The sequence below is a fragment of the Dicentrarchus labrax genome, unplaced genomic scaffold (genome assembly GCF_905237075.1).
Source record: "Dicentrarchus labrax unplaced genomic scaffold, dlabrax2021, whole genome shotgun sequence".
Taxonomy (NCBI): domain Eukaryota; kingdom Metazoa; phylum Chordata; class Actinopteri; family Moronidae; genus Dicentrarchus; species Dicentrarchus labrax.
The window spans coordinates 28,989,159-29,093,133 of NW_026136720.1; the positions used below are offsets into that span (position 1 = coordinate 28,989,159).

Genomic DNA, 103,975 nt, shown 5'->3' on the forward strand with positions numbered 1-103,975 from the left:
TTTTGTTGAATTTTGTTGAAAATTGGTGTAGTAAAAATGCTTGATATTAAGTATGCTTGTAGTCTCATATGTGTAAAAGTCAAATATACCGTCAGGAGCCAGAAAACACTGAACAATATGTTTTTACAGTAGCTCAAATATGGTCAAATATGCAATCTCTGGAGGCATAAATATGAGGCTTTTATTTTGGCATTTCTCCACACTGGTGCAGTAAAGATACTTGATATAAAGTGTTTTTTATTCATTATGGGCGCATGAAACACTTTAATGTAACATATTTTATTTTAAATGTAGGTTCGAATTATAGCTTACTGTTCTAAATACCTTTATTTTGAAAACCGGAAGTACATACACTGTTGCTGCATTTACCATAATGCTGAGAATACTTGTACACTAAATTTAAGTGCGGCTGATTTGACCACGGAGATCAAACTCACGGCTGGATTGACCGCAGTCTACTAGCCTACTGTTTCTTCTACACAGCACGGTCCTGTAAATGACAACATCCGGTCTCAGAATATGAAAGAACAGGCCTTTATTACGTTTCTGTTTTCTAGTGATTTTATTTTTTGTTATATGAAATAGAAAATGAAAATCGAATCATTTTTTAAATTTCGCTCATCCCTTTCTGACCATGAAAAAAGAAAAACGCCTTGTATTTTAATTTTAATTTTTGTATTTTAAAACGAAAATCAAATAACCACTCGTTTTCAGTTTTTTAATACCCGTTTCTGAAAGGAAAATCCAATGACCAAAAGATACACGGAAACAAACTCCCACACAGTTTCAGTTTTACCGGTTGGTGCAGTTTGGAGGGCTGATACAGGAAACATTGTTATGGGTCCGTGTATGTTTTGGTCATTGGATTTTCCTTTCAGAAACGGGTATTAAAAAACAGGAAACGAGATTTGATTTTCGTTTTAAAATACAAAAATTAAATTGAAATACAAGGCGTTTTTCTTTTTCATGGTCAAAAAGGGATGAGCGAAATTAAAAAAATGATTCGATTTTCATTTTCTATTTCATATAACAAAAAATAAAATCACTAGAAAACAGAAACGGAAAAATACCTGTTTTTTCATATTCTGAGACCGGATGTTGTCATTTACAGGACGGTGCTGTGTAGAAGAAACAGTAGGCTAGTAGACTGCGGTCAATCCAGCCGTGAGTCCGATCTCCGTGGTCAAATCAGCCGCACTTAAATTTAGAGTGTACAAGTATTCTCAGCATTATGGTAAATGCGGAGAAACAGCGTATTTACTTCCGGTTTTCAAAATAAAGGTATTTAGAGCCGTAAGCTATAATTAAAATATGTTACATTAAAGTGTTGTGCCCCTGATGAATAAAAAAAAACTTTATATCAAGTATCTTTACTGCACCAGTGTGGAGAAATGCCAAAATAAAAGTCTCATATTTATGCCTCCAGAGATTGCATATTTGACCATATTTGAGGTACTGTAAAAACATATTGCTCAGTGTTTCCTGGCTACTGATGGTTTATTTGACTTTTACACATATGAGACTACAAGCATACTTAATATCAAGCATTTTTATTGTACCAATTTGGAGAAATTCAACAATAAAAGTCCCATATTTGTACCTCCATGTGGCATATTTTCATATATTTGAGCTACTGTAAAAACACTTTGCTCAATAATTCCTGGCTATGGATGGTATATTTGACTTCTACACATCTAAGACTACAAGTATACTTAATATCAAGCATTTTTACTGTACCAATTTGGAGAAATTGAAGAATAAAAGCCCCATATTTATACTGCCAGATTCCATATTTTCTTATATTTTTGAGCTACTGTAAAAACATATTGCTCAATATTTCCAGGCTATGGGTGAAGCATTTTCATTTTACTTCAATAATGCTGCAGTAATCATGACAAAATTTCACACAAATGTTTGATAACATCTTGATAATATAAACACTAAACACAAAATCCTACACAATTCTAATTTGTTTACTTTTCACACAAAATGCAATGCCAGTCCACATTCTTCTTATTTTGCTGCTCTGCTGTGTCCATTTGTAGGTAAAAGGGAAAAATAATTAGTTTTAACTTCAAAACACCATTGTACCTACTGTCTCTTCCTCACATATTATTTTTTATATCATTCAGTGTGACAGCTGTTGCAGGTGGTTCCACATACAGTTTACATTTTTACAGTAGCTCAAATATAAGAAAATATGGAATCCGGAAGTATAAATATGGGACTTTTATTCTTAAATTTCTCCACATTGGTACAGTAAAAATGCTTGATATTAAGTATGTTTGTAGTCTCATATGTGTAAAAGTCAAATATACCATCAGTAGCCAGGAAACACTGAGCAATATGTTTTTACAGTACCTCAAATATGGTCAAATATGCAATCTCTGGAAGCATAAATATGAGGCTTTTATTTTGGCATTTCTCCACACTGGTGCAGTAAAGATACTTGATATAAAGTTTTTTTTTATTCATCAGGGCCGCATGAAACACTTTAATGTAACATATTTTAATTATAGCTTACGGCTCTAAATACCTTTATTTTGAATACCGGAAGTAAATACACCGTTTCTCCGCATTTACCATAATGCTGAGAATACTTGTACACTCTAAATTTAAGTGCGGCTGATTTGACCACGGAGATCGGACTCACGGCTGGATTGACCGCAGTCTACTAGCCTACTGTTTCTTCTACACAGCACCGTCCTGTAAATGACAACATCCGGTCTCAGAATATGAAAAAACAGGCCTTTTTTCTGTTTCTGTTTTCTAGTGATTTTATTTTTTGTTATATGAAATAGAAAATGAAAATCGAATAATTTTTTAAATTTCGCTCATCCCTTTTGACCATGAAAAGAAAACGCCTTGTATTTCAATTTTAATTTTTGTATTTTAAAACGAAAATCAAATAACCACTCGTTTTCTATTTTTTAATACCTGTTTCTGAAAGGAAAATCCAATGACCAAAACATACACGGACCGTTATGGTCCAGAGAACTGAAGCTTTGTCTCAGATCTCTTCTCTGGTTCACTGACATCCATCATTACTGAATCTGTCTGTGAATGCTGCAAAGGGTTAAAGCAGACAGATAAGCAACTAGAGAATATATTTAGACATTTAAGTATAAATGAAGCAATTTAAGATTTAGGAAACAGTGAGGATTCATTGTAATCAGATATTTGTTAGTACCACTCTCTGGTTGTAGTCCTAACATCAGGAAGTACATGTGAACAAGCAGGTGATAGACACATTTAAAAGTATATTTATTCATAAAAGCAGTGCAGACAAAGATCAGATTCCATCAGACTAGGAGTCAGAATGCAAGAGTTATTTCCCAAGTGTTTGATGTAACATTGAGAGATTATTGCTAATGCATGCGTATCTCTGTGACTGACAGACAAACCTCAGTGTGAAAAATCCATTCAGATAAAAACAACTCGGTTGGTATGCGGTTTATCTAGTTCCTGTTCAACAGGCTCTGCCTCCACTGCAGCGACAGCTAGAGACGTTGTGTTTTCTTACATACATCTGTCCCTGGAGGGAATTTCATTACATCTGGCACAAACATTCAATTCGACTCGGATGAAATGATACCCATCATTCAGTGCTATAATTCAGAAACAGAAGGGGACACATTTGGTTGATGACACTAATCTTGGCTGCAACCTTGAAACTGTGGTGACATATCCACATAATTCTGTTGTTGCTGTGTACCTGTCTGTCTGTCTCTCGCTCTCTCTCTCTCTGCTTCTCTCTCTCTCTCTCTCTCTCTCTCACCCCAACTGGTCGAGACAGACGACCACCCACCTAGAGCCGGAGGATCTGTCCTAGGTTTCTGCCTTTTAACAGGCAGTTTTTCCTTGCCCTTGTCTCCAAGTGCTTGCTCATGGTGGTACTGTTGGGTCTCTGTAATTAATGTTAAAGAGTTCGGTCTAGACCTGCTCTATTTGAAAAGTGTCCTGAGATAACTTCTGTTATGAATTGGCGCTATACAAATAAAATTGAATTGAATTGAATAATTGCAGTAACTATAATAACAGTGAAACAGAAAAAAATCATGACCAGTTATTTTACCTGTGCCCCCAAAACTGTGGATAGTGCACTCTTTGAATTAGCAAGAACAGATATGTAGGTAGTGCAAAGCACAGTAACTACAGTCTACTGCCTTAAATCTGTATCTGTATTCTTGTTTCATGTGTAACAAGTTGAAATAGATGAGTAACTAAGAACTAAAGTATTATTTTGTGAGGTTTAATTAGCACCATGGACATCATTTGGGGGGGGTGCTTTACAACCAGTCAAACCAAAAAAAGGGAACAGTAAACTTAAAAGTAGCAATAGAAAACTAGAAGAGCTACTAGTGTGTCAGGGGGCGCCCGCCGGGTTAGCTCAGTTGGTAGAACTGGCGACCCATATACAGAGTTGCTGCACGTGCACAGGCTCGAATCCGACCTGCAGCCCTTCGCTGCGTGTCATGCACTCTCTCTCCACCCACCACCCCTGTCTCCCTACAGCTGTCTCTATAAATAAAGCCATCAAAAGGCAAAAAAAATAACTTAGAGGGACTCAGAGGTGTCCCCCCACCTCTGAAATCAAAATTTGTCCTTGATTAGCACATTTATAGTTTGACCAATAATCCACAGATGGAGTTAGTCAGAGTTCTCAGCGGAGAACATGAAGATTCCCTTTGTTTTAATTCCTACATTGTCCTGAAGTTGTCTAGAATTCAGGATTTACAGACACTGAAGATACAGTAACTGCAGGCGAAGCTCAGAGACAGCGAGGGAGAGTGCAGTGACTGCACTTACTGCAGGTTGTTTCTCTCAGATAGAGTGAGACTGAACTCAGTATTTCTTTTCACAAGATGAAACAATCATTTAGTTCATTTTTAGTCATAACTCAATTTTGACCAAAGCTGCAGTTACTTTGTGAATAAAATACTATCAAGTATCTTCCAGCAGGAATTTACCTACACTTTAATGGTAATGATCATCATTAACTCACTGCAGTTAATCATTTATGATCCATAATGTTTTATACATCAGCTGACTGCTTCTAATAATCAATAATCTGTTATTCAATTCAAACTTTATTCATAAATTGAGCATAGCGTTAGTTCAGGCAGGGCACAAAGTCAGGCTTAGCTTTCAGTTACAGCTATATCATACGATCACAGCTAGTCATAAACATACATCAGCTGATTCCTCTAAGCTTCCCATTGGATACCATACACAGTCAGCTGACAGCTCACCTGATTTCCTCAAGCACCCATTGGCAAACATCTACATGACGCCTTATTTAAGCTGCTTTAGCCTGCCTGCCTATCTCTGCTGCTCCTCTACAAGCCTTTTTGCACCCACCTCCACCCCAGCTCCTCCTTTTTATGTTGTTTCTAATTTATCAATGTAATTTTCTGATTGCCATTGATGCTTGCTCTGTTCTGTACCCTGGGGGGTCTCTGCTGACGCTCTCCTTGTCTTAAACTTTTCCATGTATGCACATGGAAGGGCAGGGAGGTGTGCTCTCCCTGCCTTAAGGTTTTCCACGTAGGCATGCAGAAAGACAAGGGAGGTCCCAGAACAGAGCCATACCACCAAATGTAAAATTCTGCTTGGAATATAAGATATTTTGACAAAAGTGGTCCTGACTGAACTGAACCCTCCTCTCATCACATTCTTCTTTAAATTTGGTTTCTCTTTCTGTAAAACACTTTGAATTGCCTTGCTCAAGGGCACCTCAGCAGTGCACAGGAGGTGAAACTGCCACCTCTCCAGCTACCAGTCCACACTCCATATTGTGGTCTGTGGGACTTGAACTGGCGATCCTCCCATTCCCAAGCCAAGTCCCTACACACTGAGCTACTGCCGCCCCATATTATAAATATGTTAAATGTGACTCATTATAATGTCAGTCTGTTTAGAGTTGATTTCAGAAGTGTTCTCTCCCAGTGTTTGTACAGTGTGTGTCTGTGTTGACAGTAGTGACTGTTGTCATTGGTATAAAAGTATTGACTGCCCTCCAGTGGTCACAGTCAGGAGCTGCACTGATACGTTCCTCAGTGGAAATAATACACAGATTAATATTATTCATATTCTGACAGTTTCTCTCTGAACAGAGTCCTCTTACGGTCCAATCACCAGAATCCAGATGAGTTGGACTTTTTCTGGGTCACCTTTTTATATTGATGTTTTTCTTCCTTCAATAATGTATTTTAACAGAGATAGAATAGAGATAATCGATGTCCTCACAGTGTTGCATGATGGGAGAATACTGCTGTAACCTTTGTTTTCCAGTAAAGATCATTATTGAAGTAGACTGAACAGGTCAGATTATGTAATGTTCAGCTGATTAACAGTCATTATGGAAAGCTCATAATAATCATTTAATATATCATATTTGTCCCAGTAAGGTTTATTTTATTCAGCAGCGCCACCTGGGAGAGAACCTGATATGAGTGTTGTAACAGGGCTGAGCAGTAGAAATGATAGAAATGAACAGATGGAAACCAAGTTAAGTCATATATATATATATATATATATATATATATATATATATATATATATATATATTCCTTCAATAACTCTATTATAGCTGTCTGTGCATCCTTCACCCTTTCTCCAGTGGTCCCAAGTATTGGTATGAGTGGGAATTCATATCCGGAATCACTTATAATCCAACAGTGACATTTGAAGTTTACTCCTTTTTGATGTTGTCAGAACTGGTAGGCAGTGTCTAACCCATCCTTACATGACTGAATGTACTATAATATCTACTGCTGGGAGATATAACACAGTTTGAACTCAGGACATAATCCTCGTTTAAATAATAAAACAAACAAACTTAATCTTACTTACTAATCATTTTAGATAGCATTTAGGACTTTTCTCATTACACACAAAGGTTTTCTCACTGCATTCATATTTGTTTATGTCCTACCTATAGTCAGGATTCAGATATTATTGAAGCATCCAAAATATCTAAAATCCTGTGAGACCTTAAACTGACGTTAGTCTGCTGTGACTGCCCAACTGTATATTTTACATTTTAATTAATATGCTCTCCACTGACAATGTCGATTGAATTATTGATTGATTTTATTTATGGATTATCAGACACAAAAAACAAAATTGACAACACTTATTTCTGACATGGTCCCAAGATGTTGGCAATGAGAAAAGACATTTAACATTCAACAACACAATCCTGAAATCCAAATTAATGATGTCTTTGCTGATTTCATTCATCAATCTGTTGCCCTGATCAATAAAACACTAAAACCTGACTTCTATACCTTATTTAAAGACTTGATGTGAAACTGACGCACACTGAACACACACTGGCCCAGATATTATAGTATGGACCATTGTTATCTGAGAAGTACTGAGGAACATACTCATTGATAATATTGTACATATGATTCAGTTTCTGTTGTTCCACTCTGAGCAGTCCGAGCTGTCTGAATTCATCACTACCAATGTTAATGATTAATTATTAATTATGGAGACTACACTGATGGCGTCTCCTGCCAGTGCCCCCATGTGGAAAACTTGGATGGCTCTTAGAATCCCACGTAATGTTCCCTTTGCCTCTTTTTTAGCACTGTCAATCACTCTGGAGAAGGATGAGTTCAGCTTGTTCTGCCAGTCAAGGTCTGCATAGAAAGGCTGTACTGCAGTGTTGCTTAATGTTCTGAAAATGTCCAGCAGTTGTTTCTTTTTGTTCTTGTCCTTCAGGAGACCATGAAGTTGCTCATTATCGTCAACGTATGAGAGGATAACAAGGTCTACTAATGTAGCCAAGGGTTCTTCTTCCATGTTGTATTTCACGTCATCACCAATTCCGTTTTCCACAAGGATTTTAATGCTGTTTAGTATTTCTGACAGTATTTTCTCTTCTGCCTTACCAAATCCATAGTTAATGATTTCTTCTACAATTTTTTAGCAATGTGTTTTACAGTATTCTTCATGTTTGTCTTTGTGACAACACTCAAAGTGTCTTTAGCCTGTTTGGAGAGAAATTACTTCAGCTTTTTGCCGATTCCCTTAATTAACGTTTTACAAGCTTTGAAGCCCTTTGCGATCAGCTTTCCAACTCCAAACCCAATGAGAGACACACCAATGGAAATGGCTTTTCTATAGCCCATGCTTTCCAGCTGAAATCTCCTGTCACCATGGCCTCTATGCCATAGATGCAGTCTGATATTCCTTCAATGATGAGTCCCATGCCAACTTGAGCTAATGTACCAAACGTAAATGCAGTTATCAGAGCTCCTCCAACAATCTGTAAAATTCCAAGACAGAACACTAGAAAAGCTTCCCATGGGAATCGGGGCTCCTCTTCCACAGAAAACACGTATTTCAGACCCTGACTGTAGAGGTTATAGGCTTCCACTTGGAGATCATCATCAGCACCAGACACCAGAGAGAAAATTGGTGATTTATTGGCCACTGCATGTCGGTCTTTCCCTTTTATTTCATCCAGCTTTTGGATGGCCTCAGTAATGTTTTCGTCAAAGTATCTGAACATCCTGCTCTTGGTTGTTAACTGTTTTTCAAGGTTGGTTGGGTTGCTGTTGGTTGAGTCAGCAGATGACATTTTCAGAAGCTGCAGACAGACCATGGATTCCTCCCTGAGATACTTCAGGAGACTCCTGTGCCTTCGTTAGATCATCTCTTGCCTGAGTGATCTCCATTCTTCTGCTTTATGGTGCAGTATGCATGATTGTAGAAAGCTATAGCTGCCCAACTTTCATCTTGTCTCATGGCTTTTTTAAAGAGACTTCTGCTGACATTCCATCCTTTTTCATTCAGTGCGATATTTCCAAACTTTATGTAGTGATAGATGCTGGAAGACGGTGAAGTCTGACTTTCAGACTGACTTTTTGCCCATGACAAATCAGCTTTCAAACTCTTTTGCAATTCATCTCTCTTCAACTGGTCAATTTCCGCTGACTTCATTTGCAACCATATCCCCCAGAACTCATTCATGATGGCAACAACAGCTCTTCTCTCATCTCCATCTGTGTTTTCATGAATATCTTGAAGAGTTTTGCAGTACTCTGAGAACAGGTCCTACCAAAGTCAACTCAGTGACATCGTTCATCATGTGATTTGTCTTTCCTGCTGCAAGTCTATCCCTCGTGCTCTTAGCTTCCTCCAGAGAAGACACTGTCCTGAAAGACTGCTCCAGGTGTTCAGTCGAGAAGATTATCTGAACAGATCCAGGTTTACCTTTTACGTGCAGTTTGACCAAAAGCCTGAAGTTCCACTCTTGTGTTCTCAGAAAGGAAGGAGAGGATCACAAATAATCCTCCATTGTCGTTCACCTGTTTGGACACTTTTATGTCTGTGCCACGCCTGGCAAGGTTTGTGGCAACAATGACATCACCAGGAAGCAGTTTCTTGTCTATTTTGCTCAGACTGTCATTGTCACTGCGGCAGTAGAGAATGGTTTCACCTGGGATGCTGCTTTTTTTTAGCTCTTCATGGATCTCTGGATACAGGTCCTGTAAAAACAGTGTCTGTTTTGCTGCCAAGTGTCCCAGTTGTTCCGTATATATAATATATATAATAACGCTGTCCCGTCACTGCCAAAAAATGCGGCGCATTACTATACTTGAAGCAGTATTTTTCATCAGACCAACTAGATCTCTGAGCTGAGAGGCAAAGACTTTTTTTTTACTGTTCTTCCTTGGTTAGTGGGCAGTGCACAAGACAAGCGCATAAATGCTGACAATTGGCTGAGGTTGAGTAAAATTTCATGGTAAGCCAATCAGAGGTAGAGTTGGGCGGGTGTTCGAAAGCACGCATAGTCGGACACACAACGAACAACACAAGCGAGTCAGTCAACGAGAGACCGGTATGGTGAGCCCAAATAATCCAAAAGTAGCCTTCTCTAAATGGAAGTATAGCCATAACTTTTCCCTCCAAGAAATTAAAGGGACGAATGTAATCGTGAAATGCACATTATGCCCTGGGCAAAAGTGCCTATCCACGTCGGTGTCAAGTAATTCGAACTTACTCAAACATCTTTCAACATTGCATCTTACTGTAACATTCTTATTACATCTGCACTAAACAGAGTGTATATATATTTTTTAATACATTTTTGGTACATTGCTTAAAGAGCATAATTTAATTTAGATTTATTTGTTGGCTGGCTGCAGCCTCTTGAAGTGAGATTGTCAATGACCAGAGAAAGAGATTCATTTTTATGGAGATGTATTTTTTATTTTTTATTTTTTATGTATTACTGGTTTATATTTGGATTCCTTAGTTTTGCTATACATTGTACTTTTCAGTTAGATTGAAAGCAACTTATATTGTTACACTGTTCTACTTTTTCGAGGAAGAACATACTTGAAGTACAGTATATCTACCAATTGTCTGAAGTTTCTTTTTGTTTTATTTGCACTACAAAGAGTGTATATATTTGTTATTTATTTTTGGTATAGTGCTTAACAAGCATAATTTTATTTTGCCCAGTTGTGGCCTGTTGAGGGGCAATAAATATCAAAGTTCCAAAACATCTATTGTGTTATTTGTATCGATCCACTATATAAACATAATATCTACATACAGGCATTTGATTGGAGGCTAGTCTCACTTTGCAACATTAAAATAGTTTAGATTTGTGTACATTGTTTCTGTTAATAATGTATTGTGTTAAGTGTCTATTTCATTATAATCAGATTTATCATAAATAATTGAACATGCACATGTATTTTGAGTTCCGTTAAAGAGGGGTGGAGGTGGGGTCACATTTGAGCATTTAAAAATTTACTTGAAAGGAACGCAATAGTTACTTTTTGAAGTTACTAGTTACTTTTATAATTTGTAACTTAGTAAGTAAATGAGTTACTTTTTGGAAGAGGTAACTAGTAACTGTAACTAATTACTTTCTAAAAGTAACTTGCCCAACACTGGTTAAGTGTAATTAGTTTCATTTTGTAGCTAATTGTTCAGACGAGCATTGTCATACTTTGTGGTTCATTTCAGGAACTTCAGTTTTACACAGTAGTTTTCTGTGTAAATTAAGTGACATTAGCATACTGTAACAGGAGAAAATATGTCACATATTTAAAATTTTGTTCAGAGTATTTGTCAGCCACAGTGAGTAAACTGTGATGAGAAAGATTTCATGTTAAAGTTAGTTTCACTTTCCAAGTCACTCGTTAATGCGGTGTGGTGGCGCCATGTTGTGAACCGCTGCTGTGAAGTGCAAGTGTGATGTATAGGAATGTTGGGAAAGGCTCTGTGTATGTTATATCAGCGCTGAATGCTTGCTAGCAGGTTTGTATGTGTTAATATAGGGGTGAATGTAGGTTATAGAGTAATTATGTCTTTTAAGTTTCATTATTGACTGACTATGCAGTGGAGCTCACAGATGTCTTCACGGACATCTTCAACACCTTGCTGAGAAAGGCTGTTGTCCCCACGTGCCTCAAAGCCACCACCATCATCCTGGTCCCGAAGAAGTCGTCTCCCTCCTGCTACAATGACTACTGCCCGGTAGCACTCACTCCCATCCTCATGAAGTGCTTCGAGTGGCTAGTCATGCAGTACATCAAGTCTGTCCTCCCCCCCGCCCTGGACCTTTTCCAGTTTGCATATCGGTCTAACCGCTCGACCGATGACGCCGTCTCCACTGCCCTCCACTCAGCCCTCACCCACCTGGAGACTAAAGACTCCTACGTCAGAATGCTGTTCATCGACTTCAGCTCAGCATTCAACACAATCATCCCCCAGCAGCTCATCCACAAACTGGACCAGCTGGGGCTCAACACCTCCCTGGCTGTTGGACTTCCTGACGGGGAGGCCACACGCAGTTCGGGTCGGCAGCAACACCTCCAGCACCATCACACTGAACACAGGGGCCCCCCAAGGATGTGTGCTGAGCCCCCCTCCTCTTCACTCTGCTGACCCACGACTGCACACCATCATTCAGCTCCATCCTCTTCATTAAGTTTGCGGATAACACAACTGTGGTGGGTCCCATCAACAACGGCGAAGAGACAAACTACAGGAGTGAGGTGAGCAGGCTGGCCACGTGGTGCAAGGACAACAATCTCCACTTGAATGTGGAGAAGACGAAGGAGATTATTGTGGACTTCAGGAGAGTGCACACCCAGCATACTCCACTAACCATCGATGGTGCTGCAGTGGAGAGGGTGAGCAGCACCAAGTTCCTGGGTGTGCACATCTCTGAAGACCTGTCCTGGAGCCACAATATTGCATCACTGGCCAAAAAAGCCCAACAGCGCCTGTACTTTCTCCGCAAACTGAGAAGAGCAGGAGCCCTGCCCCCCATCATGCACACCTTCTACAGAGGCACCATTGAGAGCATCTGCATCACCGTGTGGTACAGCGCCTGCACTGTGTCCTGCGGCAAGACTCTGCAGCGTATAGTGAGAGCAGCTGAGAAGATCATTGGTGACTCTCTCCCCCCCCCTTTTGGACATTTATAACACCCGCATCACCAGCAAAGCAATCAGGATTGCAGGTGACCCCACCTGCCCATCTCACAGCCTCTTCAGCCTGCTGCCGTCAGGGAGGAGACTGCGCAGTCTCCGGGTCAAATCCAGCAGGCACAAGGACAGTTTCTTCCACCAGGCTGTCAGGAGACTCAACTCCCTCCCTGCTCTACCATCACTCCGTCCTCTGCCCACCCTCCCCCTCTGCCCCCTGCCACAGACTAGGACTGCACCCCCCAACACCACTCACACACTCTGAACTCAGGGACTGCACATTTCACTTTCCCGTTATTTGCACTACACCGCACTACCTCACCTGTTTAAATACTTATTTATTTATCCTATTTTATTTCATCATGTAAATACCCATCCTGTAAATACTCAAGTGCCTTGATTCTGATTGTTGATTGTTTATTTTATGTCTTGTTGATAGTTGGTTGTTTATTTTTATGTCTTGTTTAAAATGTTGATTGTTTATTTTATGTCTTGTTTAAAATGTTTATTTTATGTCATGTTGAATTGTTGATTTGTTTATTTTATGTCTTTTCTATTTTTTATTGCATGTTTGCACTGTGGGTCAGAGAAGACTGAAATTTGATTTGTGCTGTATGTCGTGCATGTATAGCACATCTGACAATAAAGCTAACATGACTTGACTTATTTTGATACATATTAGTATTTTAAGACAAAAAAAATATCATCTAAATTTAGAGATTACCTTTATTATGCACCCACCTTCACAGTATACACGGACAATAACCAACTTACTTACGTTTGAGCGCAGCCAAATTGAATGCTGTTGGACATCGCTGAGTGGGCGAGTTAGCCGACTTTCATTTCACCATCAGATATCGGCCAGGCAAGTCCAATACAGATGCTGACACCCTGTCACACTATTCAGTGCAACTTCATGACAACCTTAATGAATACACAGAAACGATGCCCCCAGAGGTAGTCTCTGCAATCTGGCAGGGGGACAGAGCTAAGAGAGACAGTGATGTGCCATGGGTCGCTGCGTTACAGCTGCAACCTGATGCAGATGATACACTCCATGACAGCATTCCGGTTATCACCCCAGAAAATGTTCGAGCTGCTCAGAAAGAAGATGCTTCCATCTGTGAGGTGGTGAACCTGAAAAAAAGAGGATGGAATCATAATTATAGAGCTGGGTATTGCTAAGAACCTCACGATTCGATTCGATTTCGATTCTTTAGGTCACAATTTGATTCAATATCAATTCGATTCGGTATTGATTTAAATGCTTCGATATCGATTCAGTAATAAGTAAATTACAGCTTCGGGACGGCGACTTCCATCATGTTTTTGCGTGTTGGTATGGCGTATCGTGGTTCGAGTGTGTGTACCATCTTCTTAAAACCCCCGTTTTCCACGACACTGTACGGTCGTAGGTCCTTACATATGAAGATGGTCACAGACTCTGTTATCTTCTGTGCACGGGCAGAGTTTGGCGGCAGTTTGCAAAGGAAGGATCTGTCGAGTTGCGTCTGTTGTGAATCCACAGGTTTAGCCGCAGGTTGCTGCAGAGCATCTGCATGGTTTCGGCTTAAGTGGTTGCGCAAATTTGTTGTGTTATTGCAGTATTTTAGTACTGCCTGGCACAGCTTACACACTACCTTACTTTTGTCTATTTCCTGTGTTCCAGGTTTACACTGCTTTTAAGCTGAAGGCGCTGGTTTAACACTGTTGCTACCTGCTTCGGTTGCTATGTTGTTGTGTGGTCGAGTGCAGCCACCATCCAAATCACACAAAGGTGTTGCTCACCGCGCCCCCACTGGCCAGGGCCTTGAATCGATTCAGAGGATTTAATGAATCGATATTGAATTGGGAAAAAATATATTGCAATGCATCGATGAATCGATATTTTTACCCACCCCTACATAATTATAAAGACAATGAATGAATGGAACAGACTGACACTTGACAAAGGAATATTGTACAGGCAGACAGAACAACGGAAACAATTGGTCCTCCCCAGTAAGTTGAAGTTAACTGTTCTGAAATACCTGCATGATGACATGGGACACGTTGGCACAGACAAAGTTATCCACTTGGCAAGAGAAAGGTTTTATTAGCCTTTTATGCAACTTGAAATTGAAGATTATGTCATACGCCAGTGCCAGTGTGTTAAACAGAAGCGACCACACATCCCAGAGAGAGCACCTAGGGGTTCAATAACAACCAGTGCCCCTTTTGAACTCATCTCTGACTATCTCCATCTTGAACAGTGTAAAGGTGGCTATAAGTAAATTTTAGTCTTTAGTCTTATACTTTGCACAATCCTACCCGACCAAGAACAAGTCAGGCAGAACGGCAGCTGAAAAGATCTTGAAGTGTGAGAACAGCCTTTTCCACTCCAGCAGCTGGCAGGGATTGCCCACTCTCGAACTACCCCCTATCACCCATAGGGGAATCCCACGGAGCGCCTGAACAGGACTCTTCTACAGATGCTCCGTACTGTGCAAATGGAAAAAAAAAGGCTGAATGGAAGGATCACCTACACCACATTGTCCACGCATACAACTGTACGAGACATGAGAGTATAGGTTATTCACCATTCTTTCTCCTGTATGGAAGAGCCCCACGCTTGCCTGTTGATTTGCTCTTTGACCTGAAACCTGACCTGTCCTGCATCGCAACCTTCTGCTACCTGTTAATGATTTGCAGGAGTCTGATCATTCTGAGGAAGAGGAGGAATACACATATTGCCTCAGGACCATACCTGTGTATGAATGGAAGAGTGCCTCAATCTAAACCACATTAGTGAACTCAGTACTGTAGCTCCAGAGTTCCAGCTGATGAGACAAGCAACGGGAATGGCTCAAATGCAGCAGCTACATGAACCTAACCCAGTTGCAGTGCCAGATTCAGTGCAAATGCCTTAATATCTTAAGCTTGAATCGGTATATAATATGAATGCATCGTAAATTGTTTTGTAACTGATAACATGATTTGAGACGTGGGTAATTAGAGTGTAATTAGTTTCGTTTTGTAGCTAATTGTTCGTCATACTTAGTAGTTTGTTACACAGTAGTGTAAATTAACTGACATAAGCATACTGTAACAGGAGAAAATATGTTTTAAATGTTATTCAGAGTATTAGTCAGCCGCAGTGAGGAAACTGTGATGAGAAAGATTTCATATTAGAGTAAGTTTCACTTTCCAAGTCATTCGTTAACGCAGCGTGGTCATGCCATATTGTTAACCGCTGCTGTGAAGTGCAAGTGTGTGTAAGAGAGTATGATGTATAGGAATGTTAGGAAAGGCTTTTTTTAAGTTAAGCCAATTTTTATTTATTTGTAATGTTACCTTCATTTTTACCGAGCCCCTAAAGGGACATGGAAAAAAAAAAAAAGAAACATTTCTAGTGCGCACTAGATACTATCTTGTGAGCACTAGATACTATCTTGTGCGCACTAGATCCCTATCTTGTGAGCACTAGATACTATCTCGTGCGCACTAGATACTATCTAGTACTATCTAGTGTGCACTAGATAGGATCCCGTGTTGTGGTGAATCAACACATGGCTAATTTTAATATTCAAATGAGTATTAAACTAATTTGTCTGTAACTAAAAAATAAATGTAAATTTATCTGCAACCTTTTTTGTTACAGTCCGCATTTAAATGCCCTGTCCTGCACCCGGACACTCATTTGTCCTCCTTTTGAGAAAATAACAAAAACAGTCTGCCTTTTGACACATTACCTTGTTAGTTTAATACTTATTGGCTTAAAATGTGTGTCAAAATAAGTAATTTAAACAAGATAGTATCTAGTGTGCACTAGAAACGTTTCTTTTTTTCTTTTTTTTCCCATGTCCCTTTAGGGGCTCCGTACATTTTGAATTCATGTAAACTTGTTTTAATTTAGACAAAATGTTATATTATTTATTGTAGTTTAGTTACACCATTTGTTGTTTAATTTGTGAAATATTTTGGTAAGAATTTGACATGCAAAGCTCGAAAATGTGACTGGAAATTATTTGTGAATGTGTCAGAAATCAACAAACCCTGATATGATATATAAATGTTAATTTAATCCTCGTGCTGTAAATAAAATTAAAATTTGAATTAAATATGTGGTCTAGTTTTTTTCTTGTTGTTTTTTTCTAAAATCATTTTTACTTTTAAAGTTTAATTACATTAGATTAGTTTTCTGTGACATATGGTTACCATAATCTGGCATTCAAAGGCTGCCTCTTTAATCTAATATTGCCAGTTAAACATGATCCTGGTAAAATACATTTTAAAAATAGTCTGGCACAGTTGAACCTGATCACACCCACATGTGTACCTGTGTAATAATGAAAAACAGTTTGGGCAGACAGTTTTGATTTGAAATGAAAACTGAATATTGTATGCAAAATGTGAAATTGTATTTAAAGGTCCAGTACGGATTTAGTGGCATCTAGTGGTAACATTGCAGATTACAACTAACAACCTGTGTATGAGAACGGCTGTGAAGTGTAAACCCCAAACACACACACACACACACACACCCACACACACACACACACACACACACACACACACACACACACACACACACAGCTGCTGATCCAGTTCTACTCTGCAATAATCCAGTCTGTTCTCTGTTCAGCCATCACTGTGTGGTCTAGATCGGCCACAACAGGAACAGACTACAATGGACACACAGAAAAAAAGATGTGGTGTCATCCTGCCCTCTACTGACACTCGACTGCAGACCCATCACACCCTGGACGCGACATGTTCCAACTTCTGCCCTCTGGTAGGCGCTACAGAGCACTTTACCAACCAGACATAACAGTTTCTGTCCACATGCCATCACTCTGATGAACCTATATTAATGGAAGTATGTTTTTGTGTCAGAGGGTTACTGACACCAAAACATACTTCCATTAATATATTTTTACTGTTTAAATGCACCGTTTTTAACACATGCAGTGCACTGTCAATATGACCTGCATGCTATATATACTTTAGACATATATGCATACACATAATCATCCGTTCCATGTACATTCAGTATATATTTATATTAGCGTTCTTTTGGCCTAGCACACTTTGCAGTTTTTTTCACATGCTGTTGCAACAACTAGTAATGTTAGAAAAACTACAACACCACACCGGATCTAGCTAGACCGGAAACAAAACAACAGGCCCGCCGCACACACTTGTTTAAGAGCAGTAGACGTTACGTTTTGAGTGGATGGCGAGCGCGAGACGCCATAATGGATGCCAATAATATTCTGAATGGAAAGTTTACTTTTAAAAAGTTGCCAAATGGTTCCGTTGACAAGACCAAAGTGATCTGTGTGTTTTGTCGTTGTGAACTGAGCTATCATCGCAGCACGTCCAGTCTGAAATACCACTTGATGGCCAAGCACACAGCTGATGCAAATTCTCCTGCCCCCTCGTCAAAGCCAGGCGACAATGGATGATTTTTCAATAAAAACAACATTTGCACAAAGCAAGCTGATCCACTTTTCCATGTTGATAAGAGCATTAAAATGAGAAAAAATAATGGGACAAAAAGAAATCAAGGGACATTTAGAATAGATAAAAATGTGCGATTAATTTGCGATTAATTGCGAGTTAACTATGACATTAATGCGATTAATTGCGATTAAATATTTTAATAATTTGACAGCACTAATTTACATTCTTTGCAACTTACAGAACACTTGACTTGTACATTATAACCTGGTCAGGCAGTCAACTCGAGCCGCACTGATATACACACATGACATGTCTCACTCCTAATCACTAACCAAACGCACCCTTCCAATCTGGTCTATTTAGTTTTGTCTATTTAAACTGCACAATTTCCCAGCTCTCCCTCTGCTCTGTCAATGCCGCTGTTGCGCTGCATCCGTATTGCTGCTGCTGCTTTGTAAGCTATTGCTGCCTGCTGCGCTGTAAACAGGGGGGTTAAGATATTTGCTCATCACTCCCCAATATCTCTATGTAAACATATCTGCGAGGTTGGAGCCTAGACGCCAAAATCTAAATATGCTATACTGCTGTAATAAACATTTCAAACGTGAGTTGTCTGAACTTTATTTTTGTGTGATTTGTATGCACCATTGCACCAAGACAAATTCCTTGTTTGTGTAAAAACTTACTTGATAGATAATACATAGTTTTATGTGTGTCCACCCCCACCTGTTCTCACAAGCATTCATTTGTTGACTCCGTCTCCATGCTCCTGGGACCTGCAATTTATTTTTTGACCAACCACTCCCACCCACTGCAAAGTCAAAAACCAACACCATTTGTGAATCCCAATGTTGTCTCTTCTAGTGCAATGCACTAACTTCGGGCAAGACAGACTAAACAATAGTGAAACATTTCCATCAAAAGCATGTTAACTTTGACATTGTAAGCATGTTAGCATCCTGACATTAGCAGTTAGCTCAAAGCCCCACTTCCTTAGAAAAGCCTCATAGAGCTGCAAGAATGAAGACACACCAGTCTGCAATTACATCCAACAACACAATGACTTTATTTTCTATTGGAAAGCAATGCTATTAAAGTTGGTGATTACAGGTTTTATTGTATCATTTGATTACATTCAGTGTTTCTTAATTACAAACATTTGTTAAAGCATACAGTATGTAATATCTGTTAACATAGATATATAGTCGTCTTTGAGCTGGACCTTCACTAGCTTCATTTAAATCTTAGTAGTTAAATGAACAGGGCTAAAATGGAAATTGCAATAAATAGCCATTTCCAACTACTTGAACAGCTTCAGATCAGAAGTGGGCCTGGTAGGCCAGTAGATATCCATCGTTGTACATGTAGATCTGCTTGTTGGTGGGGTTGTAGCTCAGACTGGCCACTCCTTTAGCTACCTTCTCGAGTGGCAGTGCTAGTGAGTTGTCCTCTTTTCCCGTTGCTGTGTCGAAGGCGTAGAACACCTCCTCGTGGTATTCGTCCACGTAACGAGTGGCATACAGCACACCGCACACCATGAAAGCATTGCTCACCGCCTTCTTGAACAGCCTCGTCTCCCACGTCTGCGAGACATTGAGCATCTCAGCCCCACTGTCCCAAACTAGCTGGCTCACCACCATGTTACCATGGTTACCGACAGTGGCATAAAGGGCCCATAGTCCCGTCTCATCTGCTTCCACATCCACATCACTATTGGCACGGCAGTCATAGTAACAGTACGGGAACTTGTTGTTGAAACCCACACCGGTGCCTGGAAGTGTCACCCGTTTAACAGTGTTGCTGTTCAGGTCGTAGCGGCAGATGTCTGCAGAGCGGTAGCAGTGATAGTACAGAGCTTCACCATAAAGAACAGCACTGGGTCCCTCAATGCTGTTAGCGTGACTGTAGGATGGGGCGAAGGTGTAGTCCCTGTGGTTGGCAGAGGCCATGAAGTCTTCGTAGGTTTGGTAGACACGCAGGGTGTTGCCCCTGACGTGGCTGTCAAGCAGAGGTTGAACCCAGTAGCTGTTCTTCTGTCCCTCACTGTCCATCTGGGCCTGTTTGCCCCATGAACCAGAGATGTAGCTCTTACCGTGTGGACTGACCTTAGTCATGACAGGATCACTAATGTTGGTGATGAGGCCCTTGAGGCAGTATCTGCCTTTGCCTGGAAACAGAGAGAAATGAGAAGGGTCTGAAGATCAGTTGATGTAACAGTGTAAAGAAGTTTTTCTCAAATGGGTGTACGCATTCCCCCAGGGGTACTTTGGAGTACTAAAGGGAGCACATGAGATTTTTTCTTTTGTTGATTTAAAAAATGTAAGTCATGCATAACTCCTCAAATAATTATACTACAATAATTTCAATAAAATGTAAATGTAAATGTAAGTTTGGTAAACCACATTCTACATTCAATATTCCCATTTTTCAATGCAATCATTAACTGCAATAGACTTTCAACTGCCCTAAAACCTCTGGAAAAGAGTTTGATCACTGTAGTTGCCTCCCTGCCACATACACTGAATGCTTCAAAAGCTAAAACGTAAAAGTGCAATTTATCAAAAAGACATAGTTCAATGCAGTTTCAGTGTCTTAGTGTTATTGCATGATGACAAAAAAATGGTTTGTCAAAAATTTAGTGATGGATTTTAAAAACAGAAATGTTGCTTTTAATTGTTTCTCAGTTAATGCTGTGTTGTATTATACCTCTTTGTACAGGCAATTTTTTTTATGACCAAAAATGTTTAGTGCTGTTTAGAACGTACTTGGGGGTACATTAATGAAAGAAGACACACTTACCTCTGAAGTCTTTGGGGATTGTCTTGCAGGACTCAACACTGTTCTTCAGGTAGCGCAGTTTCTCTTTGACAGTCTTCATGTTAATTGTGTCTGACATTTGCATCTTGTCTACATCTGTACGCAATTTACCCACCTAACACACACACACACACACACACACACACACACACACACACACACACACACACACACAAACACACAAACACACATTTACAATATTGCATATAAACAGGTTAGGTCTTCTTACTTTAGGGTTTAGTAAAGTTTGACTTCATGCTGCTCCTGGAGGCTATTTCTTGTCAACTTTAAGAGTCATTTTAGAGTTACCTCTTTGGAGAGCTTTCGTGTTTGGCCGTTGTTAAGCTGTCTGTGAACGGCACCAATGTCTGTCTCCACCTGGCTGAGCTCCTCGCCCAGGTGGCGCAGAGACAAGGCAGTGTACAGCCCCTGGTTGTGCAGGTACTGGTGAGGCTCCAGCTGGGCCGTAATGTTCGTAACCAGAGCCTGCATCTGAGGGAGACGCTCACTGGACAACTTCACCTGCAGGGACACACAGACAGAAACTCCTGTTTCTTGATGACTGAATGTGTTTTCCTGATACCAGGTTCATACATTCTTAAATCTTTTTCGGGTACTGTACCCCACTGTAAAATTATTCTGGTTGACTGAAGTTCTCACCTGTTCCTGCAGGGTGTTCAAAGATCCTCCACAGGACTCAACCTGCTGCAGCACGGCCTCGTACTTCACAGCAGGGAACGACCACAGGGTAGAGTTCACCTCACACGCGCACGTGCCATTCTTCCTCACGCCTGACACACGCTGAGCCTGGCCATCACCCTGCAGTCACACATGTAAAAAACACTAAAGTTGTATACAGGACATTTACAAGCATAATAAAGAGACTGCACCAAAAAAAGCAACAGAAAACAAAGAAAAAAAGCCTCAGTCTACTCTCATCAAGTGCTATATCTATTAGTTATTATTATTCTTAGTTTCTCAAAGTAGGATATCAAGTGTAACTCACTGGTGACAGCAGCAGTAGAAGCAGCAGTAGCATGTTTAGAGCTGGAGAAATTAATAGTGGACTGACACACAGAAATTGTAAGTACTGTAATCACAACCCCTCCTCATCACTTTTCTCTAACACAGTCACAGCAAAGACACATATTGCTGACTTGTTTCATATCACCAATGAGTCACTGCAAAGCCTTAAAAACACTTAGGTGGATGTGAAACTGTGTTTCACAGCACTTATGGTCAGCCAAAAGAGTTTGCTATATTTTCCCTCTCCTTAACGCAGTGGTTATTATTTCCTCTTTGCAATATCATGTGCAGTGTGGTCTACTTTTTAACGTTCCCCTAACATATTAATGCAGCAATGTATTCCATACAGAATATATCAATATACGTATGTGTTGTGTGTTTGACTGGGGGAAAAGGGATGGTACTGACAGGTTGATTGGGCAATGAAACATAGGTGAGCAGTAGGATGTGAGATTCAGGTGACCAGGATTGATGGGAAACTCAGAGGGCATCTGAAGCACAGTTGGAGAATGACAATCACAGCAAAGGTTCATAGAAATGTCTAGACATTTCAGGCCGAATTTTTCGCAAAATGGGCAAAAATTAAAAGAACCAGCTGTTGTGACAACAGTATCCACAGGGCAATTTCTACAGCAATTTCATGTTATTGTGTAAATCATAATTTAAAATTGTATTGCACACAAATGCACATACATAAACACATCACATACATGTAAAGTCGGTAAGTAAATAGCTGTTTACCACTACTTGTTTACAGAGTCTCCTAAAAATACATCAGACGCCTCATTAAACAGGATTACCTGGATAACTTTGCTGAATTAATGAGTGAATGTGTGTGAAAGGGTGAATGTGGCATGTAGTGTAATAGCGCTTTGAGTGGTCTGAAGACTAGAAAGGCGCTATACAAGTACAGGTCCATTTACAATTTATCATTTGGTGCTCTGTGCAGATACAGTCTCAGTGTGCCCTCTTTCCCTTCTAATGAATCTACAAATCATTTTGTCTTTCCTGCCTTTGTTATAGCAGTCAGTAGAGAGATAACAGGAAACCAAATCATAGAGAATGCGCCTTAAAGTCCAGATGAGAACAGGAGACATTTCTTTTAGCAACATTTCACATATACATCACAGGCTTTTTCTATTCTATTTATTGTATGTATTGTATATATTATTCCTATTTTATCGTACTGAATTTCATTGTATTGTATTCTATTATGTTCTATTTTCTTTATTTGTTGTACTACATTAACCTGTGCTGCTGTATCAATTTACATTTTCCCTACGGGATCAATAAAGTTACAAATTATCTTATCTTGTTTTATCTTACAGTGGAGAATGATAATACAGTCTTCAAGGAGATCATCACTTAGCAATAGTAAACTTTAAATCATATACTTGTGGTGCCATTAAAAAATGCTGTAGTTACGAAACAAAACATTGCATGAACAACATAAACCACAGAATGAATCATTCAATAAAAATGCTGCTGTCTGTCTGGGTGTGGAATTTCTCCAGTGGATATCTTGTGTGCTTGATGCAACATGGTCACTCTCTGTTCCTGAATACTGTAACCACATCTTCAGCACAGATACTGTACCATACCCTTCCACATTTAGATTTCCTTCCCATCATCCACTCTCATCACCGCAGGCGCCACAGACTGTCTGCTCTATCTGAATGAGAGCTGGACAAAACATGTCAGGGTGAGATTTGTTTCTTATGACGCACTGCTTAATAGAAACATAAAACTATATTTTGTCAACAGCATGAACAAAAATCAATTAATCTTTTTCAGATAAACAGTATATTGTGAAACTTATTTAATAAATACTACTAATTATTACTAATAAAAGCATTGTCTCAATAGACAGATAGGTAGGTCTCCTTTACTAGCGTAGATCAGTTACATTCTTCAAACTATGAACACCAAAGTGTAATTCATTCAGATTTACCTGCATGTTAAACAAGAGAGACGAAAAGTGCTGACTCCTAACTTCTGACATGTGAAGTTCGTTGCTCGCTGTCTGTATGCTGGGTGCTGTACATTTTTGGCTGCTGTAAAAGGACGTTCATGTTCAAGTGTCATAGTGGTGGCACACAGAAAGAAGTGTACTTCTGAAATTCAAGCTATTTGTTGCCAAATTTGCTGAACAAAAACTCAGAAGAAGCAGCACAATTAGATATAGTATTTCCCATCTGCTGAGCAAGAGTTTTGTGTAGAAGGAATTAATGGCCTGTCCCATATAGATGCCTATTTTCAATGAAGGCAGGGTGAGTCCAGTGATTAAAGCAAATAAACACTTTTATAATAAGGTTTACGGTATATGGTTTATTTCTGTTTTAAGTGTTAACTTCCATTATTTACCATCAGTGCATTATTTACAGCTTTACAACTACATGCTTTACAGCCCAGTGCAACCCAATGTGCGTTATACTTTATCCACTATAAGTTCATATTATTTGAAATAAAAATAAAAAAACTGTGACAATAACTGTGACACCCACAGCTTTGTCACACAGCTAGTTATTCTTTGTGACACCATATATGACTGCTGGGATACACAACATGCTGTAGTCATGAAACAACACATATAACAAAAACCACAGAATTAATCAATCAATAAAAATGATGCAGATATCTTGTATGCTTAGTGCAGAGTGGTTACTCTCTGTTCCTGAATCCTGAAGCACAGATAGTGTATATGCATCCCTTCAAACTCAGAAACTTAGAAAAAGGCAGATATTAGTCACAGCTTCCCTTTTACATTTAAATTTCCTTCCCATCATCCAGTCACATCACCGCAGCCTGAAGGACCAATGACTTCCAGCCCCCACAGACTGTCTGCTCTGAATGAGAGGTGGAAAAAACATTAATCTCAGGTTGAGATATGAACTGGTATCTGAAGGCAATAGTTTATATTAAAGGTTTAAAACCTATAAATAAAAATAAGTTTGCTTTTCTCAGATAAACATTATATACTTTTAATTCCTGTTTTAAGTGTTCTACAATTATTTACCATACACTACAAAGATATGTACATATAATTTTCAATTGAAAAAATAGTGATACTGCATTTCCACAAATAAAAAACTGTACTGTATTCATCCCTGCCTACTGCTACTTTACTGACACCCAATGCTTTGTAACACAGCTAGTTATTCCCTGATGACACCACATAAGATTGTTAGATTAGGCTAGTGTTCATGAGCCTGCAACATGCCTGTCCTGATCCTCCCTCACATGATGCCAGTGGCAGCTTCAGCTGCCCAGTGCCACAGAGACTGAGCTGCACAGTATCTTGGCGGCTCTAGGTGGGTGGTCGTCTGCCTGGACCAGTTGGGGTGAGAGAGAGAGAGAGAGAGAGAGAGAGAGAGGTGCACAGCAACAACCACACTAATAGTAGTGACTGATGATGATGAACATGAAGAAGATGATGACGACGATGATGACAACAACAACGATGGGGGATTTTAAATTCTATTCTACATTTTACAGGGAGCCAGTGCAGAGAAGCTAGTACAGGAGAGATGTGATCTCTTTTTCTAGTTCCTGTCAGTACTCGTGCTGCAGCGTTTTGAATTAATTGGAGTGTTTTAATGGACTTATTGGGACAACCTGATAATAAAGAGTTGCAGTAATCCAGCCTTGAAGTAACAAATGCATGGATTAGTTTTTCTGCATCTGTCTGTGATAGTATGTGTCTAATTTTTGTAATGTTGTGTAAATGAAAAAAGGCAGTCCTAGAGGTCTGCTTCATGTGGGAATTAAATGACAGTGGTGCTAGACAGTGGTGCTAGAGGCCAAGGTAATACCATCTAGAGTAACTATATCTTTAGACAGTGATCTCGGAGGTGTTTGGGGCCAGCATCAGAAAATTGCAGCTCCTCCAGGTTTGTAACTTAGTTAACTGATTAATGGTTCAGCAGACCGATGTTCACGAACTGCAGCCATCACCAGTTCTTGAGCTGCAGCTGTCCCCAGTTCCTATGTTGCAGCAGTCTCCAGTTATTGTGCTGCAGCAACCACCAGTTTCCTTAGCTCCTCCGGTTCACCTGCCAGATTGCTAGTTGCTGGCCTCCAGTCCTGTAGCCCTGTCACCAGCCTTCAGTTCTGCACTCCAACCTCATTGGCATCTACCTTCTTTGCCAATCCCATCAGTTTACTTTGACATCTGTCAGTATCGGCCTTAATCGTGTTAACAGTTTCTTGTGTTGTTTCAGTTCCAACCGCAAGGAGGAAGAGATCACATTCTGAAGGATAATGACAGATCACATGCACACAAACTAAACACACATTCACTCACTCAAATGCAGAAGTTAGTGGCAGTGTTCACAAGATACAAATTGCTGTTACAGTCATATTCAAACTGTGTTCAGGGACTGTTTCATTTACCTCTGCTCTCTGATCCACCATGAAGCTGTATGTGATCGTTCCTCTGTGTGCTCTGTTCACCCTCACCCAACAGGTAAGAAAACACTAAGAATATAGTCATTATTATTCTGTTTTTTAATGAGCTCCTTTAATTTTATTGCAAATTATCATACACTTTCAAATTAAGATACATTTACATTTACTTAACATAGCAATGTTTGATATTGATTTCAGGCACCGTCACGTGATAAGTGTGCATGTGAGTTGACTAATTCAGAGAAGGCATTCCCTCATGACAAACTCAGCACAGTGGAGAACGATGCATCAAAATGCAACAGCAACATCACCCCACAGAAGGTAACTCGTTGCATTATTTTATAAACCAGACTAAAGAACACAACCTCCCTCAAACCTAATATAAACAAATATATAAACTGATAAGACTCCTACGTGTATGCGTTCATGCTGGAGGAGTCCTGAGTGTGCTCACAATCTCTACCTGCTTTCTCTGCAGACTCTGGAGCTGGAGAGTCTGCTGTTGGGTTTGGAGCAACGTTTGCCCCGGTTGCAGGAAGATGTGTCGATGCTGGAGAGGGAGGATGACGGACAGCTCTATGCAGTTCTCAGCCTGTATGTGGTAGAGAATGAACTGGTTGAGATCAAGCAGCTTTTCGACAGGCTTAACGGCACCACCCTGGGACACCAGCATCTAACTGCTAACACCACTAAACAGGTTAATTCACATGTGACAAGCACAAGTTGCTAATTTAATATTGCACTCTTATACTATTAAAAATAACATTCTTCAAGTAGCTAATTACAAGTATTTTTTATATGTACTGTGAAAACAAAAGACCTAGTAAAAAGTTATATAATCAGGAATGTTTCTGTAACTTACAAAACTAATTAAGTGTCACTTAAAATTACTAGTAAAAACAGCTTAATCAAGAATTTTATTTAACAGTTTGTGTTGCTTAAAAATGTTGATGTAATCAGTTTCAACAGTTTTCTGAGTTAAATGAACTGCATCCCTCTTCCCTTTATAGACACAATTTCTTATACATGAAGATTAAAATATAAGTGAAGAACATGGATTCAGGAGGACATTGAACAGATGTCGCAGAGTGAGACATATGTCCTTTTCTCCACCATAGAGACCTGGAAGAGGCCAGACCACCAAATGAATTTGCAAAGAAATCACAATATATACAGATTTTCAGGACAGATAAACCAGATATTTCATTCTCCTTACTACAGCCTAAAAGCTTTAAGACCATTCAAATATACAGAGTAGTCCTCAAATCAAGCTTTTGTGGCAGGCAATTCCAAACCTTTGATCAGAAGTGTATATAAGCTATATTCCTTCATGGCATTCATATTTGCTGTCCCTCAGTTGGATGACATGAAAGCAGAGATGCAACAGCTGGAGACGTACGACACCATGCAGGTGGTGAAGAGACAACAAGACAACAAGCGTCTACTGAAAGACCTGGACCAGTGCAGGAATGGACCTCAACCCACTGCCAAACCCACTCAACCTCCGCATGGTATGTTCCAAAACCACACAGCACAGTAGACTATATATATATATATATATATATATATATATATATATATATATATTTTATTTTTTTTGGGGGGGGCTTGGGATGATGTGCAGCAAACGGCCACAGGCTGGATTCAAACCCCTGGCTGCCGGCAGCAAGGACTCAGCCTTGGTACACAAGGACTCAGCCTTGGTACATAGGGTGTCAGCTCTACCAGGTGAACTACCAGGACACACCAGAATTAATTTTTTTCCTTCCACTGGAAACCACTAGATAGATCAAAAATGATTCTGGTTATGTAGCAATTACTTTTTTTAAAGTTAAGTTATGATCAATTTTGTAAATTTGCATAATCATCAAACAGAAACTGATTGGACTTAATGATCTCATTAGTGTTCATAATAATATTTTACCTGAAAAATCAGATGTTACCAGACTTTAACTTCCAGTTAAATGACATCAGAGGCCATTCTGGTTCTCTGTCCACTGTGTGTGCACTAGAACGTGACTCAAATGAGGTCGCTCACAGCTGTGACAAGCCCTCCTCACTAAAAGCTAATGTCTGGTATAAATGAACTGTAGGAAGCTCTCAGCACCAATCACCACAATTAAGAAGTAATTATCAACCAGTGGATGCCTCACACAGCCAGCTGTACTTATTTAGTTTCCCTGCATTTGCACAATTTCTTTCTCTCTGTTTCTTTTCATATTTGTCCCCAAGGTAACTGTCCCCATGGTGAAATTCGGAACATTACCGGGCCGAGGGTGTACACAGAAGGAGAGTACCCTGGTTCCTACATGTATGGAGCCTGGGGTCGGGATCCCAAACCAGAGGCGGGGAAGGAGAACTGGTATTGGCTGGTAATGCTGACTTCCAGCAACATATACGCCAACTACGTCCGTCGCTACTCCAGCCTGAGTGCTCTCATTGTGGGGCAGAGCACCCCAGGTAAAGAACTCTTGTGTTCTAGTTTTTTACCGGATCAGAATTAGTTCTCAAGTAAGAAATATGACTTCAGTTTTTCATTGTTGAAAAAAAAGACATCAAAGCCAACTAAAGACAGATAAAAATAAACATTTATTTATAATATGCATAAAGGTGCCTGCATAACTATAAAAACAACAATAAACAAAACAATTTAATCCTTTTTTAATATAAACAAATAACGATACATACTTGCAATTGCATTTTCTTCTTCTTCTTCTTCTTCTTCTTCTTCTTCTTCTTCTTCTTCTTCTTCTTCTTCCAGGTAATGTCCAGATCCACTCCTCTAACCCAACCACCAACACCGTCCAGGGTCCCAATGTTGTGCTGTATGGAGAGGCCCTATACTACAACTGTTACAACCAAGATTCTGTTTGTCGATTCAACCTCACCACCAAAGCTGTTACCACCTTACAGCTACCCAAAGGCACTAGGTTCGCTACTTAACTTTTTCTCTAAGCTCATCGTTTGAATGGTTGTTGCTGATGCCACAATAAATGCCATATTTTCAAAGAATATGACAAAAATCGTTACATCTTTCCTATTTACATCTAAATGTTGTTTTATAATAACAATAAAAATCCAAATCAAAAGCATAACATAATGAGTGCAAGAAAACTAAGGTACTGATTGTTTTATGTTTTGTTTTGTTTTCCAAATTCTCATTTCTCAAAAACGAAACATGATTTCTGTCCTGTGTTTTTTCAGATATAATTCAAAGGGTAACTTCTGCCACCTTGAAGCATGCTACCCATACACCGATCTGGACCTGGCGACAGATGAGTCAGGCGTCTGGGTGATCTATACCAGCAAACAGGACTTTGGCAACCTGGTGCTGTCCAAGGTAGAGGAAGGTGAACCGCTGACGCTCGGCCAAACCTGGCGCACCTCGGTCTACAAGCAGGGGGTTACCAACACATTCATGGCCTGTGGTGTGCTCTATGCGACACGGTACATCAGCAAAGACGTGGAGGAGATCTTCTATTCGTTTGACACCACAACAGGGGTAGAAAGGTTCAACATTGGTGTGTTCATCAACAAGATGACTGCCAATATTCATTCCCTGAACTACAGCCCTGTGGACCAGATGCTACATGCCTATTGTGACTCCTACATGGTTTCCTATAAGGTTTTGTTTAAGTAGATAATCCTAACATTTGCTGTAAAAGCCTGTATAATAAAGGCTCCAGTGATAGGGACCAGCATGAATGAATAAAAGTCATTCCTTTACAGGAATGAAAAATTAGCTGTGCTTTGGATGGGAAATTTACATGGTAAATTCAGCATAATAAACATTTGCATTCTACTAATTCAATTTGTACAAAAATAGCATCATGTCTACTCGGTACTCTGCTGATCTCACTTTATCTTCTACTTTCTCTTCGACTGTTTTCATGCACTACATTTAGTCGCTTTGCTGTTTTTCCACCATTGTTAAGCTACTATCAGTGAAACTTCCCGGAGTTGTTTCACTTTAAAAGCCTACCAGAGAAGGGCTGAATTTTTTCCTCTGAACTGCTGGAATTATTTTAGATCAAACATTTGTGTAGAAGATGTAGAGTTTCAAATCATTAGCCTAAAACTGGACGAAAAATTGGCAAAGTAGTAGCTTTTTTGTGATAGACTAATTTAATTACTTTTATTTTTCATGCTGGAGATGAAAAGGGGCTGTATAAATCTTGAAAAAATAAAAAATAAAGGCCTGATTCTAACTCTTTAATATCCAGTTGAGTGTGGAAACATTACCTTAGGATTTTCCTGAATCAATCTTTCTGCATAAGGTAAGGAAGAAATAGTTGTAATATAAAGGTAAGATGTAATGCAAATTCTTATACTGTTTGGAGTTCACTAATGTGTGTAGCAATTGATGTCATTGAAGTCTCATTAAAATAGTTATGAAATAATAGAAATCTCAGAAATCTGCATGAGAGCTGTGTAAACTTCAGTTTTGGTGTTGCACCAGCTCACCTTATACTGAAAAAAGATGTCAACATGTCTTTTTATATATAGTCTTTATTTCTTACTTGTTACTTCATCAGTACATGGACAGAGACAGCTTACTTTGTATATGTATTTATATATAATATATTTAAACTTTACATTACACATCTGAATGACAACAAAGCAGGTAAGAGTCCTTCTACTGTTCTGATTAGAAACAAGCTCATAGGGAAGACTCCCACAATATGAAACAATCAAACAAGAAAAAAAGAACTTATTGCTCAATACAAATCAATCATAATGGCAGTAAGAAGAAGAATAGTGGTAGTACACATTAACCAATGTCATTATACCAAGATGAGGTCACACTCTATTGTTTTCTATAAAAAAAGAGAAACTCCAAGGGAAGAGGAACAGAAATATGTTGTAAGTTTTCTTCACAATACATTAGTGTTAAGAATATTCAGACTGGGTAACCTGCTCTATAAATAAAAAGTATCTACAAATGCAAGGAGGACCAAGGTCTATACAAACTGATCCAGGGCCAGCTTACTGTGGGCTTTCACAAATCGCTACTGAACTTCACTATTTATAGACCTAGAGGAGGAGCAGGATGGAGCTGGGTTTTCATGTACAAGGTTAAATGTCAAAGATGTGGAGCAGGGATAGAAGTGAAAACCATAGTGAAGGGTTCTGAGAGGCGTAGGTTATGGAGGTTAGGACAATACTGTACAGCACTTCAAAAAGGGTCAAAATACATTCAGGAGCCCCCCAGGCGTTTTGTTTAAAAGTCATGTAGGAGGAAACCAAACAAGGCAGAAAATAGCTTAGTGAAGGAAGAAAACACTGACAGATGATCGTATACGAACTCCACTACATGCAAACTTCAGTGTTCATAAAATTTACCCACGAGGTCCTGTGAGGAATGACTGAGTCGTTTGATCTGACTGTCAAATATCTTCTCATAATCTTTCCTTCCCACGTTAGGATTTTTTCAAACAATTCAACAATAATCTCTCCAGCTTTAACAAAACATTCTTTTTCCTTTGACATTCATTCACTATTTTTCAAGTCAGAATCTCTCTCTATGTGTTGGTAACAATCCCTTCTATTCTCTATCAAACTGCTAATTCTCTCCTGGGCCCCTTGGTGCTCAGAAACACGACTAACACTACCAACATTTTAAAAGTGACTTCAGCTGATAGCCCTTTAGGGTGCGACTGGGTTTGCCTGTGAGAGCCGGGGCACCTTGTGATTTTTTTTAGGGGGAGGGGTTATTTTTTAAGGTGACTGGGGGTTGCCCTACATTCTGAGCTTGGCGCCCAAATGGCTCCAAAAAAGCCCCGCCCCTTACAGGCCGCCTCGAGGAAGCGCACACCTCAGCGATTGGAAGCTACGCCCCTTCTGACAGGGGACCAAAGGGTTTTTTGTAAAACTGGAAACAGGAGAAGGTGACTATGGTACATGAATACTATACATTACTAAGCCAAAAGCCAAGGGACCCCATCTCTGATCACTACTGACAGGGTGGTCCAGTGTTACAGATAACAGCACACAGCTTCACTAGTCTAAAACTATACAATTATATACACATCCTATACTGGTGAGATTATGGTTACACATCATATCAAAACACACAATGACCACATAGCTATGAATTCCTTCTTGTGTGAGATTTTGTGTATTTATGTCTTCTTATTTTTAGTTCCCTTACAAAGCACAGCCCACGCAGCTTTAATTTTAGAGGGTATGTGGAAAATGTGTGTGTGATTGAAAATATGTTTGTATGTGTGTGATTTTGGATACTTCTGTGAGTGTGTATGTGTGTTTGTGTGGGTGTGGGTGGGGGCAGCTTTGGTATATCCACGAGGAAGGGCTGGGCGCTGTAAGGGAAGGCTGCTGCAAGTTCTTTAGTGGCGACCCGGAAAGAGAGCTTCTCGGGTTAGCCTGGTCCTGCCTCAGTCCCCCTGGTCTGGTTTGGTTTGGGTCAGAGTGTGATTGTCACATTAGAGACCACGAAGAGCCGACTACGACCAGAACCACATCCATGTACTGGAGTTACAGACTGATGATGGTGGTTGCATCCATGGCTCTATTTAACTAGCCACATGTAAGGTGCTAATGAAGAATGCCCTAGTGCTATACTACTCAGATACTAGAATGCCCTAAGATTACTTTTACATTCACATGCATATACACGTTAATAAATATTTATCTAGCCTATATTATGTAGTGGATTGTCTTAGAAATGTGAGATGACACACAGCTTAAACTGCCCCAAATGGCAGTAATACAGGGAAATTTGAACTTATATAATCAATAATGTGACACTGGTAAACCAGCCGTGCTCAACAGCCTGCCCTCTCTGTGATGCTCGATACAGCCTTACACCTAAGAGGATAGTGCTTTCTCTCGAAAGACCACTTTTTAAGTGCTATTTATTTGAGAGTTCTGATTTTGTTTTTGATTAATCTCTTCCTAGGCAGAGAGTGACATAACAAGTGATTAAATGGAAATAATCCACAGTGTCCTAGTTAGTGTGAATTTAAGCTCAGATACAATAATATTCCTCTATTAGGCTTAACTTTATTCCTCAGTTTACATGCTACATATAAACATTATACATGAAACTATTCAGTTCATAATAGTGCATTTTAAATAGTCTTTTTCAAGCAGTGAAATACTTCATTTTGTAAGTTAGAACAGAAAGTGATTATAGGTGAGTGATTAAAGTTGGGAAATACAAGTTCAATTCCACATCTGAATGGTTAGTGTACCTGCATGCTGATCAAGTACTTTATAGTAACTTTGCTGCTACATTAGCTACATGGGATTATTCATTTGATACTAAACAATAGGTGGACTCCAGTGTCTCACAAATCGCAGATTGTCATCTTGCTCAAAATCAAGATTATTCAAACAAAAGTTTGGTTATACTTTGGCCATATCATGTACAGAGTATCATGGTAAAAGCAATAGAAAAGGTGAAGCTACACATTTGTGTCAGCTAAGCTCCCTGGTGGTGTAGTGGCTAGGTTTCAGTGTGCTTACAATTGGCAGCCTGGGTTTAATTTCCTGTTAAGAGGTGATACGAGTTCACAGACTTCAGCCTTAGATTGTGTCCTTAGATAAAGATCTGTGACTACCCTGAACACACAGACTCAGCCTATTATTACAGAGATGGATTTCCATGAAGCTGAAACATGTATGCTGATGATACCACTATTTCGTATTTTAAGTGTCGTTTACAAGTTTGACACACAAATATTACGAAGTGCAGCTTTGAATCAGCGTGGTGTACTTTAGCTAGGCTTTTAGACTAAAAAAGCAAACAAATCCTCTCTAAACGCTACTGGTGCACTTGACCACAATAGGCTGTGTTCTGCTGTCTGTCAGATTCTGGACACACCCCATCTGATGCTCACCTGTCACTGGTGAAGATAATTAACCATCCCTTACAAACAACAGAGAGAGATGCTCACATTTTGTCCACACAAAAGCAAAAGAATAAACTGCTTGCAAAATACGGATGAACAACACTTTTTCATTGTAGTACCCCCTTAAAGTTCTGTTTTCCTTGTTGTTCCTTGTCTGGGACAGATTTTCATATCACATTATTAACAGCAGCTCAGTATCACATATTGTTGTGTGGATTGATGACTGACAGGGTTACTTTCTTTTTTTGTGGGGGGAGGGTGGGGGTAGTTTAAAAAAGATGCAGGCAAAGAATGAGGAGACACTTAGCAAACACAAGAATGACACTTCAATAACAAAAACAGAGCCTAAATCTTTAAGTGCTGGGTGACAGGGGTGGTTGGGGGTTTTAGTAGCAGTACATATGGTATTTTACAGTGGAGGATGGAAGAAGATGGCAGACAATGGATCTGGGGGAGATAGAGGAAGACAGAGAGAGCCTCCTGTTCATGAACTTAACTTCCTCGTTCTACCCGAGAGGTAGTCAAACCTTCACTCTGTTACTTTTAAAAAAAACTTTTCCTCAGACCATTCCCCCATTCTCCACTTTGCTGTTATCCCTTCTTGTCTCTCGCTTTCCATCTCTCTCCCCCCTCCCTCCCTCTTTCTGTGGCTGGCTGACTCCTCAGCAGGACACCTCCATGGTGTGGGTGACGGTGCCGACTCCCTCGGTGCTGTCGGAATGGGTGCAAGCCCTAGAGCGGGACCCATCAATGGAGCTGGCGCTGGTCAGGGAGGCCGTCCTTGAGCGAGCCAGGCGGGTCATACTGGCAGAGGGCACTGGGAGGAAGGGTAAGGGAGGGAAGGGGCAGGGGAAAGATCGTGGGGGGAGGGGGGAGAATTCAGCGTTACATTTTGTTTGGGAAAAAAAAACTGTGGGATGAGTTGATGTTGGGAAGATGTGGGGAGTACATGCTAATGTGGAGAACTGAAAAATATTCCTTTTTGTAGCTGGTGAGAAAAGGCAGCTCAGTGGCTGGCTAATGTGTCTACACACGGACACACTGTTAACACAATGCACAGGAGACACTGTGGGCTCAGTTTGTATTATAAAGCTCAAATTTCCTATAAATTGAGATTTTTTTTGTCAACTGCTGCTTCCAAGGTCTGGATTGGCCCTTATAATTTGCAGTGGCGGAACTAGACTTTTATACAGGGGGTGGCCAGAGGGTGGCCAAGGCTTTATGAGGGGGGCCATACACTGAGCCTAATAAAGGAAAATCCTGGGATACCACAGGTCAGATTTGAACCCAGGCCACTGCAGCAACTCCGTAGATGGGTCGCCAGCTCTACCGACTGAGCTAACCTGGCGCTAACATGGATATACTGTAATTTAACCTTACTTAACATGCCTTCTTGACTGTTGAGTTAAACTCAGGAAAAAGAGCTTTATGACGGACGGAGAGTGGCTGGAGGAAATGGACCTAAGTTTCACTTTCAGTTTCTGGCGCAGCAATTAAACCGGCACACCGGCATTTATTCAGAAAATTAAAAACACCCGTGGGAAAAGTCGGTGTCTTGGCAAAACAAAGAGAAGGCTGCACATCACGGACACTAGATGCAAGACTCAGCTCAAGGATCAAATAAAGAAATCACTGGTATGAGAATTAATGAATGACTTGCCTGGCTAGTTTCATGTTGGGAGCTGCCCGGGCTGCTGATATCTGGGCTGGGGTCTGTCTGTGCCTGATTTGTTTTTTTTAGCAGAAAAGTTGGAAATATCTCCCTTCCTCTTCATTGTCATCTGTTTATTCTGCCTTCTCTGTTGGCGTTTAAAAATCTCGCTGTTTTCGACGTGACGTGCAGTGACTTGTCAATCAACTGGGGTAGCACCCAGGGTGTCCAATCAGGTTCCAGGGGTGGCCCGGCCACCCCTCTAGCTCCGCCCCTGCAAATTTGGTGTATTAATCCTGTTTCTGAATATGTTTGTAAATGTTTTAAGATTGAGTTGTACCCAAATCATGAAAATTAATGAAATTGTTTATTGTTGATGTAATTGCCTAAAAGTTATAAAGCAATTTTAAAGCTATGATGAATCTACAATTAAGTGTTATCCCTGCCTTATAGCTGAATTAATAGATTTTTAAAATCTTTTGTTTGATTTAGGTTGAGAGGTTGAGGAGTGGAATTTGCAGACCAGAAAACCAAGATAATGAGCTGTAAGAGGATAATGAGCTAATGCTTACAGCTCATGTCTGTTTTTATGATCCACCTTGACAGTAATGAAACTCAAGAAAACACTGAATACCTTGAATGTTTGTAAAAGAAAACAGATTTTTTAAAATAGGTTTACTATATACTACTATATATTAATAGTAGTAAGGCTAACTAATAATGACCACTTACAGTTATTACAAAAATACTGGCTCCAGCTTTAAAAGATCCTGTATCAGTCCGACTAATTGTGTGGTGAATCTTGTTTGGCTCTTGTTAAAATGTCCAAAAGCTCCAAGCCCGGAGCCCTGGAGGATCATTTTGAGTCTCAAAGGTACACCTTCTAATGTTTCATGTTGTATACTGTGCTTATGTGATTTAGGCTCTGCAAGTTTATCTGTATAACCCTAATGACAATTTTAGATTTTAACTTGAGTTCAGTCAGCAGTTTATGCAGTTTTATTTATCTCTCATTCCTCTCAAATTTTCATTTGATTGCAGGAACTATATTTAGTTCTCCTTTAAAGTCTAAACTATTACTAAACTATTACTAGCATATAAGACACGGTTGTTAGTCACAAACTTAGTCCAAAAAGCTTCGCTCAAAGCTAGCTGAAGGCCATGCAAAGAGCATATTGGAGATGCAATGACAAAGGGATGGGGGGAGGAGAAGTGAGGGCAGTATATTTTTCCCGTGGGAGGAAAAATTATTTTCTAACGAACAAAGATGAGGTTAAATATCCTTGGGATAAAAGAAAATGACAGCAAAAGTAAAAATTTCATAACAGCCCAAAATATTGTATTCATAACCAAATTAAATGAAAAAAAATTTCATGTCATGTCATTCAACAGGGCAGCAATAAGAGGTCAGAGGTGAACTGGGGAGGAGGAAGTACCTGGCCCTCCACTCAACCTCCGATCCTTCACATAAGCGACTGAGAGAACGGGGCAAGGAAGACAGAGGGCAAGATTAACACAACTCATGTCCCTCTGCATGAAATACATGACATCACAACACACAAGAAATTGCAGCTGAGGCAAAGACACAAACATACATCTAAAATTACACTCACTAACTACTTTTTGTCACTTTATTCTATGGAAACTTACTGTAGCCCATTCCCTGCAGGAAATACTTGAAGGCTTCGGTCAGCTTGCCAGGCTGCAAAACAACACGTCAGAGATTTCATTCATCATAATAAAGTTAAATATGTCTGTTCTTATAGACTTATATAATAAGTCTAATATCTATTATATGTCTATTTATGTATATTTATCTTGTTTCATTTAAAGGTGTGGCAGCCTGTTGATTAGTTGTTCGTGTGTTACCTGTGTGAGCTGAGGAAGTCCGCCAGAGTCAGCCATCTAACGCGAGAGGAGAAAGAAGAATGAACCTAACTGCTAATAGCAGAGTAGAGGAACTAGAACAAATATAAACCCTCATTCTTTGCTTGCCTCTGTTCTGTGAACAATGGTAAATGGTTTTTTTTCCTTCTTTTCTGCCATTTAATAGTTAAAAGTGAGCTGTAAAATAATCATATTTGAAGATTACAAGTTTGGGTATCCAACATGTGGACTATGCAATTGACCCTTCTTAAGTCCCGCCCCTTTTTGTTCTTTGCTGAGCTAGCCAGCCCCAATCAGCTTCCTCCTTTCCTGTACTTAGATATGCTATGTGCTAGCCTCGTCTATGTTGAGAAGACAATCACATTTTGAAGATAGTTAAAAGATAAAAGCGACATATACAGTCATATCTTAAATTAGCTAATGTTAGCAAAACGATAACTAACTAGCTAACTAACAATTGATGAAATTATCGAGCTAGTTCGCTAGTATTTTGATTACATACGTTTTCAGATGTAACTAGCTAACATTTGCTGTAGATTAGCTAGCTAACTCTAAGATGCCATAAATGTTCAAAATGTGGTTGTCTTTTCAATGCAGAGGAGCCTAGCATGTAGCAAGTACAGGAAAAAGAGAAAAGTGGTGACCGAGGGTTGTCATTGGAGCACAGAGCAAAAAGGGGTGGGACTTATTTATTTAGGAATGGTCAATTACAATGTCCCCAGTTTGGGTGTGTGTGTGTAAACTTTTCTTTTATGTCAAACTTCTTTCTCTACTGTCTGGTTTCAAGTCAAGGTAAAATGCCCCATTTTTGAGATTAGGCTTGTTATATCAATCTCTCCTATAATGTTACTTATGCATTACAGAATTCAGGATTACTTTTCTTTTTCCCAATGTATGACTTAATAATAACTATTTTTTCGTTAAGAACTTCATTTATGTAAAACCATCAGTGGATACTCAACGGGTCTGATGGAAATAGACACAAAGCCTGACATGGTTTGCTTGGTCTCAAAGGAAAGGAGCTGTATCTGGAGCCTGAAGGTAAGTGGTTGTATTAGTTGCAAATAAACAGAAACATTTAACAACTAAACAAAACATTTTATATTGTCATATTTGTTACATTTTATTGTCGTGTTGTTCACATGGTGAAAAGACATTGCGGTGCTATTTTGCTTCTAAATGATCGTGCTGGGTTGTTGCAGAAATAAAAGTCCACCTGCTGCTTCCGGCCGATCAGTGAGTTAGAAACACAAATAATTATTTGTTGACAGGGGAGTGAATCATTCTTGTCATTACTGTCCCAGAGTCATTCAATATAATCTCAATAAGTAAACATAAAGCTACTGGGCCTCACAGGAAGTCCAACTAATGCACTGCTGAGGACAGTAATTTCACATTTTCACATATGAATGCAAGTGTTTAAGAGTACCGGTATGTATGTAAGAGTGCTTACATTTCATATATATTAGTTTGTAGCTTAAAAGTACTGTGTTACAATTTGAGTTACTTTTTAACACAAACTACGAAAAGTTACGTAACACCAAAGCTGGCTTTTTCTTAACTTAAAATTTGTTAAGTATTTCAATTATTTTATCTTGTTTATATCTAAAGTTCTGGTGCTTATTATTTAATTTACATAGAATCGCTGTACATTTTGTCAAAAAGATATTGAAAATCAGGTACACCTGTAATATTGTTGATTTTTTTTGGGACAGAATGCATAGGTGGTTAGTTACAAAGAATGTAATACCTGTTTTTAAATATACTGTACAGCAGTTTTTTGTATTGTATGTTGAATTTTTATGTAATAATATTTGGCATTTATAGATGATCTTCTTTAATCTTCTTTAAATCCTTAAGAAAGCTGGAAAGAAGTGCCTTGAGACTCTTGAGTTATGTATTGATTGAACCCCATTAGGTTATTTTAAGGCTACTTAAGAATAATTAAACCTATATTTGAGATATTTTTGTTAGATTATTTTATTTGTTTGTTTTTTCTATTATCTTTTTTTATCTTAGTATGCTTCTTGGATTCATTGTTAGGTATGGTTAGGTAACAACCACTGATAATATGTGTTTGTTATGTGAAGATGTTTAATAAAGTTTTTAGAAAGTCATGGAGCTTTTTTAAAACTTTATTAAACTCGTAAGTTTTTTTAGTGTGAAGCACTTTGCAACTGTATTTTTTGAATGCAATATAAATAGTTATTTTTATTATTTTTTTTACTTTCAATGAAGACTAATTAGCACATAATTATTTACTATGTTTGGTATATGACAAAGTAAAGTAAGCTGTTTCTTTCTCAATAACACAGTTTACATGTTGGTGTAAAATGTGTCCAAAATTGAGCATTCATTTTGCATCATATTTTTGTGTGAATTGGGATTATTATGATTACTTAGTCCATGCAAAAATGTATCAACATTGAAGTTCAACAACAAATCTGACTTTTTGTTTAATGATGGGGCAGCTGTGTCAGATAAGGACAGAGTTACCTTCAGGAAGGTGGTGTTGGTTGGGTCCAGTTTGGAGTTGCACTCGACCTTGAGGACAAAAACAGCAGGTTGAGTCATAAAAAAAAGCTGCAGCGATAAAAAACACAGACATGGAGCATTAAAGATGCTCAGGGCGTTGAGAGGAACTGTGGATGTATAGTTTATATATGGAGACTACATTAGTCCATGTGTATTTGTGTGACCCAGATACTGCAGTGCGCTGCAGAGATGAGTCACTCCAGCAGGCTGAGAGCACAGCCGCAGTATGTGTGCGCACACACACACACGCACAGACACACATAGTAGACAGATGTGCACAGATTCATGACCACTCACACTTGTGGACACACTCAAACACACATACACAGCCAGTGTCATACACACGGAACATGGCTTTGCTGTCTTAATCTCTAATCCTTCACACAGATTTTACTGCCCAAACATGTTAAATATGAAGACACAACAGGAATGCGTGTATTTCTGTTTCTTCTCACAAAATGTTTTCTTTAAAGTCCCTGGAATGAAGAGCTCTATAAATAAGCTTCATCTGCAGATACATATTAATTACAAATCACATGCAGATATGCAAATTTACAACAAAACAGTTGCAAAATAGGATATGCAAATACAATTCTGAAATGTATGCATCACTAAACACATTTTATTTTTCTGTTACTCTGCTCACTCTAAACAAAGGAATGTGTCATATAAGTGGCGGCACGCACAGCAGTCTCAACTGGCCGTATCAGCGAATATAAAATATTAACATGACCTCCATCTGTCACATCCAATAAAACAGCCCCTGTTTCTCCTAACACTGCCTCCCTTCCATTCCTCTCTCATTTTCCATCTCTCCATCTCTTTCTAACATGTTTTATAACAACACCCCTCCCCACCCTCCCTCTGGTTCCTCCGCACCACTCCTCCATCCAACAGAGGAGTGATTTGATTTAAATTTGAACATGCGGAAGATTAACTGGTGCAGAAGCATACATATCTGGGCCACTTCAAACTAGGAAACCCCAGAGATAGAGTGAGGCCATCTGGCCCCTGGAGAACACACACACACCTAGAGTATCAAAGACATGCATTGCACACAAAGACACATATGGACAGACACACATACACAGAATCCCTGGGGGTGCAGAGAGAGTGACCCAGGTCTCTGCTGGCTGACCTGTTTCCGTTTTACTGAGGACAAATGGTCATGGACTGGATTTATACGCCAAGTACAAAACACTGAACAGGGCGAGAACAGGAGCGTTCAGAGCTCTAGATAGACTAATATTATTTTGAGGCAGGATTACTTTGAAGGAGGAAGTAATCTCAGTGGGAAAGTTCAAGGAGCGCGCTAAAGAAGGAAGACAGCTGATGAGACATAGGCGCTGCATGGTGAGACAAAGAGAGAGGGTCTTGAGGATGGGTGGATAAAGTCGGTGCAGGGAAGAAAGACGATGGACTCACCACTCCCTCCTCAGCGGGGGCGTTGTCTCCCACGACCAGCATCACAGAACACCTACAGGGACATTTGGAATTAATATTAATTGTTTTATAGTAATCCAACAAAAAAGAGACTTTTCCCTGTTTTGACATGTTCAAATTGTTTGTTTTGTTCTGCCAACGCCCCCAAATATTATAAAGTATTTACAGTAAACAAATTTAGCATTTGAGAAGCTGGACCTAGCAAATATTTGGTATTTTCGTCATTATCACTGGTAACACCTGTGTTAACCCTACTGTTTCATGTCAAAATGGCTGCTGTGAAAAACGTCCATTGTCGACCTACTGATTTTAATCATTTCATTTACGTAGAGAGAACATGTATTTAAAAAACATTAAGCTAATAAGACATGAATCATCTGGATAATGACCATCAGCATATTATGAAACTGCAGACTTACTTCAGAGTCTTAGCGTTGATCACTGTCCCACTGCGATTCATCTCCAGGTCCCTCCGACTGAAAGAGACGAGACATCATGAATGTTAAAATAAAGTCCTGGTGTTTTTATGTGTGCGTATGTGTCTGTGTGTATGGGTGAGTCTGACTTAGGCTACATTTGGGTACTCATTTCAGACTAAAGAACTCGGGACAGCTTGTCCAATTGGGGACAAAAGCCGGGCCAATGGTTAGAAATCCCCTCCAGACATGTATTAGGATCTATGTACAAATAGTCTGCTTGGAACAGTAATGTGTGTCTGATGTGTTTATCTGCAAAAACAAATGATAATTTCCACATTAAAATTCTTAAAAGGCCAAAGTCCATTCTCAGTGTATGTGTACTGGTGACTTCCAGTTTCTACATCGTGTATGAGTTGTATACTGGACCAGGATGAATGTAAGTCTATGTAATGTCCCCAAAAGTGACTTAATAAACATGTGAGAAGGAAATTTCATTTCACCTGTTGTACATGTTCCAGAAAAGCTGCAGGTTGAACTGATTGACGGTGTTGTTGATCTGTTGCCGGTAGCTCTGCACCAGCTCTGTGTTGTTCATCAGCTCCTCCTGCAGGCAAACACACAGACTGGGTCAGAGCCTTTGCACAAGGAGGAATTATTGTAGGATGATCTTGATTTGGGAGTTAGGGAATGTCATTTTTACTTGCCCTGTTTCCCTGTTTTTAAGAAGTACCAAAAAATGAAGAAAACCTGAATAGCAATTGAAAAACAATTAATGTCCAATTTCATACCTGTACCGTGAGCTTACCTGGCTGAAAAGATGTGGCAGCACAGTATCTGGCAGAGCACTGGTCAGACCTGACAGCTGGGGGAAAGACAGGGACATTGTTACTGCAAGAAAACAAAATGAAGGCCTGGATTTGGAATGTGAGCCCACCCAAAACACTAGCATACAGTAACAGACAGGTACCTTGGTGGCAGCCCAGTCAATCCAGCCTTTGCCATTGGGGTCGATGTTGAGCAGAACCAAACCCTCAACCAGGTCGGGGAAGATCAGCTGAGAGCAGAGGTCATAGAAACATATGTAAGACACGGCTCAGAACTTCTGATTGATAGCTGATAGCTCTAGGCTCAATCTACAGTAGATTAGGAGAATCAGGATGTGACTTACAGCAAACTTGGCTAGAATGTAAGCTCCAGCCCCAACTCCGATCCCAACGATGCTCTTAAATCTAAAAGATTATTGATCCGTTAGAGGCAATGTTTTAAAGTTAAATAATTATACACTACTGTCAATAGTGTGGATGCTACATAGATACAAGGAGTGTTGTGTTGTGTTGAGTCTGGTGTTCCTATATACGATGTTACAGAATGGTTTTGTTGGCAGCACAGGCTGAAATTCATGCTTGTGCAGAGCAAAGTGTTGTACATCTCAGCTGTGGCTGGTACTGAATGTCCAGGCTAAAATTACATCCTGTTGGCAGGAAACAAATGTCTTCACTCGATCTTTTCTTTCCGCAATCTACAGAAACTGCTCAGTTCTCAGACATTCTCTCCGCTGGAAGGGGGCCCTAGAAAGCACTCATATTTTTTACCATAAAGGCATCCAAGATGGCACTTTTTCGAGTCCGCCATTGATGAGTGTTGACTGATTTTGTTCTAGTTTGCAGATCAGAGCTTACATTTCTTCTATGTTCTGAACAAACGCCAATGAGTTTTTTTCTTTTTGCAGCAACAAAAAATCTTGTCTTTGCCAGCTTGTAGAGTAAAAAGAGAACATGACGTCCCTGCAGATGGCTCGAATTAAAATATTGGCCGTGTTGGCTGTGTGAATAAATGTGGAGTAATTTCATAGCAAAGAGCACCAACCCAAAGTGCTGCACCACAGTGGGCAGCATCCCGGCCAACTGGTCCATAGTAGGGTACTGGTACCTGTGGGGAGCAAGCACATGACTTGTGGTCATCATTACTTCACATGCTGTATGTGTGATCAGTACATTCTGAGCATCTGTTTTTACTCATATTTTATAATCCATTCAAATAATTTATACTTTAAACTGAGTTAACTGAGATAATCCTAATTTATTCACCCAATCATCATCACTGGCCTAATCCCCTGACCACCAGATAATTAACACATATTAAATAATAAACAAGCTTCTATTCATTAGTATATACCCCTGTGGCAGCTGTGATGCTCCAATCTGCTGCCCCGGGGCATCGATGTGGCAAACCACAAAGTGCTTGGTGATCTCCTGCATATCCTCATTATTGAAGAAAGTGTTGAAGCACAGCTTGTCTGTAGAAGAGCGAGAGAGGAGAGGAAATAAGCAGAAGTAGCATGGGGTGAGAGGATAGAGGGATAGGTCCAAAGAAATGTGGGGGGGAGGTGGGAAGAAAGCAAAAGGCAGGGCAAGGAAGAGGAGGAGAGGATGGAGGGATGAGAGCAGAGGAATGTGATCACATTAAATATGCATCACACTCAGAGAAGACCTTGAAGGTGGCCATCTGTACAACTGATCCTGTGCCAGAAGGAGAAGGCAGAGACTACCATTTTTAACAGAGAACTGACACTATGAATTTCTCTATAATGTGGTAATTTTTTGATATGGCAAACATGAATAAGTACAGATTCTATTCAGTGCCTTATTGGTAATGACAAAGGACTTAGCTGAAAGAAAAATGTGTTTCCTTGTTTGCCTTCTTTTCCACGGTCATATGAACAGGTCAGTATAGGAAGATTTATATGTACTTTTTCCATTAAACATTTACTCATTTACTCAACCAAGCACAAAGGAGAAGCTATGGTGAAAGGCCCTATCTATAGCCAGTGTTTGGTTTGTCCAAGTTCATCATGCTGGACTCTGTAGAAGAGGACCATTCTAAGGTAATGAAAACAACGATTCTTAGGTGATATTTAAAACAACTAATAAAATATTCCAATGTTATTAAACTAAATAAGAATTTGTAACATAAATGTGGCTACTACTCTATGCTGCCATTTTGTCCAGGTACTATATCTCAAGAAACTTACTGGTTGAATTAAAAAATCAAAGTAAAAGAGAAAGTCCTGGTCTTTTTGCATAGCTTAGCACAAAGTCTGGAAGCTGCCCTAGCTCTGTCAAGACTGAAACTAGCTAGCTAGTTAGAGTCACTGTTTCTTTAATGATTTGTTCATCAAGTAATTATTCTGTCAAAGTTACTAACACATTAAAACACTAAACTCTAGTTTCTAAGTACTTAATTTGAATGTGAGTTTAGCCCTCTGAGTCAGTTGAATAATTTTCCTATGAGCAACGTTGGACTCTTTACAGAGAGCCTAGCGCAGCTTGTATAACAGTGTTTGTTGTATCTTTAAAATTTATTTTGTGTGTATTTTTTCCTCACTGAATTCCTTTCCAAATAAAAAGATTAAAATGTAAGGACAGAAAATTCTCATCTCTTCTCTTTTGTAGGAAACAAAAGAGTTTTATTTGGAGAGTGACTCACTGAGGATTTCCGGTTCGTGTTCCACTATAGAAAACTCTGAACATTGCATTCTGAAAAAGCTAGATGTATAATAAATGTCAGCTCTCCATTTGCCCTGCTCCCTCTGTCTTTGCAGTTGGCCTACTTTCAGCCCATGTGTGTCAGACTCGGTGAAACCACGCAGCAACATTGTTTCCTCCTCGGGCTCTGGCTGAGCGCTGTTAATTTAATGGACCAATTAGCATGACGACTGGGTTAGAAATAAAAAGTACGGGAGGCGGGAAAGGTGACCGTTTAATCCTTGCCACGGTGCTGGGGCCAGTTTGCAAGCTTTTAAAAATACCTATACTACGTGAGGACGGAGGTGAGAAGTTTCTCCCACTTTCTTGCTGACTCACAGTCTGCACTCCTCTTGACTCCGTGACCCACTTTCTCCCTCTGCACTTTCTTTTTCCCTTTCTATCATCCCTCTGCTTTCTCTCCTGCAACATTTGCTGCTCCTTGATCTCTGCCTTTGTATTTCTCTCTCACACACTTCTAATCTCTTTCCCACTCCCTCCTGTTCTCTTGTTCTCTCTACGTCTGTGTTTTTTAATCATGGACTGATGGACTGCTGTGCCATCTGTTGATTGGGAGTCACTGTAAATAGAACAATAAACTCTCTACCTATTTTCCTTTATGTTATTTCCAGTGCGACTCCTTTCATCCCTCGCTTTCCTTCCGTCCTGTATGATTGTGCGCCACAGTCGAGTGATTTAGTGACAGGAGCTTCTGCTGCAGCAGCAAAATACAAGTTATATTCTGCTCTGTTATACTCTACATTATCTATTGTTGTCATGTGCTTTTCTCTTTTGTTTGTTCTTAATTACTGTATTTTTATTTTTTGCATTGTGTTTTCTGCTTAAGTGGGTGGCTTTGCTTTGTGTTTTCCAAACGAGATGGATAATCAGCTTAAGAAAAAGGAAGAGTACCAATAAAAGGCAGTGGAAAGGACAACAAAAGCCAGATATCTGCATTCAGCAGGGCCGTGGATCAGCTCCGGTCACACTATCCTCCAAAACCCCCACCACCCCTATCCCACCTCCACCCATCAAGGCAGTGCTGCAGCGCTGCTGGCCCCGCCTCGCCCCTCTCTCCGCAGGACGGGGATGTTTTTCTGACCTACATTTCATCGATGCCTCTCGCATTCACCCTTTCATTTGCCTCCCTGTCTCTCCCTCTTTTTCTATTTTTGTCACAGCTCATCACACTTTAAGACAACAAGCCCCCCCTCAGTGTTTTTATTCTTTTTTCATCTCCTCTGGTTCTTCTCCCTACGTCCTCTCCTACACGCAATATCATAATCCCTTCCTTTATTAAATTATTGACCACTCAGCCTGTATTAAATTCCGGCCTATAGGGCACACTGTGACTTTGTGGATTGACATGAGCATCATGACAGTCAACACTCGGTTGTCCTTATGAGACATCTTACTAAATCCATGACAGAAAATCTTATAAAGCTGAACCCTCCAGGTACAAGAAAAGGTTTTGAAAATGTTTTGAATTGCAATAAAAATATTGATATTTTTTAATCTTGAAATTAAATTATTCATCCCTAAAATCTGTACAACCTAAGCTAAAAGGTTATATAAGTCAATAAATCATAGTAATTGAAAAAAGCCACTCTGAATGGATAACGCAAAAAACGGACAACCGTGTGAGGTCCACTTTTAGAGGGTTAATCATTTCCTGATGAAACCCACATATCTTCCACACTGTGCTGAAACTATGTTAACTTTAACAAATAACTTCATTTATCCCCTGTATCCTTTAATTATGATTTTAGCTGTGACACTGCTGACATGGAGCTCCTGCGGGTGACGATAACGATGTGTGTGAGCGAGGGCTGGAAGGAACGCTGTGGCACAGATGCCAATTATCACCTCCGATAAGTGTGGAAACACCTTACTGACAAGCCAGGAACATCTGTCAAGCCACGCACACACATTTTACGTGGATACTCACGGTTCAGTCCCACGTCGTGGTAGGTGAGGATGGCAGGCTTGTTTCCTTTGGGTGCCCCGCGGATCACCACATGCAGCATCCCATAAGGGGTCTCAATATCATGTTCCTGTGAAACACACAAACACACTCTCACTCACCTGGTGGTTTCACACACAGTCATCTGTTTTTGTAAGAACATTTGCACCTGAACCTTCCCCGGGCAAACAGATGTGAGGAGGAGATTTTAAAGAAAAAAACACCTCACTGATCCATAATCTGAAGTGTTTCACATTGTGAGACACAACACATCAACATGTCTTCAGCATTAACACTGCAAGAGACTTGATTTTTAACCTGCTTTTTATTGAACTTCAGTCAAAAGCTCCTTTACCATTAACAGCCGATCTATGCAGGATTGTTCCTCATTAATCATCAGCTTTCGAAGCAGTATGACAGAGGGGCAGATAGCTAGAGGGTCTTCAATTAGTTTGAGCTACGACCACAGTGAATCCTGATTATTGGACATGCATTGACTAAACATGTCATACTCTGCAATAATTGAGTAGTCTGTGGTTTTAAAGAATGTAGAATCTAAAAGGATTAAGAATTTAAAAAAGATAAAGAAGTGAGGTTTGAAATTGTGTAATAATGTAATAGAAAATAATATAATATCACTGGTTGACACTACTGAGGAGCGTTAAAAACTGCAATCAATAATGTATATATATATATATATATGTACATTTGGTATAAAATGAGAGTTGAGATCTCTAATAGCTCACACTTGCTCCAAACATTCTCGTTATGACCCACATTTTGCAGCATCCGCTGGTCAGAGTCAGCCAAACTCAAAATGGAGGTAGAGGATATGTGTTACCATGAGCTGCGCAATGTGGGCACACACACACACACACACACACACACACACACACACACACACACACACACACTCACAGCAGAGTAGCATTTTGGGATTATTTAGGCTGTACACTGCACTGAAGCCTTTACTGATGATGTTGACTCTACAACAGAGATATAATAAACACTGACACACCATCACTGCTGTCTTTCCCTCAGCATGTTTTCACACCTTAATCTATTCAGACAGAGAGAACTGACTGTAAATCTAAAACCTGCCAGGGGCGGATCTAGAGAAATATTCATGGCGTGACATGCACTGATTTAATCACATATGTCAATATTGGCTTGGAAAAGCCCCCAAATGAAGATCTAACTCAAAAACATTACATTATTGTGGCACATTAGTTATTAATAGTCATCAAATAAAAATATCTAAAGGTGGCATTACATGGCACATGGCCATAACAGATCATTAAATTCCTTTTTAAAACTGATCTAAATTAATGTTTTAATCTGACTGAATTTGACACCAAACTGGGGTATGGTGCCACCCCTCTAGATCCGCCCATGCAACCTGCCAATCTCTCAATAGCCGTCTACTATTTGTAAACTAATAGGCATTCACTCAGGAGTGATTGTAATAGCTCCCAATGATTCAAAAACAAACGCACTTACGGTTGCAACCAACGGCTAAAATTCTGCAATATCCCCCCTACCTCCGGCAGCAGATAGTCATGCAGCCATCAATTATGAGTTAATCCAGCCAGATTATCTGTCTGTTGCTGGCGTCAACATCAGTGATATCTGCTATCAGCATTCTAATTTGAGGCAGTTACAGCATCAGGGGCTTTGTTCACAGTCTGTTTGCAGTGTTCTGGCAAATATGAGGAGAAATTTCACAAACACACAAGCTGATGATGACCTTCAGATGTGCACACACACAGGGAGGAATTTACAGTATGTTTCAGTGGATGTGGAAGTTCAGCTTTCAAAATAAGACGCAGCTTTTCTCTCTCCACAGCAATTTGTTTGATTTAAGAATGATCTGAGGAACCAAAAATGAACAAAAATCTCCACGTCACAGTGCAACCAGGAACACACAGAGCAAAACACATAAACAGTGAGCTGCCTGAATCATCCCCTTCACTCTGTCCTCTCCTTTCCTCACACACACACCTTGTCTTTTTCAAGGTTGCCAAAATGGATGGTACTGCAGAAGGATTAACACTTCCGCTGCACACACACACAGTCATGTGTTTATCTGCAGAGGTATGCGCATCGACACACTGCTGTTGGCAAGCTTAAGTGTGTCAGTGGGCCAGAGACAAAGGATGACCCATCATTTGACACTGACGCTGCAGTTTCTTCTTCTGAATACAGAACACACACACAAGACATATTCTGTATAGTCACTGTTACAGCTGCACTTTGTTGACTGCCAGCAAACTTGGATCATAATACTATTTCAAAATTTTCAAAAAAATAAATTTGCGAAGACTCTAAAATGTATTCTGATGTAATTGACACCAGATATAAATATAGTCACTCATACATTTATATTAAATGACACACACTCAGGTACAGCATCCTCCCATCACACACTCCTGCCTGCCACTCACCCCGTCCCAGCACTCAGGCATGGCTCCACACTAACTGTACTCTCAGCCGACAAAGAAGAGGAGGGTGCAGACGGGCAGACGAGCAGCCAGGCCTCTCCTGTTTTAAGGGACTAGGTCCTGGTGAGCACTCGCTGTACAGGATGGAGAGCTGGATGCTGGATGCTGCAGGCTGCTGCAGTGTCTTTTGTCTGCTCCGCTCTACTCCCACCCAGACTCTTAAGCTCGGAGCCGCAGCCCTCCTCCTCGTCCCCTCCCTCCCCTTCTTCCATAGGCACCCGATACAGGGTGTGGGGCAGGCTGGAGATGATTTGCTCGTAGTGCTGCCTCCCCTGCACACGATTGGTCAGCTGAGTTGTCAGTCTTTAGTCTGAAGGTGCTCTCTCTCTCATCAGCACCACTGCTCCCTAGTTTTGATCTGTTTCCTTTTCCCTGTCCCTCTGTTTTCCTCCCCTCTTGTTATGTTCCAGCCTTTAAGCAAAAACAAAACAGCTACTGTTCATGAATTAGCTGTAATGAGGCCAAATATTAGGAGGCCTGTAAGTCTGCTGATAGCTTGGACATAACACGATATGCAGCAAGAATCAAAGGAGAATCATCACTCCTTGATTATTGCATCAGCATCTTCACTTGACTTAAAATCTACTGATTGTTCAGGATTCAGGCTTACAAGAGGCAAGGCCGCATTTAAAGGACCAGTGTGTAGAATTTAATGGCTTCTAGAGGTGAAGTTGCAGATTACAACTAACTGAATACTGCTCGGCCTTCCAAGTGTGTAGCAAAAACAACGGCGGCTCAACATGGCGGACTACCTACCCGTACCCTCCTTCTGTAGATTAAAACGGCTCATTGTAAGGTAACAAAAACATACCAATTATAGTTTTCAGGTGATGAAAAACTTCCCCAGTTGATTACGTACATGACAACAATTAGTTTTTTTGTCATACATTTTCTGAAAATGTATATTTAAATATGCAAATGAGGCATCATCTAATGCTACCTTTTAGGTGAATTTAGATCAAATCTACAGATGCAAGTAGACACAGTGTACTAACATTTAGGACGTTTTCTATCCACTAGTCTGAAAGAAGACTGAAAAAGACAAAATTTGTCAAAATCTTTGCCTGTAGTGTCTCGCCATTCACAAGTATATCTCTGCCTGAAATAAAATATAGCATATTTGGTGAAGGCTGAGGAGCGTACGTGCAAATTCACATGACTGTCATGGTGTCACAGTAACTATCGTGCTGACTGCAGCGCACGCACACTCTCACTAACACATATACACACACCAGAGTCTCCCTGTCTTTGCTCTCTCATGTCATTTAGCAGCCCAGGCTCTTTGTCCTGCCTCTTCAACCTCATCTCACCCCCTTTTCTCTCCCTCTATCCCCTCTTTTCTCTCCTGTTGACAGAACGCTCGTGCTGACTCAACTTGAAACGCCACTCTTTGCTGTCCCTTCCTCTCCCTCTCTGACTTTGTCCCCTTTTTCTCCACAGAAGAGATTAACTCGCTCTCCCATGCTGACTCCGCATCACTCCGTCTACTTTAAACATACAATCTGCGCCAGCAAGAATTTGACGAACACTGATGAGCAGGAAAGAGCTTGAACAAATATTGAAACCAGAACAATATATAAGCCCGGATTTAATAATACAGAGCTGGTGGAAGTGTGACTGACATTGTATTTCATTTCATTACATTTCTAGATTTAATTATTAGTATTCATATCAAAACGTCAGCAGTTACCTTCTCCAGGAATGCTGCTATTTCTTATCTTGTAAATACTTCCATACATCAAATTTTGTACGGAATTAAAGTCTTTCTAAATCTCATAATTTTTATTCCATGCATTCTTCCTCCTGTGGGCTACATTAGCCACAAGTCCACCACCATACTATTTTCAAAACTGACTGTAGCTTTGATTCTCTGCCCGAACCCGGTTGAACCTGACATAGCCTGCCGGTTTTGGGCCGGGCTCACACAGAATTTTTTCTGGGTTCTGTCAGGCCTGAGAACACCTGTAAACAGACTTTGATGTGTAAAATGTAAGCAGTTTCAATCACAGCACATATTACATCTGTACTGATGACAAATTTCATACTCATCAATGCAATATATTGCCTGGATAATCATCTATAATAAAGGAAATGTATTACATTGTAAAAGCAGATAACTTTGTTTAACTCAAAAAACAGTTGAAACTGATTACGTCAAAAATAAGAAAGAAAACTTTCTTGATCAAGTGGATTTAGTAATTTGAAGTCACACTGACTTAAGTTGTAATTGTGTGTAATTTGCATTTGTACTGTGAAACTCAGTAAAAAGTACTTAATCTTAATTTACAAAACTAAGTAACTTAAATAACTAATAAAAGCAGCTTAATCAAGAATCATTGTTTCAACAATGTATTTGAGTTAAAATAAGTTATTGCATTACAGTGTACAACATAAAGTTGTATAATGAAATTTGCAGGTACTCCACATAAATAAATTCATAGAATAACAATAAAATAAAATGAAACAATATATATAGTTAATTATATATGCACCACTGTGAATGACAATATTGACATGGTAGCCATGCAACAAGTGATGACAATATAGTTTCATCTTTACATAAAAGAAAGCTTTATTTGATGTTTTAGAAAGGATTACACTCTTTCTTGCCAAGAATAAGATAAAATCGATACACATCTGTACACAAAATACTGTATGAAGCTGTAGCCAGTAGGCAATTAGCTTAGCTTAGCTTAGCATACATACATCTACTTTTACTGTTCATTAGTTAACATACTGTATTTTGTTTGTTGTTTTTTGTGTTTAAAGTTGTGGTTCTATAGTGAGCTACGTCTCATAACTAGGCTGCATCTTGGAGCAGACTGAACTGTCACAGTGCTTTACTATTTGCATCCCTTATGTATGCACTAAATTATTAAATATAGTTAATAATTACAGCTTGTGTTGGCAGTGAATCCGATCTGTAGAAGACTGAGGTATGTGTGAGTATGTTGCAAAAACCATTAGAATAAACATGGTTTTTGAAGAGTCTTGTCTAGACACACTAGCTGCCATAATGTGCCACCATTACATTAATGAGGAGCGTAATTAAACTGTTTATTGCAGTAATTGCTGTAATTACCAAATACAACCTTCGTATAACCATGGGTGGTATTAAAATTATTTGATTAGCAAGCATTAGCGTTATAATGTCCCTAAAATGTTCTGAAATATAAGCCAATATAAGCCCTCAAACCTTAAATATACAATATACTGTATAATACAAAATGTGCCATACTTTATAGTGGAGGGGCATAAAGCAATAAGGTCAGACAGCTCCCTCTTTTCTAGATTCCCACCTGGGGCTCCTTGGATAATTTTCTATGAGATGCTTATGCTTCATCAATTAAAAAAAAAGGTAATTTCAAGTTCTCTTTAATGAATCTCAAGCACAACTTTTACAGTTTAGTTAACATGTGGATGTCTTTGAAAAAGGTATTAATTACTTCAAGAATGCATTCTATAAATGAGAATGAGGCTGAATCTTTTATCTCACAGCCAAATGCAGTGTTATTTTCTGAGACCTTCAAGTGTTGGGTTTAAGTGTGAAAGAGAGGTGTTTCATGAGAAAGGGGCTAATCACTCCTGTCTGACAGTCAGCTCAGGTCTGACTAAAATAACCCAGCAGAGTTTACATGTGTGAAGCTCAACTTCTATTTTTTTTTTTTTTTAAAACTCAGAGGACTTCTCAAACTGATGGCGTAATGGTTCATGCAAGTTTATAACCTGGAGAGTTCAGGTGGTCTGCTCTAATTAGCTGAGTTGTGTTCAAAACTTGTTTAAAAGATCTATTTAATGCACACTCATGGTGCAACGGTACATAGTATTTAATTCTAATTGATATATACTGATCAAATTGGCACAGTTGTTTCATGAAAACATAAAGCTCTGGTTTACAGCAGTTGAGAAACTTCTCATAATCACCACTACCTAGCTATGGACAGGTTTAGGCCTTATTCAGATGCAACAAATAGTGCAGGGTTATGCAAGTGTGGACCTATGGTGATGTCACCCATTCGTTTGTGGAGCTGGACGGACTCTCTGAGAATGACTTGTCAGTGTCCAGGTAGCCATGCCCTAAAGCATACCCTGCTTTATGGCCTATTTTACTCTAAATTGGACTATCATTTACTAAATGAACATCATGCTGTATGGAAGAAGACTGAAACTAGAGATTAAGACCATAAACTCATTAGGAAACTATTTACTAATCTCATAAATCAAGTCAGAAGTAGGGTAATTTCCCCATGAGGCTCAATACTATCAGAGGTCATATTTGCAGCCCATGGAGCTGCCCCCTGCTGGCCAGAAGAAAGAATGCAGGACTTAAACACGTTGAACCGTTGGCTTCACTTCACAGACCCAGAAGTTCTGTCCACTAATTACATACTATCATTGTTTATAATGTAACCGCTGTGACACAATCAGAAACTAATGTATTTGTGGTGCCCTGGTATTTCACCTGGTAGAGGGCCAAACATGTACCAATGCTGAATCCTTGCTGCAGCGGCCATGGGTTCGACTCTGACCTGTGGTCCCTTGCTGCGTGTTAAAGCTTTCTGAAGTTGCAGTTAATGCAACAAAACTACTTGAACAGATTTAAGAAAAAATTGTTTTTGACAAGCCAATGTTGACCTTTGGTTTCACACAGAACTCAAACAGATGTCTGAGACATCCATCCACTACACCTCTTCCAAACGCAGGCTTTGTTCTCTTTGTCACTGCTGATAGCACCTTTAAACATTCAGTAAACACTGATTCATTGCTATTAACAGACACGCTGTCATGCCGTTTATTATTTTGACTTATCCTTTGCAGGGTCACTGAGGACTAGAGCCTACCCCAGCAATCTAGGCAGGCAGGTACACCCTGGACAGGTCACCAGTCTCACAAACAGAAATTCAAACTCACAACCACACTTATTGGCATGTTAGAAGAACCTGGTCCTAACCAGCCTATCTTTGGATAGACACAAGGAGAACATGCAAACTCCACACAGTAAGTAGTCGATATAGTAGATATCTGTAGTCATAGCTAAGGTAGCACTTCCCATTACAAGGAAGTTATCATCTTTGTTATATTTAGCCTCGTGAAATTACAGATATCTATCTTTCACCTTACTCTTTTTCTTTTCTCTGTCGACTCACAGGCATTGTTTACCCAAGTGAGCAAGCACAAAGACATGACAAACAAAGAAAGATGAAGGACGATAGACAGCGAGAGCACAAAAGACGAGAGGCACTGATAAGAAGAGGTAAGAGGAAAGAGAGAGAGGCATCAGCTCGTACCTTCCAATCCCCCGCTGGCATCAGCTGTTCACAGCTCTCCTGCAGAGAAAGACAAGCAGATAGAACACACAAAGAAAAAAGAATTAAAAAAGGAAGGAGATATGTAGTCTGAACTCACACACACATATTCCTCACACAGTAATGGGTGCATCCACTGTTGGAGCTGAAAGCCGCTAGACTTACAGAAGAGTAGCACAAGCTGTGCACTGTAGATCCAAACCACAGACACAGAAAAACACAGTTTCCCAGAAGCACCTTAGCTGTACAGTATGATCACCTGTCTCTGAACATACACAGAAATATATGTTACATATTCAGTTTTGCATTACCTTTTTATGGGCACATTTGCCAGTAAAATTGTACTGTAAGCATTTGGGCTTATTTAAAGGAGTACTCCAGCTATTTAGCAGTGCACTGCATTTACGTATGAATAGTCACAGGAGACAAATAAGGAAAATTGATGCAACAGATGTCGATATAGTATGACTTTCAGTCCCTGTAATGGGTCAAGCTCTGACGCTCAAAACACTGGATCCTCCATTTCCCATAATGCAACATCATAATGGATTTCATCAGACTCTGGTAAACCCCCATGTCTTTAAAATTTTGCACCACAGAGACTTTCTTAAAAATATTTTGTTGTCTCCAAGCCTAATCTGAGATAACCCCTGGAAACACAGCTGTGGTGGAGTGCTCCTTTAAGAGTGCTTACTACACCTGTTATTCCCGTGTATCTCTTTTAAGAGAGACAGTAAAGAGAATTTACTTACAGTAAGTGCATGTGGGAGACTGGGAACAAATCAGCAGTAAAAAGTGAGGGAAGATGGTGTTTTAAAAAAAAATACAGGATGAGAGAGAGCACAGCGACCAGATTCCCCCCACAGCAAGACACCTCAACAGTCATCGACGCCTGTAAACAACCATGAGCTGGGGCATACGATCAGGGCATAAAAATAGCATTTTTGTCATCTGACCACAGTGGTGATGGGAGAATCCCTGCGAGCCAGTCTGACTCCTTGACTGCCAAAATAGATTTAAAAATTCAGAGACACTGATTGATGACAAGCTGGCTTCAGTAGAAGTGACAGCTGTGCCAGCGCCAGTCAAAGATTTCCAGTATTTGAAGCCTCTGAATTTGATTTTCTTTAATGTCTTATCTCGCAGTGCTCACTCTTTGAGAAATCTGGTCTTGACTCTTCATTTAAGAAGAGATGTACTGACATAAAACAGGTTTCTCATCCGTAACTAACTGATGTGCTGGAGAATACACACACACACACACACACATTTTAACCAATTTGTACAATGGCTTTTCTAATTTCTCAACACAGCAGTTGATACTAGCCTGTGTTATTTCAGCACATGTCATTTAAAAGCTTATTCCTGCTCTGCTGCCTTTGTACATTTTGGAGCAGAGTAGGAACATCTGGAAATCTGGACACAAGAAAAGGACATGCACATGAGGTTAGTCAGAACTGTTGGACAAATGGTTTCCACACTGCTTCCTTGTTAGACATGCACAAGTAAGGTCTTAGTTCATGTGGGAATTTTTGAAGATAATTCTGAAAGAAAATGTGACAGGATTAAAGATGGATACTGTACATATACCAAGTTAAAATGAATAGTGGTGGATCAAGGTGGGGGGAAGAAAGAGTAAAAAAAATGTAAAGTTATTAGCAGTGAAGAATGGAAAAGAAAGGACAGGAGTGGCACTCCACACAGTGAACAGAGTCAGATCAGGGACACACCTAAAGAGAGAGAAATATGTCACTAAACACAACAGGACCTGAAGCTGCCCTGTAAGAAGAATATGACAAATAATACTGAATGGGCTCTTTTTTCCCCTGATTTGATGCTGTATCGTCAGCTGAGCGTTGGAAGGTGTGTGTGGGTAAGAAATCCAATAAACTGATTTCTCATCACAACAGAAATGTACAGCTGAAAGGGCAACTTCAGTCCCTGTGGATGTCATGCAGATGGTTAATTGTTTTCAGTGGGAACACGTTAGTGATGACAGTACGGTGGTCGGACCAGCAGGTGGCACTCTTCTCTTTCATATAACTCCCACCCAGTGGTACTTCATGTAGAGGATTTCCAGCAGCTGAGTTCAGTCAGAAAGGAGAGTGCTGGGGACCTGGAGTGTGTGCTGTAGGTGGTGACATCTAGAAGAAATGTTTGGCTTCTATCCTTTTGTTTTTGCGAAGGTCTCTGAACTGAATGCTCTAATGAGAGCTCAGAGGGAAAATTCTTGCAAGTACACATTGTGTTTGCTTCTGTGATGCACTTCTTCGTTGCTGATCTCCGAGTCACAATAGTTCTTTTCACAGCACCCATTTTGACATGAAATAGTAGGGAAAACAGTGTGGTAAAGTTCAGTTCCATTTAGTATAGCAGAGCCCAGTGAGCCAACATGCACAACAGCAGCACCCTGACTCTGTTTTACCTGAATGGAACGGAACCTTAATTTGTGTCATTGGTAACACCTGTGTTGACCCTACTATTTCATGTCACATGACTGCTGTGATAAAGGTCTGTTACCGCAGCACTAAATTTAATTAATCAGGTCCAGGAGAACTGACTTACTGATTAATCCTAGGGATGCTATAAATGGAGATGTCCAGAGAGGGGGAACATTTGTTTTTTAGGGAACTAATCAATATGTGTGCGCCACGTCGAAGGCTGCTATATAATAATACAAAGCTCACCAAAGGTGGTATAAGATGTGTAGAGAACAACTATTATTATGCAGATTTTATACATATTTTATATTAAAAAATACATATGATTGATGTAAAAAATATGCATTATTATAGACTGAATATGCCAACAGTGTATAAAGTAATTAAAATTAACTTTACTATGACCGGCCACAATATTAAAATGTTGTTTACATGTTTTCAGTGATAATAATCAATTAAAAAGATATCATTTGGGTGCATAAAGAGTACTTTACTTTTAATACCTTCAGTATATTTTACTGATTCATATATAATATTAATTTACAGAGTATTGTTATTTTTATTTTAGTAAATAATTAAATCTTCTTCTCAACTACTTCTACCACTGCAGGTCATGGTTATGATATTTCAACAGTATTAGCATTTTTACTGATTTACCACTGTGCAGAAAATGGGTGCTTTCTAATTACCAGCAGTTACCATCGGCCCTGTTGGTGTAGATACAACAAAATTAAAAGTCCACTGTAGTGCTTAAAGAGAATGATAGTGAATAATAATTAATTGAACTCATTCCAATGTGAACAAGTCAGTTTCTTGAAGTTTTTGCTTCATGATTTAGTTCTACATTATAGAATTTATTTAATGCGTCTGGTGGTCCCGTTTTCTGCTCAGCTGCACACAGCTGTGTTCCATGTTGGTTGTGTGTGTTTATTCAGTGTGCTGGCACTCAGATGTTTCTGCTTGTTCTGCTGCTTCTGGTAGTTACCGGGAGGACCCCGCTGGTCCGACGGCGGGCCTGGCGGAGCCAGTGCCGTGCGATGACATGCCAGCGGTGAGTGGGGCGGCTGGGGGGAGGAGGGTTGTTAAGGGGCGCGGGGCTGGCGGGGGACGGTAACCCCCCCGGTGCCTCCTCTCCTTTATCCTGCTGTGTTTGGAAGACAGAGCATCAACATACAGTAAACATCAAAATGCAATGCAAATCATGATTCATTTTCTGATGAAATGTTTATGGAAGACTTAGAAATGTGCTCAGTGATCTTCGAAGCCTTTGGAGCTCCGAAGAAACTTCTGGCCTCACTTTGCTTCATTTCTATTCCAGCTTCACCATAAAGGTCAAGCTGAAGATGTGCAGTCTTCCTTTAACAGAAATAGAGACCTGTTGGATTAAAATGTCAGGCCAGAAATAAGCCGCATTCATGTCACATGGGAAACACCGTTAATATAAGAAGGCTGTAGCTGGTATGTTACTTTCAGGGCCATAGCTAGGACCTCAGACATACTGAGGCCCCTGCATCAAATTTTGACCAGACACCAAGAGGAGAGTCTTTTAATTCTTTGGATTTTTAATACTTAATTTCCTCAATTATTCCAGTCATAGTTAGATTCCCCAACTTGATTGTCTAAGGACTCTCCACAGTGAAAAAACTAAGAGTTAGTTTTTAATTGTTGAATATTAAATCAGGTTGCTAAAACCCCCAAATTACTTTGAAAAATACAGAGGACAGACCCTAAGTGTCCTCGATGTTAGCTACGGCCAGGGTTACTTTTCAACATTATTACATTTATTAAAGGTAGGCTGCCTTCGTCTTCACTACCTTTATTGACACACTGCTGAGTTTGTTAGCACATTAACACCATCAACTGTTGATCAGCAAAATAGCAAAAAAATCAACAGTCAAATGAGTGGGTCCTTCAGTACTTGCCTGATACAGACAAAACTGTGGCATACATACAAAAACATTGATCAATAGTTCTACTAGTGGTGAAAAACTACATACATACGTTCCAACTGTCTTGATATGTTCTTTTTTCACATAAACACCTGCAGCTTTGTCAGGAATGATAAACAGTATATTTCTTTGATAAAATTAGCAAAATGAATGATTATCATGTAACTACAGCTGCAACAATTCGATGATGAATCGATAGTTAATTAATTGGCAACTATTTTGATAATAGATTTGAGTTTTCAACTTCTCAAATGTGAAAATGTTCTGGTGTCTTTAGTCCTCTGTGACAGTAAACTGAGTGTCTTTGGGTTGTGGACAAAACAAGACATTTCAGGACGTCACCTTGGGCTTTGGGAAACAGTCATTTTCCAAACAACTAATGAATTAATCGTGAAAATGATCGACAGATTAATCAACAATGACAATTGTTAGTTGCAGCCTTACATGTGATCATTACTATTTATTGGAATATTTGGAAATCACTGTCAGTTTATATCTTGTTTTAAAGGACTAGTGTGTAACATTCATAGGTATGTTTTCATTAGTGTATAATCACCAGAAAATGTTGTTTTTGTTACTAAGTGGTCCGCCATGTTTCTACAGTAGCCCAGAACGGACAAACAAGCACTGGCTCTAGATATGGCCTTTCACGTTTTCCATGAGTTTCAGGTGAGTGGTATTCAGTTAGTTCCAATCTGCAACTTCACCAATAGATGTCACTGAATCCTACACACTGGTCCTTTAACACGTTAAAAAAAAACACGTGTTGTCACTGTGTTGAGAATTATGTAATTCTGCTGGCCTTCTGTAGGACGGGGCATTTTAACATCTGAAATGCTAGAGTCAAGATAAGTGTGTGACAAAGCTGATCAGGAGCAAAAGAAGAAAAACTTGACTCATTACTCCTTAAACCTTCAAATCCATTTCAACGAATAAAAACTCCCAAGCTTTTCACCACAAGGACATCTCTGTTATGCCTGTATGAACTGAATGCAGCATTAGCCCAACATGACTTGCAGTGAGTCAGACCAACAGTTTTACCAGTGTTCTGTGCCAGGAGGTAATCACTCAGTAACTGCTCTTAAAGGTCACTAACATACTGTTGCACAACACCAGAGCTACAGACTTTAAATGAGCTGGGAGATGAGAGAGGCAGGAGATGAAGTTGCGAGTATTTCTCAGCTCAAGTCGTTTGGACAGAACAATAAAACAAGCGGCCCATTGAGTCGCACAAACATGTAACCGGATCGATGCAGCAGTAGTCGATGGCCTCGATAATTTACCAGCATTGAGTCCTAATGACCGCGCCTGATGACCTTTTGCTGGATCAATAGCAGAATTGGTCATTCATATTGATGCACGGCATAATTTAGGTTACTTTTAATAAGCTCGTAAGAGTCACTGTGTCTCCGGGTTGCACAGTTTCATTTCTGACACAGTGGCCAAGTGAGTCACGGCTAACATGTCAGTGTGCTTCATTCACCGCCTTACTGGTTCTTCCTGCAGAAATAAGAGGCCCGTCAGAAGCAGAAGAATACTCCACTTGTTGTTTACGGTTAGCTCAGTATGTTGTTTTCATGCCATTCTGGGCAGTAATGATTTCGCTGTCTGTTTGCGTGCCACAATAATAAAAACAGCCTTCTCATAATTGGCCACTCAGAATCTCGCATTCATTACTCTTTCATTAAGCATCTGCCATTGCTATTCACACAGCATGTAAGAATAACTCGCCTCACTGAGAAATGGCAGTCTAAGTTTAAAGAGAAAATTAGTCTTTTTTAGGCATATATCTTGCCTCTTCAAGTCTCTTTTATATCAAGTAGATCTGACACCATTTCCATCATTCCTGCAACAAGTGACTCTCAAACATTCAAGAGCCCCAGATTCAGCCACAACCTGTTGCTTAGGTAATGGATAAGTGGACTGGAATAAGTGGCCTTTATGTAACTGCCCACTGCCTCTTCCCTGCTCTGTTCTCCCTCTTTGTCCTCCACTGCTCTCTCTCTCTCAGCTTAAATGAGCTTTCATCTTTTCATAGTGTTGTTATCAAAGAGTCACGGTTGGATGGAGTTCATTAATTTCCTCCTCCGCAGGTAAACAAGTGCATTGTCTAATTATAAGCCATCACAGCTAATGAGCACAAACATCTCTGTCTTAACTACATAAATATGAGAATACTTGTGTACTCTAACTGCTAATTTTAACTTTTAAGCTGCAGTAGGTAAATTCTAAAAACCTTTTGATACTTAAAAATAAAATACTTTTTCCATATTTGCTAAAACTTTCACTGAGACAGATAATCTGTGAAAAAACTGGTTCCCTTGGCTCCTCCTAGTGCTCCTAATGGCATTTACAAGAATCCACAAAAAACAACCAATCAGAGCTAAGAAAGATAGTATTATTGAGTCTCATTCCCAGGTGGTCAAATACAGTTGCTGAGAATGAGACTCAACAATCAGCTATCTTCAAGCCTCTAACCTAAAGTGTCTTTCTATCTTTCTCAGCTTTGATTGGTTGTTTTTGTTCAGGCCTGGTGGATTCTTCAAATGTCATTAGGAGCACTAGGAGGAGCCAGAGGAACCTGATTGTTTCACAGATTATCTGTCTCATGTTCTACTGTCAGGATATAGTGAAAGTTTCAGCAAATATGACAAAAAGTGATTTTTCTAAAAGTTATCTACTGCATCTTTAACATGAAGCTGCAAAACTTGTGTAATTTCACTACTGATGACTTTTACTACATATAGCTGAACATACTGCTGCACTGTTACTGCTAATATTTTAACAGCTTGAAGCTAAGAATAATTGGAAAGTGCAGATAAATATTGAATGCAAATTAAAATGGACGCTGGTCTGAAGGGGTTAGCGCAGAGAGTTTCAGAGCAGTTGAACCTGTGAACACACAGAGGAAAGTCAAAGAAACCAGGTCAACTGACCATGTCTGAGTCCACTCCTCGCTGCTCCGGCAGCAGGGGCTTCTCCTCCGTGAACTGCTGCTCCTTCATACCTGCCATCCTGGACAGCAACCTGCAATCACCATGGCAACACACACAAAAACACACACACACACATCTGAGGTTACGCTATCATTTCATCATGCAGAGTACTGTTTGTGTTCATCGGCATTTGCATCACTAGCACTGTCCTACATGATGATGGTAGTTCAGTTTCAATTGAATGGAATGAAACAGTCCTTCATGGAGTAATTTCACAAATCCACATTGTGAAATTATGGAGGGGATCAGAACACTGATTGGATGTTGTACTGAACTGGAATAATCTGAGCAGTTGACAGATGAGGAAGGAAGGATGGAATCAAGATGGGAGTATGTTTTGCTGCCCTAATTTATCGGAAGATTTACTGGTTCAAAAAGAATAATAATAATACACAGCCACAGTCCAGAAATTTAATGAAAAGTCATGATAAAACATAGGATATAATATATGATATAGAAGCACTGATGCCTTCGATTCAAGCATGATGTAAATCCAATCCTTAAGGTGCTCTCTGTTTTCCTGTTCACTTTTTTGTTTTGTCCTTGTATTTCCTTCCTCTTAAAACTTCTGCGAACGTGATATTTTGGGCATTTTGAAACCAGATTGGCTTATGTCCATGTTTATGTGCTTGCGGTCTTCTTCTTTCTGCCTTTGTGGACACACTGTTGTGTTTACTGGCGCATTACCTCCAGTGTATCACTGGAGTCCGGGGGGGGGTCACTGACAGTCGCCTGTGTGCTTGTACAGTATGTCCACATGCAAGTGCAGGAGATAAACATAACAGTGCCGTTCGCTCATAAAAACATTGCTCTATAGCACTCCTAGTGGTCAGAAATTTCATAGGATACCTTTAATTCTCCTATTGGGTCCACTTAACAAGGGTGGCTGTGTAAGGCACTAATGCAGATGAAGATTGTATTTGTTCTGTCCACTAGAAAATGCATCTGCTCACAAAATTGACAGAGGCAACAGAAAGTTTGTTGTATAACTCATCACCCCCCCCAAAGTTCAGTGCCTGAAATGGGCCAACACATACATACAGGAATGCTGGTAAGGCACTCTTAAAAGCAAACAGCACTGAAAATGGTTAGAGTTATGTTGTGTTTAGGGTTAGGGTTGAGGTAAATTGGGGTACTGGCACCTTTTTTGGCCCAATACAAGTACTGCCAGGTTCAAAGCACGGTATCAACAAAAACACAGTTAAGTGATGTTCTGTTCTGGTTTGCGAGACAACAGAGATGCATTCAAAATTGGACTTGACATAAATGCTTATTGACCGAGATTACTGTAAAGAGTGGAGTTCAGAAGTGCACAGACTACTGCCCCAAAGATAACAAGAGGCTGCATTAAGGTCTAATAAAACTGTCCGTTTGTGTTTGGGGTCACACAAACACACACACACACACACACACACACACACACAGCCATAACACACAGTCATATACAAGGACACCAATATACTCTGACGCATCAGCACACAAACAGATCAGGGTCAGACAGCGTCAGTACAATAACACTGCTTCATGATGGCATTTGTCCACCAATGCTGAAACACACATCACCATACACACACACACACACACACACACACACACACACACACACACACACCAAGGTTATTATACCTAACTAAAACTAGCTGCAAAAAAACCACATTTTAGCTAACTGAAATAAAAAATAAAAACTAGACTGTAAAATAACTGAAACAACATTGCATACCTACAAAACTAAGTAAAATACAATTCAAATATACAGATATACAAATTTGACCAGACAATTTGGTCAAATTTGTCAACACAACAAGCATGTGCATGTACATATGTTTATTTAGACTGGGATGTCAGCAGTTTGGAGATATTTTAAGCAACTTTTACAACAACATTAGCAACATTTAATTTGTTACAGTCTTGTTAACGCTTGAGTTTTCACACATTAACATTTGTTACAGAAAGTGAGGAACATTTGAAGAAAATAAAACATTTTTACAATTCACTGTTGAAACTGTTGTAAAAAAAAGTCTAAGTCTAAGTCTATAAGTATTACTAAGTGCTCATATATCAAATGTAATAGTTGCATTTGGTCTGAAAAAGTTGGCATCGATGCATCCATGAAATAAACAATAAAAACTAAACTGAAACAAGGAAGCTCACTCTGGAAATGATAAACAAAACTAAACAAATTGATAAATTAATTGAAAACAAAAATGAAATGAAACAAATGAAAAATACAAAACTATTATAACACACACACACACACACACACACACACACACACACACACACACACACACACACATTGAATTTAGTTTCTATTAATACTACATCACCTGACTAATGTACCTTTGGATTCAGTACTCCCTGTTAAACTGGCAGATTGGTAAAATTTACAGTTGTTGCCTTTTTCATATTAAATAACACTATCAGGGACTACTTCTGCCCATTTAATGTAAGTTAGAGAGATGGATGATGGGAGAGTGGATGTAAATGTATATAAATAACCTTATATGTTATTTATTTTATGTTACCCTTTCTTAATCATCTGTAATGTTCTATGTGTGTATAGCATGAAGGGACTACAAATTTCTTTTTACTGTGCAACCTTGTGTTGCTTAATGATAAAAATAAATTACCTTGTGCCTTGTACCTTGTAACGAGTATGGCTGGGGTTTCTGGAGTGTTAACTTCACATTAATTAATAACATTAGCCTTGATATAGTGGCATCCAGGACCAGCTCACAGACAGTGGGGGAATAATAAACAACGTGCTACAGCCGTGAACAGGGCTTTTTATAATGCCATGTCACAAAATAATGTAGTTAGCTAATGATACGCTCCTTGTTCTTGGAAATGATGTTAGTCGGGCTGCCTGTGTTACAAGCACCCAGTTTAATCTGTCTTTGGATACCGACTATTGCTCCAACTACAGCCCCATGCACACCACTTACTGTAGGCACACAGAGAAATACTGAAATACAGTAAAACACTGTAAAACTGATGTTGAGTTTTTCCAAACGTAAGTGCTTTAGCAGCACAAACAACATTCCATTCACCTCTACTGAACTGAGGCGGTAACAGACATTTTCGAGGCAAATATCGCAGAACCAGGGCAGATAAAACCAATACTATCTGCTTTTTGTGTGTGATTTGGGTAACTGACCGTGAAAGGGCTTGCAACACCTTCACAGTGACATCAACAGTACACACAACACCTCTCTGTCTCTTCCCTGCTGTCTCATTCCACCCTGTCCTCTCTGTCCAACGTCCTTTGTCCTCTGCTGTTTTCTCTCTCTTCTCTGTCTGGCAGTCATTCAGCGTAATGTGTGTTTTTATCTGACACTCTTAAAAGAGACAAAGCCCAGATGCCACTTACAGTCACTCCCAGCAGCCGATGAAGTGTGTGTGTTGTGCGTGTGACCCTAGAGTGTCACAGTCCCCATACTTACAAGGGAATATCCAACCTCAGAAATATACATCATGCCAGGACAGATTTTTGGAGTAAAGCTCCACCTGTCAAAGCTAATCTGTGAATAATCTGCACACAGACAGTGGGACAAAGCCTTTGTGTCCAAATGAGCTGCATTTCACAATAGTGCAAATAGGTCAGTGTACTTAGTAGCCAACAGATTTTCATTTGGAAATAAACAAATACAGGAATAAAAAACTGAAAACGACCCATTTTCCATTTTTCTGAGAATAAATATGGAAAACGAGAAACGACCAGTTTTTCTACGTTTTTGTTCTGAAAATAAAAACGGAAAACAAAAAACAACCAGTTTTTAGTTCCCATATTTATGAATGGTAGTCGGGGAAACAGCTCATATACCAATTTGGTTTTTATCATTTCAAAATGAAAATCTGTTGGCTGCAGAGTACTCATTCATGCATCAAAGTCTTTTTAAACTATCCAAGGTTATGAAAACATCTAAAATCAATAAATGAAAATTTAGAAAGTTTCATACGTTTGGTAACATTGTCAGTTTTAACACCAACATTGATGTCTTTCATCACAGTATAGTCATACTATAATTTAGTTTACAGCTCAAAAAACACATTCTAGGGTGGAGTACCTCTTTAAAATAGATTTTAGCATCAGCTTATTCCCATCAACACTTTCTCTTAAGGATTTAGGAATGATTAAATCTCAGGTGGTCGAAATTCTGAAGTTGATAATCTTTTTTGGTAATGAGAACATTGTAATATGTCAATTAGTGTAATTCCGTTTGCCTAACCTGGGCATTTTTGTTATTTTTGTAGCCTTTCTTCTCAGTGAAGAGCTTTAGCTTCATACACATTGTCAGTGCCGTTTCCGAAGCATTGTTATCCCGGTAAGAGGACAACTCTGGAATAAATCAGGGAGTGCTTGTGTTTTTGTTTTTTCACATCAAAATTGACACAGTTAAAAATCACAAACATCACATGCATGCTGTCAACAGTTGATCTGTCAGCTTCAAAACACACACACGCCATTCAAACCTTAGAATAGACCTAATGATTTTGTTTTTCTCCTCTCCGCTCTCTTTTTCTCCTTCCCCTCTCTCTACCCCTGCCCTTGCTCTCTCCCTCCCATCGTGACCAGTTTATTAAACGGGCCAGTGTGACCTTTCTGAGGCCACTGGAATGGAGCCACGAGCAGTATTAATATGAGAACAGAGAGCAAACAACACCACCTCCCTTCCTCCTGCTCCCTCACTTTATAGTCTGCTGTTTTCCTCTGTCATCACTTTCCTTGTTTATCACCACTTCAATAACCCATTATCTTCTCTCCAAAACAATAAATGTCTATATTAGTCACATGTTTTGCCTATTCTGTATATCTGATTGACGTTACACTGTAGATAATTGTTTTTACAGTTGCTGTATTAGACAGCAGATATCTGAAAGCTTTTCTCTCCTAAACAATGCTCATTTTACTTTTCCAGTTTGTTGGACTAAAAGTAGGAGTAGTCTAACAAGTCCAACAAGTTTGGGCCACAGTGCTGCTTGTTAAGTTTAAGTTTACAAATTGACCTAATTGAATTCCATTCAACTTTATTTGTATAGCACTTTTCATACAAGTTAGTGCTTCACAGATGACTGACAGGCCGATATAAGACAGAAAAGACACAATGTAAGTATGCCATGTGTCCGCCATCCAAGGAAATTGAATTCAGCTGGCAGAACACTACTGAATGGGGATTTAGAAGTGGGTATACCCAATGCCCACTGAAAAATAAGTAAGTATACCTGTGTTTACCCTGCACAAGACCATTGGTATCACGAGCAACGGATCTCGCTTGTTTGTTCACTTCCTGTCTGATAAAAGGAGACTGGATAAAACGCATCAGGTAAGATGATATAAATAACATGGTGCGGCCATGTTAGTGTTGGAGACGTATATTGTGAGAGATGAGAGATGTAGTTCCGCAGTTTCACACAAAACAAAATGGTAGGCTATGACAAGAAACCCCTTGGAACTCTGCTGCTGCTTTGTGCACATTGTAATAACTAGATATTATTTACCAACTCCTCTCTTCTCTTATCTGGATTATGTACAGTATGGACAGTAATATAACTATGTTTAGAGAGACTATAGTGTGTATGATATAGTATAGTATAGTATAGTTAAAGTCTGGATAAAACCCAAGCCAGTGGGAGTGTGTTCTTGTGAATGACACTGGAGACAACCCGAAGAAGCCTCCAGACTGTCAGGGAGATCAGCTCAATATGCATCAGACGGTGTGTGAACAGTCTAAAGCTGGAATAAAAACGAAAAACTTGATGATTAACACCAGCAGTCACAGCCAGACAAATAAAAGAGCTCCACCTACAGACACTCAAACGTCAGTTTATCCAAAGAAAATGAGCACTATACCGCCCACGTTCTTTAGATAGAAGACAGCGCACCAATGAGCACTGAGCATGAAGGATAGAAAAATCCTAAAGGATTACCTCCTTCTCCTTATTTCACCTCAATAAATCCTTTTTTCTTCCCTTCTTGGATTTCTTACATAACCCCTTTCATTGCTTTACAATTTAGCCTCCAGGACCATCTGTGTACCACAAACTGGATTGTCTCAAAATTTGCATGACTTTGAAAACATTTTCCCCCTAAAGGCTTGTGTGTTTATGGATCCATCACCTTATGTTCCCCATCACTGCATACACACACAAAGTAGTACCACAGTAATACATCCAGTTGATACAGAGCAAAATTAGCATGTGTTTGGTCACTCTCCTATTAGCTCTGTTTTGTTCTCCACCAACTCCTGAGGGAGAAATGTGTCTCTTTAAATTCTCCACTTTCTTCACCAGATCACTAACTGTGACTGCAATTTGGTGCCTCAGCAGGTAGCAGTCAGTTTATCAAAGCATTTCTAACTGAAAACAGCTGTGTACTGCTCCTGGAATCTTGATGAGAACAGAATTTGCGGGATGTAAACTGGTCCTTTAACTATCTTTTTTTCAAAAAAGACGAGCCTAGCATATAACATATATATACAGTAAAGAGACAGGGTTTTGACCGAGGTTTGCTCAACTGTTACTGGCGCACTGAGCAAAAAGGGTCGGGACTTAGGAAGGGTCATTTCTCTGTGGGTTAAATAACTATCAGTGTTGGGCAAGTAACTTTAGAAGTTAAGTAATTAGTTACAGTTACTAATTACTTCTTCCAAAAACTAACTAAATTAGTTACTCAGTTACAAATTATAAAAGTAACTAGTTACTTCAGAAAGTAACTATTGCATTACTTTCAAGTACATTTTTAAATGCTCAAATGTGACCCCACCTCCACCCCTCTTTAACGGAACTTAAAATACATGTGCATGTTCAATTATTTATGATAAATCTGATTATAATGAGATTGACACTTAATACAATACATTATTAACAGAAACAATGTACACAAATCTAAACTATTTTAATGTTGCTGTGGGACAAAGTGAGACTAGCCTCCAATCAAATGCCTGTATGTAGATATTATGTTTATATAGTGGATCTATACAAATAACACAATAGATGTTTTGGAACTTTTGATATTTATTGCCCCTCAACAGGCCACAACTGGGCAAAATTAAATTATGTTTGTTAAGCACTATACCAAAAATAAATAACAAATATATACACTCTTTGTAGTGCAAATAAAACAAAAAGAAACTTCAGACAATTGGTAGATATACTGTACTTCAAGTATGTTCTTCCTCGAAAAAGTAGAACAGTGTAACAATATGAGGAGCTTTCAATCTAACTGAAAAGTACAATGTATGGCAAAACTAAGGAATCCAAATATAAATAGGTAATACATAAGAAATAAAAAATACATCTCCATAAAAATGAATCTCTTTCTCTGGCCATTGACAATCTCACTTCAAGAGGCTGCAGCCAGCCAACAAATAAATCTAAATAAAATTATGCTTTTTAAGCAATGTACCAAAAAACTCTTTTTAGTGCAAATGTAATAAGAGGCAACACAACTCGCCATACCTGTCTCTCGTTGACTGACTCGCTTGTGTTGTTTGTTGTGTGTCCGCGCTTTCGAACACCCGCCCAACTCTACCTCTGATTGGCTTACCATGAAATTTTACTCAGCCTCAGCCATTCGTCAGCATTTATGCGCTTGTCTCGTGCACTGCCCACTAACCAAGGAAAAAAAAGTCTTTGCCTCTCGGCTCAGAGATCTAGTTGGTCTGATGAAAAAAACAGCTTCAATTATAGTAACGCGCCGCATTTTTTGGCAGTAATGGTAACGGCGTTATTAAGATGGGAAGAGTAATCAATTAGATTACTCGTTACTGAAAAAAGTAAAGCTGTTAGTAACGCCGTTATTTATAACGCCGTTATTCCCATCACTGATAACTATGAATGATCCCTTTCACATGATATGTAATCATTTGACCCATTGGTTACATTAAAATATTCATTAGTGCAGCTTTAAAGTTAGGAGTTAAAACATTACTGACTTTACAAATTACTCATAAAAGTATGCCAAATAGCCAGTCGGTGTAGGTCAGAGAATGAATGTGTTATTTCCACCCAGGCATTATACCTGCTGCTCCTGTCTTGGCATCCTCTGCTGTTGAGTCTCTGCTTGTATAACTCTCTCATTCTCTGCTTCTCTTTGTTTCTCTGTTTTTCGAATACGTCACCACTGTTTGACAGTTCGCTTTTTCCAAATCTTTCTTTCTCTCCACCCTCCTCCTCTGTCTTCCAGAATCTTATACCCCTTCTCCTTGTCATCTTTTGACATCTTGCTTTTTCTTCTTGCCACTCCAGCATATGTCTCATATCTAACCCTCTCCATCACTCCTATTCTTTCTCTCACTCCATCTCACCCTCCCATCTCTATCTTTTCTCTTTCCTCATTCCACCCCATCTCATCCCTCTCTTTCGCACCATCTCTATTCACTCTGACATGCTTATGTAAGACAGCTGGTTGTGAAATCAATTACCATTGCATTACACCGGCTATATTTGGCCTCATGACGCCACTGCTGCCGGTGGAAAGATACCGGTGCTGTCCTCCACATTAATGCTTTATGTTGTGTGAAACTACTGTGTGGTGCTCTTGTTGTTTCTTTAATAAGAGATGTTGATACATGTAGTAGAAATCATACGTGATTGTGTGTCTCCTGTATCTACAGTGTGCGTTAATTGTGTACAAATATGTGAATTTGTGGTCTTTAAATTCAGTCAGTCGGTCTATTGATCGTTTGGTTTATTGCAAAACTTTCGTCTGCAGCAAGATGTCAACAATTACCATTCAGATTGTATAATCAAGTCAAGTCAAGTTGATCAGCACACATGCCAACCTCCAGACATCAGAGCCTAAATCAGAAGAGCACACTTAACCAGGATATCTTCAATTACATTCATTCATTTTTCACAGGCATATTAACCTAATAATAACCTTTTATTGGTATAAAGTTTTTGAATGACAGAGACACACAGCCTTCCCGTAACCATAGTAACTAATTTACTCCTGCGAGAAGAGAGGGAGAGACACTGACTCTGTTCTGTCTGTCAACCTAGACAGTGAGAAGAACCCCGTTATCTCCGATGAAAACTTATCCAACTAGCTAATTAATTACCTGAAGATGCCTGACTTAAAGTGTCGTCGTATCAGGAGGGAACGTGCTAACGTTAACTGCAACTGCTGCAGGGGACTCAACTGGCTTTCAGGCTATGAAACACAGTAATGTTACACACTTCAGCTTTTAGATATGTTTTGTGTTTGACCAGGAGTCTCCTCAGGTTAGATGTGTTGACCTGGCCACACAGTTACACAGTATGCATGCTCTGACTCAACAACAAGCTAGATACCTATCCTAGGTACCGAAATTAGGCACCGATTGATTTAACGTGAATCGGTTCTTGGTAGCCCCAATGTGATTCGGTTGGTACACTGCGTGTTTGGTTTGTCTCTTCTGGGCTACTGTAGAAACATGTCGGTTTAACATTGCGGACACCACTGAAGGCGACCCGCAGCGTCTGTAGGTTTAAAAAGCTCATTATAAGGTAACAAAACAACAACGATTTCTATGTTCAGATGATTATGCACTAATGAAAACATAGCAATGAATATTATATACCATTTCTGACAATAGATCCTCCTAAATGTAACACACTGGACCTTTAATGTCCTGGCATCATGTATTCTACATGTTTTACCTCACCTCCTCCATACAGAGTGGTGTATTGTATCTGATGATAAAGCCAGTGAGTTGAACAGTGAGGTATGCAGCCATCACAGTCCACTCTCCACAGTGGAGGGCCTAACTTCAAAGCCTCTCTTCATCCCTTAACCAACTGTCGTCAGCCAGCCAAAGTGTCAGTGGGTGAGAAGTTATTTACAGGCCTGTTTTCTATGTCCTCTCTTTCATGAAGGAACACTGCCAAAAAAGAGCCTTTTCTCTCAAAACAAGTGGGTTTTTTTCTAGTTTTTTGAGAAAACAGTCTGCTTTTACAGCAGTCATTGGAGGAGAACAAAATGGACCTCTTTTCCTTTCTCTCCTTTGCTTCTTTTTTTTTCTTCTTTTTAGTTCTACCCAGACGGGGTTTCTATGACAACCCAGCCTAGTCCCATCGGGTCTGGCTCACCTTCTCCTCACTGCTTTTTTTTACATTACACGTTATTTTCCCACCATTTTATTAGACCAACTTGTCAAAATTACACATATTCTGTGTTATCGTGTGCTTTCATTTTATTATGACATTTACAACAATAATTTGTTTTTTTGTGCTTTTCATTTCACACAGTTGTATTCATAAAGCAGCAAAAACAGCTGATACCATATGCATACTATCTTTGCATTGCCACTGTATTAACTCATACAAGTAGCATTATTTCTCTCTTCTCTCCTGTTTTAAATTACACAATCTCCTCTCTTGTTCTCCATTCACAAGTATGTCTTGCCAAATTACACAACACAGTCGCACTGTAGTAACCTTTCTCTTTGCCTTTCTCTTTGTTTGCTTTTCCTCCCCCGTCAGTTCATATAGGTTATGAGATTACAGTTGTATTGTCTTTGATTATGATCATTTGATGTTCTGTGCTGTTCAGACGAAGGCAGGACAGATTAAAGGACTGTCCACACCAAGAACAGTAACTATAACAATAAAGATGTGAGATCGATTAAGTTGTGTTAACGCCGCTCTTTCAGTAAAACGACTTGATCTCCATCAGTCAATCACATTGTTGCTGTCAAGTTTGTTGTCACTGTTCCAGTGTTAGTTGTCACAACCCTCCTCCGCTCCATTCACCCCCAGTTCCCAGTTCCCAGTTCCAGTTGCTTACTCTTAAAGCTATAATATGTAACATTTCTACTTTAAAATGTCCATAAACTCTAGCTCTATGCTCTATATGTAGTCGATTCAATCAATAATCTATAATCATTAAACAGTGTATAAACTCTAGCTCTATGTTCTATATGTAGTTGAGTTGTGTACTTCCATTATCCCAAATGTTTCCAACAATGTTCAAACTCAGAGAATTCTGTCACTTCATTCAGGTAACGCTGCGTTTCACCGGTCGCCTGTCGATGGCGTCATATCCCCTTTGTGCCTGCGTCAGCGTTGTGGTTGTCTGTCAGAAGCTGTCATACATTGACTGTTTATCCAGTCTGAAGCCACATTTTTACCATCCACTGTTTAGATCTTGGTGCTTTTTAACTCTAGATTTGAACCGGAAGAAGGATTTTAGTCATCGGACGTCTGGATCTTAAGTTATCAGAGAAACAAGCTGAGCTAACGTTAGAAGCAGCAGCAGTGTTTTTACTGGTTTTAATCAGCATTTGCTTTGGCAAGGAGGAGACCTCTGTGGATAATTCTGCTCCCGGTATAAACCTCTTGCACAAACACTGATCCTAACCAGGAAAAACTGACCGACTGAACCAACCGGGCGCCCCTTTTATTATTGTTTTGACGTGAGAAAGCCCTTAAAAAATTACATATTGTACGTTTAATGATATCTCTCCCGCATACTGTGCAAATGTTTAATTTTTCTGTCTGCATTTTTGTGCTGGGCAGGTGTTTATCTCTGAAAACAGCTGCCTGCTGCTTTTGCTGGAAATTAGGTTGATAAGAGCAGAGTAGTGGCAAACCAAAACAGGGAGCTAAAAGAGTCTAAAACCCTCAGTAGAGCTTAGGGGAGAGAGTTAAATGATAATTCTCTGTGGTGTTGACACTGAGCAGCCCCTTTCACATCACAATCCATAGTCATTTGACCAATTGTTAATATACAAAAATTAACCAGCAGCTTAAAATGTAAACATTTTGTAGTTTTACACCCGAATATAAGCGTTGAAGCCCATGCAGCTACACTATGTATATGTCTACTGTTATAAGTAACTCAGTGGCCCTATTATCACCACTTAATTCAATGAATGGTTGCAAGTTAAAAATTCTAGTATATTGATTTAGATCAACCTTTTAAGTTGCAAAAAATGTTTTATGAGTTGTGTTGATATAATAATGTTGGTAATTACATCAACTTAATATTGTGTGTAATTTGAACTAACATTTCTGCGTTGATTGGTTCAAAACAAAAGTCATGTTGTAATAACTTTTAATTTTTCTCCACCTTAAGTTCAGAATTTCAAGTCCCCTCCCCTACCCACCCATCTATCACATGCCTGGGCAAATTCAGACAGTTGAGACTACGATATACAAGGACATTTTTGAGGTGATCATTTTATTTGCAAATAAATTCTTGCAAGAATTTGGGCATATTCTCAATTGTGATTTGACCAGCAGTGGACTTGTGACTGAAGGTTAGGCTACATCTGTTGATGACAATTTAAATTTGTGTTGTTATTGTTTTCCAAGTTGTTTTTTAAATATGTGTTCAAACACTGTTAAACTGCAGTTCAAAATAAAAACAGTTCATTGCCAAACAGTTTTGTTATCGAATGAATTCATTTCTAACATAAACAACATTTTAAAATGTGTGTCAACTTAAAAATCATTATTATAATTATTAAGTACATGACACTTAAAATGCCCTTTAAATAATGTGGGGAAACTATTTGGAACAACTTAATTTTATGAGTAATCAACTTAAAAACTTGTGTTTATGCTACCAATTATTAAGTAGGTGGTAATTAAAAATACCTTTCATTGTAGAGGAAAAGCTAATTCGCCTTACTTAATATACTTCATTAGTTGAACATAATTTCATCCTGTGTTGTCACAACTCAAAATGAGAGATGGAAACTGTTGCGTTGATTTTCTATGTTGAGCCAAGACATTTGTTTTTAAAGTGTACTGTGTAATTGAGGGACACCATTTTTGCATTACGTATGCCTGATGGACGGTCTGGAGCCAGCCAGTGTTCTAGCTCCAATCGTCCAATGACAGTGGAGCACTGTAAGGGGATGCAGGGACAGTAAAGAGGCTCAGAGAGAAGCTTCCTGTCAGACAGGAAATCAATTGCACAGCAATGTGGAGGGGAAGCAGCTGATCTAATGTACAATCACTGAATCGATACCTGGAAACTGGGGCAGCACACAGACACAGAGGCAGAAGGAAAGAGAGACAGGAGGACTAGGGCTGCAACTAACGATTATTTACATTCTGTTGACCATTTTCTCAATTTATTGATAAGTTGTTTGGTCCATAAAATGTCAGAAAATAGTCAAAAATGTTGATCACTGTTTCAAAAAGCCCAAGGTGTCGTCATCAAATGTTTTGTTTTGTCCAAACCCCAAAGATATTCAGTTTACTGTCATAGAGGACTAAAGAAAGCAAAACATATTCACAATTTAGAAGCAGAAACTTTCACTACATCCTGACAGTAGAACATGAGACAGATAATCTGTGAAACAATCAGGTTCCTCTGGCTCCTCCTAGTGCTCCTAATGGCATTTGTAAGAATGCACCAGGCCTTGGCGAAAAAAACAGTCAGAGCTGAGAAGGCTAGTTGATTGTTGAGTTTCATTCCCAGGTCATCAACTCAGCATCAGTATTTGATGACCTGAGAATGAAACTCAGCAATCAACTAGCTTTCTCAGCTCTGACTGTTTTTTTCGCCAAGGCCTGGTGGATTCTTTCAAGTTATATAGTTACATACTGCAGCTTTAAATGATTTAACATGTTAAAGAATGTTCTTTAAGTTATTTGTTTAAGTAGGCAACTTTCTGAGTACCTTTGCAGTCATATTGGTGCACAAAGGAAATTATCTATTTTAATTGCAGCTCAATCTGTGAATTTTTCCCCTCTAAAATCGGGTCTTGGTTAATCCCATATCAGTCAGGCTCAAATCAAGTCATTCAGACAATTTTAGGTTTATGTACAGAGGTTTTGAGATATCTGCCTCCTCTCCAACAGTAGTGCACTAAGAGGGGCCAGAGGAACCAGATTTTTTCACAGATTAACTGTCTCATGTACTACTGTCAGAACTAGGGATGCTCGATATTGGCTTTTCTGCCGATATCCGATATTCCGATATTGTCCAACTCTCAATTTCCGATACCGATATCACCCGATACCAATATATGCAGGCTTTTTACACCAAAACTGTTCGGTAACAACATAACATATCTCCTATTGTGGAATTAACACATTATGCCTGATTTTATTGTGATGCCCCACTGGATGCATAAATGCAACATGGCTACAACTTCAACTTTCATTGTATTAATACTGGAAAGAGCGCTAACGCTAATCGCTAGCTACGCGCTAATTGCTAGCTAAGCGCTAGCTTTGGTTAATGTGTTTGTGTTAATATTAAAATCATTCAGCTTTAAATTGTTTGCTTGTTAGCCACGGTTAGCAACCAACCGGTCTAGCGTGTAGTTGTTGTTGTTATACGTTATCTAGCGCGTGCCGGTAAACGTCCCATGCTGCGTTCATGCAGGCTCGGAAATGCTGAAGCCTACAGAACAAACATCAATATTACATTTTTCAGTGAATATCGGCCAGACATCCCTAGTCGGAACACATTGAAAATGTAAGTAAATGATTTATAAAAGTTACCTACTGCAGCTTTAATAGTTGACAACTAATCGATAATCGACTTGCAGCTCTAAGGTGAATAAATAAGACAGAAGGCAGGACAGTTATGAGAGATATTTTAACTGGCAGGGCAGGTTCTGAGTGTTTTTTCCACTGTAACAAAAAACTGTAGAAATTGATAGAGCACTGAAGCTGGAACTTTGGTGTGTAATATAAGTGTCACATTAAATGTACTTCTTTCCTTTAATTTTGGTAGTTTGCTCAACATACCAGAAAAGCTGCTAAATCAACAGTTCAAACTGCAGAGGTTCACCTCCCACTCTCCCCCCGGCTCTGTCAGGCTACAAGGTTACTGACTCTGCTCAAGTGTATTAATTAGACATATGGATGCCACACTTCAAAGAGGATAACAGCCCTCAAAAGGATATGGATGCTCTCTCTCTCTCTCTCTCTCTCTCTCTCTCTCTCTCTCTCTGTCCTTCCCACTCTTCCACCCTTTCACTGAGATCACACAACACTACCTGCATGCCTCTGCCAGCTGATGAAGAGCCTGAGAAGATGGAGTGACTGGTAAAGTACAAACAAGGACACCAAAACAGAGACTGCTATAGATACTTCAGCCAGAAAATGTAAAAAAGAAATGCTATGAAGTCAAGTGCAGCTTTGAAGCTCGACGTCAACAACAATTTACAGCTTTTATGAATATAAGAAACCGTACTGTACAGTAGTTAAAGGATCAGTGTGTAGGATTTAGTGACATTTAGTGGTGTAGTTGCAATTCCCTTGCCATGTGCAATAGAGAAACTATGGTGGCCAGGAAATGTGCGCAAAACGCAAACGCCCCTATCTAAAGCCAGTATTTGCAGGATCTGAAATGAATACCCACTACCTTTAGGTTGACAGGTCAGGTGAGTCCATCAAGCTCAATGCACCAAACTCAGATCAAACTGTTAAACTAGGCCGTGCTGACCAGATATGAATCAAGAACCTGTTACTGTGTAGCCCATTTCTTGCCTTAAATCTTTTCACAAACATATTTTAGTGTACCATTTAGCTGTAATACAAGATTGTGCGTGACTGGACAACTATAATGCCAAACTCGAGGCTTCAAAACGGTAGTTCACAAACTGGTATATGACGCCACGATAGGTTCACACGGTTTTCAGACAGAAGATGAACTGAGGGGCTGCATGTAGAGCCAGTATAAGATAAATAAGAATGTTTTTGAAGAGTTAATTATGCAATGCTACTATAGTATAGTAGAAATGAGTGCCAGCATGTTAAAATGAAAAACAAAACAAAACACATAATCTAAATAATAGCAGTCTATCCCTTCATGTGCCTGCCATTGTATTGCTTCTTGTTGACTTGATGTCTTTCAGTTGAGGTGTTTTTGAACTAAGTGGATGTGACTCCTGAAAGAGCTTCCTCCAGCAGAGCGGAGATGTTAATCCTGACTGACATACCCCAACATTCACTCCTACACACCACCCCTCCCATCCCCGTCTTCCAACAAGTTGGTTTGTGTGCACACACATGCAAAAGGAACAGATACACCTGCAGACACACCACGAGAAGTGCTATAATCATGACACTGTTAACGAGCGTCTTTAAATCACAGTTAGTAACTCACCTCTTTACACCATTTGAAATGAAACGTTTAATTATTTAAAGCTGCTGAATGTCTAGAGAAGTCTTCTGTGGCCCAGCAGCTACCCAGAGCAGAGATATCAATGTCGGAGTGGAGGATTAAATATTAAATATCAGCTATCAGCTTCAGACTGAAACCCTCAGCAGCACTTTCTCTTCTGGCATAAAAAGCTTCGATGTCAGCGCTGTCAGATGAAAGCTTTCTCTAGAAACTGTTACGCACTGTATCCAAGAAGTCAGCTTTACAGGAAGATGCAGCCTGATTCAGGTAAAACATAGGGAAATAAAGAGGGCACAGGGAGTGTCCAGACACACAGTGGGGTGTTCACACTTTTGACATCACACTCACTCAAAGCTCTATTTTTACCTCAGCTCTCAGTGGTGGCATCGGAGCTGTGAAAGGACGGCGCCCCCTTAAGGGTCTGACGTTCTGCTGGGAGTTGGACTTGCCACTGTGCAGGGGTAAGACTAATGTTAGTTTTCAGCACTTATGATGTGCGAAGAGGACAGAGCACTGAGCCTCTGTAATCTCCAGTCTTATTCATTCATTTACTTGGGAGAGCTGGCTGATTTCTGAAGGAAAAATGTAAGAGCCCCTTAATGCCACCTAGAATTCCATTTGAGACCAATTTAAAATCCCATATTAAGAGACAAGATTGTCAGATGCAGCCTCTGACTGAATATAAATAGTGAAACCTGGAGAGCTATAAATCTACCCTTCCTAATAGTGTATTCCGTTTACCTCAGAAGTCGGAGCTGGGAATTACATCACACCTGAACTGATTGCGTTCCAGTACAACATGTCGGAGAAACCAAGCTATAGCCAGGTTAGCAATTAGCCATTGTTAGTAATACCAAGTTGATGACAGTGATTTATGCTGTACTGTGCTCATACAAACATGTCCACAAACATAAGTTGGACAGTAATGTCTGATTTATTAATAAGACACAAAATACAGAAGTGTCCTGAGATAACTTCTTTTATGAATCAGTGTTATAAAAATAAAAATGTATTCTACACAGTAAAAATGTTTGATATTAAGTATGTTTTTTATTCATCATGGGCACATGAAACACTTTAATGTAACATATTTTATTTTAAATGTTGGTTCGAATTATAGCTTACTGTTCTTAATACCTTTATTTTGAAAACCGGAAGTGAATACGCTGTTTCTCCGCAATTACCATAATGCTGAGAATACTTGTACACTCAAAATTAAAGTGCTTAAAGTGATTTGACCACAGAGATCGGAGTAACGGTTGGCTTGACCGCAGTTATCACAGTCATTATCTCGAGATCTCAAATTAATTATATCGTCATCTCGGGAAAACAAAGTTTTGTTATCTCGAGATCTCGAGAAAATTATCCCGTTATCTCGGGAAAAGAAATGAAATGAACTCGTTATCACGGGAAAACGGAGGAAATAAAATGCATGAATGCATGGCCCTTTAGGGCTTCCGTAGCTAATAAAAAGTATATTACTACAGTTTTCACTTAGTTGACGCATGGAGCAGCCATCTTGGATTTTGAGGTTAGAGTTGGTGGTTGGTTCTGACCTTTTAAGTTGAAAATCCATCAGGAACTCGAAATTCTGACTTCCCAGTTCAAATGGAATGCGCAATAAGCCCCGCCTCTTTTGGAACCTCGGTCAACTATGTCCTTTCCTGTACTTAAAAAAAGCTATGCTAGGCTCGACAATCAGTTGTCTTTACAACATAGACTAGCCTAGCACGTAGCATATCTAAGTAAAAAGGAAAGGAGAAAGTTGACAGAGGTTCTGACCGCGGCTTGCTCAACTAGGGCGGGACATTGTGGGATCACGGTGAAAGCTAGAAAGTAGATTAGTAGCACAAGGAGAGCGTCATCAACATTAGCTAGCTTACCATAAACTACGGGTCATACCAGATTAAGTAACAAAGAAATGTTACATAATCTGGCTTCTTTTCTTTTAGATGTTTTATATTATGGTATATATCATATAGTTCATTGCACTGACCATAATTTTGATGTTTTATATAATTCTGCATACATTTACATTTGTGATTATCTTGATATCAAAAAAATATTGTGATATTGATTTCAGCCGAACCTCTGACAGTTTTATATTAATCTAAAAGTGGAAATGCAATGTAAACTTTTTTATAGTAAAAAATCTGTTAGAGAATTTAGAGTTTGAGTTCAATGTCTGGACACTTTAAAAGCATCAGCAGTAAGTACAACGTGCATGCCAACTCAACTAAATCTTGCTCTGATGTATAGCCTAAAATATGTTCCCAGCAGAGTGCGGTGGTTGGAGGAGAGCTGCCACTGCCTGAGGTGAGAGAAGTGATTAAAATGAAGCCCGCTCATGTCTGGGTTTACATGTACTTACTCACCTTATTAATTCCACCTTATTGGGACAATGCACAAGAGGCCAGTGGTACTCAGGTGTTCATTTTCACCTTTTTTTAATCAGGAAAGGCTGAGCACTCTTTTCATCATCACCTTGCTCTACCCAGACATACTGTGGGAATGTGTTCCCAGCTGGGAGTTTGCTCAGCAAATTTGTAGGCAGTGAGTAAAGTTTGATAAGACAACTTGTACTAAAGCTGAAACCTGTGCAATCCTGTGTACCAGCAGAATAAAAGCTGAGACAACATTTACAGTCGCCTATAGTGTAGCTATCTACCACTCTGTAAATGCATTGCCTTAATAGAAACATCAAACTAACTAACTAACAGTTTTGTGCACATGAGCTATAATATAATAATACAAATTTACATAGAGCCCAAGGACAAAACCCTATTCACACCAAACCAAAATATGTTGGTGTTTAATATTAAAGCCTTCAGACAGCTCCCTGGGAAATCTGCTGATTAAGTTGTTTTTCTATCTGTTTCCATTCTTTTGTCAAGTCAGCGTCTGAAGAAACCCAAAGGGCAGATCATGCAGGACGGCATCCTTGTTTTTCATGCAAATTCAACCTTGTTAATTACAGGTTGTTGTTGTTGTTGTTGTTGTTTTTACAGTTTTCAGAATCATTTTGTGCCATCACTGACAGGTGGAGTGTTACATAATTAATAATTTATGGTCAAATGTGAAGCATTGCATTGTGGATTTTTTTAGCAAAACTATACATACTATGGACACTACTTTCTTGTTACATTGTGGGAATTTGCATACATTTTATACTCTTTTGTATATTTGTACTCTCAAATAAAATGGTGGAGGTGGTGGGCAAATATAATATTCTAAGTAGCTCTTAGTGAGTGATTTTGGACAAAAGTATGTGGAAACCCCTTCCAACTATTCTTCAAATTTTCTGGACAGAACAAGAGATATTAATCTATTGACAATAGCCAGAAAGCATGTTTACAAATCTCTCAGCATCACTGTAATAAAGTTTACACAGTGGGTGCTGAGCAGAATTATTTTTTTGTTTTTTTTGCTTCACTCTCTACATTCCCAAATTGAAGGCATACCACAGTCTGACCGGGTCAGAGATGTGTTCTCTTGGATTAAATGGTTCCAATTAAAGGACCAGTGTTTAGGATTTAGTGGCATCTTGCTGTGAAGTTGTTGTGCCTCGTGTCTGTATTTGACAGCAGAACAGGATGTGAAGTGTGTACGAGAAACTGCAGTGGCTGCAAAAACTCACGAAAAATGTATGTTTTTTCCTATATTCAGGAGATTATACAGAAAATGAAAACATACCTATGAATATTCCATTTCTGCCAATAGATCCTCCTAAATGTTACACACTGGACCTTTAAGGGAAATCTAAATGCTACATCAAATAATATTTTGGAAAATAATCTGCTTCCAACTTTGTAGCAACATTTTGGAGAAGGCCCTAACATGACAATTCCCCCCATACAATAAGCCAGGTCCATAAAGACATGGTTGTCCTAGTTTGTTGTGGGAGAACGTGACTGGCCTTCACAGAGCCCTGACCTCAATTGAATGGGAACAAATCCATGCAACCAAGTTCCAAAATCTGGTGGAAAGACTTCCCAGAAGGCCGGAGGTGGTCGTAATAGCAATGCCCATTGGGTTTGGAATGGGTGTAATGTTGAAGTGCCCATATACTTTTGGAGGTGTAGTTTCTGTTAGTTGCACAGTTGAACTAAACAGCTTCTGTCAGAGTTATTGCTCTGCCTTCTTATTAACTTGTCTAAAGGTTAAAATAACTATGAACTTCAAGCTTAAAAGGTTACATCTACTTCTCACTACTTAGCCTTGGTTTCTATGAACATGCACTGATCACTTGTGACCTTCTGAGGTGCTGAGACTAATTTCGATTAGATAGGTTAACCTCTCATATACCATCATGGCAACCAGCCACAGCTAAACATTACATCTACTACAGTGTTCACAAACATTCACACACCATGACTTGCATTTATTTGGCTCAAGCTGAATGGCACAGTTGGATCGTCAAGGCAGCCGCGCTGAAAAATGCAACCAAATGTCCATTCTAGTGGCTGTGTTTCTATGGTCCTCTCACAGGGCTGCGAGGTGGGTGCCAGCAGGGCAGACGGGCAGACAGTGTGTGGCTACCAGCAGTACACTAAGGGAAGAGGGGAGTGTTTGCCGGACTCCTTCCTGAACCAAACGGAGAACCAGGTGTCGAGGAGCAAAGCTCAGCGGAGCGCGCTGAAGGGATGAATGGCTTCCATAGCTAACTGCAGTCCCTTCCTTCAGAGGTTTTATTACAGTGTGCACTGAAAATAGGCCATAACCCAGAGCCCAGACTGCAGTGATTGCCCTGTACTTTATCTCTGAGTGGAATAAAGGTGTAAAGGCAAATCATGTAGCGGGATAAAGGGGTTAATATTCCACAGACAGAGAATTTAAAAATAAATCTTGATAAAGATCTATTGGTAATAAGCTATAATAGAGAATAAAGTGAAGTAGTGAACAGATTTTTTTTAAACTTTTTTTATTTATTTTTTACTTTAACTCTATGGCTGAAGTTAGCCATAGAGTTAAAGGGGCGCTGCAGGAGGGACTCGGTCTGGGGTACACATCAGGTGAGCTACCAGGGTGCCCTGGACAAAACCTTTTATATTCAATCTATTATCTACTAATGATCTGTTTAAGTTCCACATTCACTGTGTTGTTTCATTTTGGAAGCATTTTGAATTTAACACCATCGATAAAAAAAAAGGTGACTAAAGGCTGTTTGATGACTTTACAGCAGCGTTAGCTTGTCACTGAATTGTTGGTCCTCCTCAGTTCTTTTAATTTTGATATCTGCTTCCATCACAACACAGCTGAGAAACAGCATTTTTAAATTTCTATCAATCAATCTGTTTTGGAGAGACAGTTTCATTTACTTATTACATTACTCTGGATAATGCACAGAGTTTATTGCAAACCATTTTCATGGGAAAACACTGAGGTTTGTGGGCTATCCAGAGTAACAAGGACACTCTTCCTGGAAAGACAAATTGCTATTGAATGCTTTAATTTCACTTTTGAATGTTGTGAGCACCACAAATGCTATTCATTTCACCTCAGTTGTGTTGGAGAGGAGGCAGATATCTCAAAACCTCTGTACATGAACCTAAAATTGTCTGAATGGCTTGATTTGAGCCTGACTGATATGGGATTAACCAAGACCCGATTTTAAAATAGATAATTTCCTTTGTGCACCAATATGACTGCAAAGGTACTCAGAAAGTTGCCTACTTAAACAAATAACTTAAAGAACATTCTTTAACATGTTAAATCATTTAAAGCTGCAGTAGGTAACTATATAACTTGAAAGAATCCACCAGGCCTTGGCGAAAAAAACAGTCAGAGCTGAGAAAGCTAGTTGATTGTTGATTCTCATTCCCAGGTCATCAAATACTGATGCTGGGAATGAGACTCAACAATCAACTAGCTTCAAGCCACCAATCGAAGTGTCTTTCTATCTTTCTCAGCTCTGATTGGTTGTTTTCATTCAGGCCTGGTGGATTCTTACAAATACCATTAGGAGCACTAGGAGGAGCCAGAGGAACCTGATTGTTTCACAGATTATCTGTCTCATGTTCTACTGTCAGGATGTAGTGAACGTTTCTGCAAATATGACAAAAAGTTATTTTTATAAAAGTTACCTACTCCAGCTTTAACATATACATTGTCAACCACTTCTAGCTGATGTTGCCGAGAGCTGCTTCTTCTCTTACTCTGTGCTGTTTGCTACAGTCTTGTAAATCACAGCGCACTCTGCCGGATAAACTTTGCACTGACACCAATACATTGCTCTGAGCATTTTTTTTCTGCACAATATACCAGAATCAACGTATTGTATCAGTATTGGCCTATATGTTCGAATCGAATATGCGCCAATGCTGATATGATATCAACATGTCTGATATCAGCCGCTCCACTCCACCTTTATTAGATCTCCTTCTATGCATCTCCTTAGTTATTTCCATTCATTGCATTCTTATTTCCTAAAAACTTTAATTTTAGTATTTACATCTCTTTATTTTGATACAGTAGCTATTGCTAACATCAGATTTAGTTTTCCTCTGTTTGTTGCTTCCTAACAGACACTCCACGGGGAATTTGAGGAGGTGATACTGAAGCACAGCACATGTATTATTTTTAGCTTGATGGATTATGATCCTGACATGGCAGCCTTCTATTTTTATTCTGTACAAATAATACAAATAATACAATCACATCACATTTTATCTCTTTCTGCTTTTTGTTGAGAGCAAGGTGCATTCAGTTTGCTAATGAATCCCAACTTGTCTTGAGGTCAAAAATGCAAAATCATGTTTCCACACATTATATGAAGCTGTCGCCCCGGTGTGCCATCCTCCATTTTAATAGAGGTCCTCCATTAGTGACCACAGAGTGGGACAGCACAGGCATTCAATAACCAATATGTCAGCAGCAGCATTCACTTAATAAATTGATCCCCTTGACTCTAACACATCATGACATCTGCTCTGACTCTGATCACATTCTGACCAGTGATCACATAACACAAAAAGTATGTCCTTCTTTTTTCACATGATGAATGTGCTCAACGTCACTATGTTCAGGAACATTAACCAAGGTAATCATTATCACCACAGATATATTGCTCTTAATTGCGAAGTTGAATGTGAACTATATATTGTGTACACACCAAAGCTCCATGACAAAGACGTAATTATACGCATGCAGAGATGTGTGGAACATGCAGTTCCTTCCAGACTGACTCAGACAATAACACAGGACAGCCAACACCCAGGTTGGCATTTCAAAGTGGATGGGTGACATTAAGATAAAAAAAAAACACACATTGAGAAAAAATAATGTGCGTGCGTATGCGTGATGACAGAACATGCTGATATGCACCATTGCTTTCTGGTTATTAACATTAACTAATGAGGGTGAGATTTATCTAAAATCACCCAGTCATACCCTATGAAGTCTTCTTGCAGTTAAGAAATGGATCCGAAAACTTACTGGAGAGCTACAGAATTTGGTCCAATGCACCGATTGGACATTAGATTGTCACCTTGGCTACAGGTCAGATGGTGGGATCAGATCAATTAGATTCTGTTTGGTAATGGTAAACATGTCTGTTACCAAAGTAAGGTCAAGAGTGCTTATATAATGGCAATATTATAAACCAAAAAACGCATCAAGGTCCACTTAATAGTTCTTTTTCCTAGCTTTCAACAGCATGTCAGTATTGGAGTCATGGAGATGGCTCAGTTGTCATCACATCATGTATGGCTCATGTGATAACAGGCGGCCGTATATGAAAGCTCCAGAAAAAGCTTTTTACCACTACTTTTAACTACTTTTTTGAGTTCAAGGTTCAACTCTCACACTAAAATTAGTTATTATTAATAGTAAGCAAATATATTATTGCATAACACTTGCTTAAAAGGGTTGTGAAATTTGACACATTATAATGCAGTTAATGGCTATTTATAAGCTCCTAATTTGAAACAGTGGTATTAGTATTGTGATGCAGCACCGTACACACATGCTTACTATTCTTTTTTACCTGTACAGACATTCTGGGTCTGAATGGGAATAAATGAGTGTTAGAGGTTTGGCAAAGCTGACTTAAAGATATTATTTGTGGCGTCGGGTTCTGATGTATATAAGAACAATCAGAAAAGTCGGAGGAATGAGCAAACAGCTCGTGCTGGAATAGTCTCACTGACACAGTTTGTCTCCTGGATTAGGTTACCACCAAATGTTGTTTGGTTCAGTTTCACAGTCTGGCTTTGCTCCCAGTCTAATTCCCAGTATCTGCTCCAGTATCTGTTGTGATTTAAAATGATTGATAAACAGATATTTGTCAGATGATAGATGGACTACTCGTCCTGTTGCTGTCCTATGCATGTTTGTTTAATTGCATGTTTAACTAGATGATGATTAATATTATTATTTTTTTTTAGGGCTATTGCCCATTACTGCAGAATGAATATATGAAACACTGGACTGACTGATTGACAGAATGGAACGGATGGACGGAAATGCCATAGATAAATCCACACAGGCTGGATAAAGGAGAGACCTGTGTGGCACGGTATGATACGTTATGTAGGTAGGTACGGTGGCTTCACGATCCTACGTACATGGTCTGCAGGAGGCTCTGTGGAACCGTGCAGCCAGCCTTGGGAGGGAAGTTCCAAAACAATCCAGGCCCCATCTAGCAGCGGGTATAAAAATACAAGAGACAAGATCTGCTGTACTGGTGTTGGTGCATTGCAGGTGCAAAGGCAGTAATAAGATTCACAGAATTATAAGAGGAGACTTCATGCAATAAAACTACACAGAGCAGACAGAAGGTACCAATAGGATCCTGTGGAAATGGCCACAAAAGACAAGGGAGAGAAATGTGAAGGTTAACAATTAATAGAAAAAGACTGTTGCCGTTGTTGGATCTTATAATCAATCAAAAAGAAAAGTATCTTGAGCAGTCTTTGGAAAAATCCACTGTGAAGTCTTTAAAGCTGCATTACCTGACTTTAAGCAGCCTCTAATAGTGGCCAAAAAGTTGCAACAAAACAGACTCATTTACATAAATAATACTGTTGTCCCATTTCCCAACAGACGCTAGCTAATGAGAGCAGAGATCCAACAGAAACATCTAGAAAAGGGGAAATATATCAGCATGCAAAACACGATGATAACAGCACTGCTTTTCCAGTGGCCCACTTGCAGTGCCAACCTCCATTGTTTAGCTGTTGAAAATGCCAGTGGATGGGAGGGAGATGGGGGGTTGGGGGGCTGGGAGTGGGGTTTGGAGATTCCAAGGAGCAAGAAGAGTTGTTCCAAAACAGAAAGAGCCAAAACACAGAGCAAGCTTTGTAAGCCAGAAATGTTAGAATCTTCTAAATCATTGACTCATGAGTATCAATCAGCTGTATGAATCATAAAAAACATTTTAAAGGACAGTTTAAACCTCATTTCTTGCCTCAGCACCCTTCTTGAAATTTGAATTTATCTCACTTTTTGTGTCAGGAAATATGGAAGCTCGCTGCCATTGACTAATATCCTCAGATATGTAACTACTGGCTGGAATAAATAAATGTATACAAAAAGTATGTCCTGCAAGGGTCGATAACATTTTCCCCTTCTTTCTGGGGCGTGTCAAGACTTTTTTGACTGAGGGGGCACAAGTGGGTCATGCAGGGGTGGCATGAAGTACAATATGTGTCTCAGTTTACCAGTTTTTCCCAAATTATGCAATTCCAACACTGTTTATGGACCTCAATATTCAAATAGACAAAGCAAAAATAACACGTTTATACATCTAAAATGGCATTCCATTAGCATAAGGTGGGCATGTTTGCAAAGTGCAGACTTGTGGGTACCCATAGAACACATTTTCATTCAGAGATCTTGAGGTCGGAGGTTTGAAAATGGCCATGCCAGTTTTTTTATTGCTAAAATTTTGCCTAACTTTGGAGCATTAGACCCCTTCCCAACATGCTAGCTATAACATATTTCCCAATGGTCTTCACTCTAGCTTCAACCTCTGAAAGACACTGTGGAGGGTAAGAGGTAAGGTTAATTACTCAGATTTTAGGGGCTTACTTTTCGTTTATCCCACTGCTTACTGGAATAGGTCTAAAATTATTCAAAGAAAATTATTTATTTCGTGGCAACCGCAGTTTTTGCTTCACGCTTGGAAGGGGAGAGTGAAGCAATGAGGTTGCAATCTGCAACTACAATGCTAGATGCCAATAAATCCTACACACTGGACCTTTAATTGAAGGGCTTTTCCAAATGTCATCTGACCAAGTGGATCAAATTCTGATGGTAAAACGAGTCATTTTGCAGGGGACAGGAAGAAATTAACATAAAAAGCCACAGAGTAACAGGAAGTGCTCAAATCACAGATGGATGTAAGCAACAGCTTACGTCGGCCTCCTTACCTGCGTGTGTGGCCGATGGAATAGCAGTGACATTCTAATAATAAAGGGGGCGCTTTCAATGGAGAAAAATAAGTAAAACCTCCAATTCTTGTATCTACCTTTTTTCAGAAATAATTATTTTAATTCTAGTTTCTTGCCCACTCATACTTGTGGAAGATTCTGGTAAATAGTTAGCTACTGCAGTTCGGAAAGTCAAATCCCTCTCTCCAAATATGGGCTAACTGGAGAAGTGATAGGTGGAGGATAGGAGGTGCGAGCTAGCATCGCTGTGGCTCCGTGCAGCTCATGTAGGAGCAAAAGCAGGAGTCTATTGCTCTTTGTAAATCTATTTATAAACCCAGAGCTGAGAAACAGACCCACTCCCAATGGGAAGACAGGCTCGGCTTCAGTGGCTGTTTCGTGTGCTGAAGGAGCAGCACTGTTGTGAATAAGGCCAATAAGTTTTATAGCTTTAAAACAGAATGAGAAAAAAACACTCCCAGCAAGGAGGGGCGCTGGTTCCTACGGAGAAATTATGTAAGAGGACCAAACAAAAATGGGACATTGACACTGTCGCGATTACAAAGGTTTTCACTGGTATACAAATAAAAATCTACTTTGTCACATGTTCATCTTTCTGCTGATTGTCTAGGTATGATCTGACCCTCTTTGGAAAAAATACAATTATTATTATTATTAGTTATCAACTAACATGTTTGACTATCCAGATAGGATACAGACGTCATTGGCTCTTTTTTTCTCAAAAAAGCACCCAACCACATTAAACCATTATGCCATCATGCATTACAGCCTCAGTCTTTCAGGTGTTGCCAGCAGCATTCAGCAAACGCGGGGGATTCGGGGCACTACTAACACTAGCCTGCACCAAATTCAATCAACTTTTATGACTTCCACCTACTGTAGACTCATCATTCACTCACCTCAGTCTGCTGCAAACCCAACATTATATTCTTTAGAACATAATGCTCCCTCCTCTCTGCCACTTTAGATCTGTGCAAAGACTTTTTCTAGCGTTGCAGACTTCAAAACACCAACTTTATTATTTCACTGTAAATGCAAGTATAACACAATGTAAGCACACTGCCTTTCAGGTCAAACTAATCTTTTTAGTTGAGTTGACGGGCACTGCTGTAGTCTAAATGCCGCACTTTGTTTCCTGCGAGGTCAATAAATTCAACCTGTCGACATGCTATTCACTCCAATGCAGAAGCTGCCGATGGGAGGTGTGTGTGTGTGTGTGTGTGTGTGTGTGTGTGTGTGTGTGGAGGGGGGGCTGAAGTAAAAGTATAGAGTACAAAGCCTCAGCAGCAGTGTTCACACACATTGTGCCAAAAATCCTGTCCTCATTTTTACATCCTCCTTTCCTCCTCCTGTTGTCCTCTGACACAAAACAGCCACAGCATACGGGAGCTTAAATCTTACTTTCCTGGACAGATTAAGGACAAAGTGAAAATACTGTGCTTCACGAAGAGTTTTAGCCATCCTTTGGTAGAAAAAGACTTAAGGGCACACTGTTTCACACACATTCTCAGACAGAAGAATCATGCTCCAGACAGATAAAGCTTTACTGTACCTGTGGTGGAGTTCAGAGCTTCTGCAGTCTGTTTTTGGTCTGTGTCCGTTTGTGCGTCCCTCAGGCTACTAAGGACTGGAGCAGTGTGCGTCGCTGAGTGTTTGTGTCTGTGGGTGCACTAGCTGAAATGAGAGAGAGAGATGCAGAGTCTTCCTCTCTCTATGTCTCTATCTCCCTCCCCTTCGTGATGATAAACAGAGAGCACGTGGCTTCACCAGTGATGCAGCACACTGAACATCACAGCACCGAGAAGTGAGCAGAGGAGTGACAAAGAGAGGAGAAGAAGGGGCTTAAAGAAAAGAAGAAGAGAGGGGGCAAGTCGGCAAGAAAGGGGAAAGAGTTGAGGCTGTCTGAAAAAGAGGAAAAAGTGTGTATATGTGCGTGGGTGTCTGTCCTGGGTGTGTGTTCATCTTGTTGTTGAAAGCAGGACACTGCAGCTCGGAGTTGGCAAACGCGAGCTTTGAAATTAATCATGCTTTTTAGAACACGCTGACAAAATGGGAATAAATTCATCCAAATCGGAGAGGAAAATATCCTCCTCTGAGCATCCAATTCTGACACCAAACAACTCCATATCAGCTCGCAGACATCCTCACACCCACGCACACACACACGCACAACAATACAACAGCCTGCAGGCAACCAGAGGAGCTTTGTTGTCTGGTTAAAGCTACCGTCAAAGGAACTGACCATGTTTGGGCAACTGGGACATGAAGGGATGGGAACACTGATAGCAACATCATCCATGGGGCTCTGGTAGATTGCTGAATTGAGCAATCTACTCTAAAGCTTTAGCATAGACTACTTTGCATATAATATGACATGTTTATAACAGCATTTTAGCCTGGTCAAATTATTTTTTGCTATTATATCTCTTTTTGTTTGTATTTCATCCAACAGTTGAAGTTATTTTAAATTAAAACGGATTACATTTTTTTAATTTTTACAACTTTAAGTAACACAAACCCTGTTTTTTAAGTTAAAAAAGATTCTTGATGAAAAATAAACAGCCTTTATTAGTAATATTAACTGACACTAACTTAGTTTAGTAAGTTACAGAAACATTAGCGGGCAACTGTGGCTCCTTCTGCCACATGTCGGAGTATCCTTGAACAAGATTGAAAGAAGAACAAATTGCTCCCGATGCTGCACATCGGTGTGTGAATGTGTATGAACGAGTTAGTTTCTGTTCGATGGACTTTGCCATCGCTGAGTGAATGTTTGTGAAAGGGTGAATGTTTTTTTTACTAGGTAGTTTGTTTTCACAGTACAAGTCAGTGTCACTTACTAAATTACTAAAACTACTTGATCATGAAGGATTGTTTTTAACGTTCAAAATTGAGTTAGGTCTACTTAACATTTCCGATGTAATCAGTTTTAATAATTAAATTAACTTATCCGGTTTTAAGAGTGGCATGTCTGGTAGCTAATAAATGGATTCAGATTGCATTTACTTGTGACTATTGTGCATATTCTGAATCCACATGCAAAAAGACAAGATGAAAACACCTGTATGAACTCTAAACTGAAGATTATTTAAATGGAGCTTTGATGCTTCATTCTTGATTCACAATTAGGAAACTCAACCCTGTATTTCTTTTTCTTTCTTGGAGCCATCCCTCTGTCTGTTCATCCATCTATCCATCCATCCCACCATCCTTTCCCTGCCCTGTACATGTTTCTTTTCACTCATGGACAGTATGACCTACTTAGCACACCACAGTCTGACTGACTAGACAGCAGCTTCAAACTGATGGAGAGCCAGCCAGCACACTCTCTGCTGTCTAACTTGTCTAGATCAAACAGCATTTAACAATCACTCTGGAGTCTGATCTCATTTAAATGTATTAGATTTAAATAGATGTATGACTCAACCCTTCATTAGATAAACATATGCTGCACCATGTTATGGAATATTTAATATGATTCCGATGGGATTGTTTAAGGCTTATCCGTGTCGCATTATATAACAGGCTAATTTAGAAATACAAATTTAGAGCATTTTATAAAAAAAAAAAATACATCAGCCTGAAGCTTGCAATGACATTTCTCTTGAAATTAGCAACTTTTTATGGATTTTTGAAAATCTTTATAGTTCCCCTTCTGCTGTCAGGTGTCATCAATCTGTAATGTGATGAGTGAATTTCAGGGTTTATAATTGTGGTGAAAACAGCCAGTGGTGTAACAGTAAGTAATTACTTTCCCTCCATTTGGTCACGGTCAGTTATCTATGAGAATAATCATCGCTTCCCCCCAAAAATAATTTCAACTCAACCCTGTGAGTAATGAGAAAATAGATGCTGCTGTTTATGGGGCATGAATTCTTTCAGGAGAGGACAAAGAGATGCCTGTGTGCTGCTGTTATGACGCATTAATCGATGCTGTCATTGGCTTGCTGACTTCAGTGTGTCATTGTTTTGAACTGCGGCTCTCCTCTGACTCTGCTCTGTCAAGATGGCACAGTGAGTCAGGTAGCTTGATGATAGGTCACAGAAACATGATCATTATAAAGTAATAGACTTAATAGATAATTGTGGGAAGAAATTCAAAGATGTAATGAGTAACATTAAAAATAAGAGCATTCAATTTACTTTTGATAGTGTCAGGGTCTTTATATGTGCCTCACTGGCGCGGCTTATTAGGACACATGAATGTTATTAGTTCCACCTGTGCTTTTCATGCTGCTGTGAAAAAGGTGTGAAATATGCATAAAATCATCCTTGCTTCTTAAAGAGATTATAATCAATAGTTGTTGTTTTTTTAAAGGGGACTTGTGCTTTTCCTTAGTTTCTGTCACATACTGTATTGTGTGCTGAAGTTTCTGATTTTTCCTCTAATGTTGTGTTCTCTGCCTCGTCTCTCGGGGATTTACCGAGTTCCCTGATGGACATTATTAGCCTCACTAGTTGCTATTAACTAACCGCCAGCTGCTGCTAACTGAAAGGGAGTTCGAGACACTGGTGCTCCCCAAAGGTCCTGTACTAGAGGTGTAAGAGATGAGGTGTAAAGATGTTTAGGGGCTAAATGTGAAAGGTGTCACTCGAGTTTAGTGCAGTTTCTAGCTGGTTGTTTTGCTGTCCGGCCTGACACAGTTAGCAAAGAGCTGGTGAACGAAGAGGAGCAAGTATTTCCCTCAGGAGGCCAAAAAGATAGTGACTTAAATTTTTTGCGTGGACACAAACACGACCTTGCTATCAACTTAAAAGGTGATATGTCAGTGTTTTTTCTGCTGCCCACCAAAAAAATCTATTATTATAGGTTTATGGTTAATTGATTTTGTTTGCCATTAGAGGGTAGAAAAACAGACACACAACCACCACATGGTTAATCACAACCTAATCGCCCACAATAGCATTCATCAGTTAGTGTCAGCATGTGTTTTTCTCAGGAGTTCAATATTCACTCTCCTTATTGGGTTTCCACAAACTCCTGAGAAACATGTCTGGCTCTTTAGATGTTCAACTTCCTTCACCAGATATTTGCTGTTTGATGTTTGGTGCTAGGCAGAGTGTGCAGAGCTTTTATGCTGGATTTTGCTGCCTGAGTTTGTTAAACTGAACCATACAGCCAATGTACTGTGAAAGCGAAACAATCAGTTAAAAGAGGCTAAAAGGCAAAAAAGTTTGCTGATAATTCTAATTAATTTCTGCACACTGAGCAAGTGCTTTGACTCAGCATTTGATTAATTGATATAATTATTATTGTATTATAAAGTATTTCATATTCCATGTCACCTCATCCATTTTTTATCCATTTGTGTGATTACATCAATAGCAATGTTTAATTACACTTTTCTACTTGCTCGATGAGTACTTCCTGTGTATATGAAGTTGTACATTCACAGTCGTACATGCTAACAGGCTATTGTCACTAAGAGTCTAGCAACGGCTTCACCAGTGGGCCACCCTACAGTGAGGCTGGAGATTGTTAACGTTGTATAACTAGACAGCCACAGGCTCAATCTCTCCAATCTCCCAAACTATCCATCAACAGCCACGTATCCTGCAAAACTGGCCCAGAGCAAAAGACTGAGACCCCATCAGTTTACTGCAAATTGCTCTACAACTTCAGCTGAATGCATAAATTATAAGATAAAAAGTAAAAGGAACGTTTTTTTCAGAGGAAAGGTGAAAATGTCACGCAACCCTACATGACAACGTCCCTCTGGGGAAAAATGGAAGGACGAGGGATGAGATCCCTTCATAAACCCTCCGACAGCCGCCAGCAGCCTTTTCTCACGTGTCTGTGTCATTTGATATCCGTTGACACATGTCACAAGCTTTTAGATCAAAGTCTACGAATTGTCTCGTTCACCGCCTGGCTAATTAGACATGGGCTCCTTCAACCACACTTCTAACTAAGACCAGCTTTTCCACTGCAGTCAGAGTCATCAGCAGAGATTAGATGTGACAGTTATGTAGTGTGAATTAAAATATCATTAACACATTACCAAATATATAACAGTCCAATCTACTGAAAGCTATATTACTCATTAAGTGTGATTGTTTCCAGAGAGAAAGGTTATGTGTGTACTCTGTCTAGTGATCTACACTGATCATTGAGGAGCTTAAATGTATACACAGGAGTCGTTCCATGGAGTCCGACATGTTGAACCGCCATGTTTCTACAGTAGCCCAGAACTGACAAACCAATCAATTTCCCTAAATAGGGCTTTTACGGTTTTTCACAAATTTCATGGCCACCGTATCGTGAATATCTCAATAATTACTGGACTGATTGCTATGAAAATGTGAACAGACATTCGTGGTCTCCAGAGGATGAGTCCGAATGACTTCTCGGTCCTCTGACTTTGCCTTCCATGAGGTCAACGTGTTGTGTTGGCTGGATGGCCATGAAATTTGGTTCAAACATTCACGCCCCCCTCAGGGAAAAACTAATCAAGCTTTAGCAGTGTGTCCAATACTTTGGTTAAATATCTGCAAAACTAATGGAATTCCCATCATCTTTAGTGCTAATTATCAGATCTTAGGATGCGACGCTTGGTGGAAAACATTATACCTGCTAAATATCAGCAGGTTAGCATTGTGACTGTGAGCATTTTAGCATTTAGCTCAAATGTGCCTAAGTACCGACTCTTAATCTTGTTTCCTTTTCTGCAAGCGCATTTTACTACTAGGTTGGTCTTTTGATTTTCTCTTTACATATTGACAATGGCCTTATATCTCTTCCCATAATTCAGAGGAGAGCCCTAATGATCCTCTGTTGACCCGTATATAATAGTGTATCTGCCTTCTTGCTTGGGTTCTCCTCTCCAAAGATCCACCACATGGCTTAGCCAGCCCTCACCCACCAACAAATATGACTGAAATCTCTCCTTACCTCCCACTGACTTTGTGCATTTATATCTCTTCTTTAAAAAAGCAAACCCTACAAACACAGAAACACAGTGCGAAGGAGCCACAGTCAGAACATGGGCAGGGGTTTAAAACTTAGCATGTGCGTGGTCACAAAGCCAACCCCCTGGCATGTCTGTCCCCACTGTCCATTCTCATTGATCCAGGCTAAAAAGCACTCACTCTGTGCAGTAATACCACAGGAGCCCAGAGTGTGTCTGCTGCCAACAGACAGACACACAGACTGACCCCTGGGAGGACTGAGCTGCTTTTGTTATTATTATGACTCATCTGCCTGTTATGCTGCAAATTGGCCTCTCTAGATTTCTTTGATAGTGAGTGTTTGTCTGTGTGTAAGACAGAGATACAGCAGAGGGTAATTAAAGTGTGTGTGAGTGAGGGAGAGAGCAAGTAAATGAGTTGCTTACAGTAAGTAATGTATAATGTTTTAAATACACAGCCACAGACAGAACCAGGCATTCTGATGTCATCCATGGAACAGACATGGGAAGATGCCATTGAATACCTAGTATGATACAACATCCATATTATGATATATAAGCTTGGAGGGATGATACAGTTTATTTAAAATTCTAAAGCATATGTGTCACATAACTGCTTGCTTTTTATTTCAGCGGCCATGTTAACAGGTAGGAGCAGCTACACTGCCCACGTGAGCCATGCATCTCAGGTGTGGCTGCAGCAACGCTTCAATCGAGAGTCGAGGTCTCACCTATTTTTTCTGCGTGCTGCGTGGTTCCCAGCAAAATTAGACAATGAAAATGATGTGTTCATATTGACATTATACCAGCAACATACACAGCTTTCACTACAGTTTCAATGTCTATAGCTGTACAATACATCACAGAAATATAACTGTAACGCTATTGACTTAGTGTGTTACCTCACATGTTGTTATGTAATCTCTTTTGTCACCTCTGTCACTACCAAGACGAAATATTTCTGATTTCTGAGTCTGATTGTCACCTGTGTTATAAAATTTCCAACCTACGTCAAACCATCGATTGCTTCGAAATGTCACATGAAAATCCACCTGGTCTAACTGTATAAATTTGAGAAACAGCCTCAATGAATTGAATTCTAATGAATTGAATGCCATTACTTTGTGTAATATTGAATTGCTTAACATTTGCTAAAACCTCAGTGTGCCACCTGAGCTCACTCCAGGCACCCCAGGGTGCCCTTGCAGTCAACAGCTGTTAAAAAGTGGATGAACTGCTTCAATAAGGGCTCCAGTTAGAGTGTTGTGTTTCCTTTCAGCTTCATTTTTAAATAAAGAGGAATGACATGTTCTCACATTCAAACCTCCAAGTGCCAAAACACCTGGATAAGCGATGTGCTACTTTTTACCGTAACATACAGATATATGGATAGACTTGGTTTAAAGCTGCAGTAGGTCATTTTTATTCAAATAACTTTTTGTCATATTTGCTGAAACTTTCACTATATCCCGACAGTATGAGACAAATAATCTACCAAAAAATCAGGTTTCTCTGGCTCCTCCTAGTTCTCCTAATGGTATTTTCAAGAATCAAAAACAACCAATCAGAGCAGAGAAAGATGGAAAGATGCTTTGGGCTGGTGGCTTGATGATAGTTGATTGTGTCAGTCGGTTGTGTATCAGTCCCAGCGTCGGTAATTGACGACCTGGGAATGAGACTCAACAATCAGCTATCTTTATATTCTATATGTTTTTCTTATTCCCAATCGTTTTCTACTTTATTTCACTTCGGCTGCTATTATTACTATTCTGTCTCATTTCCTGCACTGTTGTCATTTGATTATGTTTGTTAATTGAAGGAAATTAATAAAGCAGGACTCCAAACAACAGGTGCTAAAGCCAATCAAATTGCTTCCAACAAAATGACAACAACCATATCTCATACCACATAAAGATTTGACACACAATTTTCAAAAGTGTTACATATATACATATTGAATATATTTCTAATAGATACCCAGAGAAAGATAAACATCCGCTCTAGAAGAACACCATAAACAACCTGATCTAAATATATAATAAACAAAGATATATTTGAAGAAAACACCTCAAGTCATAATCTATATTCATCCATGAGGTGACAGGGAGGTGAACCCAACAGTGTCCCCTCCTGAGGGGAAAACCTCCATGTTGCCTCCTCTTGGGGGAAGTGATACCCTCTCAATCCCAATATATCTTAGAGAGGAAATTGAGTTCAACGAAATGTGCTGCTACTGGATAAATAATGTTTTTGCATCCAGCAGTGCTTCTATGCTCAGCAATGCAAGCCTGCTGCACCTCAAACAGACACTAAAGAGCAACTTGTACGTCTGGATAGAGACGCCGACTATAGAGTCCCAGAAAAATGCAACAACCCTCTCTAAATACATGCATCACTATTGCATAGTCAGACACATATATCACCAGTTACCAAATAGCTGCCTATTTTTTCCTCACGGCTGCCTGCCACCTGCTACAGATAATGAAGCGAGGCCTACAGCGTGTTGGACTCCCTCCTCCTCCCAGCCCTGACAACATGGCATTGTATGAGCTGTTGCTCTTGTGCCAACGCAGGGGGGGGGGAGATAATACTCATTTGGAGAGCATAGCGGGGGCGTTGCTTCAAATACAGCTAATCCTCACACCTCATCGCCGAGATGTGCCTGGCTGCTGCAGTGCTTGCCTTCGCCGCTCCCTCGCTCTTTTCTTTCCTCTCCTTATTTTCTCCTCTTCCTCTGCACTCAGTCCCTCTCCTGCTGTCTTTGTTCCCATCTCTGAGCCCTCTGCTCTTTCTCTTTTTCTCCTCCACCCGCACTTATCTCCTCTCTTCGGGGGCATGAGCACAAGGGGCCAAAGGGCGGGGCACTTTTTAGAGAGAAGAAGATAATGGAGGATTTAGAAGATAAAAGAGAAGAGGTTGATTAAAAAGAGTAACGGAGAATACAGCACAGCAGGAGAGAAGATGTCGTACCCTTACATGTTGTCCTGACCAACATTACATTTTGTGGATGCTGTTCCCCATTTTCAAACATTTTATAAAATAGACAAAATACTGAAAAATAATCAACAGATTATTTGATTATGAAGCTTCTTTGCATATAAAAATCAAGACCACATTTCCCACAGACAGCCCATACAAGGATATATATGGGGTCTAATTGTTCATCATATGAAAATGATTACGTTATTCATTAGTGTCCAGGGCTCTTCTTGGTTTTCTAGCTGTCTGCTTTATAATGTATGTGGCAAGCCCCCAGAATAAGAGCAAACTTGTGAGTTGATTTTGGTGCAACAGCAATGGTCCCAAGCAGGGTTTGGGTTATAATCTGAGGGTTAGTAAGACAGTAGTAGTTAACGTAACATAACGTAAATAGAAATAATACTAATTTCATTGAAAAATGCAGTATTTATCATTAAAGTAATTGCTGTGGTAATGTATTAAGAGACTCCCACAGATGTAGGATTTTACTGCTTACATGGGAGCTCAGCTCCAACTGGCTCCCACGTAACTCCAACCCTGGTTCCAAGGAATTATGCAGTGCCTCCAGGATTTTGGGGATTGAAATTTTTTTGTATAATTTCGATAATTCATTAAAAACTGAAGACAACTTGTTCCAATGAGAATTAACTCACTAGTAGTTTGGTGATGTATGGCTCAACATTGTGTGTGGGGGACTATATGATTGGCGAAACTGGCGGGAAACAACAATTGGTCAAATTTGCAGAAAACTTGCAGTAATTGGACAAACCTGCACATAATTCACAGGTATTGGTTGAATTTGCATCAATTGTTGTAACTTCCAGGGGGGACTGATTATGTGTCCTGCAACTGTAGTTCTAGGGCAAAACAACTGCACAGCCCATTGCTGTTCCTCTGGGACTGGATTCTATTCGAATCTATAAGGTCCCTGACTAATAGATACACTCAAACTGAGTTTTTTTCCTCAGCAAGCCAAGAAAACAGAGCCCACTGACCAGACAGTTTGGGTGTCGGGAGCCATAAATCAATAGGTGACTTCACACTTTACAGTGTTTTCATCTGAGCTACAGAGGATCATAACTGCAGTAAAAGTACAGAAGTTAACTTTAATTTATTAGCCACGTGGAACCTTGTAAAACAACTTCTTATTATTGTAATCCAATCCAGTGATGTGTTCTTGAACAAGAGTAATTGGTGCAGGTTGTGGTTGAGTGAAGATGATAAAATGTTAATTGCATAGTATGGTGTACTGGTGGCCCTGCTCAGAATAGAAACTCTGCCTGCACAATGTCTCCACAGAGAGAGAAAGTGATGAAATTACTTATAAGGCTGACTCAAAGTTACAGAGCTAAATGTGAATAAAATGAAACAGAATATATATAAATAGAATAGAAATGTCATTACAATTTAGGTACTTGTATGTAGACAGTATCTACTTATATAGATATACTTGTATTATGTAGAAAATGAGCGCCAGACCGAGTGAGAGAGGCCAAGAGAGGGAGAAAGAATAAGCCTTGGGCTCCTCTCAGCATTTTGTCATGTACACAAATGGTTTCCCAACAAATACCAAATGTCAGAGGCCCTTAAAGGAGACAGAAGCCAGAGGCAGCATTAGTGTCTTGTATGTCAGCTTCCTGGACGCTCGCCCTCAGTCTGCCCTTTGCTTCAGCTAAACCTTTTGCTGAGACTGCCCACCAGGACCTGCAGACAGAGGTAATGAAGGACCTGTAATAGATGTGCCTGCAGATACATGTAATCAGACAGTAATGGTTGGTTTCACCTACAAACAGAATTCACACTTTCTAGATTTTGCACCATAAAATCTCACCCTGTGGGTGAGTCTGACTGCATTGTACCTCAGTGGTCATGATGAACTGACTTGCCTTTGGGTGGTGACCAGAATATAGCCCAAGCTACATGTGGGTCATCCAAATAGGTAATGGTAAGTGTTGGAAGGTTATCCCACTGAAGGGCTTTCTGAAGTGATCCTGGTCTTCATGTATTTCTCACTTATTGCAGGGTTTAATATCTGCTGTTAGTACTTTATAGGACTGTCTAGATAGAAACTGTCAGCAGGTAGCTTACCTTCTTCCTTTACAATATTGGACATATATTCGCTGTCAAACTAAATTAAAAAAATACAAATAAAAAGTTAAATTGATGTCTCATCCAACTGTGTTATTAAAGTTTTGAGAGAAAGAACCGCAAGCATCATGGTCTGCAACGCTTGCCTATAACTCAGAGGCTAGCAAAAGCCTTGACAATTAATCAGAATCAGAATCAGAAATACTTTAATAATCCCCAGGGGGAAATTAAAGTATTTCTGTTTCTGATTACACAATTACAATTACACATTGATTGACTGACACACATTCAGACAAATCAGTGTTAAATTCAAACACATGGTCCATTGTTTTTGTATTGGGTTAAGTAAAAACCTGGGACACCCAGCTTGAAACCGGGTCAACGCTGCACAAACTGGGATGTCTGGTCACCGTATCCATGTGGCTTTGCAGAACTAGCAGTGCAAGAAGCTTGGTAATGTAGGGACTATTCAAAGGGCTAGTTGGTCATATGATACATTAGAGCTGAAAAGCCATTGAGAGACACGAAGAATCAGATGAGCAGCAATGTTGTGGAGGCCTCCCTCCGTCAGGACAATCCCATATCAGGATCAATAGTTTCAGCCCAGAGGCAACATCAATATTTTCATCATCAGTGACCTACCTCCCAGCTCGCTGTCCATCATCTGACCCACATTTAACACTTGAGCAAGCAGCTAGGACTGGGCCACTCTCACATGCCGTGTTACGCTAATGCCTTTTCCACATAAGTCCATGTATGAGCAGTTAAATAACAGCCTGCTGGTAAATATTCACAGCAACAACAACCAGGGTTCCTGGGACGGTGCCTGTTAAAAGACAACCTGAGCATGTGGGACTGTTGGTGGTTTGTGGGGAACAAAGTGACTTTGGTAGACCTTAAGCCTCCAGTGTGTCAGCGCTGAGGTCGGCAAAACCAGCACCAAGTGTTGCCCTTGTGTACAATGGAGCAGATGGTCTCAGCTTCCTATTTGTTTGTGTTTTTGTAAACCATGTAGTTTAATTGCACTTTAATAAAAGTACTTGCTGATGCTTTTCTTGAGCTTGCGTCAGAGGACATTTGCAGGGAATCATTTATATAGTTTATTAATTTATTCTTGGTGTCGTATGGGGGCTAATTGTTGCTACTGCTTCATTCTGTTGCGGTTTGTCAGCCTCTAGTTCCCTCTGTTGTCTTGTGCTGTCGTAGGTGTCTTCACGTTGGTCATTTGTATTGCACTATAAACTAAAAAATAAAATAAAAACACAAATGAAAAATTGAAAACCTATGAAGTGTCCAGAATGTGAGGGGTTTATCCTCTGGGGAGCATGAATGTGCTCAGCAATCTGCCTGTTCGAGTTTATTTTTATTGTTTAAATTTGGTAACATGGACTTGCTGTAGTGGTTGCTCTCGTGTGTGCATAAAGTTGAATAAGTTTTGTTGAATGTTGCATCATTTCTAACTAACTTTGCCTCCCAGAACATAACTAACAGCATCATCCACTGCTGGTTCTGATGATCACAGAGCTGCAGTCACTGAGTCTCAGTGCCAACTGTCTTCATGCCTCTGTGCACAAGTGACTCAGACAAAAGAGTGTAAGCCACGACCCCATCAACACATTTTTGTCACTGCTTTCTCTGATTATAGAGTTTCACCCTCTAGAGATTTATCCAACAGCACTTGGTCACTGACAGAGCCCCAGCCCCTGCTGGTTCCAGCAAGGACTCTCTAGGCGCTGCACTCTATTCTGATATTATGAAAGTAATTTTGCCAAGGCAGAGGTGTGGGAAGTAGCCAACACCTCGAACCTGGCGAAACACTTGGCCGACAACCACGCCGAGTTGTACAAGGAGTTTAAAGACCGACAGGTTAGTATGTGAAAGATAACACGATCACATTCATGCCTTTAAATAAGTCAAATGAGTAGGCTATGGTTTATTTTGTGAGAAGTCACTATTTTGCACCACCGTAGTTTGACGAGGCTATCTAGAGAAATAGTAGGCTAACCAACAGCCTGCCTACGGCTAATTCAACATCTCTGAAAACGCAACTTTCACAGATAACGTTAATAATTTGCAAGCTGCTAAAATAAAGCATACAAAACATGAGCTAAAATGATCTGTAGGCTATATGATTATAATCAGAGCATGTGTATGTTAGTCAGTGATTTATGTATATTGGGTTATTACAGCATTTAAAGAGCACAGACCTACGCAAAGGAGGTGTATTTGTGAAACGCCTTATAAGAAATGATGGACTCAAATATAAAGTTAACCATCAAAGAAATCAGACGTTGAAGTACAGGAAACATTAGTCTATATTAATCCATATATCACAGCTTAAATAACATTAGGTTAACTCATTATTTCCTATTATTAATTATGGTAATGTTATGGTTAAGTAAATGTTAGCTGCATATAGAGATGCTATATAGTTAGTCACAAGTTATTGTTACTTGGTATCGGTATCGAAACAATAATTTTGGTATCGTGACAACACTGGTGTCACATGTAGAGTGGTGAATAACATGTTCAGTGCAAGCGGCAACGTCTGTGGATGGCAAATAAAGCCAACAATAAAAGCTATAGTTCCTTGACCAGCCACTAGAGGCTGGCTCCAGCAGTGAGTCAGTCTCCATAAAGCCCCATATTAACTTTACAGCAGAAATAAACATGTTTACAGCCTGGTACAAAGGCTGTTTTGGTCTCTATAACTAAATTCATGACGGGGAGTGGATGCTTTGAGTGACAGGTGAGTGTCATCACAGGCAATTGGTTTCAGTAACCAGGCTTCATTCAGCCCGCCTCAGCTCCACCCACGCTCCACCTCTTTTGCCATTTTTGGATTAGTGTAGTGAGGACTACCAAGATGGCGACGGCCAGAGC

The 103,975-nt window shown here is 39.6% G+C and overlaps 3 protein-coding genes across 9 annotated transcripts; 1 reads left to right on the plus strand and 2 right to left on the minus strand.

Annotated features, from left to right (window-relative positions):
- Window positions 1-18,954: 18,954 nt before the first annotated feature.
- LOC127353739 (olfactomedin) lies at window positions 18,955-21,897 on the minus strand. Its single transcript, XM_051383262.1, has 5 exons — window positions 21,736-21,897; window positions 21,390-21,548; window positions 21,039-21,251; window positions 20,712-20,844; window positions 18,955-20,079 (listed from the first exon to the last, which is right to left on the minus strand). Exons 1-5 carry the CDS (start codon window positions 21,766-21,768, stop codon window positions 19,232-19,234), a joined length of 1,386 nt encoding a protein of 461 aa, XP_051239222.1. The 5' UTR covers window positions 21,769-21,897; the 3' UTR covers window positions 18,955-19,231.
- A 4,154-nt stretch (window positions 21,898-26,051) lies between these two features.
- On the plus strand, window positions 26,052-30,378 carry LOC127353740 (olfactomedin-4). The gene is made up of 7 exons (XM_051383263.1): window positions 26,052-26,220; window positions 26,361-26,483; window positions 26,641-26,859; window positions 27,520-27,673; window positions 28,395-28,622; window positions 28,924-29,092; window positions 29,367-30,378. The coding sequence occupies exons 1-7, from the start codon at window positions 26,167-26,169 to the stop codon at window positions 29,800-29,802; spliced, it is 1,383 nt and encodes a 460-aa protein (XP_051239223.1). The 5' UTR covers window positions 26,052-26,166; the 3' UTR covers window positions 29,803-30,378.
- A 275-nt stretch (window positions 30,379-30,653) lies between these two features.
- On the minus strand, window positions 30,654-90,808 carry ndrg4 (NDRG family member 4). Of its 7 annotated transcripts, XM_051383244.1 has the most exons (19): window positions 90,670-90,808; window positions 87,291-87,364; window positions 62,592-62,682; window positions 58,692-58,850; window positions 55,248-55,286; window positions 47,444-47,549; window positions 44,147-44,267; window positions 43,838-43,900; window positions 43,140-43,200; window positions 42,939-43,025; window positions 42,777-42,833; window positions 42,472-42,575; window positions 41,972-42,028; window positions 41,535-41,586; window positions 40,071-40,118; window positions 37,557-37,592; window positions 37,338-37,389; window positions 37,124-37,162; window positions 30,654-34,853 (listed from the first exon to the last, which is right to left on the minus strand). In XM_051383244.1, exons 2-19 carry the CDS (start codon window positions 87,362-87,364, stop codon window positions 34,699-34,701), a joined length of 1,401 nt encoding a protein of 466 aa, XP_051239204.1. In that variant the 5' UTR covers window positions 90,670-90,808; the 3' UTR covers window positions 30,654-34,698. The 7 variants fall into 7 exon arrangements, with proteins under 7 accessions (XP_051239204.1, XP_051239206.1, XP_051239205.1 ...); XM_051383246.1 differs by lacking the exon at window positions 87,291-87,364 and having other exon boundaries at window positions 90,670-90,807; XM_051383245.1 differs by lacking the exon at window positions 37,124-37,162 and having other exon boundaries at window positions 90,670-90,807.
- Between the last annotated feature and the right edge of the window lie 13,167 nt (window positions 90,809-103,975).

Bases quoted from the DNA above. Each gene is read 5' to 3' on its own strand.
- LOC127353739 (XM_051383262.1), bottom strand. From the start codon at position 21,768: ATGCTACTGCTGCTTCTACTGCTGCTGTCACCA. The intron at 21,252-21,389 runs GTGAGAACTTCA...GTGTCCCTGCAG, and splicing joins TGAACACCCTGCAGGAACAG to GTGAAGTTGTCCAGTGAGCG. The intron at 20,080-20,711 runs GTAAGTGTGTCT...CTCTGTTTCCAG, and splicing joins AATCCCCAAAGACTTCAGAG to GCAAAGGCAGATACTGCCTC.
- LOC127353740 (XM_051383263.1), top strand. From the start codon at position 26,167: ATGAAGCTGTATGTGATCGTTCCTCTGTGTGCTCTGTTCACCCTCACC. The intron at 26,484-26,640 runs GTAACTCGTTGC...CTTTCTCTGCAG, and splicing joins GCAACATCACCCCACAGAAG to ACTCTGGAGCTGGAGAGTCT. The intron at 27,674-28,394 runs GTATGTTCCAAA...TTTGTCCCCAAG, and splicing joins ACCCACTCAACCTCCGCATG to GTAACTGTCCCCATGGTGAA.
- ndrg4 (XM_051383244.1), bottom strand. From the start codon at position 87,364: ATGGGGCCTGGATTGTTTTGGAACTTCCCTCCCAAGGCTGGCTGCACG. The intron at 43,026-43,139 runs GTAAGTCACATC...CTCTGCTCTCAG, and splicing joins ACATTCTAGCCAAGTTTGCT to CTGATCTTCCCCGACCTGGT. The intron at 37,390-37,556 runs GTAACACACGAA...GTTGTTTTGCAG, and splicing joins GACTTCCTCAGCTCACACAG to CCTGGCAAGCTGACCGAAGC.